General features: G+C 39.4%; 5 protein-coding genes, 1 long non-coding RNA gene, 3 other non-coding genes and 1 pseudogene across 26 annotated transcripts in view; 4 read left to right on the forward strand and 6 right to left on the reverse strand.

Moving 5' to 3' along the window:
- Positions 1 to 2,368: 2,368 nt before the first annotated feature.
- Positions 2,369 to 2,455, reverse strand: trnay-gua (transfer RNA tyrosine (anticodon GUA)). Its single transcript is given in 2 exon segments — positions 2,369 to 2,404; positions 2,419 to 2,455. It is a non-coding gene; the product is annotated as a tRNA-Tyr (tRNA).
- An 8,600-nt stretch (positions 2,456 to 11,055) lies between these two features.
- LOC147307917 (uncharacterized) lies at positions 11,056 to 19,691 on the reverse strand. Of its 4 annotated transcripts, none has more exons than XM_086272701.1 (6): positions 19,513 to 19,691; positions 18,778 to 18,850; positions 14,895 to 15,071; positions 14,657 to 14,812; positions 13,543 to 13,635; positions 11,056 to 12,535 (listed from the first exon to the last, which is right to left on the reverse strand). In XM_086272701.1, exons 1-6 carry the CDS (start codon positions 19,596 to 19,598, stop codon positions 12,218 to 12,220), a joined length of 903 nt encoding a protein of 300 aa, XP_086128827.1. In that variant the 5' UTR covers positions 19,599 to 19,691; the 3' UTR covers positions 11,056 to 12,217. The 4 variants fall into 4 exon arrangements, with proteins under 4 accessions (XP_086128827.1, XP_086128826.1, XP_086128824.1 ...); XM_086272698.1 differs by having other exon boundaries at positions 11,139 to 12,535; positions 14,895 to 15,955; positions 19,513 to 19,572; XM_086272700.1 differs by lacking the exon at positions 13,543 to 13,635 and having other exon boundaries at positions 11,057 to 12,535; positions 14,895 to 15,955; positions 19,513 to 19,572.
- Positions 19,692 to 22,827: 3,136 nt separating this feature from the next.
- Positions 22,828 to 22,915, reverse strand: trnay-gua (transfer RNA tyrosine (anticodon GUA)). The gene is given in 2 exon segments: positions 22,828 to 22,863; positions 22,879 to 22,915. It is a non-coding gene; the product is annotated as a tRNA-Tyr (tRNA).
- A 5,786-nt stretch (positions 22,916 to 28,701) lies between these two features.
- Positions 28,702 to 28,794, forward strand: trnar-ucu (transfer RNA arginine (anticodon UCU)). The gene is made up of 2 exons: positions 28,702 to 28,738; positions 28,759 to 28,794. It is a non-coding gene; the product is annotated as a tRNA-Arg (tRNA).
- A 12,449-nt stretch (positions 28,795 to 41,243) lies between these two features.
- On the forward strand, positions 41,244 to 45,211 carry LOC147307920 (uncharacterized). 2 transcript variants are annotated; one of them, XR_015126231.1, is made up of 4 exons: positions 41,244 to 41,369; positions 41,739 to 41,901; positions 42,034 to 42,140; positions 44,846 to 45,211. It is a non-coding gene; the product is annotated as an uncharacterized LOC147307920 (long non-coding RNA). The 2 variants fall into 2 exon arrangements; XR_015126230.1 differs by lacking the exon at positions 41,244 to 41,369 and having other exon boundaries at positions 41,517 to 41,901.
- A 3,212-nt stretch (positions 45,212 to 48,423) lies between these two features.
- Positions 48,424 to 51,236, forward strand: LOC147307921 (frizzled-8 pseudogene; annotated as a pseudogene).
- A 6,556-nt stretch (positions 51,237 to 57,792) lies between these two features.
- Positions 57,793 to 59,244, reverse strand: LOC147307922 (gap junction delta-4 protein-like). The gene is made up of 2 exons (XM_086271064.1): positions 59,181 to 59,244; positions 57,793 to 58,895 (listed from the first exon to the last, which is right to left on the reverse strand). The coding sequence occupies exons 1-2, from the start codon at positions 59,242 to 59,244 to the stop codon at positions 57,793 to 57,795; spliced, it is 1,167 nt and encodes a 388-aa protein (XP_086127190.1).
- A 430-nt stretch (positions 59,245 to 59,674) lies between these two features.
- On the reverse strand, positions 59,675 to 83,388 carry LOC147307923 (cyclin-Y-like). The gene is made up of 11 exons (XM_086271183.1): positions 82,856 to 83,388; positions 69,246 to 69,320; positions 66,011 to 66,028; positions 65,693 to 65,727; positions 65,456 to 65,550; positions 65,331 to 65,366; positions 64,405 to 64,462; positions 63,937 to 64,056; positions 63,344 to 63,510; positions 62,794 to 62,956; positions 59,675 to 62,043 (listed from the first exon to the last, which is right to left on the reverse strand). The coding sequence occupies exons 1-11, from the start codon at positions 83,007 to 83,009 to the stop codon at positions 61,927 to 61,929; spliced, it is 1,038 nt and encodes a 345-aa protein (XP_086127309.1). The 5' UTR covers positions 83,010 to 83,388; the 3' UTR covers positions 59,675 to 61,926.
- Positions 83,389 to 91,743: 8,355 nt separating this feature from the next.
- Positions 91,744 to 107,409, reverse strand: crema (cAMP responsive element modulator a). 3 transcript variants are annotated; one of them, XM_086271500.1, is made up of 8 exons: positions 107,265 to 107,409; positions 105,614 to 105,731; positions 105,337 to 105,465; positions 102,111 to 102,199; positions 101,875 to 102,011; positions 100,093 to 100,281; positions 94,078 to 94,237; positions 91,744 to 93,643 (listed from the first exon to the last, which is right to left on the reverse strand). In XM_086271500.1, the coding sequence occupies exons 2-8, from the start codon at positions 105,719 to 105,721 to the stop codon at positions 93,499 to 93,501; spliced, it is 957 nt and encodes a 318-aa protein (XP_086127626.1). In that variant the 5' UTR covers positions 105,722 to 105,731; positions 107,265 to 107,409; the 3' UTR covers positions 91,744 to 93,498. The 3 variants fall into 3 exon arrangements, with proteins under 3 accessions (XP_086127626.1, XP_086127627.1, XP_086127628.1); XM_086271501.1 differs by lacking the exon at positions 105,337 to 105,465 and having other exon boundaries at positions 107,265 to 107,408; XM_086271502.1 differs by lacking the exons at positions 100,093 to 100,281; positions 101,875 to 102,011; positions 102,111 to 102,199; ... (1 more) ...; positions 105,614 to 105,731; positions 107,265 to 107,409 and adding an exon at positions 96,172 to 96,449.
- Positions 107,410 to 112,125: 4,716 nt separating this feature from the next.
- Positions 112,126 to 144,179, forward strand: part of pard3ab (par-3 family cell polarity regulator alpha, b) — a 245,257-nt gene continuing 213,203 nt past the window's right edge. For all 12 annotated transcript variants that reach the window (XR_015125953.1, XM_086270848.1, XM_086270850.1 and 9 more), the window contains exon 1: positions 112,126 to 112,492. Coding sequence is in view for 11 of the 12 variants with exons in the window: in XM_086270848.1 (XP_086126974.1) it covers positions 112,373 to 112,492 (120 nt within the window). In the remaining variant the exon portion in view is untranslated. The remainder of the gene's footprint in view (positions 112,493 to 144,179) is intronic.

Genomic DNA, 144,179 nt, shown 5'->3' on the forward strand with positions numbered 1-144,179 from the left:
TAGCAAGATTAATATTATCTGTGAATTTGGTTGATGACTGGGGATACTGTTGAATATTTGTTATTGGCTACTTTAATTTTAAATGATCGCCAGGTTTTTTAACTGAGGCTATAAATGTATAAAAAGATGCATTTTGAATAAACGTTCTGCAGATTTTTAAACCAGATGCCCTTTCAGACACAACCCAAAGAGATTTGTGCCTCCTCCTGCTCTCAAACCAGGGATTTTGTGAGGTGAATGTGCAAACCAGCACATTTTGTTAGGCCAAAATGAGTCTTTAAAATTGTAAAATGGTTAAAAAGAATGCTACATTTGTTGCTCTAATAACCAGGGGGCGTATCCAGTGAGGGCATTGATTGACAGCTTGCATATCAGTCCACGTGGGCTGCACTAATTAGACTGGAGACCAAACATCTACTGAGGATTTAGATTAGTTTGCTGTGGAAGAGAACTCTTTTTCAAAAACTATTTGACATTACGCACACATGGCAACTTCTGCCCTTTAATGGACATGTGCAAAAACAAAACAGCATGTTGGATGAAGGCATGGGAGGAAGGTAATTGGTTTAAACCCACTTACCACAAAAGGTGGCTCTGTCAGCAGACTGAAACAGTCGAGGCAGTGTAGTCATCATAAGCTTTGGTGACAGTGTATCACTGCACACAAAAATCCGGATATGTAATGATGACAATTTATGTTTGGGATCAGTAACAAATGTCTGTATTTCCTTTTGCACAGACTAATTCTTGAATCAGACAGTTCATCACCAAGCTGACACTGTAATGGAAAAGTGAGTCATTTGGTGTTTATTCTGCATTTTCAGAACAGCGTTCACATAGCATGTTAGCATGTGGACTCTGTGTGGAGTGTTTTGAGACAGATTTTTTCTTGCCAGGTTGCTAGATGCCAGGGCTAGAGAGTCATATTTTTGGCAGCATCATAGCAGCAGACAGCTGGCTGACACTGGCGCTCAGAGATGTTAACCTGCCCAGACACTCCTTTTTACCTCAGGCTTAATGCAACCACTGAGCCTCCCCATGGGCGAAGGCCCACTCATACACATGCAGTATAATGAACATGTAATGAACAGCTAAACGCTGTAACAAAAAGCAGATTAGAAATTGTGCCGTTTCTTTTCTCTCAGATGTAGAGCACATGTGTTGAACTGAATGCCTGTTTAAACATTTGATGACTGGCTCTTTGTGACATTGCTGTAAATACATGCATTTTAGACCTATTTAATCATCTTTCTATCGTCACAGAAATGAAAATGCCTCGATGTGTTTTACTATTTGTATTTATTCTACAAACAGGGGTGGATTTTACTCACTGTATCATATATTATCACACACTCGTATCCAGCAAACATCACTCAGCATAAGTGTCAGCTAACTAGCTTTAAATGTAATGTAAAACATTTCCAACACTGACAGGTATCTATTGTGAAAGTTTAAGCCTTCAATTCCAGACTTGAAAACATTTATTTCTCATTAATTATGACAACATAACTGACAGACAGGCATGCTGACAGATACAAGTAGGCAGGCAGTCATCCAGGTAGGCAAGCAGAAACTCAGACAGACATGTACCTTCTCTTCTGCACTGTGAAACACCTCACAAGAATTTAGTGGATACAACTAATATTTAGCATAAAATTCATAATAATAAAGGCAGGGCTAACAGGAAAGTTTAGTAAAACGTTTAGCTGAAGGAATCCTGAATGCAACACTTACTCAACATTTACAAAATCAAAGGAACAACAGAAAGTAAGAAACAACTCAACTACTCTGTTATAACACATGTATTACCCCTCAAGGCCTCAGTGGCAAAAATGAATATGAATATTATCACCCAAACAAAATAACATATGCCTATCAGATGAAATTGAACCAGCAACCTAACAAATTCTGCTACAGTCTTCTGCTCAAAGGGTTGTGTTGTGTAGCCAATGCGGACAGATTATACACTTGCTCATTGTTTACCTCTTTTTGCTCTACGATGCAAATAACTTACTGGATTGTATTCACATGCTGTAGCTTTGTCTCACTTAAAATAATAATAAATTTGGAAAATGTTTGTATTTAATAAATTAAAGGAGTTTTTTCAAAAGGTCTATTTTCAGTGATCTAAAACAAAACCTATGTGTGTTCAAAAGGCCAAAACACACAAATTAAAGTAAAAATAATTAAATGACACAAAAAGCCTACTATTTAGCAAAGTATCTGTTTAAGTGTGGAAAGGCACAGAGTGTCACAGCAATCCTGTGTTAAGGAAGTATACATCACCTGGACCCAAGAAAGTTCACACATGTATCTATTACTACTAATGCTGCACATTTAGTACATTCACCCAAACAACATAATACACTCCTTCGAGCCGGAATTGAACCAGCGACCTAAGGATTTCTGTTCATGTCACTACAGTCCTCCGCTCTACCAACTGAGCTATCGAAGGGTCGTGTCTGCATGGCTCACTGTGCTTTATAGTCAATGTGCTGACAGAACATGCCCTCACTTATCGGTTGTGGGTGTACCTGCTAAAACATTGTGTTGATCCAGAGGCATTATTTCAACTGACCACTCACATTGTGATCACATGGAATAGCTGCGTCTCATTTAAAAAAAACAAATTAAAAAAATAAGAAATACTGACATAAAGGGAGCAGAAACATTGTTAGCATTACTGTGTACCACGCACCAACTACACACTCAGTACTGTGTAAAGTTGGAGAACTTCAGCACTAGACATTTACCGCCAAAGTGATTGAATGGACAAAAGCACCAGACACTAATAGAAAGACATCAAAGGTTTTGAAAAGTTTGGTTAGTGTCAATGAGTACCCTACAGCTACTACAAGAAGTACCCTGTGCTGGTACATTTTGATTCTCGTAAGTTCTTAACTATGACTTAAAGAATGTACGATTTCTCACTTATTGCCAAAGTTAAATTGTTTCTAAGCCAAAATGTTAGACACAGTGCTTCCCTAATAAACATGACAATGCTTTAAGGCTTTCAAAGGACAAAACATCTCATCTTCATGTCACTTTTCTTAATCTTACTGTGTACCATACGCCACCTGCACGCTACCCTGTACAGGCTAAAGTTGGACGGTTTCAGCACTGGACATTTTGAACTCTGGTAACTTCTAAACTTTGGATGAAAGAAAACTTTGAGTTCTTACTCACACAGTGTTTTTACTAAGATTCTGGAAATGCTAACATCTACACAAGGGTATTCTGAGGATTTTTCCACAATGATTTTGAAAAATATCTACATCCACATGAAAATGCAAAAAACAACAACAAGCACTTGCACACACAGCCAGCCTTACATCAAAAAAGAAGACAAAGGCAAACACCTCTGAAGGCGTGAGACAAAATCTGTTTTCTTTGTCTCCATAAATGCAGAAATTGAGTTTTTGAAAATCTTGACCTTGAGGTTTTTCAAAAGCTCTACTTTCATTGATCTAAAACAACATTTATGTGTGCTCAAAAGGCCAAAACACACAACAAAACAAGCTTATTTTGCAAAGTATCTGTATGCAGACAGGGGCTGAGTCTCAGAGTGATCCTGTGATAATTTGTGAGCACCGTTCTGCCAATGTTGACCATGAAGTTCACATTCTTGTGACCAACTTTACATGACTTAGACCCAAGCACAATCACAGATGTTGAAACTATAACGTGCATATAAGACCCAAGAATAAGCATCACGTTAAGCTTTTCATTCAAGCATAAGAAAATCCTCCTTTGAACCAGCAACCTAAGGATTTCAGCATCACCCACTAGAGTCCTCAACTCTACCAAGTGAGCTGTCAAATGGGCTTTTCTCTCTGTCTTTCTGTATTATATGTAAGGGACCAGTTACACTGTGATTAGAAGTCATCGTTTTGTCTCATTAACAAAGCCCCAAACACTGATAAGAAGATTACAAATCAAATGGACCTTCTGGTAAAGCAATGTCTATATTTTGCATTTCAAACATCATCTGTGTGCAAAACTAAAGGAAAAATGTCAGAATTTGGATATTTTATCTATCTTACGTAAAGCAGACTGTGACCAGTCCTGCTACCATAACAAAACAATGATCAGTTCCCTGTGCCCCTTAGACAATGTTTCCATTAGCAACAGTCTGTCATGTATCCTTCAGCAAAAATAACAAATCTGTACCTGCTGTTCTCATTAAGTTACATCTGACAGTATCAGCTAAACGTGTAAAATTTTCTCTCTAATGTTCATGACCCTGAGGTTATGGTACGTCACCTTCTTTGTAGTGCAATGCTGGCTCATACTACAGATTATATTGGCTTCCTTAGGTTACGTACTCAAAACATAAATACTCTGTAGAATAAAAAAGTTCTTGAACACAAGCATTTTCACTCTAAAATTAAGAAAAAATGGACTGTTAGCAGTGATGGGTGTAATCTCATTACAGAACCCAGAATGAGGTTAAAGCTAAGTGCATGCCGACCCTGGACAAGCAGCCACAACATGTGCTTCAACAGGTAACTGTGCCGGTCTGCCTGTTGAACAATCAATCACTTCGAAGTCTCTTTGTCATGGTTTGCATCTGGTTTGTTTTACTGGTTTACTGGTTTGCTTTGTCTTTACACCTTTACGTTAGTGTGTAGAATTGCAGCCAACAGGATTATATTGTTAACTGGTAGTTATGTGACAATGCATTTCAGGTCATTTTACATAGTATCAAGAAAGTAATGTACTGAGCTGTGCAACAAATGACTTTCTCCAGTGAGCAATTAAGTAACATATTGCATTACTTTTAAGAAAATGATAAGTTACGTGTAATACATTACTTTTTTGAGTAGAAATCCCAACACCGACTGTGTCATTTCTGCATAGTCAGTTTTGATGCACTGCAACTGGAGGTTGTTCTCGACTATTTATAGGATAGAAAATGTGAGACAACTGCTACTTTAAGATTATGTAGTTAAAAGGTACATGTGTAGTGGTGAAACTACTTATTACTCATAAAAACAGTAAAATTGCACACATTTATTATTGCATCCACCTGTAAAATGCAAATTAAACCAGAGCGTCTGAAGAAAAACAACAAAACACTGATGCCTAGCTTATCCATGCACTAAAGCTGTGATTTGAGTGAAGGAGTCAAATGTCTACTTTAGGCTTCAAGTCCAGAACCTTAAACTCTTGGTGATCACAGCTACAGATACAGAGTTCATGTCTCCATCCTGTCTCCAAACAATAAGCAGGGAGGATTTGTTTGTGCGGGAGTCAAGAACACTTTGTGAGGTCAGATGGCTGATAATGATTCATCTCAGAGCCTTCAGTTCCAGAAATGCTAGATTAATGTAGCATTTCCCAAATTCTTGAGAATGTTTCAAAGATATAGTTTTGTAGAATAACTGAAAGCATTTACATCAATGATGATGTTTTGTGGGTGATTTTTTTTCTATTATATACACATACTTTTTTTAAAAAGTATCTAAGTTTGTGTTTGCATGTGTAGACAACAAATGTCCATATAAAGTAAGTGGTCATTCGTGAATGCTGTAAACAGGTTCATCCCTTCTTGCACAGAGGATGTTTTTACATGCTTCATGTGCACACTAACATATGATTTTTTTTTCTCATAGGTTTGACAGATGGTGTGGGCTTCCATTGGTTTGCTGTAGAGTGAATGGCAGCAGTTCAGTTATATGTTTATGTTCTCAAACACTTGCATTCCAGATCACACAGTTTTACATCTCCCTCGAAAGCTGATACATGATTGGAAACTTGCTTAATGCCGCAAAAAAAAAAATTTAACATCTGTTTTACAGCTGATCTCACCATTTGACAGCCTCTGAGCTCCGTCTTTAATAGTTAGTCACTGGAAAATTCATAAATTTATATTTTTGCAGCAGAGATCAAGTTTGTTCTGTTTTGCAGCAGACGGAAGTGTAACGTCTCTTGAAATATGGTCCACGTCAAACCTGAGCCTTGGAATTCTGGGAAATACATTTAGCACTCCTCTCAGTGTAACAGAATGAGTTTCACTGTATTAGAAACCATCCCTGCAGTCAGTCACCAGCTCCGGTCTGTGCATGGGAGACTGTCATTTCCCCTGTAATTACATTAAGCATAGAATCTCCCAGAATATTAGTTTGAATCAGGAGGAATGCACAGCATTCTCACCCGGCCACCCTAGCATTGTCTATACTTCTGAATGCCATGTTTGTTTTTGATTGTTTTTCGTAAACACTAAAGTTTCTCAGGGAAAGAGAAGATCGGCCGCATCGGGCTGTGGGATCTCTGCTGCTGCAGATACAGATGTTTATCCGATCAAGCAAACACAGATATAAGATTTCATGAAAGGAAGGAAGACACGTCACCAGCAGTGAAGTGAACTGCAAGGTTGTTGTTGTTTTTTCTAAGCTCCCTCTAGAAATGGATTTCTTAAAATGCAAAAGAACACATGAGCATAAAACCACCTGCACCTACAATGATTTAGCAGTCAATAAAGAAGTGGCCTCTGCACTGGGGAAATGTAGCCTTCACCAAAAATGCTTAAAAATATTGAAGTATATAGAAATGTCAAATTAACATGACAAAGTTGAACATGTTTAAATTTCAAATCTAAAGATTAACATTATTTAATGAAAGTCTCTTACACTATCTATCTCACTGAAACACAGGTCCACAATGAGAAAAATCATATTTTGCTTGATTTATGATTGATTGATGACTCAAGCACGCAAACAGATATAGATGTCCAAGTGCTCTTTATACTCTGTTTATTTATTAGACTCTCTTTTTTCTTTTTTTGTAGTTAGATCGCTTTCTTTGCACCGAATGGGACAGCATATAATTTCATTCCGCTTTTTGCCAAATGACAGTAAAAAGATTTGGATTCTGAATACAAACATTTTCCGAATTACCATATAATTGCACACCTTCTGTTAGCATGAAAATTAGAAAAGCATTTTACAGAATGACTCTCATGTTTATATGTCAGTGAATACAGAAGTAGTATCTTTTAAAGTTTTATTTCTGAGGTGTGAATCTAACAAAACCTGAAAATTAAATGTGATTTGTTGGAGAGAAATGCACGTGATTAAGTAGAAGAGGATGCGAGACTGAGAAAGGTATTCACTGGAATACCATAAACTACTAAGCTTTTATAATGATAGTGATTTAATGCTACTTTAATATTGTTGTCCATTCTTTTGCAAAGTGGCATTCCTAAAGAAGAACCAGCAACTTAGTTCCAAGTAGACTGCAACACTTTATCCTCTATATTTTATGTAACTTCAGGTGATGATTAAAGGAAAGTAAGACGTGGTGTTTTGGAAGTGCTTGCTGTCTGGGATTTAATCCATATTTGCACAGAGAGTGTTTTTCACATCACTCCCATTTAATTGCACTGCTAAGTGTTTCAGAAGGAGACATGGGAGGAGATCTGGGTGGTCTCCCAACTTCCTCTCTCCCTCATGCACATCAAGCGGAGACGTGTGATTCACCATCATTAGCATTCCACTACACTAAACTACCAATGAAAAGCAGCCACAGTGTCTCCATGGCTGACCCCCAAAATTTACTTTGGGATTATAGCAATGTCATAATTTTTCCTTTTTTGTTGTTATTTTCTTGAGATTGGATTAATTACATGTTACCCATCTATGTTATTTAGGAAAAAATTTGGATTAAAGATGGATACATTAAGGCACAATTCACAATTTTATTCTCTAATCCTTTCATAGTTGTCACCAGTAATCATACTGTTAATATATCCAATTTCTACTCATGTGTTGCAGTAAATTAGTGATCTAAATTGGTAACAATGTAAATAGATGTGTTCTGGGTTGAAATTCACAACATGTTTTAGTCCTTGCGTAATACATTCAATTTGCTATTTTAAAAGCCTAACACCTTTCAAATTTTTCATAAATGTTTCCATGTTTATCTAACAAGGTTGGTCACAGTCATGGTGGAAATACAGTATCAGGCTCTCCTTGATCTGATCAGAGAACTGACACACTGTTTCTGACCTCCTCATGGCGTTCATCAGCAGACGTTCACTGTTAAATAATAATATGCCAGAATATTGTTAGCTTTCTCAAAAAGAATATATGTAAAATTAATATTCGTTGCACAGTCGCTGTGCATGCCAGGCCACTGACAGAACAATCATTCCCTTGGTGATTTTGTGAAGTATGTGAGGCCAGGTGCAGTCATACAAAATTAATGCTGGCTTCATGCAAATCTCTCCACCTCAGCCCTTGTTTCCCGTTGTACCATTTGTCTGTCATGTATGCTCACTTATGGCTTGGTGTTTGGATTGTGTTCTTGGGATGTTTTTGCTGAAAATCCGGTGAACGATCTGGGGGTTTAAACTCGGTGCCACTCATTACCAAGTTGCTGGAAAAGAGCATCCTCCTCATTCTTAACATGTAATGCAGAATGTAGACTTGGCTACCTAGAAAGCTGTCTGCCCAGATGCTTTAGCCTGAAGCCACATTGACTCCTGCCTGACTACCGGTCAGCATTGCCAGAGGCACTATCCACACTGGCTCATGCCTGGGCCTGCACAGAGACATCAGTTAACAAAGTCAGTCTCACTTCTGATTCTATGAGTCCAGGGCCAAAAACTCAGATATGACCCCCAGGGACCCACAACACTGTGTTGTGCTAGCTTGCTGATGATCTCAATAACCCTATCTGCTGCCTCTTTTGAGCACTGATTGATTATTTCGCATCCACAGCTGCAGCCCAAGATGACAGACAGTTTGGTTTAGTTCTGTTTTAAAACCAAGTAGACATGTTTTAAGGAAATATATGATGACATATTTGGTGTCTTTGCATTTAAAATGTTAAATGAAAAAAGGCTTTCATTAAAACAGCTTAGGAGAATGACGCCTTGTGTCTCTCTCAGTTATCAAAGTGTTAACATAATAACATTATATCAAACATATCACAATATTGACAGTGTACCTGGAGTCCTCTAACCTACTGGCTAGTTTTGACAGATTACTTAGGCACTGCGGCTGTGTGTACAAGCAAGCCCATTGCTGAGAGAAAAAAACTGCAAAGACAGTAAAGATTTTCTTTAGCAAACTGTTTGCTGTTCCGGCACGTTATAGTCCATGTCTGTGTGGTGTGAGCTTTTGTCCACATGCCTGCAAGTGTTTTTGTGACACCATGGAGTCATCTGCAGAGCTTTACATTATCATGTGCCAACTATGCTTGCAACCTACGCAAGGACACTTCAAAGAAGTATGACAGGAATGACTATTCAGCCATGGTGTCTTCAGCTGTACATGCCCCCAACAGAGTACATTCATAGGGGTTATTATGCACTTTTTCATCACTACTTGTTAAAGTGATGCATACCAGTGCAAGACCAATGCTTACAAGAATACACGTTTATTGTCACCCACGTACAGACACCTACTCCTTAACTGAACTGAACCACAGACTCAAGGATTTCAACAAAGCTCTCATGCAGCTCTTTATGCCACCAACTGAGCTATCTAACGAGGTCACACTTAGCTTGTGTTAGTTTTAGTCTCTATACACAGTGCACTGTAAAGTGAGGCAGCTGTTGCCCTGAGGATTGTAAATATTCAAAACTTTATCCACCCAACGATCCATTTTCTTACTTATGCAACTCAGGGTCACAGCTCTCATAGGGCAAGAGATGGGTTTCATCCTGGACAGGTCACCATGAGTCATAGGACTAACAGAGAGACCACAACCACACACTTTTATATCCACATCTACCCATTGAATCTCCACACTGAAAGACCTCTCTGTGCTGCGAAGCATAATTTTTGCCTTGTCCAGTTAACTTCAGGGTTAACCCAGGGATTCTCCTGCTAAGGTAGTTCACTTCTCCCATGGTTATATCACCATGGTAACTTGTGTTCCTGATTAGAGATCAACAAATATCAAATCACTACCTACTGACTAGTCAGTTGTCCAAAAAACCGCATCACCTCGAAGATACCTCACACATGCATGTGGTAAGGATTTTTTAATAACATCCCATGTTTTTTGCATTTTACTGGTGAGCAGTAAGAAATATAAATTCTTAGAGGGTTGTCACACCTGCAGTGTTTAGTTCATTTAAACTGAACTCTGGTTCCCTCTTGGTGCCGTTCATTTGTGCAGAACAGTAATCACACTTAGTTGCAGACCAAAAAAACTGAGGCAAGACATTTGGAGGATGTGGTATCACTGCAGCTCTGAATAACTACAGAGTGGTTAGTTTATGCTGTGAATATGATTTGACCTCAATCCAAGCCAACCGTTAGGTGTATGTTGCAAGTTTGAGCTAAAGAAATCTCCCATAGTGATGCTTAGTATTCAGGGATGAAGGAATGGGGTATAGATGTGCAAATGTCTGTACGGCCATAAATTTTCCATGTTCTTCAGTAGTACAGAACACAGCACCTTCATCCTGTATTTACCATTGTTGCTCCCTCCCAAGGCCATTAAGTGTTCTAAAGATTCTTGAGAGGTTGCAAATGACACATTTTGGTTTTCTTGAAGTTCACTTGGATTTTTCCCTTTTTATGAAAAGAAAGTGCCCATGTATTCATGCAATGCTTTTAATAGTAAACTAATGTACAGAATGTTTTCTCTCATACCACTGCTCTGTCTGTAGTAGCTGTGTCATAATAAGTGTTTAACCACTTCATTTGTCCCATAGTACAGTTAAGCCCCTTTTCCATTAGTACTTACTCAGATTGACTTGGTACAGTTCGCCACAGTTTTCAGGGTTTTTCATTAGGTCATAGTACCTGGTACCAGGTACTTTTTAAGTACACTCAAAAAAATAAAACATTAGATTTACTTAAAAAAGTTATGTCAAGTGGTTCCACACAACTGCTTTAAGTAACTTTTAAGAAATGTTGTTACTTAGTTTGAACTCAATACTGTTAAGTTAGATTTACGTAAGTGTATTGGCTAAATGTAACTTAATTGCAATGCTTAGCTGATACTTATCTTTGTTGCTTTAAGCCTACATAACTTGTTTAGGCAATATCTTTGTAATACTGTTACTTAGCTGGTACATAACTTTTCTGCTTTAGAAGGATATAACCTGGTTAGGTAGTATCTTTGTAAAACTGTTATGTAGCTGCTACATAACTTTGTTACTTTTGAATTATATAAAATTGTTAAGTAATTTCTATTCAATACAATTACAAATAAATCATTTACACTGGTTACTTCCATACAAAATAGCAAAGTTTCTTAAAAGTTACTTAAAGCAGTTATGTGGAACCACTTGACATAACATTTTTAAGTAAATCTTAGGGAGATCTTTTAGGAAGAAATGAAGACAGCACCCAAATTATCAAACACAATCCTGCCTTTAATAAGCACATTCAGTGCATATAAAATACTTTTTTCCAAGCACAACAGCTTAACACAAAGTGCAATCAATGCAACTTGTTACAAATTCCAAGTGAATATTTAGTGCAGAAAATGTAGATCAGTATAAAGTGCTAACCAACTTGTCGTCAAACTAAAATGATTTAAAAAAATGATCCAACAAAGTCCTGTCTTTACTAAGCACATTCAGTGCATATTAAATACTTGTTGACAGACCGAAAAGACTGTAGAGCCGTAGCTTAACACAAAGTGCAATCAATGCAGACAACTTGTTACAACTTTAACTAAATACTTTGTGCATAAAACAATATTTTACTTCAAAGATCAGTGAAGTGCTAACCAACTTGTCTTTCAACTGGTCCAGAAAGCATCCAAATTATCAAAAAAAATCCTACATTTTACAGGACGTTTCAGGAATTATTTTCAAACACTGATAAGCATGAAAGAGCAAACTAAACTCATTTAAAACAGTGAAAATTGGCTGTTTTGTTCAAAAACTGTACTGTAAAACAGTGCTACTCAGTTTTTCAAGTTATGGTTACATCCCAAGTTGCAGACAGCTGCCAAATGTCACATTCTTTGAAATATCAAATCACAGCGGCCTAACCGCTAGAACTTTTTAAAATGTCTGTCATTTTCTGTATGTTGTCAAGTAGCAGTAGAAGAAGTGCAACACCAATTTTTTAAGTAACAGTATTTTGCTAAAATGCAAATGAACATTATTGTTCTCTAAAACTGGTGAATGTTCCCAAGAAACAGTACTGACAATGAAAAAAAGTGTTTATGAACAACTTAACTATACCTGAACGTAAAGCATTCAAACTAAGTTAAGCAATAAGGGCCTCCCGCTTCCTCCTCTTTATTCAAGGAGTTTGTTTCTGAGCACTTGAACTTTGTTTGATAGCTTCTTAGCATCAAGTCCCATCAGTACTTTCTGAAAAAACTCAAAAGTGTACCTGAGGTTGGATGGGTAGCTCATGTTTAAAGTGTAGATCAGGCCGAACAACAACACAACAGCAGTGGCAACATCAGGAAGATCTCTGAGCACAGCGACACCCTCAATTATGATACCAATGTCTTCTGCCGGGTCAAGGTCACGCTCTCCTTCTGGTTTGATGACGTAGATGCCAATGAGCGTCTTCTCCATTTCACTTTCGGCCTCATGGAAGTCCACATCCTAAAAAAATTAATAAGTAAATAAACATAATAATACAAGTTGCAGGGTTTCATATCAATTAAAGGGATATTCCACCCAAAGTGGAAATTTGTCTATTACCATAAATTGCCAAGAGTTAGATAAGTGAGAAAAAAGCATTTTGTAACCAGCACAGTACATTTCTGATCTTATACCCATTGTTCCTGGTGAGCTCAATAATCATGTCGACTGCAAATGAAAAGTAAAAAGTAACACGACGGATTTGCAGGAGGAGGCGATTTAGACTTGGGCCTACATTACGGTTACGCCAAAGCACCCTGTAACCCGCCATGGCATAGCACTTGGATACAACAACAGTGGTTGAAAAAGCCTCTGGTTTCCATAAATAAACACATATTCGAATATCCATGCACCATGCAGCGGCGGCTTACAGTGTTGTATGTGGTAACCATAATGTATTCCCAAGTCTAAATCTACTCCTCCAAATCCTTCAAGTTACTTATTACTTTTCATTTAAAGTCGACATGATTATTGAGCTCACCAGGAATAATTCGTACCATTAAAGAGTCATTTGCAACCAAAATGCTTATAGTTCCCATTCACTCCATTTTTTAAATGCTAGGCAAAAGCAAATAGACTGCTGCCGGATCAGGAGAATTATTGCACTGGTTACAAAATTATTTTTTCTCACTTATCTTACTCTGGGTAATATGGTAATAGACCAATTTTCACTTTGGGGTGGAATATCCCTTTAAGCTGCAAAACAGTAGACAGCTCAGAGCGAGATGAGAGGTGTTGGTCCATCATCTAGATTACACGGCAGAACAACAAAGCAGAAAGACAGTACACTCAGCCCACATTACACCCCAACTGTAATGGCAAGGGTCACTCCCGCATAAGCTTGTGCTTTTATATCTCCAATAATGTTCTAATTTTAACTTTTTGTTATAATCTATGAATGTGTGTGAGGAAAAATTACCGTCAGTTAAATTTTTATTACTGGAAATTGTTTCTATTTGATTACTTGCCTGATATTCTTTGATCAAGCTGTTCGGATCTTCATTGAGGTAGACTGCAAGTCCTTTCAGCGTACACACTCTTCTCATTGCAACTGTGTCGTTCTGTAAAACATAAAAGCAAATTTTACTTAGCTAAACTTTAAAGACATTTTCAGTTAACTTCAGCAAAATAAATGTATATAATGCTTTGAGAAAAAAAGTCCATGACACACTACAGAAGAACAACAAAATTTAAAATAAAAAAAATTAAGGAAAGAAGGAACATTATCATTTGAAAAAATGTGACGAGCAAAAAAAGGTAACCACAGGATCCCAAAAAAAACAGAAACCCGACCAAAAACAGCAGCATGAAGAATCCAGTGAGGAAGAGGATGAACAAGAGGTCACACCAAAGCCAGCCTGAACAGAGGATTTTTTTTTTAAAGTAAACCACTGAGTCCACTGATCTAAGGCTTAGGAGGAGAGTTCCAGAGTTTGGGGGCCACAGCAGCAATGATCTGTCACTTTTGGTCTTTAGACTGTTGTGCAATACCAGGCTTTGATCACTGGACCTCAGGGACCTGCTGGGGGTGTTGGGACTGAGAAGATCTCCATTGTATGATGGTGCTTGTCCATGTAAGGCCCTAAGGACCAGAACCAGGATCTTGAAATGAACCTTGAAGTTGACCAGCAGCCAGTGACGCTGGAAGAGAAGCGGGGTGACGTGGGTGTGTTTGGAGGACTTGAACAGGAGGTTTTGCAAGGACAAATGAAAAAACAGTTGTAGTACTAAGCTCAGAGACCTCCCTTTATCCCGTCTTGGTTTGAAAGGTGCCTGATGGCAGTTTATTCTAGCTTCAGCTTTTCTACTGTAAATGCCAAAATTCTCCCCAGGGAGCCGCGGCAAATCCCGTTTTGGAAACGCTACTGTCCTGTAAAAACAGCTTTTAATTCTGGCAATTTTTTTTATAAAGTATCCAAATCAACTTAAAACTTTATTACTGTGACAACACTATCATGAAAAGGACAAAGAATAAACAATCCCATAATACCAACATTAAACTTTACCTTACAATAGAAGGAGACAACAAAATCATATGTATTAAAAGAGGGAATGAAGCATTGAAAAAAATTAATTCCAAACCTCATCAATTGCAGCCATGATTTCTGTGATCTTGCGTCCAGATGTTCCTCCCTTGTTTCTGAAGACTTTGGTCAGTTTGGTTGTGTTGTTGTCCAGCTGTGCCATAAATGTGGATGTTAGCGGGATCGTAGTGATGCGCTGGAATTCAGCATTTATCTGTAAAATAAACAAATGTTTAGCGTGATGGGTTTAAAATATTGCATGTGGAGTGCATTTGCAGATCAACTGATTCAGTTACCTCACGTGGAGAAAAAAGAGCTGGCCATCGGCTTTTAAAGTCAGCTACGAAGGGCATGTCCTGAAGAATTTCTTGCCTCCGGTGAGGAAAGGTTTGGGCCATTTTTGCTTTGATGGTTTCATTGTTGTTCTTCTTCTTGAACTCTGAAAGCAGCACCAACCTTTCTTCTTCCTGACTCTCTCGGGTTTCTCCAGCTGGATAATCAGGGCAGAAATTCACCTCTGCTCTCCTGGGTTTCTTGACTTGGTTGGGATGCACATTACTGTTCCCTCTTCTTTTGAGAGAATTGATGACCAACTCACTACACCCTAAGTTCTTCAGTTTTCCACGATAGTTTGACATTTTATACTTCAAACTGATCTTCCATGCAGAAAATCCAGTTTCTGAACCCTTCTCTTTCAAGCATGGATGCTTTACAACCAAAGCTTGGCAAACATCACTAAGATTGCTGTCTGAAGGGTAAGCTTTGTACTTCATAATTTCTGAAGACAAGCTCTCTAAAATGTCAGACTTGAGCTTTGGTTTTAGGGTTAAAAGTGTTCCATTGGCTTGGAATTCCTGGTTGCCTTTTGTCAATTGCAGCTCTACATCGAAGCTAAACTCAGGTATGCGAAAGTCCAGTGGCCAGGCTTCTGATCGCAGCGTGGAGTTTGCTGAGCTCGAGGAGCTTGATGACCTGGATTCTGGCGATGACAGTATATCTGTGTCATAATCAGGGTTGTGGCCAGAGCAGGGGCTACCCAAGTTAAATGAGGACACACTGCTTTCATTACTACCAGTGGATGTTTCTGGAACACCTGTTTTAATCACTTTTATTTTGTCCATGTCTTTTAGATCAAATGTGGATGTCATGTTAAGGAACTGATTAAAATCTGTGTCCATGTACTGCAATCTGAACTGTTCAGAAACTCCGCACTGATTTTCAATCTCCGCTTTGAGCTCGTTAACATTCTTTGGTATCCCCAAAGGAAGGGTTAACTTGAGTGCGTTGTTCTCCCCCAGGATTATCAGAAGCTTTGTTGGGGCTGTCATTTCTGATGTCCCAATCTCCAACTGTTACTCTAAAAAATAAGTGCAAGAACATGAGCAGGTGGTTCCCAAACTTCAGTACATGTTACATTTTTTTAGTGGTATTCAGAATTTTGCAGCACAATTTTTTTTCTAGTATTTTTACAAGGCTTGAAACATATCCGAGTAGATTTAAGTTCTGGTCCAACTATTTTTAAGAACCAAACTTTGAGAAGAACTGCTATACAGCACAAAAATTAAATCGGCAACATGGACATTAAAATTACCTGAACAGTGTATGTATCTCTTTAATGTAACCATGCGAGAAGCTCCGACTTGGTAGTCACAAAGTGGATAACAATCCACCAGATCCTCATGTGCAACAAGAGAAATTTCCTTTGGAGATGGGTCAATTTTGAAGGATCCATAGTGTTCAGTGTACCACGAGCTCAGTTTTTTTACTATAAACACCAACGAATCTGCCAAAATACACATCTGCAGGATTTCAGCAAACTCTGGCAGACCCCCCAGTGATCCATGTACTATTAACATGCCCTTCCTGTAGTAGATGCCTGCAACAGACACACTCTGGGCAAGGCTAACTACAGCTGTGTCAGGGTACTTTTCAGCAAGACAATGTGCAATTTCACGTTTGAGAAGTTCTACTGGGACTGCCGAGACTCGTGAAACCTCAAAAGTGGCTTTGCTACAGCCTGATGAATGCATGTAATGGCCAATCATGAGCTGGTGTTTGGTTGACAAAGACAGGGTTATGTTTTTGAAGCAGTTTGTGTGTCTAGCAACTTTTTTAAAAAATGTGTGCTTTGCCTCGAATCTGATTGTCCATAATAAGGCAAGTGGACCAAAATGGCGAATTATTGAGGGATAATGAGCCAGAAAGTGATGTTTTGGCAATGGTCTTCTATCTGGGCATACTTCTTTGTACCTTTGATGGTGGTCTAAAATCTTACTCTCCAGGTATGCAACTGAGTCACTGTTATGAACAGGACACACAACAAGCTCAACAATATCCTTCAAATCTAGTAGAAGTTCCCAAGCTGGTTCGTTTTCAGGTATGTGTTGTCCAATAATAAGTGGCAGAAGTCTTAGTAAACACCAATTTTCATGTGCATTGCCACCAACAGTTTTTTTACTAAGAAAATTGTGAGGCAATTTCTGAGGGCGATTAGTCTGATCCCCTCCTTTGTAGGGAAATGACTGAACAAGTCTATTTAGATTTTCAAAAGTGATGTACTTCTTGCCTATTAGTATTCGAAGGCACTCAGCTATCTCAAAAGGCACAATACCTTCAAAAAGGTCATGTGCAAGATCAGGGGGGAATCCTGTAGTGACCTTGAAGAAAGACAGACTGTCTGCTAAGACACACGAGCTTTTCACACCACAACAAGCTACCCCTGTCTCACGTGCAGTTGCTATGTGTACACGATGGAGCTCCTCAGTTCTCAGAGAAAAGTCACTATTTGTAGCTTTTGATTCAATTTCTGAGCGTGTAGCAGTACAAAACCTGCAAAAGTAATCTCCAGAAAAACTTTCCACAAAACCGGCCAATCCATGAGCTCCGAGGCTGTCTGCCACTACATATTGGACAGTGCCTTTAAAGTTGACCCCTAAATTGTCAATGAACACTCCCTGCTGCTCTAAAATGACAAGGTCTTGCAAAAGTGGCTCAAATATTTTTGAATAGCCAAAGGTCCTAAGGTCCTCACTTTTGCACAAGAGAGCCAAATAAATAGAAGAGAGGGATGAATGACTACCTGGTGGCAAGTTACCTAAAATCCAGTAAACTGAGCAAAGTTTATGCTTTTTCCGTGATGTCCCCAATGGATTGCAAATTTCGAAATCATCAACATAAAGACAAATAGAGATTCTTAGTTCACCGCCTGAGAAAAACTCATTATTTTGAAAATGTAGACCATCTTTATATGATGTATACTTTTCCTTATTTACAAAAGGATTCTGATTGTGGCTAGTGACAAATTTGTTCAGTATGTTTTCTTGTTTAAATATCTGCTGTAATGATTTTAGAATAGGAATATACTGAAAGGTCCTCTTGCTTTGGGAGTCGAGAATGTATTCAATTGGATCAATTACTTCAAAATGTTTTCTGTAATACTGTCTGCGTTTGAAGGCAGTGGCAAGTGTGCCGTCCTTTTCTATGGCTTTTAACAAAGGGTTAAAAGAAACTGCCTTTGTCAGTTCTTCAATAACAGGCTGGTCTAGACAAAGGTTATGATTCTTGAGTATGTCTACAATTACTTGATTTGTCAAAGGCACTGATGCACAGCTTATCAGGTAGTGCAATTCTGAAAGCAACTCGTCAATTGCTATGCTGGGAACATGAAAATAGTTTTCCAACTTAAGTAAAAGAGATGCAAAATTAAGTTCTATTACATTTGCCAAATCTTCAGTCTCACTTGTAGTTGTATCGTGATCAATATTTGCACTTATGTCCTCTTCTACAATAGTGTCTGTACTGTCATCAGCTGATGTTTGGCCTACAATAGTGTTAGCAATACCGATTTTAAAGTCTTTTAAGGTATAAGGATTGTGTTTCCTATTTCGATGAGACTTGAATGTACCATAGATATTTGTTTTGAAAGAACAACCCTCAAACATGCAATGCACAGTCTCGTTACATTTTAGATGGTTGTTAATGTGAGAAAAATACTCCTGCTCCGAAGCTATGTTGCAGCAGGAACACAAATGGCAGTTAAATGTTGCCAAACTCACAGACTTGTCTAGAGTTCTTTGGGTATGTGATCTGCTTAAGTGGCTATGTAGAGCATTCCATGTTTTGAAAACACAGACACAATCAGAATAGGCACATGGATACTGCTGTCTACTATGAACTAACCTGTAGTGTTTTAATAACAGAGCTCGTGATGACACCACTTTTTTGCACAATTTGCACTGCCACATCAACGTATCTGGGGGAGAAGCACAAAAGACATTTTCATTACACTGTCCCTGAAAAAACTAAATAATTTGCACATTGTTAATGTTTCATATTAATCAGTTTTATTTTTAATATTGTATGCTACAACAATGAATTTATTGATCTACATCATCACCACTGCATATTGTGTAAATGTGTGTGTAATCTGACATTAAAAGTCGAGTGAGAAATCCCATGGACATTGTACAACATTAATGCAGTTCATCTTACACCAGCTTACTAAATGCTTTCTGCAAGCTACATCAAAACGTAAGCTGAAATATTAGACAGAAAATACACCCTAACCTGTCTGCTAGCGAGGAGCGCTTCTCCACTGTTGTTGGCTAAAGTGCAACGCAGTCAGGCGTCCGAGTATAAACTTGGCGCGAAAGTGCGTGCCGGACCGAATGCGCTGCCTGTACCGACGCGTACCGACGCTAGCGCTACACTACATTTGGGCTGAAAACAGAGCTTTGCTATTGCAATGGAGTCCCCTCCAAAATCATTTGGAAACTCACGTGCAGCAAGTCCACGTTAGCAAACCTTTACCGGGCAAAACCCTGCCTGTACTCTTTTCTTAGTAGCACTTGCGACATTAACTGACGTGTGAACATATATATGTAGACGGGCTTTACAAGAAAAATGACTTCTTACCTGATTTTTGGACAAAAATGCGGCTGAACCAGTCCACATGGCGAAGAAATAGCAAGCTTGAGAAAGAGGGTGGTGCGCATGCGCATTGGCCCTTATTTAGGCGGGCTCTGCACGCAGCAGTATGTGCAGAGGGACAAACCTGTGAATTTACTCAACAATGTTACGTTGACACAGTTCAATGACTTTGTGTAACAACAAAAAGTAACAACATTTCATTAAATTTGCACAAACACTTTAAGGATTTTTGCAAAATCGAGTTTATTAAGAACAAACAACAAAATCTACTTTAGTAAAAGCAGAGATAGGCTGAGTTCATTTTTTTGAGTGTACCTGCTCGCTCGGGGTTCCAAGCAATCCGAGCAGGTACAAAATGTGATGTCATCAGACTGAGGACTCCACCAACTGGCTCGTCAGTAGTGTCAGTGAAAATTAAAACCGCCATTTTTGAAACCTGGCAACAAGGAAAATGGCTACAAGAAACAACGCTGTGGTCCCAGAGTCTAACAGAAAGCCACAGACCGAGCAGCAGGTATATTCTTGCTTTGAAGTCCACTTTTTCTATGCGTGTTTCTATGACGACAACCACGCATGTTAAGTAGTACTGGATTGCAGTGGAAAACCAGTCAATCCACGTCGGGTTATGGCATCTGTGGCGAGTCAATCCAAGTAGGTACCAATGGAAAAGGGGTTTTATATCTTTCTTTGTAAAATTAGCCGCTCTGCTGCCAGTACATTTATCCATAATTGTGCATGGTCAGTTGCTGGCAACGCCCTTTCATGTAAACCTGGGGAAATCCTTGGTGTGATAACAAAAAGACACAGGTGTGTTGAACTTTCCATATAAAACTGTGCGTATGGACCAAAAAGGTTTTATTTTAGAAACAGTCATATCACATTAGGACTCCCATATATAGAATATTTATTATACAAAAAAGTTTCAACCACAAAAATGTGGATTCTTGTGATTTTGTTGTTTTCACATTTTTTGAGATGCACAGCCCTGTAACTGTAGATATGACAAGATTTTTCAAACAATTTAACAGGTAAGAGATAAAACTTGATTTTAAAGGCTAAAATTACCTGTAAAAACTTTGCATTATACGACACATAAAAAATGCTGCTGCTGCTTGTTCACATTAGAAGTGCTGCACTCACTTCTCTGGCTAAAAAAAAAAGTTTACATTTTTAGGATAAAATATCTCAGCATGGCTTTTGTGTTCATAAACGGCCATGCTGTTGCAGTTTACTCGAACAAAGCTATCTGGTCTTGACTTGACTTTCTAGGCCAAATGAATTGCGCCCAGCTGTTGACTAATGGTGCACATTCACCACTAAAGAAACATCATGTCACCACTACTTGTGTCCAGAGTGTGGGTGGTGGGGGAAGGGAGGGGGTGGTTGAGTAAATAGGATGGGGGTTGGGGGCAAAGTGGGAGTAGCACCACTGCATTGTTTGACTGACAGTGGGACAGCAAGGGGGAACGGGTGGTCCAGGCCCAGAGACAATGCCTGAGAACATGCTGCCTCTCTGCTAAGCCCCTTTTGTGTGGAAGGGAGGGAAACCCCTTACAAATAGCCATCACCAGCGCAATTCATGCCTTTATCATGTTTTGGAAATGTGCTCAGTGGAAACATGGCATGGTCTGAGATCTCATATTGTTGTACACTTTCAGGGCTACTAATAGGGTATTATGAGATTAGCTCAGGGGGATGTTGAAGCATCTGGCAGTGTTGCAGAGAAAACTGGGGTTTGTGTTACAGATGTAAAACAATATACTGAAAAAAAATCCCCCTTCGAGAAGTCTAAATACCAAAAATTTACCCAAACGGATGTTTAAAAAATCTTTCATTTCTTTTTCTTTTTTTTTTAGATTAGCATTTTTTCCCATTTCCACATTTTGAAATGTGTATTCATGTCTTGCAACTGACAGTTTTTTATGTATAGAATGCTATGTAAAAAATGAGATTAAAAACTTTAACTCTAAAGAATATCACTGCAATTCTCTGAGATTTCCACATGCAGTGAAGCTCAGCGTTTCAGCCAACATTTAAATGTTCTTGGTTGTTTCACAATTTACTTATCCATTAACAATTAAGCTGTACAAAAACTCAACATTGGATTGTTGGCTTTGCCGCAAAGGCTCCAATAAACGAACTTTTCAGCTATAATGTGTTCACTTAACTGCGCTAATAATGTGAAACTCTATATTGAGGCTTTAAGAAGAACACCTCCTAAAGTTGAGGCTGTTTATTCTAGAGCTTAAGACTGTATGCAGCAAGGACCTGTTTGGGGGGTGGAAAACATGTCAGAGTCTCCACTTACATTCAACCCAATTAACAATACAATGGTGCAGGGATTTGCAAAGAATCAAGTCAGCCAGTTTGTCAGTATACATTTGTTAATTATTTGTTTAAATTTGGCCACAAACAATAATTATCACCTGCAATTAGGTCAGGGAAAAGGAGAAGGAATTTTCATTAATTGTGTTTAAAATCCTGACAACCCCAATTAGCCAACAGGTCCATCCCGGCTGACACCCAAAGACTGCTTTGCCTGTTGTTGAGATAAAACTCATTATGCTTTCTCCGGTACACTGAATGCCCCACAATACTGGTTAAGCCGGTCAACCCTTCAACTTTAAGATGTAATTTGGATGTAAAGTAATCTGGTGTGAGGTCATGAAATTTGTGGGCAGATCGCACTCATTGTGGAAAATGATCCAGTGAGACTGGTGCTGATAGTGAGCGTGTGAGAAAGGACATGACCAGTGAGAGTGCAAATAAAATAGCTTTTGGAATGTCAGTATGTTTTGATGTAGCCAAATATCCTACTGAAGTGTCCTTGACAGCAAACATTTTGCTGCTTAGTCAGACTTTTTAGTCTGTTTTTAGTCAGACCAAAACAAAACACATACAGCACATACAAAACTTAAATAAGAACCGTAACTATAATGCCAACAACTATAACACATTTTATGATAGGTTGTCTTCAAGAGATCTGATTAGATTAGATTAGATTAGATTAGATAAAACTTTATTAATCCCTCGGGTGGGTTCCTCTGGGAAATTCAGTAATGAGAGTTTAATAGTTCACTAAGAGTAAATAGTATACATTATACAGAAATAAATTAACTCTTGCTTAGTTTATTACTATGAGACGTTCTACCACATTGATTTGATTCAGGAGTTTGTAGTGGTTGAGAAGTTGGCACACTTATCAGGGAGTTTACAGTTTACAAGTAACATATGTGACATTCCCAACTGCCAACACTGACGATGTCTGTTCGCCACTCTTACCAAAACACAAAAGCCTGCTCCTTCGAGCCGGAATCGAACCAGCGACCTAAGGATTTCAGCACAACTCTCCTACAGTGCTCTGCTCTACCAGCTGAGCTATCGAAGGGGTGAACTCTGGGTTTGTTAGGTTGTATATTCTACACACAGCTGTGTTGTGTGTATATATGCACAGTACTGTAGGTGTACTGATTACTGCTGTTTACTGCTGTAGACTTTTATCAGTTGCAGGTTGCTGGAAGCACTTGACTGCTTACAAAAACAAAGTTGGTAAACCAAAAGAGTAAGACTGTTGGTCAAAACATCAAATAAAAGATAAAAGAGCTGAAACCAAACACGGGTCTCATATTAGCTGGTGTGTTCAGTGTCATGGATTAAAATTCTTGTTGAGGAGAATTTTTGTTAATTGACCAAAATTGACTTTTTTTTTGTTTGTTTGTGAACTCACTGTAAAAATCATACATTTCTGTAGTAGAGAGTTAAAAAAAAAAAAACAGGAACATACTGTGATTTAATTATTTATCTACTACTTATTTACATTAGTGTTGTATGATTGCGAATGGAAGACGTCTTTTTCAATAGAAACTCTGTAAAATGTATGAAAATACAGATAAAAGTCTAAAATTTATGTCCTCCTTCACATTTTCCAAGTGGGCTGATTCTAGCCCCCGGGCCTCATGTTTGACATTATTACCTTTTCTTACAAACATAGCAGCTTTTGGCTCAAAAATGGACGGTGTCAGTAACACTAAAAGGGATGTTTCCAAAGGCAGTTCACATGCCATTGGTTCTTGATAGTCCATCTTTTATATGCATTCATAATATAAAAACAATATAACAGCATTTTATATACAGTATGGCTGAAACTACACAGAGACAGGAGAAACTCCAGATTCTTTCTCTCATTATAGCAACAGAGTAACACTAAATATCCATACTGTCATTTGATCTATTTTTAAAACAGGAATATCGTTTCAATATCTTTAAAATTGCTTCCTGCTTCTATGCAAAGTTAGTCAGCTTCAGCGTTTTGCTTGGTTCACAACCGAACGGCTCAGCGAAGGTCATTGTAGCACGTGAAGGCTGAAAGTTTCCTGCTGACTTTCCGCACCCAGATGTTCCCATCCCGTGAGCAGGTTTGAACTTGTGCCTTTATCCAGTCACATTTATCTCCAGGGATGTCAGATCTGTTATGAACTGATTTGCTACCCAAACATAGATAACCTAATGTGAAATGTAACTACTGAGTATCCTGTAAAGTCTACAGAGGTATACTGAAACTGTTTTACCTCTGCCCCTTAGATCCAGAAACATTTTTCTTAAACTTCACCTATTGGTGACTTTAAGGACACGACCAGATGAATCATAAATTCAACAACTGCTCATGAATCTGTTATTGCATCATTTCAGATGAGTCAGTTGGCTAAGCAGGATGTTAATATTTCCCAGTCGTCCATAAGCGTTGTATTTCCTTCTCAATAGAAAACAGAATGCTTCCTTTATGACCTTGACTTTTTTTAAGCTGACAAGGAGCTTCCTCCACTGCTTATTAGTCTTCAGACCGTCCATGTTTTGCATTTAGAACAAACAAAACACCAATGAAAACTCTTCAAAACCAAGAGAGTCATCCATTTGTAACATGATCCCAGCAGTTTTTGTGACTCCAGAAAAAATAAACTGCAAATTACTCAACATTTGGATCAAAGTCCAACAATGACCGTCTATTCTACAGAGGATCAATAGAGCTGATAATTGCAACAATGGGCTAAATTGAATTGAATATTGCTTTATTTTAAAGTTGCTACTAATTCCACAAATTGAAAACGAGGCAAAGCACATTACAATAATTATAACAGTCATTTGAGTTCATTTCCATTAAATTATAGCACATTCCAGCCATTTTTAAAATATGTGTGTATTCATAAATTCCGGGCACAGGCACATGAACCTCAACCTTTGTTAATATGAATATATTGTGAGACATTTGCATAATCCACTTCATAATCCACTGCAGCACTCGGCAGTAACAAAGATAAGGAGGGGTAGCCACTGTTTCTCCTGGGAACGCTACACAGATAAACGGAGGAAAAGAGACCCACTTTCTGCTCCTATTATGAGATAAAAACAAGGGAAGGCTTTGCAAAGTTTTCACTTTCCAATGCATTTCCCTTTTAGAGACAGATGGTGGTGGAATATCATTATTTGTATGTTTTTTTTTTCTTTTTTTCTTTCACAGACACTGAAATTTACTGAATTTCCACAGAGATGAGGTGCATGGGTTATTTATGTATCCACCGCAGACGCAGCATGCTGATTGTATTACCCCGCTTCTGCTTCATGGAGACACTAAAATATGTTTCTTGCAGGAAGTGTTTTTCACACAAAAATTGAAAACCCTCCTGTGTGCAGTGAGAGGAATCACAGGGTGACAAATGAGCAAACAGAAAGCAAACTCCCAGCTCGTCCTCAACATCACTAATGAGACCCGTTTTTAGCTTCAGTATGGATGGAAAAGTGTATGTGTGCCTGCACCTGTGTGTGTGTGTGTGTGTACTCGACTTTCTGAGTGCATGAATGTGTATTTCGTGACTGAGGCAGTGAAAAGCTCTCTTAAGTCTCCCAATCGTTCCAAATTGGCCTGTGGGACGATGCCACCACACAACTACATCCATCCCCACTGTTCTGCATGCATTCCTGGTGTGTGTGTGTGCGTCTGCATGTGTGTGTGTTTGGACAATGGCAACACTTCCTTTTTGCCCTAATAGGCAGGGAGCCTCGGCCATTGTGGTCTGATTAGGGTTCCCATTCAAGCTCTCTGGGATTTCTAATTGCGAGGCCTTGTGCAGCAAACTCCCCCTCACTTCCCACCCCACTACACTCCCCTCACGACTACTGTAAGACTTAATGAGACACAATTACTGCCCCCTAGGAGTCCTAGAGCAAGCCAATCACAAAGAGACATAGACCCCCAGTGAATGGCCACTCAGCAGAGAAAGAGACAGAAAGAGGGAGCAGGAGGGAAGGGAGAATCATAAGCCCTCATTGTCCAGAGAAAGCACAGAGAGAAGCCTTTTTTTGGAGAAATATAAATGTTTTTATTTAATGCCGGCTCATAATTAGGCCCCTGAGAGGAAAAAGGAGAGCCAGAGGAGTGGAGAGGGCGGGGAGTTCAATAGGAAAAAAGGCCTGTAGGTACAAAAGAAGGAGAATGACATGTTAGACTTGCAGAGGAGGGTGGGGGGAGGAGGTGGAGGTGGAGGGGGGAGGGAAAAGGAGAAAAGAAAAGGGGACAAATAGATACTGAGGTGAAAAAACACAGAGGCAGAAAAAGAGAACAAAACCAAGTGGAAAAACTTGACAGGACTTTCTTCTTTTCTTCTCGTCTTTTTAGCATTTTAAGCCTATTTGGCGTGGGAAATGGCCTGACATTGAATGATTTGTGCCAGGCAAAGTGAAAAGCCGAGGCAGTCGCTATGTTTTGCAGGTTTGGCACTTCACGTTTGGCTTAAGAGGTGAAATATTCCCTGTTTTGAGGAGCCTTTCTGCCAAAACTGTGGGAAGCAATATAACGGGGACTTACACAAGTTTGGATTTTGAAAGAGCTGCAATAAAAGACACAATTTGCAGACACCTCTTGATTGTATGGGAACATTTACTGTATTATTCTTCCAGATTAGTACAGATATTGTTTCAGGATGTCACGTCTGGGAATTTTGAAGTGTTTTTTCTTGGAAAGGAGAGTGTAGTGCAAAAGCTGAGCCCTTTTATGATGGTAACACACAGGAATCAGACACAACGGATATCACTGACCAAATAAAAGACTTGTTCTCTTGTGAAATGCTGCATTCTTGGTTTAATTCACAGTGCAGTATAATACCCAGCCACCTGGAGGAATGGCAGGTGTGACCTTCCACAAAAAATATGAACAAACAGTACAAATAAAAAGCTTTTAAAGATGTCTGAGTTGGGTTTTTTCCCTTCAAGATACACTTGTACCCAGAACGCACTGTTGAACATTCTCAGAGTGCTTAGAAAACCTCACGGGGCAGTCATAGTCTTTTGGCAAGAACCTAATCTGAAAATCTCACTCACTTTTCTTGCTCTTGACTAAACAAGCAGACGTCGTTAGTGCATCTTTGCCCTGTAAACCCATACACACACACAAGGGACATAAACAGCAACACATATAAACACATACACACTGGTTTTCAGTGTTGTAACAGTTTAGAGGTTTCCTGCAAGGTTTCTGAGCTCACATAGCTCCATGTAACTGTATTTTTTTTAAGTCACATCCTGTTTTGTTTGTCACTTGCAGACTTTGTTCACTGATTCACAGATACCCCAAAGCCAGGGCAATGTAACAGTAAAACACTGATGAAGCAAGAAAGTATGCAGAGTTGTAAAAGGTTATTGTAAAATTTTTACAAACAATTTATGAGGATCAAAGAGTTTAACAGGTTTGTTCACCCGTAAAGACAAGAAAACTACACAGGACACCTTCACACTGCTGGCATATATGAGCTTAAAAATGCCTTCAAATATTTAGTAAGTGGTGATCTGGCTGCAATGCAGATGCATCACCATAACACTTTTGTCAACTTCTAGTGTGTATTAAGAAAGAGAAACAATTCTCAGGGTCCTGTTTGAGGATATGAAAGCAGTAAGCCTACAACAAACTGCTCACTTTGTCATTATTTTGGGAGTATTTAATTAATCATCCGTGCCGTGCAGCCAGCAAAAGACAGAGCAGCTAAACTGATCCAGCGGCGCAGCCATTATTAACTCATGTCGCCTCTGATGCCACTCTAGAGGCAAAGACGGCTCATTTCACTAAGTGCGTATTTCCTGGATTCCTCTGTTCTCACTTCTCCTCTTAATTTCTTCAGATGAGACATGTAAGATGTGAGGGAAAGATTTAAATGAAGAAAGCAAGGCGTCTGAGATAAGATACACTAATTTCTCTCTTTAAAATTATTTTAAGCTCAAACGTGCTCACGCTCGCTTTCCCTCTGTGTCACACACACACAAACGGGCACACGCACACACCGCCTTGGCCCCATGTTCCTTTCAGTGTGTGCAGCCTCTCAGCAAGTGACTGAACCCCCTTTGTTCAGCAGTGACCCTCTTAAGCGCAGGTTGAAGCCTGCAGCCATTCCACTTTGGATTTGGACCCTATCGCGTGTCACACAGCTAAGTCGACCAGGACCGGGCCTCTTCACTCAGACACATGGCAACAAGTACCCATTCACATCAGCAGGGTTTAAGCTAAAATAACACATTTATGAGCAACTGTAGAGCCCTTAGTCTGTTTGCTTCCTTTGAATACAACAAAGGAAAAACATCTATTGTTCTCTATTATGCCAAAATACTTTATTCTTAATTATATTAGTCTGGCTTTTCAATAAGCTGTTTAAAACAAATGGGTTTAAGTGAACAAATCTAAGTTGCTAATTACTTATTTATCTTTATAGTGACCATGCCCCTTTTGCATGTAACCCCAAGCTGAAAACTCGGTCTGTATTCAAACATTCAAGTCAAGTTTCATCGAGGTCAGCTATCTTTAGATTTCATAATCTACATGTGTTTCAAACAAAAAAGAAAAATAGATTCAGATGGATTCAATATTCAAGCATCAAAAACTCCACAAATGCACTAATTTTTATTTATATTTTCCCTTATTACTGACATTGTAGAGAGGACATTACAGTGTATGCTGTTCTCTTTTGCTATTGGTCTTGAGTAAAATCACTAAAAGCAAAAGAGACACTCAATTTTATCTGTTACCTGTCCCAATCCAGAGGAATTAATGCACAGTATGAATTAGTGGTAATTCCCAAGAAGATTCGGTCATATTTTCAGACGAAACGAGAAAGGGACAGCAGGATGCATGCATGTGGCCCTGTGGCGCAATGGATAGCGCATTGGACTTCTAGTTAAAGACATTGAGATGCAATTCAAAGGTTGTGGGTTCGAGTCCCACCAGGGTCGCTGTTTTCTATCTGAACAAAAGATTATGGGCTGTTTCACTTAGATGATAAAACACAAAGAAGGTTTTAGATGGGGGTGTAAATTGCCGATGAAAATATTTAAATTAATTAATTTAAATGAATTATATTCATATCATGCATTAGAAAGAATAAAATAAAATGTTAGAAAAAAGTAGTTTTCCCAACTGTATCCATTGCCATAAATGTGCAGATTGTGCGCAGGTATCAAGATGACGCCACATGATGCAACTGATTAAAGCTCATTTGCACTGAAAACAAGCGAGCTTAACTCACCTATTTGGCAGATTTTATAAAGCCTTAGTATCAAAGAAGTGTTACGATGGTTTATTTTTGGAGCTGCTTTTAACATTTTTTCATATAAGTCTGTTGCTCCTGGAACAACAGCATCTTATGCATACAAAGTGGAATGTGTCTTTGTCAGTTTCACGTGGCTCTCTGTTGGTTTCATCAGCTTAATCAGGTCCAACTGTGACTTAGATTGACAGGTCATATGTCAAAAGTGGATGTTTCACAAAGCTCTGCATAATTCGAAGAGCTGCTTTTCAACCCTTTTGTATTTATCCAGGAAAAGTTAGCAAATCCCCAAAGCTTTTTTCATTGCTCTGATTTCAATTATTCAGCACCAGACCTTTAGATCTGGTAGCAGCTCAGTGTCAAATACAAATCTGAAACTAAAAAACTGTATTAACATACATTATAACAAGGGAATTATTTTACCTTGAGTTAACCTTAGAACTGAACTTTGCATCTATACATGCACCGTGGCCTTCTGCATAGACGTTGCTTAATCTATAAACTGTGTTATTTAAGAATTTGTTGTCCTAAAGTCTTCATCAGGTGCTTTTTCAGCAAATGTAAGTTCCCAAGGCCTAGCATGTACAAACCTCACATGGATAAAAGTTAAACCAGAGCATTTTCAACATCTCCGTTGGTCAAATTAATGAATAAACAAAGCCCAAATAAAATCTGCAGGTCAGCAGCATCATTGTCAGTACTCAAGACAATCCGCCTTTATTTTTAGATGGAATTTTTATGATTGTGGTTGTACCTTTGCCACTCTTCACTATCTGATATGCAATTCTGAGTTATTTTCTCCTGTTTTCATGCAGTACATGCTGTTAAATTGCTCACATTAACCTTGAGCACCTTAGAATAAAAACAAAAGTTAAAAACACAGATATAGAGCACTTCTTTTGACCCCCTTTTTACCTTCATGTCCTGTATCTGCAAGGCCCCATTACTGAAAAAGCTTGCTCTAACTGGTCGTGTGAACCAGCAGCCCTGTGAGCGAGGCACATCTACGTAAGAACTATCTGCTAAAACCTGCAGCTGTAGATGTTTGAAGATACACAGTGCACAATACTTTGGTGCCATGCTCTTTTTACCATTTGCAAAGTGTGAAGTGAAACCTAAGCAGAGCCAAAGCTGCGCTCAAGCTTTTGCACTTATTAGCCAAGCTGTTAGCTATCCAACATGCTAACACTAAGAATTTCTGGCAGAGCATTGCTACAATCAGTACAATGAGGACTGCTCACTTTTTGAAATTTTGGGTTTCATGCAGGTTTAATGCAGAGTTCTCCCAGAGTGCAGGGTGTTGGATTGATCCAGCAGGAGTTGTACATTTTGAGTTGTCTTAGGAAGGGTATCAGTTATAAAACTCTGCCAGATCAAAGTATTTACCGTGTTTACAAGGAGAAGCCTTAACACCTGTTTTCCGAGGGCATTCTCTCACAGGGAACATTTCTATACTTTAAATTGTGTCATTCAACTTTCTGAACTTCACATGGCTGTAGATGCAACTCAACATAATAGAAAGATGCCACCAACAGGTCACCTGTGTAATCCAATCATCATTTTATAAAGCAGAATGATGCCTTTTAAAAGTAAGACGAGCAAACAAGGAAAAAAACTGGCAACTTCTCGCTCTTAGGTTGAGGGTGTGTCAAACCAGCTGTTTGTGGGACTTTATTTGGTTGGTTGGTTGTTGCTCCAACCCTGAAAACCATATATGGATCACTGTTTTTCAGTCAAGTGTCAAAGGAAGTGATGCATCTGAACGATTGTACGCTTATCTGTGCTCACACACCTGAATGTCTGAAAATCCTCTCTTCAGACAAAACATTCGCTTTTGTTGTATGTTACTTTCTCAGGTGATTAAATAAAAGTTAAACAAAAAGTACTTCAAGAATGTCAGACGATCACGATCATTGCTTTCTTTGTTTAATACTGGCAGAACAATGAAAAATGCTCTCCCGTTTTTATTGTTGCCATGTTACTACAGCGACTACTGTGTTAACAAAACATTAACCGTCTGCACAGTAAACAGGTCGGTAATTATTGTCCAGAAGAACACTACTGTTGAGTAAATTCATTTGGCAGGAAGGATATCAAGTCATGTGTTACAGGTTATTGAATGAATCACATGGCATGTTTAATTTCAAATTGTTATATTGTTAAATTGTTAAGTATTTTTATGTGTCTACTTACTTGACTGGTGTTGTTCAGATAAACCATAAACCCCATGCAGTCTCTGTGATATGTATATAGAAAGAAGACTGTCAATTTGAAAATAAAAACTTTCATGAGATCTCCTTTTTCAGCATCAAGGAGACTTAAAGGTTTTGATGTGACAGAAGCAAGAAAGGTCTGAAGTCAGTCTGAGGATCAATCTTTCCTTTCACATGAGAGTGACGTCCTTTGACTTCAAAACAGATGCAGTAGGCCTGCACATGACAAAATGTTACAGTCACATGTCACTCTCAGTGACTTTGGCTTTAAAAGTGGGGCTGCCTTCTCTTAGACAGAAAATTCAAAGGAAAATAAATACTTTAAATGTAATAGTGCATTTTATACACAAGTTGTAATACCTCATATTAGATTATGTTAATGTTGGAAATCTTTAAGGCTCAAAAAGCTTCTTGAAGTGCTAATTTAAAGCAACAGTCATGTTATTGCTTGAAGTCATTCAGGGCACATTACTCTTTGTTTTATTATTGCACAACTTTTTAAATCTCTGGATTCCAGGCTGCAGGCCAGCTATGGGCTTCACTGAGAGTGCTGCCTATATAAAACATGTAAAACATTTACTAGTCTAACTAGTGTTTTCTGCAATCCCAACAGTGCTTCCAATTTATCACTTTATGTTGTCACTTTTGTCCTCTTGCAGCTCAATCAGAGAGATAAGAAGGATAACTTTTAGAGCTTGTGGAATTTTTATTAGGCTGTTTTCCCAGTCCTTTTGATGAGGTGCTATTTTATTGACTTTATAATGAGACTTTTTAAGAATTGAGCTCATATAAGAAAATTATGTTATCAATTTTGCATAAATGTCTTGAAATGTCTAATTTTTAAAAGGAAAAGTGGGAACATTTTCTTAACTATAGCAATGTTGATTGTAATATATTTGAAATGTCACATTTTCTGTTTCTGTTGCTTAATTTAAAAAACAAAAACAAACATAGGCTCATAAATGTGGTTTTGTTGTAGTTTTCACCCTGCAGGTTTACTTTGACATGTCAGTGTGATTCAAACATGTAAACAGTTAGTGCGTGTTAACATTTAGCATTTTCAAACCTATATATTTTGTTAAAATTACAAACCTAGTTCCTCATTCAACTTGATTCTCCAACTGATTTCTAAACTGTTTTTACTGTTTTGATTCAAACTGTACTTTCAGTCAAGTGGTTCAATGATTAAATCTTATCATGCAAAGGTCATAAAAATGCTTTACTAGTCTTGCTCTAGTCCCTGATTCAAAGGTCCTCTCATTACTCTCTTTGCTACGCTGCTTTGATGATACAGTGAAAACTGCACCATATACTACTGTGCGATGCAGTGAAGATGTTGTTGTGTAATGGCAACGCAGAGGAAGAGTGTGGATCTAAAAGTTGACCATTTAATTTTGGTAACATTTGATATAATTGAGGCCTTTATCTAGATTACTAAATCGATTTCTGCTGCAAAACATATTGAAACCATATTCAGGTTTCTCTTCCTCGGTGCTCAATTTGTGCACAAATGAAAGTATTTCTGATCATTTATGTGTCCCTAAAGAACTTTCATCTTGTCATTTCAGTTCTGTAACTTAAAAAACCTTGTATTAAATTTAAAAATGTATGTGTCCTGTATTGAGGTTGTTTGGGCCTCTGCTTAGGATGCTTCTGGGTACTTCAAGTTTGGAGGTGTTCTGGGTTTGCCCAACTAGAAGGAGACCCTGGGGTAAACCCAGAACCCACTGGAGAGATTATATTTCTCGTATGATCTCAGGAGACCCAGGAGGAAATGGAAAGTGTGGGGGTAAGGATCCTGGATAAAAGGATCCAGCTTATAGCCTACTGCCACCAGAACTGAACTTCAGATAAGTGGGAGATGATGGATGGATGGATGGATGGATGGATGGATGGATGGATGGATGGATGGATGTGTCCTGTCTGTAAATTATATATCGTCACTTTTCTGATGCGGTGAATTCTACTCCACTCGTGGCCCCCTCTGGTTAACATAGAATATGTTCAGAAGCAAAGTGAGCCTGGTCTGATGCTTGCACCCCCACAGTGGAATACAGGATGAATGACATGCAGGCTTTATACACAGTTGGAGACACAGAAGAAGGTACCACAAGATTTTCATGTGAATATAAAATGTGCATAAAACTAATGTGTAAAGAAAAGTACCTACACTCCCATTTCTGCAGTCTCTCTTTCTTGTTCCCCATCTACCCTTCATAATGTATTTCCTCATTGCCTTTTACTTCATTTTCCTTTGTTCTACAGGACATTTTACTTCCCTTGTCTTCATCATTATCTGACCACCTCTTCATCCTCTCCCTTATGTCCTCAGCTGTCATTCCCCTTCCTTCTATCGCCCTCTTTTTTGACCCTCCTCTTCCTTACCACTTTCTCTCCCCCTTCTTCATTTGGCTGAAGCTAAATGTCTTGTGTGAGATAACATCACAGTAGGAAATTCCGCCTGTGTTGCCAGACTGCTCAGTTTTCTCCCCAGGGCTGGCAACAATGTGCGCCCTTCATAAGTGCCTCTACAGCACTCAGGATCTCCACTCATCCTCTGTGAGTCCGGTCAAAAGACCCGCCGGCGAAACCCAACGCTTACAGCTCCACGCCAAAACCACAGCAGGTAGCTAGTAGGATTACTGCAAATACTCTAAAATGTCCCTGTACAATCTTACATTTACTTACATTTACTTACATTTACTACATTTGTATAGAATCTCAGAAATGATAAACTGCATTTTCAATGCAGCGTATTAAAATGCTGAAAGAACTTATAACAATTGTAACAAAATCCAGAAAATGTTTTTGTCATTTTAGCGGTAAAAATGTCATCATATTTCTTCATATTATTTTATGTTTAATAAAAATGGATGACAGGGTTTCTTTTTGTCAGCTTAACCTCTCTGGTTCAGTTTAACAACTGTGTTTCCTCAAAAACTAGACGCTTAAAGTCATTCACTTAATCGTCATCACTGAGGGATCTTATCTTCTGGGGTGTCACTCATTCAGAAGACAAAGAAATAAAGAGTAAAAAGTAGAAAAATGTTTTTAAACGCTTCACTGCAGAAGTAAAATCCCTAGAGACAAATGTTTGTTTTGGAAGAAACTCCTGAGAATCGAGCACACAGCAGTTCTGGCAAATGCACAGAAGCTGCAGATATTCAACGATTTGGAAGAGCTAATTGTAAAACTTTAATATTGTTTTTAAAAGCAGAGGTTATAGATGCACAGTATGCACACTTAGTTAAATGTTGGACCAAAACAACATACATAGTAATGGCCTCCAAGGATTCTGTCATCAGTGAAGGGCCAACATAGCTCTGAGCCTGTATTATTTTAACAGGCCGTATCTCATAGTATTGATCTCGTTCTTGTACTGTAAATACTCATTTAAGTCAGTGACCCTTTATATAGCTCTTACTGCGAAGTACCACAACACAGCGTTACCACAGAAACTAAATAGTTAGCTTCAGCTTGCTGAGATTAGTAGGTTGTTGTCTGGACAGGTCGAGATGTTCGCGGGCCATGTGGTATAAAAGGTTGTATGTATTTAGGACTATGTCTCTAAGTTTGGTATGTCCATGCTATAAGCACTCGAGGTTCTTTGACAGAGAGGAAAGGAGTGTCTCACTCTGTCAACGTCTGTGACCTTTGGAGCTGAGTTCAGGGAGCCAAGTCTGGGGGAAACAAAACAACAAATTTCTTTAGTTTGACATGTGTAAAATACACCAAAACATTTTTATAAAATCTAATTTCCCCCCCGTCTGTATCATATAATCAAGTTAATCTCAGAATATCAAGTTGTGTTACTGAAAATGAGGACCAATTAAAAAGCTGTGGCATAAAACATGGCAGATTTGGGCTACTATCAGATGAAAATAATTTGCAAGCAAAATACCATTAGACCAGCGTACAGACTGGCGTTTTTATAGGCGTCTGAACAGTCAGAGCCATTTCTCCTTGAGTGGGTTACCCTTTGACTGCGCTATCTCACAAATGAAGGCTCATGCAGCTGCAATCCTTGACAACTGCAGCTCTGAATGCACCTGTTGTCAGACACGTTTGAGGTGAGATAAGCTTAATTACACTCTGGTGCATGCTTTATCATTGCTGAGTGACACTGCTAGAGTTTGTACTGGGTCTGCACTTCCAAGGCTTTAGGAATGCCATTCAGTAGATGTAGTATTTTGTGAATGATAAATGAATTGCAAGAAAAATACTTCATAATCACCTGCAAGGATAATAAAGTCGACCCATGGCTTGCTTCCTTAACTTATACAATGCATGATTAAAAACAGCTCATTCGTTATATACTGAGAATCCATATAAAAATACTATCGCTGGAAATCACAGCTACCTGTCACTCGTTTCACCTCTCTGTACTATTTTGTCCTCACGGCTCTATTTTCCTCCCTCCTCATTCCCACAGTGGCCCCCATTTACTTCAGTACCTCATTCCTGCCTGTTTTGTGGTGGAGGGGGGAGGGGAACCATTGCTTCACAGCAAGAAGATCATTGGTTCTTGCTGTGTCTATGTAGGTTTTCTCCAGAATAAAGACATGGGGTTAATTGGTAGTCCTCAGATGACCACAAGTGTTAAATGTTGGTCTCTATGGAGTCACTTTCTGGGTTATCAAAGTGGTAAGACTTGTGACCCATGGCAAGGCATTTGTTGTTTTTCCATTAGTTATCCAATTTTATTTATATCACACAGGTTCACAACAACAGTCATCTCGAGGTATGTTTTAACGTAAAAACCCTTCAAAGTATTCACCAATGGCAAAGGGTGAATAATATGCTAAATAATTTTCTACAAATCATAAAAATGTGCATCTAGATTGGATTAATAAATGCCAGTAGAAACTGTGATATGACTTAGACACATTGCATAGAGCTTTCTTGCGTTTATGTCACTCAGCAAAGAGAAATAACATCAGTTTATATTTTCAGTAATCCTAAAAACAAACTAAATAAACCCAGAAAAGATGGAGACACATATTGTTTTCGGTTATTTTGACAATAGCAAGAAGGGAGGCCAAACTGCATCACATGACGGTTGTTAAGATGAGCCCAAATAAAATTTAAATACAATTACTTTCAGTTTAAAAGCATATAATGAGTATTAATACAATTAATTATGAAATGTGTTTCTGTTTATCACTGTGAAGCAGCTCTGTGAAAGGTTCCCCTCAAGGCACCTGTTCCCAAAATGTTTGAGAACCCCTGACATTAGTTATTAAATGTGTAGCCAGGTTAGGGTAACATTAGGTTTAGTTAGGCAAGTTTGGGATTTATCTTTAATGATCACTGTGTGTCTGGACTGAACAATCTGAACATTGTCATGGGTGGGTTGGTCAAGTCATGCATGGCGGTTTCTGCCAAGTTTCATCTGGGACAAAGTTGACTCATCACCTTCCTGCGGAATGTGTTGCTCCTCCTGATACAAATAAATGTATGTGCACTGTCTTCAGAGAGCGGCCAACACCCTGTGTTTTATCTAGATTTTAAAGCTGGGTGAATAGGAGACATTTCTGAAATTCATATTTCCTGCACTGTTGCAGACACTTCAAGTAATTTAATCAACATCCTAAATGGAAATGAGGTAAGTTATCATACATTTGGATATGCAATCTGAACACACGCTTGTTGAAGGGTATGAGCTCTTAGTCCTCAGTTTAGATGATTACATACTGCTTCGATAACATTAAGATTCAGGATCTATGGAGTCCAATCCATAACTGACTGCATTGGCAGTGTTTTTGGATTGTCATACTGAGAAATGGAGCTGTTGACAATCACGCACTTTCTAGCTGGTGGATCAACATTTGATCTTTGCCCAACACCACTGGCTGAAATACAAATCCCCAAACAAGGCAGAGCCTCCAAAGTGTTTTATAAATGGCTGTAGACACTCACTGTTGTACTTCACATCTGACCTCCTCCATTCATACTGTTGATGACTTGAGTCATCATTTTCCAAATTTGGGTTCATCACTCCATAAAATCTGTTGCCACTGATTGTCAGTCCAGTTCTTGGGTAATTTGGCATTCCTCAGTCTTTCTCCCTGTTCCCCTCATTAAGAATGGCTTCATGACAAGCATCCTTTTCAATGAGAACATTTCTGATGAGGCTTCAGTGAGCAGTAGATGGATAAACTGAAGGTCAAAATGCATCTCTCAGGTGATATGTCAGTTCTGGATTTTTCCCTTTTTCTTGAGGACATGACTTTCAGATAATATTCAACTGGTCTAGATTCTTTTCTTTCTTTCTTTTTTGTCCATCGGTTGTCCAGTTTCCTCAAATTCCTCAAATTGTAACACCATGCCAATATATATCAAGTTTTTTGGCGAATAGCTCTTTGGGAATAAGCTTGTTGGTGAAAAAAACACAATTTTTACCCCTGTCAAACTGTGTTATTGTTTTTTATAGGTTCAGCTAAAGAAATCTGTAGCAAATTATGTGTTTTTGTAACAGGCTGTGTAATAATAACAAGTGTAATAATAAAGTTTCTATAAATACAATTTAAAATTGGTTAATTACTAAACTGTCTGTTATCTGTAGATGGAACATTGGTTCATCCTTTGAGTTACGTGCCTTTTTTAGTCCCTGAATTAGTCGCAGGTCAGTGTTAAGTGGCTTAACAAACAAGAAAAAGCATTCCTGTGAAATGGGCCGGACTGAAAAAGAGTGAAAAAGAAAAACTTTGAAAGACCTTCAGAAAGTCTGGAAGCAAAATATAAAGAAATGAGGCGTGGCTCAAGACTTTTGCACAGCTGTTACAGCAGGGGCAAACAGGGGTAAATATTATTCGGGATCACTTGTACATGGTGCGTGTGTGTGTGAGAAAGAGAAAGAGTGAGCTTGGCTGACTGTTTAGACTCTGTGCAGATGTGTGTATGTGTGTGGGTCGTCTTCCTGAGTGTGTTTGTGTGTGTGCCTGAGTGTTTATTAACCTGTCTGTACAATGTGTATGTTAGTCAGATTTTTACCAAATGAGTAAAATGAGGCCACTTAAACGCTCCAGGAAATAAGCTGAGCCGTCAGACTTACTCTTTGCCTACATGTTATTTTAAGCCCAAATTACACATCATCTGATATCCATCCTAAATGGCTTTTCCAGCTTCACTGCTCCAGGTATTTTGAGCTAGAAGGACAGCAGTAAAAAAGGGGGCAGCAGGTTTAGCAGCAGTATAAAGAAAAGAGAAAGAAAAACAGGCCCAGCTCCACTAAGATGATGGAAATCTGCCAAATCCAATTCCCTGAGAAGGAGAGGGCAAGGCCCAAGAACTATGGAGATCCCACTTATCTCTTTTTCAAACATTTACACTCACAGCTTCAGTATTTCAGGAAGTTGATCTTCCCAGATGTTAAAGACTCATGTTGATAAAGGGCATCTAGTATTAATTTAAGCAAGAACGGGTTGAATAAATGTCCCTTGAGCGTCTCTTTAGTTTTATATAAAATGAGGAATACGTTATCTGTACTTTTTGTAGCTAGCAGCAACTATTTCTTTTAAGTAAGCTGATCTATATGAAAGGAAATCTGCAATCAGCCTGTGATCAACAATCATAATTTAATGTTACCAAGAGCGCAAGTTACACTGCAATAATCAAACAGGTCTGAGCAGACTTTGGTTGCATGCAAGTGAACGGTTTTTGCAACATGCAAATGCAATCTTGAAATCATCAACTTGTGTCTAGCAACAATTTAATTATCAGAATCAGGATATCTTTATTGTCATTTTTAACAAGTGCAACAAAATAAGTGCAGTCCCTGCGGTGTCAAGAGAAAAAATATAAATATAAGAGAGGTAGAACACAGTCATTCAGTATAATAAATAGAACCTTACTGCACACAGACACTATTGCACAGGATGTCATCCACTGCACAGTATTTGGCAGGTTGAATTGTAGGTGATTACTTGTAATTCAATGCCCTAACAGCTACAGGGTAGAAACTGCTATTTAGTCTATTTGTCTTTGTTCTGATGTTCCTGTATCTTTTGCCTGATGGCAGCAGTTGGAACAGATTATGAGCGGGCTGTGAGGAGTCTTTTATGATATTTCCTGCTTTCCTTAGACAGCGAGAGCGGCGCAGTTCGTCCAGAGAGGGTAAAGAACAGCCGACAATCCCCTGGGCAATCAGGAGCAATCATTAGCTTTATTAATTTATCTGCACTCTAAATAATAAAAGCAAACATAACAGTAAGTCATTAGGACATCTGGTTGCTACACCAGAAACCTTTGCCCCCAGAGGCTGTCGACAGGCTAACTCCCAGATTATACATAAGCCAGCTATTGTCTTTCTACTAGATGAAAAGGTTTGAATATTTCTGGTCTTTAGTTTACAAGAACTGAAAATGTATCTGCCTTTTTTGACTAGAATGAAAAAGATAAGATACTGGCTTACCAGACTCATTACTACAGGAGATAATGAACTACCTATTATAATTGTATTAATTATTAAATATTATTGCTGCTGAACAATTTTACTGCAAAGAATACAGTGAGTTGCAGTTTATTTAAGTGTAAACATAACATCAATATGAAAATGACATGTGCGTTTTGTTAATTCAGTGAGTATTTAATTAGTCCTAAAACAGCTTCTTTTTGTTTATTAACACACTGCTTAATCAAGAAAGGATAATTTGTCTTAAATGGCCCTTGACACACATGCCACAGGTTTTAGATATGAAAGGCGTACTGTGTCACCTCTCGTTGCTTGAGCCTACTCCTGAAGGCCAGACTCTAATGGAACACTAATGGCTTTCAACATGGTTACATTTCTCACCTCGTCACTGCTTCTGCCCTCAGAACAGCCTCACTGAAAAGGTCCCTCTGAGGTTGAAAGCCTCTCATAAAACACAGCCAACGTCTCGAAGTTAAGTGAGCTCTGAGGCTGTCGTCAAGGCTCTTAATGAATCCTCGTGCCTGTTCGGGACCAGAGCCGGCCGAGTGTTGGTGTTTACCGCAGGGAAGACGTCATCGCTGCTGAAGAAAGATCGTAATTATAAACATGCCACTGCTGTTTCCAGTCGTAGCAATTTAAGAACAGACCCCTGTCGCCCTAGGGTCTTAATGACGCCAGGAGAACAAGTGGCAATTTAGAAGGGTTCATGGTAACACCCTCAATGCAGGGCTGGCAGCCTCCAAATTTAAACTACAGTATGGAGGGATTATGAAGGGAGACACGGGCAAGTGGTCAGACTCTGGCAGCTGATTTTACCTCCTGTGAAAGGGAAACACATGACTGTCTTCTGTTGCATTCACTTCTGTATGTGTTTAAAGTGCTGAAATAATTGTTCATGGGTTTTTAATCGCTAAGTGATGTTGCAGTTAAGGTACAATAGCGTCAGTTTAAACAGCAACACTCGTCGATTACAACCCAGGAAGTTATTTTAATAGCTCTGTTCAAGCTGATTCATGAGGTGTATGAACACAGCAATATGTCTACAACCGTAGTGCCAAGATATGCAATCAGTCAGAGTGTCAGACAAGCAATTATTCTGAATTAAATGCAAGACATGACACAAACATGTTGCCCATAATCTCTAAGAGTGTGGGAAACTGTACTTGTAAAGCCTCTGATTTATTTGTTTACTTGTACCTGTTACATTGACCTGGGTATTTGTTCAAAGCAGTCTCATTAGCAGTCTGACTGCTCGGGTTTACTGTCATGTTTGGTGTCTTTTTGCTGCCAAATGTGAGCAATTAACTGGGTGAGGATGTTGCCAATTTTTGGAAACGATAATTCAAATTATTATTGGATGACCCACAGCAAAACTCCACTCCCTTTTAAGTTGGATTTCACTTGTATTCCCTGAGGTTGTGACCTGTTCAATCAATGCAAATTATCAGCTCATTCTGTTGTAGTGAAACCAGGTGTGCATTATTGGCTTCAGGCAGTAACTGAATGGGCACAGTTTAGCTGTGTGAGTGAAAGTAAAATTGCTTTGCAGCAGATCGCACATTATTGAAGTTTGTGTGTGTGTGTGTGTGTGTGTCTGTATCCCCTAAGCTAAATTCAGGTGTCAGCAGTTAAAAGGTATTGAGTTAAAGCAATATTACTGCTTTCTTTGTTGTTGTGTGTCTTTGAATTCATACACCTGTACAACCCTGTGCGTATCTGGTCATGTGGTAGCTTGTAGTTTAAAGAGACAATGCCAGCCACTGCTCCATAGTCATTGTATGTACATGTTTTTGTTTATGGGCCTATATTTTTTTTATTATTATTATTTGAAGCACCTGGTGATATCAAGCCTTGCAGTTAGCTTTGGTTTGGGATTTTTTGAGGAATTTGTTTTTTCAGCACTCAAGGCATTTGGAAAAATGGAATTTGGAATTTGGAAGACTTATCTGTAACTTCACCTTCCATCTTTATGATATATTAATTGCTCTATTTTCAAATTCCAAGCTTCTGAGGAGTTTTTTGGTTGTAAAATCCTAAAACTCAGCTACCAAAATAGTGACAAAGAAAGCTAGGCTGGAGCCAAGACTTTTGGGAATCACCCTATCCATGGAGAAACACTGGAGCCACACAGGAAAGTCAGCAGATAATTTTCCAGCAACCCCTCAGGGTGAGTTTTTAGGCTGCATTAGGAAAAGTTTAAATAAGTTAAAAAGTCATCTTATAATAAAAAACAATATTTCAGCATATTTTACACCTTTTGGCTCCCATATCAGTGTGTGTGTGGTGTGTGTGGTTTCAGGAGGTTGGTTAACACAGACATGGCTGTCATGGTCCTGCCCAGCAGTAGACTGATTGGATGGGAGGTATTCGTGTCAATGTTTGCTCTGGTTAATGAGCGGAAGGAAGGTGAGTCCATACAATACACACTCATACACACTCTATCAGTAGTGCAACACTGTCAGGATTTGTGTGTGCGCGAGTGCGTGTTTGTGTTAAGGGTGACTGCCCTAAGCCTCCCAACCCACCCCGGGCTGATTAGTAGTTTGTCTTTAAGTAAACATGGAAGAGAACCGCAGAGGAATCTAACCTGTGGAAGGAAGGAAGGGAGGAATCCTCTATCCATCACTGACCAGGAGATGCAGAATGGGCGCACACTGCAAGATATTCCGATTTCCCCTGGGAAGTGACCGCCTTCCACTCAATAATGATCGCTCAGCCGTTAAAGGAAAAACACATTGTCAAAAAGAAACCTGCTTAAACAAAGTAAGGCTGATTTTTCTGACAGAAAATCGCGTTTATCTGAAATATCAGCAGATTCAAATTTGTCAAAAGTATTTGGCAAGGATGAGCATTTAAGTGAGTATTTATTGCTGAGTGGTGAATTTCCAGGCTGTTGAGTAATTAGCTCAGAGCAATTGACACTTCCAAAATCAGATATCATAGTTATTTATACTCTGATTATTTATCCAGCCAGTGAGAACTTGGTGACAGCAGCATTCCCTCTGAGATCAAGGGTGGCGTCTGAAAGACTGCATCCAAACTTAAAGAAAGTAAACATCTTCAGAAGTCAGGAGGGCCTTCACGTCTTATCTTGAAGACATACATCACATCTAATTAAACTCAGGCCTCTTCTCCCATGCGCACATGAAGTTTTAAATCAACCAAATTACCCTGGGGACCAAGGCGACACTCATTTAAATATTCATTTAATTGCCAGCTTCAGAAAGAAATTATACGCGGAGTTGCAGGTTTCAATGAAATTGGGTCAGGTCGGTTATTGGTGCCTACAGAATGAAGTGGATGATGGTGGCAAAGACAAACATTGCTAACAAAGCATACACGTACATACTTGTAACCTGGAATTTAAGGGCATTAACGCATGCACAGTGGCTCAGACATGTTGCTCTCAGGGGGAATCTAATGTAAATGTTGTAGACATTGGGAAATATGACAGCAATTTCACATGCGCCAACTCTGCCCAAGTGCCATGAGTGGGTGGAGTGTGCTGCCCTTAAAATCTCTTGGCTAACTATTATCTACTGAATATCCAGAGAGGTGGTTAAGAATTGCACAAGGGCTTGTATTTATTAATTTGTTCATAATGCGGAGAACCCGGTAATAAAGCTATAGCAAAAGGAAATTTCCCCTCATTTGTTTTTCTATTGAGTATTCCTGCTATTTATTCTGTTTGGCAGTAAAATTCCCTTTTATTCCATCACCGTAATCTGAGTCTGAATCAACTTTATTGACCAAGTAAAAGGATTTAGGCTTTTTCTTCTCTTTCAGTGTAAGTAACAGGATAGACAACACACAATACTAACAATCAAAACATGTGTAACATGTGTGAGATGTTTATATTCATGGCACATGGTAGAGAGTTCGAAGATGTTGGAATAAATAAGATATCGATAACTAATTAATATATATATATATATATATATATATATATATTACTGTTTATAATATGTATAGAACATTATCCAGATAGCGATGCTTGTTTGGCACAAATTTAGCCCAAAGCAGAGGTTCTCTTGCGTGCCAGATTTGACCATGACTCATTGCACTGACTCTGAGGTAAGACTGGTTGCTTGACCAGGTTCAGTTTATATAGGCCAGATGTGAGGTGTGTACTGACATCTGGGTCACATCTCTCCCACAAAAAGCTTCCCCTAGTCTATGTCAAGTGCAGCTAATGACATTTGGGCCAAATCTGACACAAATGTCAGGTGCTCTGAGCTGTATGTGTGCAAAGACTCCCAGATTATGCACAAATGTGTCTTCTGAGTAATTATTCTTGTTCCTCACCCCAATCAGACTTCATAAACTTCCCTTTAATATAATTGCAGTTGTGACATTCTGTCTTTCAAGGCTAAAACAAAATGCCACTTTATCATCATTGCAGTGATGATCATCTACGCTCTGTGAGAGCTTATGAACATGAGTTGATTTGTGAGGAAGCATCACATTAACTGAGACTTTATTATCTTGTCTGTTGTTAACCCTAATTCCCTTTTTGCTTATCGATCTAACCACATTTTTCAGAGAAACTACTCAAGACTGACAGGGTTGTGGCTCCACAGTGCGAATCAACTTAATTTTACCACATTAAATTATAGAAAGGAGAGTAGTGTTTGAGAGTATCACAAGCCCAAACTTCCCATGAGGAGGTTACAAAGACACAGACATTTCAGAGTTTCACAGCACGCCTCAGTAACTCTGTGAGAAGCCGCCCTCCTTTGCTACCCACCCACCTTTTTCTTTGGCGTCGTGAACTTTGAGAGCCCTGGGAGAATCGGGGGGGAAACCTACCGAGAGTCAAGAAGGGAGGTTAGATAGAGGAGTGGCAGAGTGGGCAGCCCAGAGAATGCAGAAGTTGACTTCTAAACAGATGCAGTAATTCCATTTCCACCCTTTTAAATTTGGTATGCAGGGGGCCAGGGCGTAACCCTAAACCCACTATCGCTGTTGCACACAGAAGGGGGAGGCGCAGTCGACAGTTGGTGGCTGGGGCCACCGAGTCTATCGGCCTTGTTAATCAATACAGGTTCCACTCTGATAGACAGCGATTGGTGTAACCGATGCCCACCCTGCTATTTTGTTCCCTCTGGCAGGAGGAGCAGGCACCTGTTTCTTAAGACTTTCACCTGCAGTTCACAGCTCAGCTGGAGACGGCTGGCCCAGCGTGAGGCATCTGGATCAGCCCCAAAAAGTTCCTGCACATACATAAGAATGTCTGAGGAGTCTCATTTCTTCATGAGAAAATTGTCCCCCCCCCCCCCCCCCCCCGTTCAGACAAAGTGAATGTTGTTTTTGAAAGTAAAACCAGCTGCAAAAAGTATCATTTTTATATGGAAGTGAACCAAAATGAGACACTATTATGTGAAATTAATAGTAAAATTCATTCAGGTTGTTTTTCTTGCTGTGTAAACAAATGTACTGTTTATGACCCTAACATTGGTGGCTTTAAAGTAATAATCAATAAAATAATCAAAAGAATGAACAAAAACTGCATTACTTTTGCATTATACACACACACACACACAATATCCTTCTATTGGACAGTTATGTATCGGAGTTTCAGGAGCGGGACCACGCCTCCAAACACGCTCCTTCCGGTTCTCATCTATATAGGTTCCCCCAGTTCTGCAAGCTGATCGTTCTCGTTTATGTGCCTCACCCTCCTTCCCCCTTTCAATTCTTTAACTTCTTGACTTCTATTTAGTACACGGGGATCTGCCAGGCCCGGGAGCCATCGCCAGTCCCCCTCGAGGCCTTCCCCAAACCGCAGCTCAATTCATGTCCAAGCATTCACCTTTACCTACTAAAACGCTGTCAAACCTAAAATGAGGACGTGGGCCCAGCTAGTGAATTAGCTTTTATTTGTTAACATACAGCATTCATCTAAGTTAGTGAAAAAAGAAAAATGAAAATGCTTCAAAGAAAAGCAATCAGGCCATTTCTGCCCACACCTGTTGGAGCAAGGACAGGTAAACATCCCACAAACTGGCGGTTGTGACTGTAGGCCTGAACGCTCCTCATTCTCTAACCTCTGAAAAAATCACAGCTCAGCATACACTTTGGTTTAAGATTATTCTCTTTGTCATTAGCTCTGATATGTTATTTATGCAGACGTGTGGAAAGAGTTGATGTGTTGCTATCAGCAGTTGATAGTTGCTTCTGGCCACATCGCAGTATGCACTTTGTCATTGTTTTCATATTTATGCATGCAATTGAACTGGAAGTAATATTCTTCTTGCTACTCCTCGGCAGTCTCAGACCATTCTGCTATTTTTCAACTCCTTCCACACAAAGTGAAGTCAGCTGATTACAGTGAGCAGGAAAAGGACTATTTGTTTTTGTTTCCTTTTTTCTGTCTGTCCATATTGCAGGTAAATGAAGTGCATGTAACTCAAGTCATGACTTGGGTTTTGAAAAGTTTTCTTAATGTGCAAATGTGCTGACACATTTGTAACTGGAAACACTTTAGTATGCTGAAATATACTTTAAATTATTGTCTGAAGAGAGTTGAAGGTTAACTGGGAATTCAGGATGGATCCAGGGGAATTTGGCAAGAATATATTTTTATTTTGAAAAACCGCAATTATACCACTGACAGAATCCGATTAGTTCTGTGCATTCTTCCTTTAGAATAGAAGAACCTCTGTTTTTACGTGTTAGATAATCTGAGGGCTAGTTTTAAGTTCTTCTGTATGTTGCGAGGTTAACCTATACGTTTGGGATTAGATTGACTTAAAAGAAAAAAAATATGTATCTTATAAATAAAGCTGTGATAGAACAACAGCTATCCATATTTAGAAAGACATGTTTGTCTGATAATGGTAAATAAAAGCAGTTTTGCTCTTTTATTGATTTGATTAGAGGTTTTCTTATTGAGAGTTTAGCCAGAAACCACACAACCCCACACATTGGAGAATCCAAACCCAGCTGAAACAAGCAGCCTTTTGCAAATACTGGAGTTTGGGGCTAATTAGTTCTGATAAAACCTGTGGATTGGAAACACACTGCCTGTCTGCCAAACTGTCTCAGCTCCATTTGAAGCTGCTGAATCCAATAAGAAGTGTGAATGACTTTAATTAGTGCTATCACAATGCTGTATTTGCCCATGTTAGCTTATTCTCTTAGAGCTGAGCTCTGAAACTGTTTGCAAACACACACACACACACACACACACACACACTATCCTGTCTATTAGGCCTGTGGTGTGTTGCAGTAATCGCTGGCCCAGCATGATCTTACTGAAACATTGGCACCAGCATTAAGACAAACAGCCCCCTCCCTTTCAAACAAGACGACCCCCTGCTGTGCGCTAACAAGACTATAGCAACCACCCTTACCACACACACATTTTCCCCGTAGTAGTTATCCTACATGCAAGAAGACACATGCAAATGTGCATGTACAAACATTTTCATGTAGGCCACAGAAACATATTTACATTGTAAGATATAAGGGCAGGAGTTTTTTCATTGCACTGGATTGTGTCTAAATGACAGACGGCATCAAAAAGGAGTGTTTCCTTGTGGCCTTCACAACCATTTGTTTACAGAAGATTAGTGAAATTAATTTTATCAAGCTCATCTTCAATGTGAACCAGGAGTTTTGCATGCAAAACTGAGTTTATACTGGTTTCCAATTAAAAACCAGAGAAACTAGTTTGTCCATGTGGCTTTAAACAGCGAATGAGCAAAACTGTTTTCTCTTTAGATTTAGACAAGTTAAAATTTGAATGGATCAGGCACTGATGATTGGGAATATGCTGTATCATCAGCAGCAATGACAGCTCTTTTTTCCTACTTGTATAGGTTGGGACTGGAAGATGTTTGATCCACTGATTAACTTGAAAGATTATCAATGAAAACCAGCTAAAGTACAGAGCAGGCTTCACTGGGGGAAGACAGCCATATTTTTTTTGTTTAATTCATTAATTTGACAACATTAATGAACCGAGAAATCCTGTGAAATTAGTCAAAAAGCTAATTTTCAGAAACTGCCCAGATATTAAAGTAGCATTCTTAAATTCTAACTTAAGAGCTGTGACAGAATAAAGTGATCTGGTGTTGTGTAGGTACAAGATGTAATATTTCCATCCTCTGCAGATGAATCCTGTGAGTCTGCTGAGAATCTGATTTGCTTACTATTTTGGTAATGGCAATCACTACAGCACTTGATGCTCCTTATCATTTGAAGGTAGACGTTATAAATTCAGTAGAAAAAACAGCTAACATTTTAGTTTTCTCCTTCATTTCATGTTGCATTTTTGAGAAAATGAATGATTGAGTCAAGTGTTTTGACCTACAACCCACCACCAAGAGAACAGGCACTAATGTATTAAGTCCACACCCTAATTAGTTCATTTGTATCCTATTAGTTGGCTGTCTGCATTCCTATTTACATTCCTGCATAATGTATTTATTTTTTGATAACTTTTCCTTGTTTGTAAAGGGCGCTGTGACTCTGCGTCTGTGTGTGTCTCTTGGGGGAGTGCAAACAAGGGCAAAGTGATTATAACCCTTCCACCAGGGTGAACATTTTAAACAAACACCTATAGAAGGAAGTCTTGATTGACTTGACTTACTCTTCCTCTCCGCCCAGGCTGAGGGAGTGTCCTCTTCCAGCTCGTATAAAGCCAAATGCTCCCGTGTGTTACAGAGCATGCAGGCAGAGACGCGGTGCTGCACCGACACAAAGGAGTGAGAGAGAGAGGGAGGGTAGACTGGAAGTATCCACAGATTTTCAGAAAGTAAAACGCCTGTGTTGGATATCACACGTACTAAACATACTCGCAAACTGCGTGCGCATTAGCATGAGTTTGGCACTTCTCCTGGATTAACTGGACTTGCAGCCTGCTTGCAAAAAGCAAGTTCGCTCTGACTTTGGAGGACAAAACGCGCACAGAAAACAACGATGGATAGGAGCAGCCCGGGATGGTGCGTGCTGTTAACCCTGGTTCTGCACGGAACGCGCTGCTTGGCTGCCAAAGAGCTCCAGTGCCAGGAGATCTCCGTACCTCTGTGCAAAGGCATCGGCTACAACTACACCTACATGCCCAACCAGTTCAAACACGACACGCAGGACGAAGCCGGCCTGGAAGTGCACCAGTTCTGGCCGCTGGTGGAAATAAAGTGTTCCCCCGACTTGCGCTTCTTCCTCTGCAGTATGTACACACCGATCTGCCTTGAAGACTACAAGAAACCGCTGCCACCGTGCAGGAGTGTGTGTGAGCGGGCCAAAGCTGGATGTGCGCCGCTCATGAGACAGTACGGCTTCCCGTGGCCAGACCGGATGAGATGCGACCTGCTGCCCGAACAAGGCAACCAGGACACGCTGTGCATGGACTACAACCGCAGCCAGACCACCACTGTCTCTCCTGTGGTGGCGAAGCCAACCAACCGACCCTTAAAGCCGTACAACACCAAGAAGAAGAGCGGCTATGGTCGTGGGATCCCCGGTAAGCACAAACCAGCAGCGTCTACGTGTGAAACGGGATGCTTCTGCCGTGCGCCCATGGTGCCCGTTACCAGCGACAGCCACCCTCTGCACAACCGCGTTAAAACTGGACAGATCTTGAACTGTGCCATTCCGTGCCACAACCCTTACTTTACACCAGAAGAGAGGACTTTTACTGCCTTTTGGATCGGCCTGTGGTCGGTTCTGTGTTTCATCTCCACTTTTGCAACTGTGGCGACCTTTTTAATTGATATGGAGAGGTTTAAGTACCCGGAGCGCCCCATCATATTCCTCTCCGCCTGCTACATGTTCGTGTCAGTTGGATATATTGTCAGACTGATCGCTGGACACGAAGAAGTTGCCTGCAATAGAGAAAACGGCGGAGAATACATTCACTATGAAACCACTGGTCCTGCTCTTTGTACCATCGTTTTTCTGCTGATCTACTTCTTTGGCATGGCCAGCTCGATCTGGTGGGTGATTCTGTCCCTCACTTGGTTTCTCGCTGCAGGTATGAAGTGGGGTAACGAGGCAATAGCCAGTTACTCACAGTACTTTCATTTAGCCGCCTGGCTCATTCCCAGCATGAAGTCCATCGCGGTTCTGGCTCTGAGCTCAGTGGACGGGGACTCCGTAGCCGGGATTTGCTATGTAGGCAACCAGAATTTGGACAACTTGCGGGGCTTTGTGTTGGCACCGCTGGTTATCTACCTGTTCATCGGTACCATGTTTCTGCTGGCCGGCTTCGTCTCGCTGTTCAGGATCAGGAGTGTTATCAAACAAGGAGGCACAAAAACTGATAAACTGGAGAGGCTGATGATCAGGATAGGAGTTTTCACTGTTTTATATACAGTCCCGGCCACTGTCATAGTGGCGTGTTACTTTTACGAGCAGCATAACAGGCAGACGTGGGAAATTACGCACAACTGTACGTGCATGACGGACCCGAACAGGCAGAGGCCAGACTATGCTGTGTTTATGCTGAAATACTTCATGTGCCTCCTGGTGGGTATCACGTCGGGAGCTTGGATCTGGTCCGGGAAGACCTTGGACTCCTGGAGGACTTTTTGCACGCGGTGCTGCTGGGGTAGTAAAGCCTCAGCGGGCTCCATGTACAGTGACGTGAGCACTGGACTGACCTGGAGGTCTGGGACGGCCAGTTCCGTCTCCTGCCCCAAACAGATGCCACTTTCCCGGGTTTGATCAGGTGGATTGGACGCCCAGTTGCCCAATCTCATGTCATTTGACACTAAAGACTTAAAACCAGCTTTCTGGGGGCAATGTGTCATAGAGAATGATTTTTGTTTTGTTTTTAATGGGTAAATTATTAAACGTCAGTCCCCAAACTGCTAGTTAAAGTCAAGCTTTGTTCCTGAGCACTCCCCTAATGTGAAAGTTTAATGGATTTATGCTCCGGTTTGCTTATAAAACTTAGATCAGTTAGACTTATGGAAAGTGCTCTTCCCTTGCCTTCTTCCAGTGACGTCCAGGGGTTTTGAATAGAGGGTTTGAGAGGGGGAGGGGTGACTAATTGTGTTGGGATTGTCCATCAGCGTGTTGTAATTAGCACATTAATGAGCGCCTAATGGCTTCTCTTTAAATAATGAGACTGCCAGCAGCAGAACAATGTACCTGGCACGAAGAATGCAGAGTCTTATCTGGGCTTAATTGAATGCACACAGCTGACAAGATCCCCCTTGTCGATAGGTTATATGGTATATCTGAGTATCTCCTTATTCTCACTGCAAAGAGCCGCTGTGTCTTAAACACAATATTCACAATGAGACTGTTCTGCTAGAAATGAGGCCATTGCTGGGCTGTTTTGTCTACAAGATGGATTTATGCGTACATTAATCAATGCCTTAATACTGCCTCGTACGGGTTGCATTTGCGCATAAAGTGTATTTATATAATTATTGGTGTACATACATTGTACATTTGTACATTGAATTTTACGAGACTGTAAATATATATATAATTTCCATTTTGATAGAAGATTTTATTTTGAGAATAAAACAACTTTTATTGAACGTTTACTCATGTTTCCTGGTTATTCTCAATACTCGTTTCTCCTGGAATCTGACACTGTCAAACTGTGTATTTCTAAGTTTTTGTTTTTAAGTTGTTGATGCAATTCATGCCTTGAAGCAGCATCTCAGTATTCAGACTAATGAGCAGAGTGCGCAAGGTGCTAAAGTCTCAGCATCTCTGTGCGCAATGGCTGAACTATGACAGCTGTAGTTTCATTTATATTTAACTAAAACATGTAAATTGCTTTTGTAGTCACGTGGGATAAGCTCTATTAAGCGTCCCTGGTGCTGCAGATTTACATGCTGTGAGACGAGGAGAACAATATCGGCACGGCAATGGTGAAACTACAGGTGGTCTTCTTAGTTTAAAGCCCCCTGCGCTTAAGATTTGTTATTAACTGTTGACTTCTGTTCTCTGTCGAGCTTAATGTCTCACATTTTACTTTATCCCACATAGATCGCCCAGTCTTCAGTTATTCGTTTTTGGAACAGCGGTAGTGGAAGAGGGACATTTGTTATTCCCGGTGTTATTTTTGGTTTGGCCATCAGAAGTTAAAGAAGAAACCGTCTGTTAAGCCAGGACAAAAAATGCTTATTATAAGAGGTTTAAGCTGAAGGCTCCCATAACTCTTAATAAGATGGATCATTTACAAATGTGATGACCGAGGCTTCTAATTAAGACGTCAGAGAGGAGAGACAGATTTGAAACTCTCTCCATCGTGATCACGTCTCTGCAGTGTGTGGTCCGCTTATCCTGTTGAACATCATCACCCCATTGTGGTTCTATTTGTGTCCATAATTTGGAAAAGGAAAAAAATGATTCCTGTTCTCCAGCATGATAAATCCACACGCTATTCATAAACTCAAATGTTACAGCAAAACCTTATGTGTTCAAAATTGGGGGGGAAATTGTACTTCGCTAAGAACGAGGGAAACGATAATAAAATGCCGCCATCTTCTGGTCAAATTATTAAAAGCTGTCAGCCATCAGTGACTCACAAAGCACAAAACTAACAGTAGCAGCTACAAATTAGTTTAATTTAACATAAAGCCTGAAAAACCTTCGTTTAATCTGAGAGTATGAAGATAAGGCTCAACTCTTATGTAAGATAATGCCTCTAAAAACAATCTGTCATCTTAATGAAGATCCTTTCAAAAATTTCCATTTCCTTTTTCCCCAAACACTCCCAGTTAAAGCTGTAAAGTTTCCATACATCACAAATCATATGGAAAATTAAATTAAATACATATTTTACGAATTTTCAAATCAAAAATAAGGAGAACAGTTGTCTTCACCTATTAAGTGGTCAGTGATTTATTTATTATTTTTTTGTGAATAGGTGTTTATTCTGTTTATGGGGTTTGTTTTATTACTATTTTTAGGTAAACATATGGACATTTCTGACTCCAACATTAAATGGCTTTTAAGTGACCTGATTCTGTCTGCACACAGGGCATCAGTTCGAATCACTTATTTCCTACAGAGGCCATTTTGACATGTTTCAATTTGTCTCAGAACAAATTGCTCTGCCACTACTTGTTAGGCATGAGACAAGTTTGCTTCCTCTTCCCGTGGTGTGTGTATATTTGTGTTGTGGCAGGGGGGTTGGGCATGCTCCCTTAAGCCCACAAGCAAAAAATCAACAGAGGAAATGGGTCGAGAGGTCGTGCCCGATCCATCTCCTTCTAACATAAACAAGACACTGACTTGCCAGTTCAGCTCATCACAGCCAGATCCTATTGGTAAAACCCAGAGAGCCCAACTCGTCTTAGTTTCCTCCAATTAGGATCTTTGTGAATGCAGTCTTTGTATAATGACCTAATTCGATGTCAAACTGACTGGTTGGGAATAAATCATGTTAAGATGTCTGAATGGCTTATATGGGCTGTTAAAGGTCACATAGCAATAGGAACCTTTAATTTCATAGAGTATACAGAGCTGGGGGGAGAGCATTTAGCTTTCATTATCAACCATTGTCATGTCAGGGCTGATTTACAATGCAATCTTAAGCAAACAGTGCTAACTGACAGGTCTGTGATGGACGGAGGACCTCACTGCTTTCTGTCTCGGAGCATGCTAGAACAAATGCCACATTACTCTGAAAAGAAGTGTTTAAGGAAAATGAATGACTTAAAAATAATAATAAATAGCTGCATGAGAAGTTTGACAAGCCAATGTGGCCAAATGAAAACCTGCTTTCTAAGCTCTACAGTGTCATAAAATTAGCCCACTGATATTCTAATAAGCTTATAAGAAATAATTTTTAATACCACTAGGTAAAAGTGAATGTTTTTTTATTTATCTGTGTAGTTTTTGACAGGATTACATAAATGCTATTAAGACCCATCAAGTTTACTCTACCTGCATTTTTAAAATCGCAAATGCCTACATGTCAAGTTATGCGAGGTGAAGGGTGCAGAGGTCACAGGTCAGAGGTCATATTTGTCTGGCATGCAGGGGCAAAAAGATCAGCCCACTAAATAATTATTAGCTGTAACTTGATCGCTTTGGACATATCTGATTGTGCAGAATGGATTCCTCCAGTAAATGTCTTAATGATTAAAACATCCACTTTGTTTTAGATGTTTTTAATTTTTAATTTTATTTTCATTTTTCTTACAAGCAGGGACAGAGTGAGCAAAGATTATCTTTCACTTGAAAATCAGAGTTATGACCAGGGTTAATAGAATATGATTGATGTGGGCATTTGCCGTAAAGTTTATGGTTCATTTAAAAAGTGTAGGTGCTAGCACTTTTGGATCTCTAATACAAACATGAATCCAAAACAGAGTCCAAGATGCAGAGTAACAAACAATGCAAATGGCAAGATAACACAGAGGGAAAGAGGCAGGCAGGAAATCAGTACGATGCAACAAGGGAACACAGGTAAGAGAAGGTTACTTGTACACATAAGGGGATGAGAGAGGTGGAGAAAACCAGAACATGGGAACACCAGACACCAGGAATCTGAAAATGCAGGATTACAAGTGTAAAAAATAAAATAAAATTAAAAAAAACTCAACCTACAACAGAGATAAAACAAAAGGGTTGAAATAATAAATAAAACGCAAACTTGGGAAACAAACTGAAGATTTTTAATAATAAACAGGATTCAAAATGACATGACAAATAACGCTTTAGTAAGACACTAGAAAAGGGGCTTCTAAGTGTTTATGCTTTAGAAGAAATGATAATTGCATCAAGGTCCTTTTTAATGATGTACATAAAGCATAAGCTTTGCTCACAGCACAAGCCAGGGAAATGCTGGCTGAAACATTTTCTCCTTTTCAAAAAGATTTTCATGTGTTTGCTGAAATTAATTCGTGAGCTTTTTTGTCTTCTGCTTCGGCTCTTTAATAAGCTAATCTGCAGACAAGAAGCCACAGCTACTGTAAGAAAACACCTGAAAGCTATTCAACATTTCTTCACATAGGCTCGTTGTCTCTCTCTCTCTCTCTCTCTTATTTATTTATTTATTTATTTACGCTCCAATCCCTGTATCAAGAACATCAAAGGGGGCATGATAGATTTTCTCTTTCTCTGTATAGTCATCAGGGACAACCTTATCCTCCCATTCATCTCAGCTACATCCTCATAGGTGAGAAGGGTGCTGAGGGATCAATATTTTTGATGCCTCTGACATCTTCTCTGATGTGCTGCTGTGGTCAATGTTGAGTTTTCCCTCTTACTTCTCAATCTCCTCCGTCTGTCACCCATGAGATCCGACCGCGTTATAACACCGGAGGCGCTCGCAGGTTGATGCGTCAACTCCAGCTGAGGATCGATGAGAAGTCTAAGTGTCAACTCTTAATTCTCTGCTTTGTACTGATATACAACACAGACTCCACAAAAGAAGAACTTGGTTTCAGAATTAAACATTTAACAATGAATGAAATATGCATTTATTTTTTTATTAAAAAATGGAAACTGACCAGAGCTTTAATCAAAGAAATAATGGATCACACTTACATGGAAATGTAAGCATTAGTTATGTTTTATCAATCATTACAGTCTTGTATATGATTTACTTTTATAGGTGTTGAACTAAATTGAACTGAGTTGAGCTAAAAAAATTGAATTGACGCTCACTCCTTTCTGTCCTGTTGGCTGTGTTTCTCCTTTCTTGACCAGAAGGTGGCAGTAAAAGCAGTAATCAGCAAACTATTAAAGAAAATCATTGAGCTGTAATTATTAAATAATCACCCATGACATTGAACCCAAAACCAGAAGTATATAAAGACATTAATGGGTTTCCATTGATAAAGTTCTGTGCATGGCTTCCCTGATTTGGTTGAGAAGAAATTCATTGACTGCAAAGTTCATAATGACAGTGTCCATGCTGTTGGGCCTGAGTGAGAATAATTGTGTGCAGCGAGGTTCCTAAATCTGGAGAAATGCCTACAGTAAGGAAATAAGAGATGTCCAGCTATCACATATCAGCATAATGCATAGATGTCCACATACTTTTGCTTTAATCACATTTTTATGGAGTTTTAGACACTTCTGTAAAAGGTTCTGTGTGTAAACATCTTTTAATTAGCTGGTCTGACCTGTGAAGCAACACCAGTGACAGTGCAGTCCTTTGTCAGAGCACCCAGCTGATGACGTGCCAGCCTCCTAATACTGCTTTGTGTTTTAGCTGCCCCAAATAGCACAGCAGGACAATGAGAAGAGCACGAGGCATGTGTTAAGGAGTCATGCAACACTGTAGGTGCTCTATTGTTTTGTTCACAGTCACTGATTTAAACAGACTGAGCTCAGTAATTACATAGAACTACTGCATGACAATGGACAGTAAATGTTTCTTTGAATTTAAAATAGTGGTTCGCACTGTTGCTTCACAGCAAGAAGGTCCTGGGTTCAAATCCACAGAAAGGATGAGGCCTTTGCGTGTGGGTACTCCAGCTTCTAGGAGTTTAGGATAACTGGTGACTCTAAATTGCCCATAGGCGTGAATGTGAGTGCCCCTCTGTGTTGGCGCTGTGGCAGACTGGCAACGTGTCCAGGGTGTACCCTGCTTCTTGTCCTATGGGGCTGGGATAGGCTGCCAATCTGAATTAGATGAGCAAATAAAGATGGATGGAAAGTCATCAAAGTATTGTTTTTCTGCACAAGTTTAGATATTTATATGGCGGAAATGTCACATAACTGTGTTTAAAAATGACTTCACACAGAAATTGTCTAAGTGCACAAAGAAACCAACAGTTCTTACTGTGAGACAAATAATAAAAGACGCACAACAAATAATCAGTTACTCACGGGAGAGAGTAGATTACTCAAATGATGAAACAACAGCAATGTAAAGCCTGACATTCACAGAAAATATTCATCAACTGCCCATCAACTACTCCTGTACTCTGTTGATGTTCTCCTTCATTAGAAACAAACTGTGCGCCTTTACTGTCAGAAAAAAGCAAAGAATAGATCTAATGTGTCATGACGGCATTATTTCATCTTTTTAGCAGCAGCACTCCCTGACCTGCACGTTAAAATGTAAAAGTTTGCTTTGCATGTTGAGCTGATCTTGTTTGATGGAGGTGACTAGGCTGAAGTCTGATGTAACCTGAGCAGGGTTAGCTTAAGTCAGGTCATGGCGAGGTCATCAGCTGGTCATATGAGAGGTCAGAAGTCAGGTTGGTGTGCATTGGTTGTGGCTGCTAGACGCACTGCGAGACACAGTAATCCAGACAACAGCTGAGCACTGTTACCGCTACTTTATTAAGGTCAGCCTCGATGAAGCAGTCGGGGATTTTTTCCTTACTTATTTTGAACGCCTCCTTTTCTCATAATGAAACAAAAATAGCTCAGGGTGTAAAATTAAACATGCTCAGACCTGCCATGACTGTTTCATAGTGTTAACAGTGAATTTTGTCGTATCAAGATGGCTTTGATTCTTAGAATTTAGCTTTTTTTTTCGTCATGAAAAAAATGTATTTATTTCTAATATGTAGCTGCTCAACATGTAACATTTGACATGCTGAAATACAAAATCTGCACTGTGTGTTTTAAAGCAGCATTAAATGATTTTGAGCCACTTGGAGGAAATTGAAGAAAATGTAAAGCAAAACTCTGACACATTATGTTCTTTTAATGTTGGCATGATGTACATGTTAGTTAGCATTTGTGTTTACATGTATAGAGAAGCACTACAGCATGGTTAGGACCGTTTTCCTTCTCCTTTTAGCTCTGGTGTTAATCTCCAACAATATCTGTATTCATTAGTAGAAAAACAACTTTAGGTTTCTAGCTGGTAACTTTATTTTTCTGCAAAATTAAAAGGATAAACACATTTTATGAGAGTGGAGTGGTCATCAAATCAAAACAACATGCTAAAAGATAATAAAGTTCTGTAGAGCTGGAGGAAGCTGCAGGGCTCTCGCTATGAGGTCCCTATTTCAGAATTTACAGTATTTTATCAACTGTAAATTTTATTAGTCCATAATTCCCAGAACTTCCTGGTAAAGAAGAATTTATTTATTCACATCTAACAAAATATTTGGTTTTGTTAATGAGGTAAATGTGTGTGCAGGGCCAATAATGAACAGCCACGGTCAGCCAATTAGACCCATGCTCTCTTGTCTTGAGAGCCGTCGTTACGGCACTGCCGGATTGGTGTTGTTGCTCTGGGGTTCGTTGGTGATTCCTTGTCTGTTTGAGAGAACAGTGGAGGTTTTAAGTGGTGCTGAGGGGCAAAGTGAGATGACACTGATGTGCTTGTGGGTGACCGAGGCTTCACTTCTTTGCCATCTGTATTTTCTGGCCTCTTGTCATTAGCTGCACTAGTTCTAACCGTGGTCCCAACACTCGCCTTCATTTGAAAAAGTCCACTATTTGCCACAACTCCATCAGCAGGTTTTTCATCTCTGAGGCCATTCACCTTTGAGCTTCCACTTGGGCTGGATCGTCTGGTTAAAAGAATATCAGTGTCTTCTGTCACAGTTGCCACTCTAAACATGCTGTTTTGCTCTCTATTACTTATCTCCTCCATCAGCATCTCCCTCTTCCTCCTCCACCTCAGCATTGCTTTCACAGAGTTCACCAAATCAACCAAACTTAACAGGACTGATAAAAACGCAACGCAGAGCATGAAGTTGAGCATTAAGTTCTTTTCTGTTGGTCTGGATATGTAGCATTCAACTCCAGATGTGCAGGGAGCCTCATAACAGAGGAAACTCTTAGGAATCGACAAACCAAAGAGAAAGAACTGGGCTGCGCTAAAAATAGCTTCTAGAAGAATTCGTAGAATTATAACTATGAAGTAAGCGCCGTAGAAGCGTGGCGCTCCCACGCATGACCTCCCAAGTGGGAGGTCATGAAGCAGGGCTTTATGCGAGGACGACTCTCTCGAGGATTCTGAATTCTCGCTGCAAGGCGAGCCTCCTCGACTCCTGCCCCAGTAGAAACCTCCAAAATAGGGACATGACAAAACTTTGTGCATGATGTAGGTGGCAAACATCAAATGGGGAAGACCGAGAAGAGTAAGGTGGAAGAGCCAGAGACGGAGGACAGAGACGGGAGCAAATAGATCAAAGCACACGTTAGAGCAGCCTGGCTGCATGGTGTTACAGTTAAATCTGTCCTGTTCGTCACTAAAGAGCGTGAAGCCGGCCAGGAGGAGGACAAGCAGACGGAAAACCAACATCAGTACCCACCAGGTTTTGCCTGTAATGAAGATGGTGAATATGTCTGAATATGTGCTACCAAATCTTTTCAATGCCTAATAAGTAGCTGTATTTTTTAAGTAAAGTTAAATACAGCTAAATAAGCATATAATGTATTAATGTTAGTAATTTAAAAATAATAGCAACAGTAAATTGTCACAGGAAATCCTTTTGTCGTGTTAAGAGTGATAAATCATTATAAAGCACCCGCTTATACACAAATAATTCATGAAAACGTTTTAATGATTTCACTCGTTAATTTGAATATTCTGCCACACCGACTTACCAATAAAGGACACATTTTGATTTATAGTGATGAAGAATATCTCTTTTGCCCCCATCATCCTCATTCAACGCCTCTTTTAAACTGGCAAGTCCGACTTCTGATGATGTTTCGAGGTGATGTCCCCCGAGTTGCTCTCTCCTTTAACTTGCTTCTAAAATCACAATGCTGATCGTCAGCGCTTCCCACTAAACACACTGACCTCTAACGCGCTGATAGTGCCTCTTACCCTGTCTGCAGAGCACAGGACCTGCGGAGAGAGCTATTCTTACCGTGCTGCCATCAAAGCATTGTTGGGATGTCTAGGTACAAGTCAACTTTACTGGAAACTGGCCGTCACACTCACACATGGCCAGGTTTGTTATCTGTTAATCATCCGCTAAAGTGAAACAGGCAGTCACACCACAAAATAATTAATTTGATACTAATTAGATAACACCAGAAGCATAATTATAACATGACCATAAAAACATAAAAAATAATTAAAGGACAACGACTTATCAAACGAGAATATTTTGTTTTAATTAAAAACACAAATCAGTCACATCCATAAATAACTTAAATTTAACCTGTTTCAGTTTTTGAACTCTTTACACACTGTACAAAGTTAATTTCCAAAATAACTACACTATATTTCTATATTTTACTGCTTTAGCGTTGAGACACTGAGGTGAAAAGAAACATGGAAAAATTCATATCTTGCCCAAATGAGAAAAACCAAATTACAAAACAAAGTTTTTAAAGGTGAGTGGAAATTTAAAGATTAAGCAGTAGTACTAGCTTGTCATGATTAAACACAGGGATTCAAGACACCCTTTATCAAGGACACATTGTTGATGATCAAAGACTACCAATCATACATAACTAGTAGATAAGACCTGTGTTTACTTTGCTTCTAATAAAAAAAAATATTTTGGGGTATGAGAGAAGAACTTTGTGGGATTTGAGGCATTAGATATTTGTGAAGTTGCAGTCATACAATTAATACACTTTTCTTTGGTTCATATTGTTATTTAGTTGCGTGCTATCTTACTAACATGTCCTGTGAAAACTTGTATAACTACAAAAATGACCTCATCAAACACAAGGAAAACGGCTCTCTTTTTTTGGCTTACCCCTATATTTGAGGAACTTTGGGTTTCACAGGGTTTGAGAAGTTGCAAAACAGAAACCCTTTAACCCAGACATGTCAGCAAGTCCTTCAAGCATCCATCCAAGAACATGTTAATACTGTAATAAAGACAGTAGCCAGGGTAGGATACACTGAGCATGAAGCTCATGAGACCGGGGCTTTTTACCAGATTTTCCAGATGAACAGTAAATGTGATATATACAGTCAGTAATGCTATAATACTGAACATATATAAACAAAGGAATGTTGGGTAGCCTCCTCACATCTGCAATAGATCAGCATCCAGTGGTCAGTGCACTTATCAGACCAGTTATGTCATTCTCTTTGTTTGAAGTTAGACATTAAATTTTACTTGACTATAAAACATTTTGTTAAGTAGCAACAGCACATTTGAGTTTGACAGTAAATGGATATTGTTTTGTTAAATAAATGTTCAGTACAAAACAACTTTCCATCTTTTCACCTATCTTTTCTCTTTTTTTTCCCATTCAGCCAGTAACAAAAATTACTGTGTATAATTTGACTACAACGTCTATAAAGACGGTTCACTGCAAGAAATGTGGATTATTTGGGATAATAGGAAACATTTTCTCTGAAACATGTGTTGCAGATACTTTTTCGAAGTAATGTTAACACGTAAGGTAACACGTAACTTCGTCCAGTCCTACCCTGGACTGGCAGCCTTTTTCTGCAACACCTCAAATAACCACTAGATGTCAGCAGAGGGTCGTGCTGTCTCCTGCTTTTGAATTGGTGGAGTCATGTTACTGAAGGAAAACCTGGTGATTTTTGCTATACTGATACATCTATAGGGATACTTTAAATGTATTCTAGCCCTTTCTTTCTATGGTGTTTATTTCATTATCTAATCTCATTTATCCTCCCAATAACTGAAATGAGGAGCATTACAGTCAATCGACATATCAACCAGACTACCTGAGCATAAAGAGGTACACTAGAACTGTAAACCTTGAATATTTCCAGAGAAGAAATCTTTATTATTCTTACTCCCATCAAAGAAATAAATAACCAGTAGAAAGTCCTGTGCTACACTACTAATTGCCAAACACAGTTGAAAATGTTGAAAAGTACTTGGAAAATAAATAAATAATACGCAGGGTTATCTGAAAGACAGGTTATTTAGAATCTCTGAAGCTAGTTAAAACCGAGAGATTTGTCTGGACAAAACCAGAAAGCCGAACTGAGACTTTTTACATTGAGACAGGTTGACAATGCCATGTCCTCAAAAGTTTCAGACCTTTGTCTTGTCCTGGATTTCCTTTATACTCCAAAACTAGAGTTGTCTCCGAATGTCTTTGAATGGTTGACGTGGCAACCAGTAACTCCCTTCCCTCTTACAGTACAAAAATATCGAGGCACTATGAAGGCATTAAGTTAAAGTAGAAACACGTCTTGTTCGCTTAAACTGTAGTTTGCGATTCTTGACTCCAGGTCCATTGGATGGTGCCAGGTTACACTCGCTGTTCCAGAATGTAGCTTTGCATCCTGGGTCCATTCACACTGACACACTTCCACTGAGCACAAACACACGTTTTCTCCTTCAGGCAGCGTCTGTAGCACGATGTCACTCTTCACTATATGACAGCATATTAGTGGTTAAGAGAGGATTGCAGGAACCCATCGGATCCCGCATAGATTGTCCATGCTCGCCGAGCGCTTCCTGGCAGCTTTCCGCACGTCTTTGTACTTGTCATCACATAGCCTGGAGATGGCCTGCAAAAAGGGCATAAAGGAATTTTAAGATATCGTTGTCATTTGGCTGCGTGCAGGGCTTTAATGTGATTGAAGCATTAACGTTTTAGTTTCTAGAAAACTTTTCAAATCTTGTTTAAAAGTAAATAGTGCAATTTGACGCCCCTTTACACATTTTCAATACACCGGAAGATCTGTAAAGGTAATTGTCCTATCCTGCTAAACTTGTTTTTTTTCTTCCTTTCGGCCTCTTAAAAGGGTGTTTTTCCTTCCTGCTGTTGCCCAGTACTTTGCTCGTAGACGGTCGTCTGATTATTGGGATTTTCTCTGTATTATTGTGGAGTCTTTACCTTACAAAATAAAGCACCTTGGCGCTATACAAACAAAATTGAAAGCCCAATCAGCAATTAGTTGCCCTGATCAGTCAGTGACACCTCCGACATGCACAGTCTCTTACAGCCAGCAGGCTCTACAGGAGCAAAGTCTCTCCACGCTACATAATTGGTTCTTTTTAGTTAACTAGTTTTAATAAATGCAGTACTTGACTTATCCCTTTAGTTCCCTTCTCTATGTTGCTAACCCTGAGAAATAATGGTGGCAATCGGGCAAAGCTGAATTGTTACAATCTGGAACAATTTATAACTCCTATATTTATTGGCTTTGAGTTTCTTTATTTTCATCGATTACTAATCAAGGGGAAAATGTAGTAATTTGATGGATAGAAAAGAAAGAAAAAAAATTCGGATGGAAACCTTAACGGTGACGTCTCACCTCCAGTTTTTGAGCTTTCTCCCTGCTGAGCGGCTCCAGGGGGAAGCTGAGGTTGTTCGACTCTGAGAGAGATCGCAGGTCAAAGTAGTACTTGGCGTAGACGCTGGACGGCACGTTGATGTTGAACTGCAGCAGCTCCAGAAACTGTCGCTCCAATTCGTTCCTGGTCGCATGATCATACAATTTCTGTGTCAGTGCACTCCCCCAGTGACTTTTTAAAGATGTTTTCTTTGTGATATCAAGAAGAAAAAACGGCTCCTTGAAATCACAAATCATCTTTCAAAGTTCAAAGTTAGGTGTTGTTGAGTCTTTCATTCTCTTTATGTATTTGTTTGAAACCTTGAGGATTTAAATCCATGACTTGATGAAGAAGCTTATCACACCAAATCTCATGAGCATCGTTTCGGTTTTTCTTGCTGCTTGTCGTTTTTCTTTTCTGTCTTTTTTAAAATTTTGACCCAGTCCCCAACCGACTCCCAAATCAAACCTTAAACCTCGAATAAAATCCTAAATTTCAAGACCATTCCCATCCTTAATGCTAATCACTCACATGTCCTCTACTGTGATGTCCTTGAGAATCTGACAGTAGTCGACATTCCAGACAGCTTGATCATCCCAGACTTTGGAAGCCAGCAGGATAGCACCCAGAACGATCCTCTTCCAGTTTCCTGGACAGATGTCAATCTCTGCATAGGTCAGGAGCCTCTCCAGATAAACCTGCACAATCACATGGATAAAGACTGAAAACTAGATAGAAAATTAAAGCAGCAGATAATCATTAACATGGAAAAAACAGTTTACTAACAGAACCTGATTTGATCTAACTAATAGTGTTGGGAGGTAAACAATTGGGGTTTTTTTCCCCCTGTATGACAAACTACATTCATCACTGATCTCTCAGAGCCCACAATAGTCACATGCATCACAGTAGTTATGATGCATAGTCTCATCAACAATTTGCACACATGCCTGGGTTGTCGGAACATATCAGGCTGCAATTTCCCGGGGGCCTAAACACAAACTGTGTGCGCACAACTGAAAGGTCCATCTTATCTCACCTTAGGGGGGCAAAGTGTCATGAAGATACCTTTTTTTTTTTTTTATGCATTATTTAATGGCAATACACAAATAAATAAGCCTCACCAGTGTGACAATTGCACACTCAGCAGTGAGCTGAGCAGCACTGAACAGTGTCCTGACAAAACGGTAAATCTGCTTCTGCTCCGGATCATGTTGATTGTAGTCCGGTGGAACCTCTGATTTCTGGATAAATGAAGGGAGGCAGAGATTGGATAAAAGAAGAACAACCATCAGGCAAAGTGAGAAAAGTGGATGATGGTGGATGACAATTTTGCGAGGAGGAAGAAAAGCCAAAACAGAGAGTAGGGTGAGAAAGACAACAAGACATAAAGAAAAGTGCGCAAGTGAAAATGAAGCAACAGACGGTGAGAGCAAAAATAAAGGGTTTAAAATGGGAGACAAAAAAATCTTAACACACAGAACCAGAGTCTACCAAGGTGCATTAAAAATACAACAGAACATCTGACACAGGTTTGTCAAAACGAGCAGCAGGATAGTCAACAGATTTAAAAATGAAATCGCTTATCTTACCGAGAGAGGGTGAAGCCTCTCATCAAAGATATCTAATAGCGTCCCACCGTCTGCATCTCTGAAAAGGAATAAAACATTTATTTTTCCCGTCTTCTATCCATCCACTTTCTCAAACACTCATCCAATCCAGGGTCAAAGAGCCTGGAGCCTATTCTAGTTATCACAGAGCGAAAGGCAGGGTACGCTTCAGTGTGCTAGCCACAGTGAGCTACTACCGTAGCAAAAACAGAGATGTTCACAAACTGTAAATGCCATGGAGTTTTGGGTAAAGAGATACATATTAACTATTTTAAAGTAGACTATTATGGCTACGTTATGGATAAAGATCACTGCAACTGAAACAGTTTCAAGAAGAGTCTGAACAGTTTGAAGCTTCCTTAAATCCAAAAACACAGATCACTGTCACAGAAGTATACACTCGTCAAGGTCCTGCCGTTTGTCATTACGTGGGGTTTGGAATTCTTTACGTGTTATTCTGGGACTTGAAGTTTAGATTTCTGTTTTGGTTTCCAGATTTTGTTTAGCAACGTCCTTATTTTTTCCCTCCTGAATTAGTTTGTTCTTAGTTATTCTTTAGTGTCGTGTTTCGTGCATTCTTGTTTCAGTTCTAGAAGTTCTTCATCCTGTTTTATTCTGATAACTCTTATGTCTTGCATCCCTCACATTGAATCCTTCAACAGTCCAGACACCCTTGACACTTTGAGAAGATTAAACATAAGTACAGACTTCAAACTGTGCTGAATTTTAGATGTAATTTTGTGCATTCATCATAAAAAGCTTAAAAAAGACAAAGAGAAGCACAAATAAACCATTCAGAATAGGCAGCAGTTCTGCCTTTAGATTTTGGGATAAACTGAATATATTGTCCTTGATATCAGATGCCCAGATATTAACTGGCAGTCTTTAGGTAACATGAGAATCCTTACCTGTTTTTTATATGGTAGTATATTGCCAATGCTACACTGTAGACAGAAAGAAATGTTTATAATAATATCAGAAAAGCATGTAGGTTAAAAAAAAAATACAAATGTTTCCTTCCTGGTGTTACAACCATTTGATGGTGTATTTGAGGTTGGGCTGGCTGACTGTGTTGTCATCCAGGAAGATGGTGGAGCAGGAGCTGTATTTGCGCCTCAAAGTTCCGTGCTACAAATACACAAACACACACACAAACAAAAGACTGTTATTAGAATTCACATGTTTTGGTGTCATCTATAGCATGCAAGGGTAATGTGCACAAAAAGAATAAAGAAGAAGAAAAAAATAGCAGAAAAATCTGTGCACTCACATTATTGATGAAGAGACTCTTTCTTTTCTCCCGCACTGTAAAAATAAATAGAAGACATTCAACATCTGTAATTTTTCCTAAAATGCCAGAAGGAAAAAAAAAAGCCAAACACAAAGCCCACCAAATGTAAAACACTGTAAAACACACTAAACACTATTAGCAAAGTGTTAATAGCAGCTAGCAAAAAAGGTTGCAATAAATTGCTGAGAAAAGACAGTTAAAGGACGTGTTAAAGGGTAAAAGTAAAGAGTGAGCTGCGACACAGAGGCGGAAATGTGCAGTTTTGCCACTAGATGGAGACAAAGTTACACTACTCACCAGTCCTGTATGCTACCTCTGAAAAAAAGAGGAAGCAACAGCCTTATTTCTTTGCATGAGAGTCACTGATTCATTTAAAGAAACAAATGGCATACATTGTAGGGCAAAGCAAAACGTCCTCATAAATGATCATCAAACAAACATTTCTAATGTCACCATGTTAATGCCTAAATATTCTAATATGGTTTGGGTTCTGATAACAGTGAGGGCATCCCTGAGGGTCGTGAGATACATCTAAGGGGTCAAAATAAATCCTTACAAAAGAGGAAATCTCTGATAAAGTCATTTATTGTTGCTTTTTGTCTCACTTGTGTCACACATTTTGGCTTTTCTCTGGGAACAGTGTCAGCACTTTTAGTACTAAAATAAGTACCTGAGACAAAAAGATCACTCTTTAAGTAAGCTTCTACTGCAAAAGCAATCTGTCATAAGCAGCTGAAGAACTTGTCCAACATTTTTATGCTCATAAGCCAAGTACTATGAATTTTAAACAAAATACAGAGCTGTGCAGTCATGAGCCATCACTCATTTCTTAATATTTTGCTTTCAAGGAGACAGATGTGTAATTCTTTTAAAGTGGCCTCAGGCAATAGTTTTCCAGTCCTTCTAAAGGTCTTTTTTCTTGTCTTTAGACACTGGCTGCTGTGTTGTCGCTCATTTTTAGTTCAGCCTTTGTATAATGATGATTTTCCTGTATAAACCAGTTTTAAATTGTATCTGTAGGCACATTGTTAGTAGCAGTCTGTTACAAAAACACATAATTTGTTCTCATTTTAGGTGAAACTGAGAAACACGCAGTAATAAAACTGTAGTGTTGCACCAACAAGCAGGGGCGTAATTTTCAGCGGGGTTAGGGGGGTTATGACCCCCCCAATAATCAGACCCAACCAATGTAACCCCCTCAATAAAATTATGAACTATCTTGCATAAATAGGCTGTTGATTTTCTTTACTCATTTCAGGTATTACCAGCAAAATAGTTGCATGTTTAATCATCTGGGAATTTACCCAGATTTATTTATTTATTTAGACAGAGATCTTGACCCCCCCCCTAATGTTCAGCACAAAGTTATGCCCATGCCAACAAGGTCATTCCCAAAAAGAGGAAAAGGGGCAATGACAAATGGACAACAAACATAACAAAAGGCAGCCAATATCCAAAGATGCCTTTTGTAATATCCTTCAGGGAACTTGGGTTCCACTTAACACCACTTAAAGCGAGTTTAGGCTGTGCTGAAGAATAAAGGTGGTCAAATATTCAAACATTGGCTTTCAAGCACACTGAATAGCACAAACTCTGTTTTTGTCTTACATCCTGTATTTCAATGTGAATTTGCACCTTTCAGTAAAATGCTGCATGTTGTTTGCATTTTTCTAACTAAATATTAAGAAATGAGGTGTTGGTTGAGACTTGGTTGAGGCTCATTCCTGTATTAAAGGATAGAGCTAGTGTTGCATCGTATTTTTAGTACAAGAGATAATATGAAAAGACCAAAAGCAGACAGAGTTAAAAACAAATTGCAAACACTGCTTTTATATTTGGAGCATTTCTGGATAATAAAACAGCTCAGAGGCACAAAGGCTTACATCACTCTGTGACTACATGAGCAATATCAGCAAGTATAATTTATTTAACACTGATGTCTTTAGGGGATTCTTTGACTTCAGAAAAGAAAGCTATAAAAGCACCATTTTTTTTTTTGTTTAAAGCCACAAAAAAGATGGAGTTTGTTTCTAAATGTTGCAGATATTAAGCAATAATTATATTTTAAAAGAAACTCACATCTCACATCATTTTATTCCTTCTTTGTTTGGAGGAGGAACATTAATCAAATGTCACTTGGATGTTCTCTACATGAACAAGTTCATACGCTTCGTACAAAAAGAAATTCAATTCAATATAAAATATTAAAAAGCAATAAAAAGCAAGCACCCTTAGTTGTTTCTGAAATTCCAGCAACAACAACAATCTCATGCTGGGACGTTAATGGATCTTAGTAACACTTTCTCTCTATATGTGCAAGCTTTCCCCAACAGGAAGCTAAAAGTCTTAATGCAACAGCACAAATTCAGCTGGCTGCAAACATTTACGTGTCCAGACTTTTCCCCACACCCTCTTTATTGTGACTGCATTTGAGCAACTTGCAGTGCTGATAACAGGAAGTGCAGCGTGTCAGGCTAACGTCAATAAAGCCAAAACTGTGTTCTGAAATATACAACACTATCTGTATGTTTTTTGCAAACTGTGCTTTCTAAATGTTGGGTTTTTGTCTTTTTGTATATAATTACATCAAAAATAAACACTGGAAACCTGTTACGTGTCTTTCAGCTCCTCCCTTTATGGATCATCACAGCAGATCTTCTGTCTCTGTCTCACATTGTCCTAACATTGCTCCTTGTCACACAAACCCTCTACATGTCCTTCTTCAGTACATCTATGAATGTTCTCTGTGGCCTTCCTCGTCTCTTTTTTGTCTGGCATCTCCACATTCATCGTCCTTGGAAATCATAATATGTTCAGCTCCACCTCCTGTCTTCTTGCCGTCGTCTCCAAACCATACATCGTAGGTCTCACTTCCATCTTGTATTTCTTTCCTTTCACTTTTGTTGCTGTCTTTCTGTCATAAATCACCTCTGAAACTCATCTCCACCGGCTCCACCCTCCCTGCAGACTCTTCTTTACCTCTCTTGTGCACTTTCTGTTGCTTTGGATGTTTGACCCCAGGTATTTGAACACATCTACCTTCAATAACAACTGACTTTCAAACCTCTTCTCTCCACTGCATACCTCCACCTCTCCAGGCTCTCTTCCACTTGATCCTGACTCTCACTAAAGATCACAATGTTGTCTGTGAACATCATAGTCCACGGAGACTCCCGACTAACCCTCATCTGTCAACCTGTCCATAACAATTGAGACAAAAAGGGACTCGCAGCCAATTCCTAATTGAATCCCACGCCCACCTTGAACCCATCTGTCATTGCTATCATACACCTCACCACTGTCTTGCTGCCTGACTTCTTCATGCAGTACCACAGATTGTCTCTTGGCATCCTATCATATGCTTCCTCTAGATCTATAAAAAGACACAATGCAACTCTTTCTGACCTTCTCTATATTTCTTTCTCAAGTGAGTATCAAATGTGATTAAATTATTTAATTACCAGAACCGAAAAACCCTAATAAACAGACAAATTTCCTGTTATGTGAAATTCTATAAAACCAAGCCACTCACCGTCATTCTGTGATTTGCTGAGGAATATTGTGCTCGCCCGTGGATGGTCTGATGGATTGTACTCCATATTCAACTCTGTCAAAAACAAAGAGCAAAGAATATGTACGCCTTCCTGAAATATCAAAGATGAGCAAAAAAACCCAAAAAACACGACAGTAGAAAAAACACAATGTTTTTCAGTGCAGCATTCACACATGCTCCAGACATATGTTGTGTTTAATTTGCACAAATGCTAAACCAAGGCTACTACTTTTAGCGGATTCACAATGGGGTCCCACAGCAGGTAGCCCTGCATGTTTCACGTTGTAGATTTCTATGCAGGACGCCCTTCATGAGGCAAACCCCAAAAGGATGTGCGTCTCCTCCCAGGAGGGATCTTTTGCTTGTTAGTCAAATGTGTGATCTACTACATTACCAAGTTTAACCAACTTTGGTGTATAAACTGATATTATTATCAATATATTAGCATGCAAATACTTACATGTTATAGGACTATAGATTCCTACAGATGCCTAATACTGCAAATGAAATTAAACTAAAAGGCTGCTCAGAGAGCACTCGCTCCTCCAAGCTCATATTTTGCATTTTTAAATGAATTGTAATATTTTCTCCCTCTATCCACGTTTCACCTCCTTGCCAAAATTCTGGCAATCAGCCGTGCACCATTGGCCGACAAGCAGTCATCAATATAACACACCTCTGGTCGGGCTCCTTTTTTATAGTGGCAGAGAAACCAGCAAATAAGAAGACTCGCTCATAAAGGATGACTAGTTTAGTCTGATTTAAATCACAGGCGTTACTCTTGTAAGTCTGTGTGCGGTTTTTGTTTTGTTTTTTGTTCCTCTACTCTAATAAATCCGGGCATGAATCATTCCCATCCAGAGCTAATCTGGATTGCATCATGGCCTAAAGGCATGGGCCAGCGAGGCATTTGTGCACGCATATTATACAGCAGGACTCAGAACAGATGCCAAAAAATCCTTTCATGCGTTGTTCGTTGCCGATAACATCAGCTACTCTGACAACAGAGAGCACAGTTGTTATGAGTGAGAAGCTTTCTCTCTTCAGCGAGCGATCATTTCCACACCCAGCACATCTAAAAACAAATCCCGGCATTCGAAATCACGTGCGTATCAATCATGTGCATAAATATTTGAGAGTAATTGAAGTCAGATGACAAAATTGAATAAGCAACACCAAAAATGATACAAGTACAGCATCTGCTATTATTCACTTAACTCGTCACTACAAATCCTGTAGTGTCCTGCAACAAATTGGAAACATTTTATGAGCCTGTTTTTGGTGATGTCAGCTTTTAAACATTCCCGGCATGCAGTCTCCTACAATACGACAGGAAAAGCCCCAGATTGAAATCCAGACTATTTGATTATAATGCAGACAGCAAGAGGGACACATGGTTGATCATCTGTCCCAGCCCCAGCAACTGCTGGACTACGAATGACTGCTGGTAAATTAAAATGAGAACAAAACAGCTGTGACACTGCATAACAATTACAGTAACAAATTAAATTGCTTGAATAGTTTTGTACAGGGAGAAACAACGTTCACTTATTACAGCAGTTCTGCAAAACAGCAGACTTTGACAAACACCTCCTGTTGTGTGCAATAAAATAAAAAGTAAAAATAGCTAAGATGCAGGTAGGATTTACTAGAAGCCTGTTATATAAGTCTGCTTAGTTTAAGCTTTTTCTGTCCATAAAGTAACAACTGAAGTTCAAATGAACTCTAGTCTTAGGCCAAAAAAAACAGCATTAACAGATGAACTGGTTGATGCCGAAAGGTTAGGCTAATCAACGATTCATTTTATTCATGTATTCCAGAATAATATTAATCAAATTAGGCATCTCCTAATTAGTTCGGGCTGTGCTGCTGTTTCCCCTGCTGCTTTCTTACAATATACAGCTGCACATGTGATTTGGTCTCGCCAAAAGCCTCTGAAATCCACCAGGGTGAATGGACCCAGCTTGGATTAGATTTGTGTCAAGTTAGCACCTTATGTAACAGTAGTCAGGAGCAGTTTAAATGGTAGCTTAACTGGTTTTCAATTTGTCTGAAACTTAAAAGAAAGCATGCCAAGAAAGCACAAGGGTGCAAATATATATATATATATAAACTTTATCCCAGTGACAACCGACACGGGACAAAAAAAACACATTAAAACATAAAAAAAGAAAGAAAAGCATGTTTGTGTATTTGAGAGTGGGTGGATGAGGCTTGTAGTAAGAAAGAGTAGGAAAGCATTAAGTAGCAGTCCTTTCACAATATATTTTAGTCAGGCCATGATGCATGAGAGCTGTAGTTTGACTTTTCGCTCACTTTGCTGCATTTGTGATCACAGACTTTGACCTGTTCCCAGGATGTCAACGTCATACTGCCATTTCTATAAAGATCAGACTTAGCAATTTATTTATTGCAATTTATTACTATTAGGAACCCCCCCCCCCCACACACACACACACATACCTTTGTATCACGGTGGAGTGATTTCTCAAATGTACCACTGCTGTGTCAAATATATGATGCATGCGTCAGTTTGAGTCTTCTAGTCACACACAGCTAACTCTGCTTTTTACTGCATAGAGAACAATGGTGGAGCCACAGTCAAGAATCTTTCCAGGAAACCAGTAGGCCTGGGGCAAGGCCACATTAGTCAGCAGGACTATAAAATATAGCAAAGAAAATCTATCCATCCATCTTCTTCTGCTTTTCCAATTCAGGGTCGATGGGAGGCTGGAGCCTATCCCAGCTGCAGTAGGGTGAGAGGCAGACTGGTGTCCAGCCTTACACAGGGCTGACACAGAGAGACAACCGCTTTCACTTTTCTAGTTGTTTCTGTGGTTCAAAGATGATGTAACATTAAACATTGTTGGTCTCACAAGGTCCTTGAAGTGTTTTTTGACTAGCAGAAGCACTTCTGAATCAATCTCACAGGACCTCTAGGTCCCTCTAGGCCAACCTGCTGGATTTCCCGGGGTGTACAGTAGCTGGTGTCATGTGTTGACACATGATATTCACCACCTCAAGTAAACTTAACGGAGAGTTGTGGTCTGCTTTGGCACACCGAAACAGGAGGAGCTCAGCTAACCTATCAGCTGGCAAACTTACCTGTCTGTCTCACTACTCTTACATAATGGATTAAAAACAGGCACCATGCTTTTAACAGGCCAGTCCACTACTGCACTACACTGTTTCCAACACTGTGTCTGATTTGCTACTTTTTAAACCTTATGGAGGAAAATTTATTGCAAAAAGTATTAATGCATCAATTTTTGTAGAAGTACATGTTATATTTGGAGTATTGAATGTTGCAGCCTCAGCAACAATGTACTGCTGTTTTGTTTTAAGGACACATTAATGCTAATAATTTCTCCAATTCTGCTCTTTAAGTCCAACAACTTTCTATCTAATAGCCAAAAGCTCAGGCAAAACAAAAATCTTCTGATCCTTTTCATCCATTCAAGGTAAATATTTATTTTTTATGCCTTTAATAATGTTAGTTTTACCACTGAATCTAGATGCTAAGGGTTACTGTTTAGGGTTACTGCTCATAAACTTATAGGTCCTTCCATATAAAAACGAATTTATTAAATGTTCAGACAAGTTAAGATTGGCTGTTTGTTTTTTTTAATTAATTGAAATCTTATTGGATGACTTTCAGTTTTAAATAATAAATTGAGTTCTTCTTGTGAAGCACATTCTGATGTTTATCTTGAAAGTTACTTCACACATTCATTTTGACTTATTTTACTTTACTTCTTATCTGTATTGCGGCATTTAAGCTTCACCCATGACTTATTATCTTATGACCATGTCTACACTAAGAGCAGCTTTGCCTCTGTTAACTTTAGAGCCTGCCTGAGCAGGCTCTAAAGTTCACTGTTATGAATGTGATGCCACTGTTATTGTTGGAGTCTGTGGTAGCATGAAAACTCACTCGCTCCCATGCAGAGAGTAATTCTGGTCACTGTTCAGTCATGTGTATTGTTTTTTCCTCTTAGCAGCGTTGTCTAAATTCATGTACTGTACATGAATGTGTTTAATAATAAATAAATGCTGAGGTGAAATCGCTTTCTGAAGGACCTTACCCACATTTCAAACAGCAGAGCAAGGGATTTCTGAGTACCAGCATCTCAGGAAACATTTCGCACACTGCCAAACTCTGCATCAAGTAGAGTATGAAGTTTCCTACACACCTGCTCTTCATCAGATAATGAAACACAGAGCGGCGCCATGTTGAATAAACTGTGATAGGTCATATGACCGCGATCAGTGATAATAATATTCAAACAGAACCACGTATTACATTGGAAAAACAGTTAATAAATGAATCATCTGCGAGTAATACATATTGTCTTTGCATGAGTTATGAGACTAACTAGAAAAACAAAAAGGAAACTTATAAGAACAAGTACGTGAAGAATTACATCTCGACAAATCCAGAAAAGACATATATAATGCCTGAGACAATATCTAACAGTATAATCTTTGATACACCTGAATAGACATGTTTTAAACCTACTCAGCCAATTAATGTGATCTATGATGTGCTGACCATCTTTATCAGGCCTTTTCATTGCGTGGTGAAGAGAGGGCACTCTTAAAATGTCCAACACCAGCACATGCATTAAATTCAAAAGATTCGAGTTCTGCAGTGTGTGAGCAGTTTATTCTTTTCTAAGTTAGTTTTCTTTTTTTGGTCCTTTTTTTCATTTTTTTGGTTTTGTTTTAGAGGTTTTTTTTTTCCAAAATTCCATCCACTATTTGAACGCACACACACTGACCACTGGCTTTGAGTGGTATCAGACCAAGTTAAACAAACAGGACTTGCACACACACATGGCTTCATATTCCCAGGAGAGAAGGGGGGGGCTCCCTGGGAAAGCACTGATAAGCTTAAGCATAAGCACACGCACAAACGTATACACACACAATCACATCAGTTATGCTATAGGGACTACTATGGACAAAAGTTATAAAGTAAGATTTATTGGAGATAAATTATCTGACTTTCAGGATTGGGACCACACCTCCAAACACGCCCCTTCTGGGTCTTATCTAATCTATATATGACCCCCAGTTCTACAAGCTTGTTCTTGTTTTCATGTCACACCCTTGCTCCCCTTTTTTCAATTCTTTCACTTCTTCACTTCTCGTTAGCACACGGGGATCTGCCAGGCCCGGGAGCCGCCGTCAGTCCACATCGAGGCTTTCCCCAAACCGCAGCTCAATTCTTGATTAAGCCATTCGCCTTTAAAACGCTGGCAATCCTAAAATAAGGATGTGGGTCCAGCTAGTAAATTAAATTTTGAATTTTTTTTTACCATTTTAGGATTCTCATTCGCAGACAACTGTGCATCATTACACTCCCAGTGGTGAGTGTTTAAATTCACTGCAATCTCCTTACCAAAAGTAAAATGAATAAATAAAACCAGTGCTAATCACACCTTCATTGTACAGTACACCTCGATCTGTATTTCATGACATGCTGGGTTAACGAGAGATTCGTCAAGAAGCTATGCACGAAGCAGTGAGCTTAACCTTATTTTCAGCTTCGTGTAGCATCAATTGCACATTTAGGCCAAGATATCACAGACTGAACCTAAACGTATTGGCATATTGCTTCATCGTAACACTTTTATTTATTCCCTCCTTTAATAATGACCAAATTCTATAAGTACTAGTTTGGGAAATGAGTTACAGCAAGAAAGATAAAACCATTATAAGTAAACGTGTCATGGAAGACTTGGCAGAATTTGAAGGGGATCGGTCACAAGGTAAAATCAGGTGACATGTCAGTTTGAAAGTGCTTTTGATTCTGATTAGCTTTATAGTCAAGAGTTGACAGCTTCCTCTAAGTCCTCATTAATTTAAATGAGACTGTCTTTTAGGAGTTTTCTGCCTCAGCAGCTCAAAGCAAGCAGACCTTTTTGAAGTGATAATTAGTGGGATGAGGTGGTCTTGATGTGTAGTGGCAGACAAATTGCTCTCTCATTACTAGTCAGCAAGCCAAACAAGTACTTTCTCCTTCAAAGCAACCTGAATGGACTTTTTTTCTCCAAAGGAAGAATAAGGGTGCCTAGTAATCTTTTTCTTTGTTTTAGAATATTTTAACTCCTTTATCTGAGTCGTTTCAGCTCTGCAAACATGTTGAGCTGAGCCAGTCATATGTCCCTGGGGAAACACATGACTGCTAGTGCCGTAAAAATAGTAATGCTTCTTGATGTGGAAAGAAGTGGATATATTGAATGTTGTGCCACTTCAGCAATATTCTGTAATGTTACTTTTCTTACTGTTTTTTTTTTTTTTTAAATTTTGTTACACAATTTCAAGAGAAAATAGAAATAAAACATCTGAAAACTCTCATTTGTTTTCATCTCTTTATCTACTTTTTTTGCATTGCAGTGTTTTACAGCACTGTTTGTCAGAGTCGTCACCACGTTGTTTCCAGATCCTGGGTTCTCTCTGACGTCCACCGAGTCCTCTTATTGTCAAGAATTAATCCTGATTTCTACACACAGAAGTCAGATGACATTTCCCAAAGCAAAAGAAGAAAAAAAATGACATTCAGATAAAAATTATAACTCAACTTTTCAAACGTAATTTCCATTTGGTAAATTTATATCTATTTATACACCTTTTTGCATTGCATGTGCTTTATAGCAGAACTGGCTGCTAAAAGCACTAAAAATCTGTTTCCTGGCTAAGTTTCATTTACTGATGGCACACCCATGTCTACATCAATAAAACAAATAAGTCCTCTTCCTCTTATGAGAAAGCTTCACAGGGCAAAATGTGCTGTTTGTTTAGGCTGCTGTGAGCACATGAGGAGCAGCTGATTTGGTTTTTTTAAGGATGTGTGGTAATAATGAGACACTTAATTAAAGATGTGGGTGTATTCATTTTCCTGAGTCCAGTTTATTTATCTTGTTGTTGTTGCCCTGTACCCTTCCCACACTAACTAACCATTTGATCAGTCATCTTTCTCCACAGTTGCTCCATTCTAGACATCAGTGCAAGTATACACTCACCAAACACTTTATTAGGTACACGTTGATAGTACTAGGCTGGAGTTTGCCTTCAGAGCTATTTCTTTGTGTCATAGATTCAAAAAGTTGCTGGAAGCATTTTAAACTGATTTTTGGTCCATGACATGACGCAGCTGTCATACTGTTGCTGCAGATTGGCTGCATATCCATGATCCTGGATCCTGTTCCACCGCATCCTAAAGGCTCTATATTGGATTAAACTCCGGTAACAGTGGAGGACATCTGAGCACAGTGAACGCATTGTCGTGTTCAAGAAACCAGTTTGAGTATATCATCTCATCTGTCCTCTTCTTTATGAGAATAAGCTTCGTGTGTCTCATTTGACTGCTCTGGTTTATTATCAGCTGACTTGACTTTACCTTTTTTAATGTTACACCTCACTACTGGCTTAAAATGAAGTTAAAATTGAAATCATGTCTTGCCTGTCTGTGTAGCTTTGTTCTCAGTCTGTGTAAATCAGAAAAGAGAAACAATAGAAAGAGCCCCAATGATTAAAATGTATGGCAGAATAAAAGAAGAGAAAAAGGTTGGAAGACAAAGACAAACTGTGTGTCTGTTGATTACGAGTAATAAATAGAGGTTTAGAGAAAACTAAGGAGGTAAATTGGTAAAAGGATAAGCTTTTGGTTTTAGATTTTCAGTGTTTCCTACTCACCTCTCTAGTGCCAAAATCAAAAGATTAAGCATATTATTACTTCACAAGTGCACACAACCCAAACAAAAGGAGGCTTTATTTCAGTTAGGGCTGTATGGCCCTGCACAAAGTCAAGTCGCAGAGCCACGTCTGTCTGCACTTAACCTTTGCCCCTTCTTGTCATCTTTTCATCCTTTTATTCAATTAACCATTTGTGTGAACCTTGGTTGACAGTGTTAAGACCTAAATGACAGCGACCATGATCTTTACCTGCCATGCCGTGGACAAGGAAACAAATGTTCTGCTATTTTATAGATGTAGATTATGTAGATATAAATGTAAAACGCCTTTGAGTAACAAACATGCATATTTGCTTTTACATTAGGAGATATATATTTAATGATAACATAATAAACTACCACAACACCAGGTTCATCAGACTACCTTAATTTGCTCTAAATCTTAAAAAGAAAAAAAAAAAAAAAAAAAAAATATATATATATATATATATATATATATATATATATATATATATATATATATATATATATATATATATACACACACACACACACACACACACACACACACACAGCTTTCGGTTCGGTACGCATATGTATCGAACAATACAAACTTTTAATTTATTTTATCAACTTTCCTTCTGACGATGCTGTCTGTGTGGAGCGCTCAGTGGATCTGCGCTCGATAGTGCAGCCTAGGCGGAGTAGTCGAACGCAGATTCATTGAGCGCAGGGCAAGCTAGCGAGACAGAAGTTAAGCTCTCCTTGCAACATGGCAAATTGAACCTCCCCCACCCTCATTCACATCTGGCGTTTGGAACTATTTTGGTTTTCATGTGACGTATGACCCTGAAGGTAAGCGAGTCATGGACTAAAGTAAAACAGTATGTTGGATGTGCCACACAATGCTCAATTACATGGGTGGGAACTAGTGTGTTAGCGCAGTTAGCTCGTTAACGTGTTGGCCGTCCAGCCCCACGCACGGGGCGATCAGGGGTAGCTCGTTAACGGAGATTTGCCGTGTTGTGGCGTTAACGTCATTTCAGATTTACGCTGACAGCACTAGTGGGAACACAACGAATATGACTGCACATTTACACCGACATCATCCTAGTGCAAAGACAAGTGGAAGCAGACAAAAACAACAAGCACGCATGCTACAAACTTTACCCGAGTCATTTAGACAGCCGTTAGCACATGATTCTCCTTATGGGGACCTGATATGTTTAATATGCTGCTGAGAATATAGCCCAGAAGAAGCGTATAGTATAGCTTTTATTTTGGAAAGAGACATTTCTCTGTAATAAACTCTCTTTTCCAAAGATGAGAGATTTCTCGGTCAGATAGATTTTTTTTTTTTATTACTTTGTTGTTTCAGCAACATTAAATTTAAAAACTGTACTTTTGTGCTAAAATATATATTTATAATTTTAATAAATGACAAATTAAAAAGGCATGAACATTTTTTTTTGTATCGAAAAAATATCGAACCCTGACACCAAAGTATCGAACCGAACCGTGAATTTTGTGTATCGTTGCACCCTAAAAAAAAAAAAAAAAAAAAAAAAAAAAATTATATATATATATACACATAAATAATAATAATAATAATATATATATATATATATATATATATATATATATATATATATATATATATATATATATATATACATACATATAAATAATAATAATAATATATAATATATATATATATATATATATATATATATATATATATATATATATATATATATATTTTATTTTAGTTTCCTTCCACCCCCCATACAAATATAAGCATGTGAGTTGATGTGTGATGCCTTACAGGAACAGAAAGACTTGTTTTAATAGAGAAACACAGACAGCTTTGTCAAAGAAAGGCAGATCACGCGACAGCTTTGTCTCTCATTCGCACTTTCTTTATCTTTTCCCTCCAGGACTGGTGTCTCGCTATATATGCAGAATGTTTTCACAGCACAAACCACATGTCAGTTTCTCAACATTTTAGCTTCTATTTCAGGCTTTAAGCCAGCTTTATCCCTCGTGAGATCACAACAGCTAAAAAAGTACAAATGTGAAGGAGCATTGGGCCAGTTCAGCGTGAATAAGATAAAAAGCAGCAATAATCAGTGTCATTTGACATGCTCATCTTTAAAACTGGTGTTATGAAAGTAGGTTCCTAACCAGTGTAAGGAGAACTGCACCAAAATAAATGCATCCTTGCATGTCAAAATAGCAACAAGTGAAATTCTCCTTTGCTGTCTTTTGTGAAACTAGCTACCGGCTTAGTTTAAGACAGCATTCAAGGTCCCAGGTTAGTGAAATGATGGTGTTATGTAGTGAAGCGTTTATCTGTCATTATAAACAGAGCATACTGGGAGGTCACTTCAGGACTCTAACACTAAAATCCCCCAAGTGACATAATAGCCCACACTGACTCAGACACAACTGTTTAAGGTTGAGGCACTGGAAAAACATCAGTCAAGCTATCAAGATATTTTAATCAAACTGAATTTCCAAGAAAGGCATCTGGTCGTTTCACGCCAACTCACCTAGTTCATGTCATGGGGAAAGAATTACGTGAGGACTTTATTCAGTTAATAGACCAAGCACAATCATACATCTCTACTTCAAATACTTTTTTGAACATTTTTTAATACTTTGGAGATAATTTATAAGACCTTCCAGTTCTATGATTATGTATGTCTTCCTGCACTATAGGCTGTTTGTTCTCATTTGGTGACCACTGAGCCCCTCATCCAGCTTCAACAATCCCAGCACGCTTCCCCTTCAGACCCTCTGTTCATCACTGAGTCGCCACCACGTCGTTTCCAGACTCTGGGTCCTCTCTCACATCCATCTAGTTCTCTTATTGTCTAGGATTTCTCCTGATCGCTACACACAGAAGTCAGACGCAATTTCCTCCGAGCAAAAAAGAAAAATCTGAATTCAGATAAAATTATTACTCAACAAACATGATTTTCGTATTAGTTGTTCTTCTCCAGATTCCTCGAAACCAAAGTGATTTGAAACAACTCAGGCTGAACTATGCCTGCCAAAGCCTGTCGGAGAAAGAGCTCAAACACTGTATAATAATGGTTTTCTCTTGATTATCTTGTTTTCATAATCGGAGGAAACCATAATTGCAACTGGGCTTAAATTTAATTACAGTTATGGTTTCCTACCATAATAACAAACTCAAGATAGAAACATTACATGTAATCTCCTCTGTGAGATTATTTCAATAAATTAATTTTATTTACTGTTACTAAAAATCTTCTCTGATAAGATTACTATGCAGGGGAACATGGTGATCTTTTCTTATCTATCTCTAACAGTTTGCATAAACAAAACTTCTAATTCCCTTCTAAGCAGCTTGAAAGCCTCTGATGAAAACCACTGCACATCCTCAGATAACCTCTGTGCACCAAAACAACATTTTCTCATTTCTGTGAACTTTGAATTCAAGCACAACTAACTTTTTGCTCAGTAGGAAGAATAATCGGTCAAGGGCTTTAAAAATTGAGACATTCTATCAGCCTGCTAAAGTCATAGGAAAACAGCCACAAGCATGGATGACAGCATTGCTGGTTGTTTGTAAGTCAGCTGAGAGAAACAACAACTGAAAAAAAAGCACATTTCTCCAACAACATCACAGCATTTCGAGCTTCATTCAGATGTATCAAGAATCAAGGGATAGTAGTTAGTTCATGGCCAAATGATCCGTCAGATCCAACATTAAATTAAACACCAAAGAAAATCTGCTGCTTCGACAAAGACAACGCGATCTTACGATGTTACGATGAGCTCTGGGAAAATGGTGATAACAATTTTTCTGTTTTAATTAAAAATTAAAACGATAACTGACCCTGACCTCCCTACATGTACTCCCATTTAATACTGCAAAGTCAGCCCATTCACTACGAGGCACGCGATGATTTGAAAGCAGCATGTCGTGCTCTAAATTGAGGCGTTAATTCTTGGCAATCAACTGTCCCTTGAGGCTTCTTGTATCTGCTCTGACACAGGCTCACAGCTGCCTCTTTTTTGGGAAGGGACGAAGACTTCTTTCTTTTTTTCTGATGTTGCAGATTCTAATGAAGCCCACTAATCTGTCTGTGAATTCATAACAGTCCGAACACATTAGACACGCTCCGGTTTCAATCACCGCACCGCTGAGACAGACGGCCTCTCAGCGCGAGTAATCTTTATCCTCACCAGAAATGACAGTCGACTCTGAATCTTCATCATGGCTCTTTTCTTTCTCCGTTAGAAAGAGCATCTGCCTCCACGCTCAGACAATTATGCATCCGATTAAAGCAATGGTCCAAAACATATTGGGGGGAGATTTCGACTTCTCCATGCAATGTTTTCAGTGATCTTAAAGCTGCCTTGTCACAGATACTGAAGATATATTATCAACATTACCCTGCTGTAATGCAAAGCACTCAAGTCAGTAGTCTCCACAAATACCATGCAGAACATAAGTTGAATCTTTACAAGAGGAAGTGACATCGCTGATCAATAAAAGGCAGGTCTCTCACCATGCTGACTCAGTGTGAATAATGAAGGTCAATAGGCTTCCTATAGCAAAATATGTAAGGGAATATGGCTCCAAATGTTTTTAATTCATGTGCACTCAGATTTAAGACAACAGACACGGTTCTTCTAATGTGCTGCTGAGATGTTTCTTCTTTCGGGTTGTTTTCTGCTCTTCTTGAGCTTTGCAGTTATGCAAAGATTTGGCAAAAGAAATCAACACATCTAAAACAAGATTAGATCGGCAGGTGAGAATAATTTCCTCTTTTCCCGCCTCACATGATAACCCGTACAAAGTGTTCCTGGGCGAAGATCCTTTATCAGCACAGAACTGTAAACATGGCAAAGAGGAAAGATGATGCTATCAGATGTGTCAGGGCTGTCCAGCAAGTAGTGGCAAAATGTATGACTAAGAATGAGCACCTACTATGAATGTGGGACTTCTTTAAAAAGCACAGATAATGAGGCTGTATCCTGTATAACATGAATGCAGTTAATGTGGAAGAGGATTCAGAACTCTTTGATGAGCAGGTCAAATAAATTAAAAGTGACTAAAGGGGGAAAAAATTGGTCAAATGCATCTGTAAACATGGAAATTCGACCTCTTTACGTGATTTTGTACAGTTTTTGAGAAAAACCATTTATATGAAATGGTTTGCTGTTGGATGGAAATAGGCAGCCCATTTAGTAGCCACTTTCCAGCGTGAATGGGTCAATTGTAATGCATATTAGCATGTGTCAGTGGAGGGGGCTGCGTACCATGCTTGCAAAACAAAGACCGGCACAAAGACGCCTGCCCTCACGGACAGGATGTTCTCTGCAGCTCCATATCTCTCTGCAGTGCCACATGAGAAGAAAATGCACACAGATCCATGCATGTGCCCGGCTGTACTGAAGGTTGACATGTCTCTGCAGTCAATTCAGTATTTTTTGACACATAAGTAGTGCGAGCAGAGGTGGATATGTGAAAGCTACAGATTCATTTTTCAAGATTTGAAAATGGGTGTGACGTGTTTTTTATTATGTTGTTTTGAGGGTCCTTTTTGCCTTTAGACTAAGCAGAGTCACCAGAATAGAAAAGGCTCAAAACTTTCCCACAGGAATAATAAAACATTTTCATTATAACTTATTTTCATTAGTTTACTGCACCTAACTGGTACATTTGAATGTTTCACTCCATGTTATTATTAGCTGCATTTCATTTATACATATGTGTAATTAGCTTCAATTAGGCTGTTTGTTTAATTCCAAAAATTTATACCAGCCATAAACTTTTATCTTTTATCGTCATTGCGCAAAATGCAATGTTGGCACCTTAAAGGGTTTTTTGTTTGTTTGTTTTGTTTTTACCGTCAACGTTCTCCCTGTCGCTGATGTGCTGCAGGTTGCATCCCGTCTCCTCCCTACTCATATCCGACTCCTGGTGGTACGACTCCAGCCTCGAGTGGGCATTTCTGCGGAGCTTGGGGCTCCCAGACACGCAGCAAGAGGTCGTGCTCCCCATCTTTACCCGTTCACTGCGCGTACAGGCAGGAGCTGTGCATATAATCTATCCTTTCCGTTTGAAACGGAAGCTGAAACGACCCCACCGAGCCGGTGAGCGTAGATCACGAGAGCGCACTTGAAGCATCCATCGTAGCGCCCACAGATGCTGTCAGTCTTTGGTGTCCACGGTGAGGCTGTCACGGGAGATAAAGATGACACTTCTCTAGAAGCCAGAGTAAATAACGGGCCGACCTACACCGCTACCACAGGAATAGTACAACCCGGAGTATCCCGTGCAGCACCGCTGATGATGTGAGCGACGACGGGCGCACGGTGATGTGTGGATCGGTGTTGAGGCTGGCTGTCAGCGCGATACAGCGACGGGGAGGGTGTAAATCCCGAGAAAAGGTTCCGGTTCAAGTGGGTGGATACAAATGAGACAGCAAAGAGGGAGGCTAAGGGGCGAGAGAGCTGATTTAATGATTTATTATTGTTAATTAATGATGGTATTTAATCCCTAATGTCGAAAGGTCCATTTATCTGCGTCTGTCTTTAATTTATTAATCCACCATTAAATAGATGGATCCATCTTTAAGAAGCAAATAGACATTTGCAGGTTTTTACAGAAATGCTGTGTAAATGAGGTGTTACACGATGGTTTGTGCCTATGTGTTAATTTTAAAGAGAAATTGTCTTATTGTGACAGAATAATGCTAAATCTTTGTTATTGTAGACCAGGTTAAAAGAGGCCAACTTCAATGATCAGATGAAAACAAGCATTTTATAATCATTACACTCATAAACTGTTTTGTCGTTAAAACCTTTGAAGTTCGTGTTTTCCCAGCTCTGTGAAGCATCGGGCTATTTTGAATAAGCACAAGCGAACAATTAAAACAATTACATTTTTTTTTTAAAAAAATCGTGTGTGGGTGGCTGGCAATGCAGGACTATATGATACAAAAAAAATCTTAAGATTGTCAGCAGTCAAAGCACAATAAGACACACTCATGACCAGAGATGGGCAGTAACGCGTTATTGTAATCCGATTACTTTTTTCAAGTAACGAGTAAAGTAAGGGATTACTATTGCAAAAACGGTAATTAGATTACGTTACTTTCCCGTAGGAACACTGCGTTACTAAAACCGTGATTTTTTTGCAAGAATGTCTCATGACAGTGACATAAGCAAGTGCCACGTTTGTGACAACAGCTGTGAGCAGATCAACAATGGATCATATATTGAGTCCGGAGAGAGTATGAGCATGCAGCGTTTAAAGTGTGGAAGTACTGACCTTACTTTGAGTTTGATTCCATAAAAAGTGACAAAAACATTAGCGTCCGTTGTGCGTGGGAAGAAAACTTCTTTTTACAGCGAAAAAAACCCCTAAAAAATGGGAAACTCACAGAGAAACTCGCGGATTCTTCCACTGACCGCCGCGGCACACCTGCACCAGGGTAAGCCTCCGCCTATGCCACTCCTGCTTTACAGGACCGCTAGTCTTTGATTTTATTTATTTTCTGCTGTGTTTTACTTGCATCTATTTGAAAGAGTACGGAGCCCCCCAGGGGACATGGGAGAAAAAAAAAATTACGGAGGAAAAAAATAATAATTAGGGAGGAAAAAAAAAAATTAGGGAGGAAAAAAAAAATTAAGACGGACTCGCAAAAGTATTGCGAGCGCTCGCAAAAGTATTGCGAGATCTCGCAATAAGTATTGCGAGCGCTCGCAAAAGTATTGCGAGATCTCGCAAAAGTTTTAGCCGCATTCTTCGGAGGCCGCCAGCTCGAAGCCGACCGGGAGGTCGAGGCACGATGTGCCGGGAAAGCGGTGTTCCTCCCGGCTGTAGTAGGTCTCGACCTCCCGTTAGCTTCGAGCTAGTGGGTATAAGCTCTCCAAAAACGTCGGAGCTCTTTTGCAAATATGTGATGTCTTGTAAACCGAGCAGGTATCTGACGTTTACACAACTGCATTCACGCCTCAAAATATCTTAAAAGTGTATTTTGTGACCCAGAAAGAGTAATATTACAACTAAGTAGCTGCCGCCATTGTTGGAGTTTTGCGAGATCTCGCAATACTTTTACGAGCGCTCGCAATACTTATTGCGAGATCTCGCAATACTTTTGCGAGCGCTCGCAATACTTATTGCGAGATCTCGCAATACTTTTGCGAGCGCTCGCAATACTTTTGCGAGATCTCGCAAAAGTCCGTCTTAATTTTTTTTTTTCTCCCTAATTTTTTTTTTTTCCTCCCTAATTTTTTTTTCTCCCATGTCCCCTGGGGGCTCCGTAAAAGAGTGAGTGTAAACACACACAAAAAAAAATTATGTGCGGGAATGTGCAGAAAATAGGTTTAAATATTAAACAAATTTCTTCCAGTCAGAGAATGTTGCATATAATTACATTTTTGCTTGATGCATAAAGTTAAAAGATTAAAACTAATAAAACAAGTTTTAAAAAGAGACTTTTCCATTTGATTACATTTTGTTTTGTTTACATATTGATGGATTATGTAGAAAAAGTAGAATTGGGCTGAAAGAGCTATTGCTTTATCACCTATTCAGGTTGTAAATCGTGTTTTTAAAAAGTAACTAAGTAATTAATTACTTTTGAAAATAAGTAATCAGTAAAGTAACGGGATTACTTTTTGGGGGAAGTAATCAGTAATTAGTTACTGATTACTTTTTTCAAGTAACTTGACCAACACTGCTCATGACTGAAATGATTTTATTCACAGGTTAAATCTTTTATTATTAAAAACAGATGATTTGAAATAGTAACCCACGCTGTCAATCATTGTGCATGTGTGATGTGAACCACATTTATGCATGTTTATGATGCATGTATACAAGAATCTAGGACAACTTTTGAGTGTGTACAAAATTAACCAGTGTTTCCACCAGAGTGCAGATCAGGACCAAATTATCAACTTAAGTAGGTTATTGATAGGTTTGTAGCTTGAACCCATCCGCTGGAACGTTGAAGACAATATAATTACACTGCTAAGCAAGACACAAATAGGCAAAGTTCTTCATGTTACTCGTGCACGGGAGAGACCGGACAGAGCGCCGTCCCTTCGCTTGACCCCAGTCGCTCTCGTCCGTCCTCCCGTAACACTGTCCTTTTATTGAGGTTACATGAATATGCATAGGTTCATTAACATACGACGTCTACATACAAACAAAGAGTACCTTGCCTGTGTGTGTGTGTGTGTGTGTGTGTGTGTGTGTGTGTGTGTGTGTGTGTGTGTGTGTTGCTGATCAAAGGGTCAAACATCCTTGGTCAGGAAGAGGGTAGACTAGACCCCCCCCGGTGAGGAAGTCCAGCAGTTCATCTAAACAGAAAAGCACTTAGACTAGAACAGACGTAGCTACGTTAATCCTACCATAAAACAATTAAAACAAGATGTGACCTCTTCCCGTGCTCCCAGGATGTAGGTGTGCATTCTAGTGTGGAATGCACACCAAGCCTCTGTAGCCTGTTAAAGATCACACAACTTATCACTACACAATTGATTATACACCTCTAAGCATCTATGGTTAAATATTTCTAAGCATAAATAACAATCAACAATACAAACTCTAACAGTTATTATTTAGTCAGAGAAATCACGCTTGAAATACTTTATTACAGCAGCAGAATACAGTAGAGTTTGGCTCCCAGACTCAAAGTCCAAATATGTTACATTATGAAGCAATTACGTCGGTCACGGCAGATGGCTGCTCCTCCCCGAGCCTGGTTCTGCTGGTGGTTTCTTCCTGTTAAAGGGGAGTTTTCCTTCCCAATGTCACAGAGTGCTTGCTCATAGGGGGTCATGTGACTGTTGAGATTTCTTTGACTGTACATTTCTAAAAACCTTCCTTGACAGTTAGTCCTTGGAGAACCAAATGGAGAAAGTACTCGTCATTCTCAAATAACACAACAATTCTTTACTGGGTTACATCTTGTCAGTGATTTTTCCGTGTTATACATTTCTGCAGGTGAAAATGTAGCATCATAGTGCTGACAAAATAAGCACCTACAGCCAATCAAGATATAAGAAATAACACGTCATCTGAACATAAAGGTTTAATTTAAAAAAAAAGTTTGACAGAGATAAAAAGTGAGAGATAATTTAAATGGTAAATGGCCTGCATTTGTATAGCGCTTTTCTAGTCCATAGGACCCCAAAGCGCTTTACACTACATTCAGTCATCCACCCATTCACACACACATTCACACAATTTATATACTTTAAATAGCAACACTTGAGATAACAAGCACTATTCCTAGCTATCAGTTGGTTGCATATCACAGAATTTCGCATCTTTCTCCAGGAATACTTTGATTTTGAAATCTCTGTGTTCTCCAGACGCAGTGAACATTACAAATAGCTCCTGCTCTGACTCAGTTACACATGAAAAATGAGGTAATTATTTACAACACATTAAAAAAGGGAGATAGAGTTGAATCTGTGTATTACTTAGATCCATGTACACCAGGCCAAACTAAGAGACTCGTAATTTAGCACCAAATCGATGATCAGAAACATTATTTCTTTAACGTATACAAGGTATAATGTTTTTGGTGCTAACATTAAAACTGGGATAAGGAAGGGAACACTATTAGAAAATCTGTAGACAAGAATTTTTTTTTCAGGTGTTACTTGGACAATTACTCTGTATGAAACTGTAAAAGAGTATCACATAGATTATCTGATCGCTGTCAGTAAAATCATTTTGTTATAAAAACTGAATCGAATGTGTTTTATAAGTTCTGGTAATTTTTTTAACACATGAGGGCCATCGACATTTTTCAGAGTAAAAAAATAAATAAATTAGTAGTAGTAGTATAATTATGAGAGGGTAGTTGCAGTATCGTGTACTGAACAGCAGAGGTCCGCCTTGACTTCTTCAGTGGAGGCGCTGTTCATGTTGTCAAGGTAGTGGGCCCCAGTTTACTGGTAGGCAGCCAGTCTCTAGGTGGAAATTTCCACTCAAACCACACTTGACCAAAGGCCATGAAGATGTTTGAAAAGAGTGATAATGAAACATTAAATAGACTCCCACGCTTAAAAATTTCCATTTTGGTTTGTTCTTCTGTAAACAGCATAAAAGTAGGGGTCATAAACAGCTTGGCTTTAGAGTTTGGGTAAATTGTTCCACAAGTTTGACTTGGAATTTATATATTTGCTTTTTAATTAGGATGTTAATATGTGTGTTAGCTTTAAGAATATTTTTGGTGCTGCATCGTTGGGGAGTTGCAAAGTCTTTTCATGCACAGCAGCGTTCAAGGTTTCCCTCTGAGGCATTTTTCTCCAATCCGCTGTGTGTGAGTGTGTGTGAGTGTGTGTGTGTGTGAGAGAGAGAGAGAGAGAGAGAGAGAGAGAGAGAGAGAGACGTTTTTGGCAGTAGGTGTGTGTAACAGAGAGTGAAGCTGTATTTCGGTAGTTGAATCCACAGTGCAGAGCACAGAATACGTGTGCATGCATAATTCATTTTGGTGAGTGTATGAGACTGCAACATATGGTATAAGGTGAAGAGATCAATCCAATTTAAATTAAAAATCACACAGAATTATCTGTGCTTTTATCACCATCAACCCCTTTGAGGTCACTGTTATATTGCTATGAGGTTGCTATGGAAACTGTCCTCATTTGCTTCCACTGTTAAGAGTAATTTCGTTCTAAAAATTTTAGTTGGCTCATGAAGCAGCTTTTCAGCTTCATTATTTCTCGGTAGTTTGTTTTTATCTTAAACAGCACACTATAAATACGTGTCTTTAGAAGAAAGGTATTATTTAAAACATTTGTTTTCTGCCCTCTTAGAAGATGTTTTTTTTTCTTTACATTCCATCTAATGTGCTTTGACGCAAACAAGGTTTATTACTTTCCAAAGAGGAACTAACCTTTGGTTTGCTTGGGGAAGCAAAATAAAAGCTGAGGTTTGTTACTCTTCAGCCTGCACATTACATAATCTGTGACCTTTAGGCGCTGGAGGAAATTTTAAACAGGTACAAACACACTGTCCCTGCCATTAGAGTTACAATAGGATATACACAAAGACAAAACTGCTACTCTTTTGCAAGGAAAAGTACTACAAACCTTTAGGAATGTCTTGGTGATACAGTAGCAACATGCTTTATAACTTAGATGCTGAACTTAAGTGCAGCATCAGGATGGAGAAGGCACTGGTTGCTTGATTTGGTACATTTTAGATACAAAGAAATCACTTTAACCAACAAAAAGATGAAACGACTAACATAAAATCTGCCCTGCAACATCACTGAAAATAGACTACAACACTGAGACTAATGAGCCAAGCTGATCTTTATCACTGTAACCTTAAACTGAGCTTAGTTCAGGGAGGTCAAGCTTCGCCCACGGTCCCAGTGTATCAGCTCAGCCTAGCTAATGCCTCAGCCGATCCAGTTTTGTGCATCCTGCTCCCAAATCTCATACTTCACTCGTGTTAGCCTTCTTACAGTTGTTGCTACCTCTGCAAGCCATTGTGCAGCCCTCCTCCACCCCCGCTTCCTCTTTTCACTGAGTTTTCGATTTAATCAGTGTAAAGTCCGCAGCCAGTGTTGCTGATGTTTTCATGCTCCACATGAAAGTGTAGGGAGGTCCCAGAAGAGAGCCATACCTTCAACTGTAAATTACTGCAGAAGGAAATATCAGTCTTCTTATGAGAAAAGTATGCCTGACTAGCACGAATGAATATGGCAAATATTTGCCATCAAGGCTTTTAAGTTTTATCCTTTTATTTGCTCAACTAAACACAGTGCAGATGTTAGCATTCAAGGCACAAGTGCTGTACTATTTGCTAACACAGCATGCCTGCGCTGCAGAGGTACATGTATGCAGTTACCTAACTGCATTGAATACTTTAGCCTTGAGGCTGAAGTATGTGTATGCCGCATTCATATTGTGAAACTGATCTTTGTTCTATGAGGGCTTTCACAATTTTGACATACAAAAGCAGTGAGTGAAAGCAAGTGAAGAAATGAATAGAGAAAGTACAATATAACAGCTACAGCACAGGTGTCAAACTCCAGGCCTCGAGGGCCGGTATCCTGCAGGTTAGATGTGTCCTTGATCCAACACAGCTGATTTAAATGGCTAAATGACCTCCTCAACATGTCTTGAAGTTCTCCAGAGGCCTGGTAATGAACTAATCATTTCATTCAGGTGTGTTGACCCACGGTGATATCTAAAACCTGCAGGACACCGGCCCTCGAGGCCCAGAGTTCGGCACCCCTGAGCTACAGTGTGTACAATATTGCATATATTACAGCTCTGTGTTGGCTCCTAATTTCTGAAGTAGTCATAAACAACCATAAGATTTCTACTTCGGCTAATACTATGGCTTTAGTCTAATTACTATTTGAGGTTTTAGCTATGCAACTATTGGAGATCAGTATATACAAATATTCTCTGTTGTTGGCTGCAATAAGTCACATTTGGTGCTTTTAGGTCTTGCTCTTCAGTCTGATGAACTGAAGACCAACTTTTTTTAAAACCCATCAGATTGCTTGAAAATGTCCTAATACAGAAAACACTGGTGTTATTGTCTCTGACATTTTTTGGAAATAGGAAGAATCCCTATTGGTTAAAATTACCCAACAATTCTTAAAATGATTCAAGCTACCACCCATTTTCTCCTCTCCTAAGCTAGTAAAGTAATATGCTGCTTATATATGATTATACAATTAATAATCATGCAATAATATAATATAGTTCCCTTATTTAATTTAATTTATATAGTTAAGCCCATATGTTGTTGTGCAAAGACACAGTTTTGTAGCTTCACCTCTAAACACCATAATCAATCATTTTAAAATATTAGGACTGTTTTGCAGCATTTGGCTGCATCTACGTGGAGAGTGTAACCCAGTATACTTCATAATTCATCTTTTTACTTCTATAAGCAGTCACCTCATCAATAAACACCATCAATAAAGTATGGTGGTCCATTTCCACTGGCAGCCATACATGTTCGTGCCACAGTAGTGGCTCCATCACGTCTGAGAGACGATGTGATTCGGTTCTTAATATGAGCTGTTTCTCTCCTTCTCCATACTTTTCTCTATCTTTATGCTACAAGTTCATCTTAGTTTCTTCTGAGCATAACCAAAGGTTTGCACCTTGTGTTTCCATTTAAGAAGGCGCCTCTTGATAGTACACACTGACAATAATACGCCTACCTCCTCGAGAAAGTTCTTCACTTGGTTAATGTTGTGATGTTGTTTTTCTTAATCGTGGAAATGATTCTGTCATCGTGCACCTTATTTGACTTCAGGCGTTTTGGCTACTCCTAAAGTTCCTGCTTTCTCTCAGATGTTTATTTATTCGTTTTTACTCTATTTTCCAGCTTAATGACGGCCTCCCTCACTTGCATTAACATCTCTGTGGCCCTTATATTTAAAGTTACAGTGACCAGCTATAAGTTACAAATTCAACAGTGTGAATAAACTTCAGATTGTCTGCTTCACTTGTCATAAAACATGAGGGAACAGGCTTCACCTGGTCATGAAGCCATGTGTCAGTCAACTGTCCAATGAATTTTGAGCCTCTGATTGTCTGTACTTCAATTACATTTAAGTTGTTTTGGTGTACAGTGGCAAAACCACAAAAATTGTGGCTTTGTCCAACAATTTATGGACCTGTAAAGTGCAGATTTATCTTGCACAGCTTTAACTGCACTAACATAAGATGGCTTCAGTGTTGAGGGAGTTTCATCAGCAGTATGTGAGCTAAACATTATCACACAATCCATGTCACATTTGTATATTTTATTAGATAAACAAAAATATTTTTTTTACAAATCAAATGAGGAAGTACATCAACAACAGAACACCTGGTAGAAGACTGAGCCATTTAAAACAGCAAAAACGAAGTGCAGAAAATATTCAGCTCATCTGATATTAAAGAAATAGAGATATAGAAGGCCTGGATGTTTTCCTTTCATAGAAATTAAAAGAATGGGCGCACGTCTGAGATCACAAACAGTAGCAGACTGTTTGGGTGGCAACTATCAAGACTGATACTGTTATGACTGAGTTAGTCAGTGGGTAGATCCCTTACTGTTACTTAAAGAGCTTTGGCAGCCGCATTGTAACAGATGTCAGGGTCTGCTACTCAGAGGAATGCTCTTTTGTGCATTTGTCTACATTCTTCATAGAAAATCAAATATTTTAATGAAGTATAATCAGAGAAACAATGCGAGCTACAACAGAAACAGAGAAAGCTTTTACATATATTACCAGAAACATGAACACAAAATGATACATTATTTGAGAAAGAATATTTTTACAAAAAAAAGACAAAAGAATTGGCATTACCCTTTAAACAGAGCATTTTAATATTACAATAAGCCATAAATACAGTTTTATTCCAAAATGGATATTCATCATTTCAAAAAGTTATTTAACAGCAGACCAAAACAGTTATTCTTGGGGCCATATTCAATGTAAAATGATTGTTTACAAATTTGATATTTCAATTTTTAAAACATACAACAACTATCTTTGTAGAATATATACGTTTTTATGTGAAATCAGAATCAGAAGACTTTATTTATCCCTAAGGGGGATAAATTCAGGTAACTGCAATAGAATATAAACTCTAATATCTACACGTGTCCTTGGTTACTTTCTGTGCTTTCTCCAAAGTCCAACTGTGCTCTTTCGTTTCACTTCAAGTACTGTAACGTCACTTCAGTAATGCAAAAATAAAGATTCTTTTGAACATTATTTGATTCTTTGAAACTATACTGTGATTCAGATAATGCCTCTCTCTATATTGGTATGAAATAGATTTCAACGCAAATGGATTTTTATGTTGATTTCATTGACTTTACCAGTGTTTTCTTAAAAAAAAAAATCTTTTGTAACAAACTAACAATGACAAAAATCCACTTTACAGACAAAATGCTTGATAAATCTTCTTTCTTTTTTTTTTAACCGCATGAAGGAATGCAATGACCAAAAACAGAAGCATAAATAACATATAATCAGGTAAACACACTTTGAGTTGCCTTGTCGCAGTGCTGATGGATCTGCGTAGCAGCTCGTCTGACCTCAGAGAAACATGCTGGTTGCGGGACCTGGCTGACCCCTCGAAGGATTTTTCGTAATTGCCATAAATGAGCGGAACATTTTCAGGAAACACCTGTATTTCCTCTTCCTGTTCCTCTTCATCAGCTGGCTCTCATTGGTTAGCCTCGCTCGTGCACAACAGCAACAGCAAACACAATGTGTACGACACTTGAGTCTTCACATGCAAAGAGCACAAGATAAGAACAAGAGCGAAACTGGCAAGCTCAAGCTATTTGACTTCCCTACGACACTTCTGAAATTTGGCGTAAATCAGGCCTGAGTGAGCAGAGAATAAAAGACGATGAAAGTAGTTTTTGTTCCAGAGTCTTTTCTTCTTTCTTTTTTTTTTCTTTTTTGGTTTTTTGTTTTGTTTTGTCTTATTTTGCTGTAGAAGTTTGTAAACTGTCTTCAGCCCATGACCACAAACAGCCACTGCTACTCAGCTTTGTGGCAGTAAATGTCCTTTAGTGCTTTTAGCTCTTCAATCAAGGTCTTGTTTTGGTTTTCCAACACAGCCACACGGTTTTCCAGACATTTGACATACTCTTTCTTTTTCCTGCGGCACTCACGAGCTGCTTCCCTGAGGAGGAAATGGAGGAAAAATTTGGATGAGTCTCCAGATGAAAATATAATATAAGAGTCAAGACAAGTCTGCACAATCCATAAAGAAAACAATGTCTGAGGCTTTTGAGTTTGAGTTTCGTGAGTTCGCGAATCTGTTTACGTAGAGATTCGCTGCAGTGTTTCGTTTTCAAATTTTTTAAAAAATCTGCCGATCACCTACAAAAGCAGAAATCTTTAGCTTTGACCTTTTGTGAATAGTCGCTTTGACACAAAGTGTGAACAGCAACCTCCAGACATGCACAATAACACTTCAGTCAAAGTTTCCAATATGCATGAATTAGGGGGTCCCCAACATTTATTCCCTTGCTTGCTTGCAATCATATTTCCATTACTGACATGGAATGATCTTACACCTCAAATACAATCTCTTACTTCTACTTCAGCTCCTACCTGTTTTTCATCAGCCGGACCTCCCTCTTGCGGGTGATCTCCTCGGCGTGCTGTGATGAGGGGTTCTGCATGCTGCCTGGAGACGCAGCCATTACAATGCTCTGAGCCAGGCCCGAGTTTGGTGAACGAAGCTGGTAGGCGGGGATGTCTCCAGTAGCGGCTGTAGATGAATACAGACAAAAGAATAGGAGATCAAGATTCTGCAACCTTTTACTTTTTGTAGATCTTTGTTGTCTTTATATTTTCCTCATAAAAACTCTAAATCTGTACAAGAATCTTTACCTGCTTCATTTATCCTTATACCATCAGACTAACACAGAATACAAAATGTTGCATTTTTTTTAAGAAAAATTCTTGAGGTGTGTCCTAACATTATGCTGTACTTATTATTTTATTACATTAAAAGCAGGAATTAGGAGCTCTAATAAAAAGATGTTGGCTCAAACAAACAAACTTCAAAACTTTGCTGCTGAAATACAAAGTCAAGCAGTTCCCACTTCTGAGGGATACTAAGCAACACAGCAAGTACCATAAAGTCTATTTCTGTTCTTTTTATGCAGACATTAGTAAGATCTGCTTTTGTTTTTACTTAATTTGCCCTCATAAATTGTGAATTTATGCTCTAGGACCAGAGTTAAGTGCTTTTAACCATAGGAACTAAAGGTCAGAGGCCTGCTGTGTCCAAATACTCTAAAACACCTTCAGTCCTGCTATTGCTAATGTAATGCAATGTAACTTTATAGCCTGAAGCGGTGCAGAATAAAAAACTTGTTATCAGACTGTCCAATCTAAATAAGCTGCTCACCGTTTGATTTTTGAATAGAGAGTCATTATTGCCTTTATATTATACTAACATTTACTGAAACATATGATAAACTGCAAACAATATGACTGCGTTTATTCTCAGTAGAATAAACCCATAAGTTTCGTTTGTTTCCTCACAAGATCTGGTATCGCTCTAACGAGATAACAGCACTTGCATTTGGGAGGTGACGTTTTTGTAAACCACTGTATGCTACTGATAACTGGTAGCCTCTCGAATTCTTAAAAGAAAGTGATGCTAATTCTGGAGAAGGCTGAAAAAAACAAAGCGATTCTGTGGATGTGGTTTATGAGCTGCTTGATTTGAGTCATCACTTTCATGACTCAACTGTGTGCTGCTCTGCCTGCTGCCTCGTAACATTTCACCCTCTCGTTTTCACTTTGTTCCTGAGAAGTTTCATTGCTCTGCCCTGACCTGCTGTTCACACACACACACACACAGACACACACACATACACTCATTCAGAAAGAGACACAGCAGGTGCAAACACACATACACGCACAGACACACAGAGCGTCTGTCTCTTTTTCTCTCATTGTGATAACAGAGTGACTCGGGCTGTGCTGACGTCAGTGCGTGCGTCTCACTTGCCCGTTTGCATTCTCTCTTCCCTGCCTGGCTTCTGTTCCAGGAAACTGGAGTGACGTCAAACCCCCAACTATCTTACCACCCCCTCCCCACCTCTCCCTTACTTATTACCCCCTCCCTGCCTGTCTGCCCAACAACCACTGTAGCGATTAAAAGACTGTGTGTGTGTGTGTGTGTGTGTGTGTGTGTGTGTGTGTGTGTGTGTGTGTGTGTGTGTGTGTGTGTGTGTGAACATACTCGCAACAGCGAGAAAGAGTCTGAATGGAGCAACGCTGAGCATACTAACTAAATGCTTGTTTACTTGCTAGATCTGAATTCAACCCTGAACTGTCATGAGTGTTTTTCCTGTTTTGCAACTGCAAGGACACCAGTATGATCTGTGTAAAGACTCATCTTTACTTTCACAAGGCATGAAATTGAAAGTCGAGTAAAAGTAATTTCAATTTCATAAATATGCCCCTGAATGCAAAAGCTTCTGCTCTCACAGTTTACTAAATAAAAGAGATCCTCTTGCAATTAGAAGCTCCAAATACCAAAAGCATATTTTTAAGAGGACTTACATTCAGGTATAATTAGAGCTATACATCAAATCAAAACATGCACAAATATCTCTCGAAAAAGCACAGAGAAAAGAGTCAGAGTGTTGCAGAGAACACATTATTAAACATGTGAAGAAGCTCTACCTGACTCAGTCTCATCCCCAGTTACAGCCATCTCTGGTTTCCAATAATCCAGCACCACGGCAGAGAGACACCTCACTACAAAAACTCTCCTCTACCACTATCCTTTTCTGCTTTACTTGTATCTCCTTTGCTCCCGCTTCTCCTTTCCTCTCAGCTCTCTGTATCAGAGTGCTCACTTGCCAACTTTACAGCCTGATTACAATTACAGGCATTGACATCACAATGACATCACTACTGCCCGCTGAAGTCAGTAAAACACCCTGGATTAGAGTTCCTCCCACCCTCCCCTCCTGCAGATGAGTAACTGAAGTACAGAAACACAATGTGAGCCAGGCAGGAACGGAGGGAGGGAGGCAGGGAAGGCGGGGGAGCTAATGGGGGGAGGGCGGTAGCTGAGGGGGTGTATTTTTAGCTCCAGTGACGCAACTAGAGCGACGTTCAACAAACAAGAGGATATTGTGTCCCAAGCGGCTGCCATGCAAACTGTTGAGCTCCCTGATTCAAGTTATATGTGTGTGTGTGTGTGTGTGTGTGTGTGTGTGTGTGTGTGTGTGTGTGTGTGTGTGTGTGTGTTTTGGAAAGTGTTAAGGAAGTAAGAAAATAGTAAACATGGATAATGAAGGTTTTACATTTTTTTCAAGTTTAAGCAAACGTCCATTACTTATCCTGCTGAATTCTACAAAACAGTTATTTAACCAAACCTGTCAAAACAATATTAACCACTTAGTTGCCTGACGGGTCTTTGGTGGGAAAATCAGCAGCCAGGATGGAAAGGACGTGAGTGAAATTTATGGTATTACTAATTAGGAGGATCATGCATTATTTTTATTTTACTTTTTTTATTTGACAATTCTTGGCACTGTCACAGGTTTACATTTATCACAGCTCAGCCTAACATTTGCAGGGCTTTCACTTTAGACAAAAACCTGCACTCTAACTCCTGGTAATATCGAGAAAAGAATACCAGAGGAACGAAAATAAAGACAGCAAGCAACATTGATTATTGTTGGTTAACCATTGATTCTGAAATCAATTCAAAAAGGGAAACTCTGAACCTCTTAGTAATAGCAACATGCGTAAAAAATGTTTCTATGACTTTTCACCATGGTTAAAACAATCCTGATTAACTATTAGTACATCCACAGCCCTGCTGCTGAGCAGCTCTATTAGCTTTGTTGTTAATACAGAGCTCTTCAGCTGGAAGGAACGAATTAGCCCAAGCACATAGGTGGTTCTGTTTGTGCCAGCTGGATATGGACTTATGGACTGATAAGGTAAATAACACAGTGTCAGGCAGAGTTACTGAGTTACTGAAAAGGCACCTACATGAACTGAAACCTGACCACTAATATGAGACATTCATCAGCTATTACACTGCAAAACTATCGGTTATGATCATAGGGTATGAAACACGATGTCAGTGCATGTGACTCTGTGAAAGTATACAACGAACAGTCCCTGAAAAGCAGAGTATGAAGTAACGAATTACAAATACTGTTTCAGGTATCTGTACTTTAATTGTAGTTTTTTTCCCGACAACTTTTTACTTTTACTCTTTCTACTTCTTACATTTTCAAAACCGGCTCATTACTCTTGCTTTAATGCATCAGAGGGGAGTTACTATTTCACGTCACTCCAGGCCTTCAAACATCAAACCCATTTGAACCTGCAATTTGAACTGCAAATTTAAAGCTTACATGTAAGTCCTCATGCTTTTACATCAGATAAAGGTTGGTCACATGTAACATTATATGAGGTAGAACTATCTGTGTTATTTAAAGGTTGCATGGAAATATGTTATTGCGGGATAAACAGTTTAAACCCCACATCTACTGTTCTTCTGTTTAGAGTCAAAGTCACCCTCTACAGTGCAGGCAACAGAAAGCAGAGGCATTTTCTTTTATTTCCTTAATTTTTTCTGCTCACTTTCTGCTAATCTGATTCAAGATAAGAATATTTATAAGAATGAAATTTTAGACTAAAATAAACCACTAATATTATTTTCTTATTACATCAATATGGCAAGTTTCAGTTAGCTTTGCATAAAAGTAGCTGGTAGAAATGTCCTTTAAAGAGACACTTTTTACTTTCTTACTTTGAGTCAATTTCAGAGCCTGTACCTTTTCACTTTTACTTGAGTAAACAAGTGGAATCACTACTTCATCTTTTACTGGAGTATTTTTTAACAATAGTATCTGCACTTCTACTTAAGTACAGACTTTCTGTACTTTTGGAACCTCTGCTGATAAGTCAAGCGCATGGGCGAGTGCTACTTTGATCTTATCATTGACTGTAAATCAAACTAGAACTTCACCTTCTAATTAACATGTTTCGGATGTTCTGAATGCAATTATTTTCTTAAAGCGTCAGTTCTTAAACCACAGATTTACTATTATGAACAAGTCAATGAGAGTAAATGAATGGGTTAGTTCGCCTTTTGTGTGTTCATCTTAATATCAGCAAAAAATGATCAGATATTGAAAACTTCCCTCGTCCTAACTAGCTTAAAATGAAAAGTCAGCAGTTTTATCCAGTTAACTTCAGGTTAACAAGCGTTGAGCACAACCAGCTCCTTCACAGAAAACAACTTAATTCTGTTCTTTTTCCTATTCATTACTTTGATCTTCAGGTTAAAGGGTTTAGTTTGCATGGTGTTGAGGCTGAAGTGCAACATCAGAAAGACCGTTGTAGCTGAATTTCAAAAAGGACATGAAAGAAAGACAGAATTTTTTTTTAAACCCAATGAAAACAGGAGCCCACTCAAGGTGGTTCAGGGTATTTACTGATGATTACAGAAGTAGCAGGGGGGGATTCTTCAGTATGCAGAGCTATACTCTCTTCTTAGATTCACTCAAACACTGCAAAACGGATTAGCCAGCACTTCGTGGTGCAAAAGGATACTAATCCAAACCATACTGCAAGACCAACCCAAGAGTTTATCAATCAAAGAAATGGGACATTGTTCAATGGACGAGTCAGTCACCTGATCTCAACCCAACAGAGCATCCTGTTCAGTTAAATACAAAACTCAATGCAGAAAGATCCACAAACAAGCAGAAACTCAAGGGAAGAAAATCATCACCTGTAATGTCCATAGTTTTAGACTTCAGGCAGTCATTAACCCTTTGTCCAAAAAACCAAAACTGACCTATTCATGTCCTTTAACAGGTACCAGAGGCTCCAAGTTCTGCCAGATGACAGCGATAAGCTCTTTGCTGAGCTATGTGTTACTTTCGATATGAAGCAAGAGATTAGACCTGACAACACAACATGGTCAACAGCAGCTGGACAGAGAGATATCTTAACTAAAGAAGAAAGAGAGTGGCTTGGAGTAGAGCAGATGAGTAAGCCTTCACCACATCTTGATGAATTCAAGCACTTACTCAGAACAAATAATCATCTTTTTGGTGCTTTGAAGATGGAACTGCAGCTGTGTTCAAAGTAAGAAATTAACTTGAGGCAATTTTTTACAAACTTGCTTAAGAAATCACTGAAAGTAAAAGATGAATATATTGCACAATGAATCCAAGTGGTGTGGACACATTTGTGGAACGTAATGGAAATCCTAATGAAACTTTAATATTGCAGAGTTATGAATCTCAAATGTTTTTTGAGATACAATTTACTGTCTGTAGGACGAATTACTGTCACAAAGGGTCTTGCATGTTTTCACTGAGAAACATCCCATAATTTATTGAGTCCTTAATCCCACGATGTCAGATGGGGATTACCATATTATTATTTTTTTACACAGATTTTGATCTCTGCTATCATTTATGGCTTATATCTGTGGAGAAAATAAATAAATAAAAATCTGAGGTGCCGTTAGAAAAAGCCAAAACATTCAATATTTACACCCCAACATGTATGCTGCTGTTTCGTAAAGGATGTTTCTGATATAAATTCAAAGTTGCACCCTACCTTGGATGAGTACCTGTCCTCCCTGGATAAAGAGCTGCTGTGGAGAATCTCCAGGCTGAGCTGCACACTGTAAGACAGTGGCTCCAGGCTGTGGGGTGGGACTACTTGTTACTGGCAGGTTCTGGACCCCCTGTAGACCTGGAACCCCAGGGCTGGACAACTGGATGGCTCTCCCTTGGGTGATTGCAACTGTGTAGGGGATTTCATGAAGTTAGAATGAAGAAATAGTAACATCTAATGCTTGAAATTTGATTTTCTGTGCTCCAATAGCTCACAGAGCTTTATGGTCCTAACAGGAGCCATAAAGCTCTATATGTCACGATCCTGGGTCTTATGACCCAGTGTTTTGAGTTTTAGTTCATTTTGATGTTTTAGTTTATGTAAGCCCTTCAGGTTCCTAAGTTCATTTGTTATCATGCTTAAGTGTTTCTAGTTCTTATTATTTCCCCCTCGTGTTTCCAACTATGGTAAATCTCCCCTGCTTTTCATGTGTTTCATGTCTGTGTCTTACATTGTGAAGTTTGGGTTGTCATGTCTACGTCTCATTATGTTTCCTGTTTTATTGTGAAGAGGTCTGGTGTTTCTGTGTTCATCGTGTTCAGTTTTACTCTTCCCCTGTGGCGTTGTTATGTTCATGTTGATCTACTGTGCCTTTCTGTTCCATGTTTCAGATCCCTATGTTCTGTCTCCCCCAGTCTGTTAAGTCCACATGTCTTGAGTTCCGTCAGTGTGTTTCCTGTTTTACTTTCACAGTCTGTTCTATGTTAATGTTTCTAGTTTTGCTTCCCTTGCCTCGTCCTGCTTAATTACTCTCAGCTGTGCTCTCCTCCTGTGGCTCATTCCCCCTCGTTATCCCTCAGTGTATTTAAGCCCCATGTTTCTCTTTGTCAGTGTTGCGTCCTCCATCATAGCTGTGTGATTTTTTTTCCCTGTGGCTCCTTGTGCTTTAGTTTTTCCCAGTTTAGTTTATTTTGTATTGTTTTTCGTGTCCCACTCCACGCCAGCAATAAAGCTGTGTTTTTTGAGTTTACCTTTTGACTCTGTGAGTTTGCGTTTGGGTCCTACTCTTGCCTGCACACAGCCGTACTGTGACACTATAAGCTATTGGAGAACATTTTCTCTAAACGACTTAGATAATTATTAAGTTAACCCACTGTGAACACTTAAAGCTTCCAAATGTGTGCACGGGAAGGAAAGGAATACCTTTGCCTTTCATTCCTCTTCAAGCAATGAAATATTTCCTGTAATTGCATGTACCCAATGAACTGATTATATGCAACAATCTTGAGCCACTCTCACTTCTTTATATTTTCTGGGAAACATTTAAAACATGAATGGGAATTTGGTACACAAGGCAAAAACAGAGTTTTTACAAATTTAACAAATTTGAAAATCAATATTTGGTATGACCGCCTTTGTTCTTCAGCACAGCCTGAACTCTGTTAGGCAAGCTTTCTTTTAATTTCTTTTAACAGACTTCATGAAGCGTTCCCCATAGCTCATAGGTCAGTGTTAATTGGATTCATGAAGAAAGAAAGAAACAGAAATGGTCAGGAACAAGAACTGGATCGAAAAGAAGTGAAAAAGCTGCCAATATCTAAAGAAAATGCCTGGACAACTATTACTCAAGACCACTTTAAAAATTACAGGCTCCTTGGAAGCACGGTATAAATAGTGAAGTGTGGCTAAAACTCTTTTGCACAGTTCTGTAAATGTATGTTCCAGAGCAGAAAATGCTGAAGATGACTCTCTAGTGAGTGGACCATTCTCGTGTGTACTGACTGTATTGTCCGGAGCTGGTCTGGTAGATGGAGGTTGGCACTGTGGGGGAGTTGGAAACTGGCACTTCATCCTCCGTCTTTTCCTCTTCAATTTTAGGAACTGCCAGTGAGTTGGAGGAAAGCTCATTCAAAATTTTCCTGCCAAACAAAATAAAGTATTTTCATAAAGACCTTTTAACACTAGCAGACTTTTTATGACATATATCACAATTTATCTTACTCTTCATATCCTCTCACCAATATGAAGGACGCCTGGAGAGAAGCTCCCGCCTTTTCTGTGTGTCTGTTACTGACTCGTCATCCTCCAGTTCTGCTACAGTAGCAATCTGAGTAAAAAGCAGGCAGTAATTAATAGTGATGAGTAATCCACATTGTTTTCTTTTTTAAATTATTTTGGCAACATCATTTGTGCTAAATGTTGTCACTGAGTGGGTGTATCTTTCCACACACTGTCTTTTGTAGAACACTGGGAGGTGTTTGTGAGAGACAAAGATGACGTCAAAGAAGGAATTTGAGCTGCATTTTTTCAAGCCCTACTCTTTTCAACGCATTGCATGTCACAAGAGACAATAACTGTAGTGCGCAAAAGTCTTGCCACTCTTGATTTCTTTATAGTTTTCCAGGGAAAATTATGTATTGAAGTGTGCAAATATATATGGAAATACAGTATAAAAGGCAAAAACTGAGTTTTTACATTTCTAACAAGCTTAAACTCTTAGCGAAAGCTTTTTTGTAACTTTTTTTAAGTCTCCAGGCTTCTTAAAGGACATTCAAAGCTCTTTTTTTTAGGTATTTGTTGCCTTTTGTTCTGTTCTTGGTCATGATGATCCAACACCACCTCTGTAATATTGAGGTCTTAGCTCTGGGGAGGCTAATCCATGACTGATATTGATTCATTGTGTCTTTTTCCATCCAGCTATGTTTTACTCCATTGGCAGTGTATAGAGAGGTACTAGTCTGCATTCTTAATTCCAACAATTTTCACAAGATCCCCAACACCACTGACTGACATGGAGTCCTAACCCATGACACACACTCACTGTTGCCCCTCTCTCTTGACCTCCTCCGCACATATTGATTATGATTTTAACCAAAAATGTCAAATTTGGATTCATCACTCTGTAAGACTCACCATGTTGATTTTCAACCAAGCTCCTGTGCAATCTTGCATAACTGAGCTATTTCTTTCTACTTCCCTTCCTTAAGATTGGCCCAATTCTTCCACTGAGACATTTCTGATGAGGCTTAAACTGACAGTAGATGGGTCAACTGGAAGGCCTGATGCATTGAGTATTTACAGAATTTTTTCCCTATTTCCTAAGGACATGAATAGATTTTTTAGGCCTGCCACTTCTTTTTTTGTCCTCCATCTGTCCACACAATCCCAAGATATGCCAACTTTGTGGCTGATATCAAGGACTCAACTCTTTAGGAATCACCTTGGTGAGATATATATCTCGATGTCCATCAAACTCTTGTTGTTGACATTTTTCACAGATTCAACTAAAGAAATTGGAATAAAATGATGTGCCTTTGCAGTAGGTTGTTTGCAACAAAGTGCCTGAAGATATGATTTACATTGGTTCACTGCTAAGTTGTCTGTAATGTGTTGACACAGCACTGCTTTATCCCTTGAGATGGGTGCCTGTTTTATGTTCGAGTGATTCATAGATCAGTGTTAAGCAAAAACAAATTAAAAAAAATCATAAATCCTGAAATTGGTCAGGTACAAGGTTTGAACTATGAATGAGTGAAAAGCAGTCAAAGTCCAAATGAAAAACTTTCAGAAACACTGGAGAACTGTGGTTCAAGCCACTTTCAAATTACAAGAAAGTCTGGCTTTTTAGAAACAACATATAAAGGGTCAAGACATTTGCACAGCACTGTATATTCTGCACAATTATTTGCAAAAAAAAAGTTACCACCTTTCTCCCCTCAAGCATTTGTTTGTTTTCCCAACTGAAACATACTGTGGGAATAATAACAAAGTCAACCTGGTAATGTGTCATAAGCCAAAGGGCTTTTATGACTCACGCTGCTGTGTAATGAATGTACATTAGGATAATATCTGTACCAGACAAAGGTGCCGGGTTAAACAGAGGTGTGTCCATTAATTTGTAATAGAGTGGAGGCTGGAACTAAGCTTGTTAGCTTTATGCTCTGGAAGCAAATTTAAAGCAAGAAATAACTGTGCTGTGCTGTTACGCACACAGTGTTAGTGCTGACTTTAAACAGGATGTTTTGCATCCTCCAGATGTTTAATGGCACTCAATCAGAGTCTTACGTTAAGACTTACTGATGCAGGATTTATTTAAATAACAGTTATTACTGGAAACGTACAGCTAATACCAGCAGTCAATCGGCAACAAGTCAAACTTGCTACTGATAGTTTCACAGATAAGAAGTACAGAGTAGTTTGAAACCAGTCAACAAAACCACATTGTGGTGTAGATCTATGCCAGCTGACTGTGCATTTCAAAGATATAATCTATTTTCATGCTAATTTCCTTGAAAAAATACTTTCCATGAGACGACAAAGTAACCTCTGCTTTGCAAACAAAGCTGCACAGTAGAGAAAAGTCTGCTTCTCCATTTTAACCACTGTTTCCTTTCTCAGGCCCTATACTTCTAGACACTGGTCCTCAATACAATAATATTAATAACTTCTTGCCAGCATTTTCACATGACAGATCACTGTTATCTGATGCATCTGCAGCTCTACAGCAGTCATCTAAACGAGACACAACATCTCCTGAGAGTGAAGGTTAGACTGATGAGCTTAAACCTCAGTTCCTGCCGCTCGCTTGAATCCTATTAACAGATGCACTACATTAAACCATAAGCCCTGCAGTGTGCCTTGTACACAGCAGTTACAAGTTCATTGACCAAGATATTGATCTCGATCTAAATTAGTGTACAGAGCAGAGTGAGGACAGTATTTACTGCTTTTCTAGGTGTTATTGTCAGGCTTTGTGGCTTAAATGTTCATCTTACTAGAGCATTTGCATCAGGAGTGCTTTGACAGAGATACTCATCTTGAAACATGTTCAAATGACTCGAGGTGTTACTGGAGGCTCGACTTGACTTAAGATTTGTCGGGACTTGTTTTCAGTGACTTGAGGCATAATCTGGACTTATCCTAATGGACTTGAAACTTGCTCTGAAACGTCTGACCTGATCATATCTTGAATTATGTAAGACCTGAGACCCACCCTGAGAGACTGGCAACTTGGCTAAGAGTTGACTTCAATCTCCTGATTGACTTGGGTTCTGACTCTGGCATGACCCATAGGAGCCTCTAACTACTTTGCTTACTGCATACAGATGTTTCATTAGTCTCCAGTTAAAATTTGGAACTGAAATTAAATTTTGCGTGTATTGACAAAGCTATTCTCTGATGTGAAACACTGAGTCATCCATTAAAAGAGTTCAAATGAGTTCTGAGGCAAGCATGGGCCCTCACCTGGACAGTCTGAACTTGTGGTGATTGTATAACAGAGGCCTGCGGGGCCTGGATGACCCCCTGGATTTGAACTGTCTGACCAGGCAGCTGAACAACAGTCACACCGGAAGACTCTTCTGCTAGTGACGCCTGCAGGCACACATGAAATGATGAATGTTTGCCTGCAACAGTTAGACTTGAGTGTCTGAACACCTCTTGTCTCTGAACACATCTTAAAGTTTGTTTGTTCTCTTCCGGTTAAAACCACCAAACACTTCCTAACCGCGCATGTGTGCACCTGAGCAGCAGCTGCAGGAGAAGGGCTGGTTTCACTCTGGTTTTCCTCTCCATCTGTCAATGAGTCATTTAAACTTCTGTCCAGCTGAGACGATACGGAGCTATCCATAGTCGCTCACCTAGACAGACAGATGGACGGGCAAATTAATAATGATACAACTGAAGCAGACAAAGGCAATCCTAATGTTTTCTTCTCTAACATCATTACACAGGTAAAAGACAAATAAATGTGTTTTTGCAGTCCAATTTCCCCCTCAGTATTCATTAAACATTGGCTACAGATAGACATTTAACCTTGGAATATCGGCAAGAATTGTCTTGTGCTTACAAGACCTGTGTTATATTTTTATATTGTGTTATAAGTGTTCTATCTGCACTTAATTACTTTGTTCAGTACGATTCCGTTCAAGCTTAACTGACACGCAAAAAATATCCAGACAGCCGGGTGCATAGAGGCAGAAATAACAACATTAACTGCACTGTAATGAAGTGCAGAATAATGAGATGGTGAACTGAATGCTCCTCAATCAGTGAGTCTGAAATACAATTTGAGAAGACAGAGCCAACAGAAATAAATGAAGTGAAAACACTCCAAATTATTTGTCCGAAGATCTGTGCTGAGAGTAAGTGTTTTTCAGCTTGTAACAAATTTGCATTATATAACTAGCAAGCTCATTTAGTGTGGCAGCCACCAGGTGAAGCTGGCTGACTGAATTTAGGCTTTTTTTTCACAATTTGGACGACAGACTGTTACAAACTCGAGTACAATTTTGTTAGAGGGCAACAATGACAATGAAAGGCTGTAAAGATTTGTGTCCAACTGGGTTTTAGAAAATTAAAAGAGGTTTGCTTCAAATTAGAGGCTGGCTGCAGTGTCAAAACTAAACAAATGGAGGGATTCTAATTCTATTTTTACAGGGTCTAGCCTCAAACTGTTTATTCTCTTCTACTGATGGCAAACTCTGAAGTTTCTTACTAGTGAAAATCTGAAACATTTCAATAAAATTTAATTAGCAATCCACAGCCGTTTGCCCTAGAAATGTCCTGAACCCGTTTTAATATATTTCGAGATGTGTGAATTTTTCTTAAAGCAGCACCCATATTTGTTAACAAGACAGCCACTTTTTAACGTTTCAAGTAAAACAAATTACACGCAGTTACAACAGAGCTTTGTCGGTTGAACTAAGAAAAAATAGGGGACAAAATGGACTTCCGTTTTAAGGGCAGACCTTACGGGGTGAAAATTTGACAAATGTTGGACTTTTATTTTGAGCAACATATTTTAATACAATTTTAAAATAAATTGTGTTACACATGACGAATTTGGAATAAAAAAAAACAAAGTCTTCACATTGGATATTTTAGAATATTTTACGTAGTTGGGCTTAGGATTTTTATTTTGAAGAGGTCGCGTCCACTCCACTTCCGACATCTATTCCGCCTGACTTGACTTAGCTCAGTAAACTTCAGAGAGGAACTGCTGACAGTTGAGAACATTTTGTTTAACTCCATGATGGTCGGCAATTTATCAGCTGTGGTTACAAAATTAGGCTTTAATGGAGCGTTTCGCACCGAAGATGTATTTGCACATTTTCCTTCGACTCTGCCCGACTGGCGCTGACCAAAAATGTGACAGCTTTGCAGCGACTTACCGAAGTTTTACGTAGCCTGAGTCGTCACTAATGACAGTATGGGTGAACGGCCCGTGCCTTCGCTCACGTAGTTTCCACGTCAGCGCTGATGATGCTGTGCCGAAAATGTCGACAGGCGAGTCAGTTTAACGCCGAAGAGTGTCGAGGTGGAGCGAGAGCATTCACTCCTTCCTGCTTCCTTGTTTACACTCGGCGGGCGAAAAAAACGAGCCGTGGCTAAATTCTTGCTTTAAGTCAACAGAATGCAGGAATTTCACGGGAAGACGCCACACATAAGATCTTAGAATCTGGAAATTAATTCAAATGTCTATCTTTTAGTTTTTCTACCGTGTATGTGTCCGCGAAATGTTTGAAATAAATTGTTTCCGAAAAACAGTCATAGCTACAGCTTAACTCGACCCCTTTATGTTAAAGTTTTCAAAAGGGTAATTGTTTTAATTTAGCATGGTAAGAGAAGTATATTCATATTCATACATTCAATTTTCGGAACAAGGAAATTTCAAATTAAACAACAAAAGTTGAAGTGTGCAATAACAGTGCTACAGTGATAGTTTTGTAACTTGGACACTCATGTTTACAGAGCAAAGTAATGCTGCTTTCTAGTGCCCGTAAGAAGCAATTACACTTTGAAAAGCCGAAGCAGATTAAGAGGAATGTATTGCATTTTGTTTGAGACATATTTTTTTTAACTTAAGAGTACACGGAATTTATATTTAAGAGTGCAAACTTCATAGACTCCAATAAGAAAGTGATGCTTGTGTTGGCAGTTATGTCTACCACAATCAACCAAATAGCCCTGGGCATTTAAATTCAGCTGGATGTTTGATAGACAGTGATTAATAATAATAATAATAGATTGTATAGAGTATAAACTGACCACACAATCTAAAGAACAAATAATGTTTTATAGTTACAAAATAGAGGTTATATTTGGACTGTTAATGGTTACCTCACCTGTTAGAACTACATTATAAACTCAGACTTGTTTCCTGGTGCTAATTTTCCGTATAATGTCAGTCTGTTTAAAAAATGTGCAGATAACTGTGGTTTACTGCAGATTCCGTGATGTACTTGCTGGGTTCCTTTATTTAGCACTGACTGGCTGACCCCTGAGCCACCATCTGTCCTCTTGTATGCCTGGAGAGGCTGCACTGTTACAAGAGCGCCACCCGATGTTATCAAAGAGTAGTCCTCTTCATCTCAAACGGTGTGGCATAAATTTATATAATTCAAGAAAAAATGATTATGTGTGTTGTTGGGTGCAATGCATTGATGTATACAATATGAGTGCAGCATGCATTACATTCACTGTAGTGTAAACCATTCTTTCAGCATTATGATGATTGATATTAGTATTAGTCTGACTACAGTATTTAAGTTTTCCCAGTTTTGCTGTCCATCATTTTGTAAAGGTTTTGTGTCATATACTTTAACTAGCACAGCTTTATATTACAAAATTACATTGTCTTAATGCTCCCCCACTGCTGCTCCCTCCTCCTCCTCCATCTCCTTGGCCTATCCTGTAGCCAGAGGATGGAGTCTCCAGATGGCCAAGTACCAGCAACAGAAGGGGGACCCTGGGGTGACACAAAGGCCTGACAGTGGGGAGTTACATATGACCTGGGCCAGACAGCTCTTTAGCACAAAATTAGCCTGGGATAACTACACAACACAATTTCACGCTGATAATACCATCAAAGAAGTATTTGAGCATCTGCCATGGCCTTTCCAGCTTGACTGCCATATTTCTGGAAGATGCATGGCCTTTTTCGGGAAAGTCAAAGTTTAAAATGTGAGGGTAAAGTAATGTCATCTCATGATAACCATACACAAAATGATGAAGATACAGAGGCTTTATAGCTGTGTTTTTTCCAAGTATTAATTTGCAGATTAAAAAGATCAATTGTAGCATCTTATACCAAGTGAAAGACTGCAGGTAATGTCTGCAAAGGGGTAGGCCCATCTCCTATGGCGTTTATTGTGCTTACTGTGCATCCTAAAACCATATACTATATTTTCATTGAAATTGCAAATGGAAGATGTTTCTGTTTGGGGAAACACTGATATTAAATAAGTGCAATACACATAGGAAATTCTATAAATGCCATAACTGAGCTTACCAAGAAGTAGTATATTTGCTCTTTTAATAAAGGTTATGCCAAATAAGATTTAAAATCATCTTAAAGAGGTACCACAGCAGTGCACCACAAGAGGTCACTACTGAAACACATATGGTCCTTGGTTATGTTGACTGGTGGATACTTAATTTTAAATCCTCTTGAAACTAGGAGCTTTTTAGCTTGCGTATCTCAAGACATTAATTATATTACAGATTGAAGTTTGTAGCAGCCCATCACACTACCACCATCATATTTAACTGCTGGTATAAAGTTCCTGTTATAAAATGCTTTGTTAGTTTTATAACAATTGTAACATGACTGAAACCTTCCAAAAAACTTTAGAGTGTATATATCGCCAGTTCACAGAATATTTTTCCAAAAGTCTTGGAGATCAGTAACATGTAGCATTATTCATGAATCATGATCTTAACTGAGGCAAGTGAGGCCTCCTTGTTCTTTTGTGCCCTCGTGGATGAGTCGTCAATGCATAATTCTAGTAGGCTGTAACTTCCAGGAAGATTCAGCACTGTTCCAAGTTTTCTCCGTTTGTCCATAAGGGCTCTCACCATGATTCACTGGAGAAACAACGTTTTAGAAATGGTTTTGTAGCCCTTCCAGACTGATAGATGTCAAGGACTTTTAGTTTTTTTTTAACTCGGGCCATGATGTGTTGCTTTTTAAGATCTTTTAGCCTGCTTGACTTTGTTATTGTTATAAAATATTAAAATGTGTTTCATGATCTGAAACGTGAAAGTGTGAGAAATATGTAAATGAATAAGAAATCAGGAAGGGATCAAATACTTCTTGATGGTACTGTGTGTGGTTACTTGTGAGGCATATCAAATACAGGCTTTCTTGTCTATTAAGAATAGAAGTTAATTTTAGACTTTGTAATCATCTGAAAAATTGACTCATGGTCAGCTTCTACATCTTCTGCATCTCATTATTGTTTTTACTCCTGCTGTTTTTAATATAGAATAAATGCCAGCCAATGACTGTTGCTTGTTTTGTTTGCCAGGATATCCCTTTATTTGGTGGATTTTCTAACCTGTTCTTGCTTTCTCTAGAAAGGTTGAAGGCCAAAGCCATTTTCCCCTTCACCCCTTTGCTTGTTGTAGAAACTGGATCCACTGTTGCTCTGCAGCTACATATATCTGTACCAGAACGTCAGTGAGATGTTTCTTCATTTGCCCCCCTCACTATAATTATAGGTTACTTTCTTTTGTTATGACAGTGTGATTGCACATTTCCTCTGTTATGTTTTGTGCAAATGATGATAAACAAGTGCTCATATATCCAAAGGTGAGGTTGTTTAATCCATTGCGACAGCTGCTGTGGCTGTGGTTGGTGGCCTGTGAGTACTCCAGCTGTGTTAAGAGTTAAAATAGCCTCCCAGCTGCATGCTGGCACTACATGATGGAGCGATCCTGTTGAAACACTGACCATATAAACCACACACACACTTTCTGCATACTTCAAATTCAGCAGTTCTCTTTTCTTGTACTAAACCTCGCACTGCATCCTTTCTTGGCACTATAACTCACTGTGTTCAGCCAGAGGAAGGCGATCCATGTGATCCATGCATGTTCTGAGGAAGCTGTTCCTGAAAGCTTTGGACTGGTTTTTGTAAAGGGGCTTGTTTTAATCCCAGGTGAGGCAGTAGACAAAAGTAGTAAAGGGCTGGGTACACACGAAACTTTTAATAAGTGGCGTCTCATCAAATTAGATGTTGGAAAAAATAAAGTATACTTCACTGAGTAAAAAAAGAAATGTGCACTGGTGGTGGAAACACACATAATTCCCAAGTCTTTAATTACTTATTAAGTCATTTCCTATTACCAAACTTAATCTCTGCCTAATCCTAATTCGTCCTTTAAAACCAAACTCAAGTCTTAACTTTAAAGCAGCTTCTTAAGTCACAGAAACAAAAGTGTTTCACTTTGGAGGATTTCACACAGCTTTCTGTCCTTGTAAGGCAGAATTACAAACACAGTAAGTTGCTGGTTTCGGCTTTATTTTCATTCAGTGTGTCGATTCTCATTATTTCTTCCCTCCGCTGCCCCGTGGGCGCCAAACATTACCCACACTGACCACAGCGCGGAGTCACGGTGCAACTCCGGCCATCACTACTAGAGGTTGCATTTAAGTCCCGCTCGTAAGGCCTGCAATCCTGAAATAGCAGTTCTACCTCTAATAGGTTGTGGTATCTGTGTGTATCATCATGTCCGTGTTTTATTTCAGTTTCTCAAGAAAAACATTTTGGCCAACAGCGTTTTTTTCCATGGTCAAAATTGTTATTTGGTAATGAGTCTGTGTTAATGTACCTAACTGAAATCTGTGCATTTTACCTATTTTTCTGGCCTTTCGGGAAATAAAATAAACTTTATACCCGAGTAAATGAAAATCTACTTAAAAAAATAGAATTTTTAATAAGGTCTTGGTTATTTTTCTTTTGAGGAAGGACAAAGCCTCTTTGGATAAGCTTAGGGTTCAATATAAACTGATCAATAGAATAAACCTTAACTTGTATGGTAAATGAAATAACCACATTCTACCGACTGATATAGCTAGATTGTAACAAACTGGTCCAAGTCGAGCACTGATTGCTAAAATAGATTTTTCTTTAATTGATTTAAGTTGGTCAACTTTAGTTAAACTTTACCAGGTGCACGTGAAGGCAACATATGACCGCGCATTAGCTCAGCAGAGAGAGAGGGAGAGAGAGGGATTGGGATCGAGAGAGGGAAGGAAGGAAGGAGAGAGAGAGACACAGCTAAACAGGTGGTCTGAAAACACGCAGAAAACAATGTCGTCCGGCTGGGAGAGGCGGAAAGACCGTTAGCTCTCGCTTCTGTGAAGGAATACCGGGACAGCCTCGGAGCAGAGCAAACGAAAAACCCATGCTCCTTTTAATTTTCTCGCGGATTTCTCCTCCTCCTCTCTTCTCGGTTTTGCTCCGAATCTGGTGAAGATCTCGGATACTAAACCATGAAAGTCACGGTGTGTTTTGGCAGGACCCGGGTGGTTGTGCCGTGCGGGGATGGGAATATTAAAGTCCACACACTCATCCAGCAGGCTGTCATGAGATATAAGAAGGCTATCGCCAAGGTGAGTGGCGGCTACTTTGTTTTCTTGCGGCTTTTGTTTTCCTGGAAACAATATTGCGCCGTGCAGGCAGGCTCTGCGGGCACGCTCAATATGGCGCAAAGTTCACACAGATGCAAAGAAGAGGGGGTGAACAAAAAGAGGGGCTTGTATTTACTCTCTTGCGCTTGCTTTGCACAATTTGCTCATCTCCAAACCGTGAGCGTGTGTGCATTCGCCCGTGTGTTGGTGCTTTCAAAGAAAGGCGCACCGCCATTGTGGTTCTTGTGTTTGTAAACCCACAAAACTTCCACAGGGATTTCTAACTGCGGCACACAACACAGCGGTCCGCGTTTGGCTGCAACCTCGAAGCATAAAACGTGAATTTCTAACGCCGATCTGGGCACGCACTTTTTGTAGACTTCGCATCCAAGTTGCAAGTCCACGGGGTCGTGCCTCTGAAAGTTGCCAGCAGAGATTAGCCTACTAGCGAGTTAGCCAGCAGGCTGCAGGAGGAGGACTTGCAGGACTGAGGTGATTTGGCACCAGGTCAGTGCAATTAGCAACTGGAGAGGCCTAATGTATATATCCCGTTTGAAGAAAGGGACTAAAGAACCACGTTTCTGCTCTTTTATTTGGTTCATCATAGTGGCTTGAAGGTTCAGTTGGTATGTGCAGGTAATGATGGAGCAAATCAGCAATGCAAGAGAAAATAGGGAGAGGAAGATCACACTCGGGGACTTTTTGAAGTTATGTAAGGCTGTAGGTAGAATCATCAGAGAAGGAGCTGTCTTCAGCTGCACGGCTGGGTGAGCAGGCACTGGGCCCTGCAGGACGGACAGGGAAACTGCAGAGCCAGTTCCAGCTGACTGTTGGGAGATGTGATGGACCTGACACATAAATCATGCAGATAAAATGGAAAGAAAAGAAAATTTGTAGCTGCAGATAACCTCTGAATTATCTTAGTGTTCGAGGTTGTCTAGTGAGATAAGATGATGCCGGGGAACAGCAGGATCATAGAATATTGTTTCCAGTAGCGCTGACCATTTACATCATCATAATCTGATAAATATTCACTTACAGTGTTGAAATATTCAATGGAGTCATGGCTTGGAGTGACTAAAGCTTTTACATATTCCTGCTTTAAGAACACTTTTGATCCTTATGTCATTCCCTTGATGGATATTATGCCATTAGTTGGTTAGATGTTACAGGTAGTAGTTTTATTATTATTCCAGCTATTTCAAAGAATTGAAGTTGCTGCAAATTATCAGTGGATGTAATTTGAATACTTGTGAATAACGGGCTAGTCTCCTTTAAGGAACAAACCTTAAGCAGCAACTCGGGTTTCATAATTTATGAATGCTTTTCCCATCCGTGTGCTAAGTTTAAGCTCATCTCTTTCTGCTGTAATGATAGTGACCCACCTAGAAGTCCTACTGTATTCTCCTCTCCCTCTCCTTTTGAATAATTCAGCTTCAGCAGCCAGGATAAGATCTCTGCATGTTGAGAGGCAGGTTTAAAGAGTTGCTCTGTGAACCTTGTGTGCTGAAACAATACTAACTCAGTAAAGCGTTGTGAAGAAGGTTGAGTGACGTGCAGGATTGGAGCATTTCTTAAATAGTTTTACAACGTGAAACCTTTTTTATTTTTTTTATTTTATCAGTGGCATTTTTCCTTGAAAGCAGGCGTGGGTAGTAGGGCATGAGCTTCAATGTCAAAGTGGAACTGTGTGATTAACATGATGTTATAGAGGCTGGTGTGTGCAGTTGTATTTGTCCCATATGTGATTTCTGTGACTGGGATGTAACAGATTTCCACTGACTTTCAAGTTTCAGATTGCTGCAGCTGTAAGACAGAAAACTAGCCAGCAAATAGGCTGACACTTCACTTAAAATCTAGACACAATCTTCTACACCTCTTCTAGACAAAAAGAAAGGACAGATTTTCCTCGTGAAAAAGTACAAAATTTGCTACCTAACCCAAAAGCAGTTTGAACAATATTATTTTCTTTGTGATTATTGGGGAGATTGAATCTTTGTAAGATTCTGAGAGCATAGATTGTGTTATGTATAATGTGCTGAACCTAAAGGCTGACTTGACTTGTAACACAATTTGTAAGGTCTGGAAAAAATCCCATTTAAATCAGGCTTCACAGTAGTAAGGTTAGATTTATTGCCTGGTGCTACACATGACTTTTTTTGTGGTTACTAGCTGAAATTGTTGTTGAACTTGGCTAGAAGCTCACTTAACTTTAATAGCTATGTTTTTAGACTATTGTCACAATTTAGCAAAGGGCGATCGTCTGGAAAACTCGACTTTGCCGCTTTTTAACGCCAGTCGATGGAACTGTGGTGGGAGCGGTGGCACCGAGGCCACTTTTGATCTAAATAAAATAAACCAGAGCTCTTCACGCACTCCTCACCCACAACTTTAAATCCACAACACTTTAGTCACTTTATCCTCTTATATCTGCGTTTATTGCTTGAACCCCACCCAGCCCTTTTCGTCGCAACCTAGCTTTGAGCAAGAGTCTCAGGAAGTTTGTTGGCCACAGATGTCGTGTTGAAGATCACAGCTTTTTTGCTCGACCCACCTTTTAATAAGATGACCAAATTTATGTTGGGTGTTTTCTCCTGGTTCACTGTTTGCATGGACCTTCTTGTAACTTCCCCTGTCATTAGAGAGGAATGCTTCCTGCAGAAAAGGGAAAAGCGCACTTCTGAGGGCCTTTTGCCATCTCATAAGCATGGAATTAGAAAGATGAGGACACAAGGATAACTGTTTACATTGTACAGTGCTCTCACTTAGACATCTGACTGCACTCGAGAGCAAAAAGCTTTAATTTCTCTCAACGCCTAGGAGAAAAAATATTGTGTCAGATGATCTTCCACTCTCATTTTTCCTTCCACAGATCATAATGCGGATAATCTCTAATGTTCACCATTTAACCAAGAGTGTGGAAACAGCTTTTAAATATTAGACCCTGTGCTTGAAAACTGATGGTGTATTGCTCCAAACCTTAAAGGGGCTGGAATGTTGGCATGTCAGGAAATTTTTTGATAATATTTTTTGTTGGATTGTTCCCAACGCCCACAATCCTCCTCTAGATATCAGGTGTCTGTTAGGTCATTTCCACACGAGCGCACAGCCCACGAGCATGTACAGTTTCACACTGCTGATGCTTCCTCTGGCAGTGTCTGGGCTATTGTGTTCATACTTGACCATTGAGGCAGAGATTTAACATGACGTTGACCTGTTCCAGACAATAGAAGCAGATGGCTTAAACAAATTAAAAAAAATATTTCCCATTTATCTCAACTGCAAAATGCTGATAAGCACACTCATGATTATTTCATTACCAGTGGCATGTATGTAACTAGAGGAAACTGGTCTTTAGGGCAGGGCAATATGGCCAAAAATATTTATTACGATATATATTTGAAAATTTGCAATAACTGTATACTGACAATATAATTGACACGAGACAAAGTACTTTACAACTCCACAACTTTATTAGTTAAAAAAAAATCAATTTATTTTCACTTAAGCAAGCAGCTGTTCTTTGGCCTCACCACCACACTAGTTGAAGCGGACGCCTCTTCACGTGCTTTAACTGCTTTGTTGTACTCCAACAACTGCTTCTGCTTCAAACACATTAGTGCTGTTAGCTCGTTAACGCCGTCCAGCCCCAAGCACGGGGCAATCCGCGGTAACTCGTTAACGGAGATTTGCCGCGTTAATGCAGTTATGGCATTAACGTCATTTTACCGAGATTAACGCCGACAGCACTAGATGAAATAGGTTTGCGGTAGGGCTGTTCGATATAACGTTATATATGGGATGACGATATAAAAACATCTATTGTTTCATTTTACGCTATTGTTTGTTTCGTGGTGTCGCAAAAAAAGCTGTTTACGGCAATATTTTTTCATCGTTTTGATGGACACTGCAGTGTCTATATTCATCTCTTAAAGTTCTCTCTTTCTCTTATATTTAATATAGCCACACTACAGACGGACAAGCGCCTGTTTTTATGCGTTGTCGTTAGCAACAACGACGGTAAAACCATCGCGTGTCTGCTTGTTTATTTTCTACATAAACCTTTCACAATAAAGCTCAAGATCCTGTTGAGACTTTTCAAAATAAACTGAATCACGTGAAAGAGCAGATTATTTACGGATGAGAAGCAAAAAAGAGCCGCCAGGTGCTAAAAAATAAACCTTAGACTCAAACGTTAGAACAGGCGTTTCCCCGCAGCACGCCGTGTAATAAATACTCACAAAGAACATGGCGGCCGTTACAACTTATGTCTAAAAATGTCTCGTTTCATACATCGATTACAACACTCGACTCCAGGTACACGACGCCCAGCTGGAAACACTTCAGCCAAGCGAGATTTGCAGAATTTACAGAAAATGTTAAATTTTTGTGATTTATATCGTTATCGGACGATAGATGTCTTATATCGGGATATGAGATTTTGGTCATATCGCACAGCCCTAGTTTGCGGTGTTTCCTCCCTTCGCCACGACGGCCCGCTTGCAGCATGTTCTACAAAAAATTGTGCTTTGGTTGCACAAGCTAACATATGGCCCAGCCCTACTGGCCTTTAAAAATTATGGATTTTTTTTTGGGTGGGGGGGGAGCTTACTTTAAAAAAAAAAAAAAAAAAAGGATAAAGGGTTTGATCAAGTGTCAGAGTTGACACTTTGGTGGAAAAACCTCCCTCAGTGTGGCTCAAGCTCAGAAAATCATCACATTTGAGCAGCTGTCAACTGCTGTTGACTGAGCCCAATCTGTCGGTTTTTTCCTTTTAATCTTATCCTGATGTCATTTCAATGTGCTTTAGTGTGCTCAAGATATTACACAATTCATTACACAAATGACTGTTTTTAATTAGTGTGCATCGGCCTTTGATGGCTGACTGAGCCTGGAGATATGCGCTAGTGCGTGTCGTGTGAGAGTTAACCGCCGCTGTTCTGGTCATACGCTAATGGATTAAAATGTTTTCCACTAGATGTATTCTTCATCTTTAAAGCGAAAGTTACAGCTATTGAGGCTGGCCCCATTTTTGTTCAAACAAGCAACACAATTGCATGCATGAAATGGTACATTACGCTTGGCATGGTATCGATGAAGGATGGTGTCATGTATCCATTGGAGTGCAAAGTGTGAGCAGAAAAAGCCTGAATGACAAGTGTGCTCTGCTAAGGCAGCATTCACTCAGGGTTTGTTAGAGTGAAGTGTCTCTGGTCTGCTTTTGATGTGGTTTATTCTGTGGGTTGTTTCCATGTGATTCTTATCATTAAAGTTCCTTCTGTTTGCCACAGTCGTCAAACACCTAGCACCTGTTTTGGCATATAGCAGTTTGCTTGATCACGTTTTGCTTGTACGTCAGTAAAACTTGTTTATTCCTCCTGTTTTCTTGCCAGCTATGCAAGAATAGTGTTATTGATGTTATCGGGGTATTTCCAAAGTACTGACTCAGTTTGACATTATCGAAACATCTAAACAGTACGTGGTTATATTTGTTTGCATATGGGGCGTGTACGTGCCAAGCATACTTTGAGCTATTTATTCCAACTCTGGCAGGAAGATGAGTAGTCCTTCCTATCTAAAGCGATATTATTCAAGTTCAGGTTTCAGAGAAACTTATGTAACCTTTTCTATCCATTTCCTGACTGAGGCCGACGTGCGCAGTCAGACTGGACACTAACAGTCTTGTCGTTGAGGTTTCTAGTGTCTGACTTGTGAGAGTAATGTGAATATACAGGGAGCATTAATGCTTATCCAGGCAGCATCGCTTACCTGAACAATTTCCATCAGAAAAGAACCATATCCTGTTTAAGTTTATGTGGAAAGATCTTTATGCACTTTAGAGACATTGAACTGATTTTTGTCCTTGGAACTAGCTAAACCTAAAGATGTGACTGTGCAGTAGCTCTCCCTCGTGTCAGGTCACAAACCTTAAAAATTTTACAGTTCAACTGTTTGATCCTCATGTCACCAGGCTGTACCAGCCAGGGTTTCCTGCTTCCAAAACGAGCACAGTGCAGGATTAAAAGCTTCGCTGATGATCCCCGGGCCGCTGACTTTGCCCTTGACCAAACTACTGTGAAAAATGTTCTAAAACATGACCTGGCACAGCGTTTCATTTCCTAAAGGAGCCTGTTAAAGACACGCTGGGATGAATGAGCGGTTGAAAGAAAATGAGCAAAGTGAGGCTTCCTGTGTGAATGTGGAATAATAATAATACAAAAATCAGGTTGAGATGATCCAAGTATATAAACAGAGTTTTTGCAAGTTAAGAATTTTAAGTGTGAAATCACTGGCTTTAAACAGCTAAAGGGATGGTTATCGAGAGCAGCTCGTCTTTTTTCCCAGAGGTTGTGAGAAAGTCTGCCCGTTCTGCGTCACATGATGACGCTCACGTTACCACTTTTCCCACTGTGCTTCTTTGCTGTGCTGTGCATTCTGAATGCTCCACCCCCGTTACAAAACGCTGCTTCACTGTAAGGCATTATACAAGCGAGCTGTTATCCTTATCATGTTGCATATCGTGACACTGATGTGATTTAGAAAATAAAGAAAATAAAGAAGAGTCACTATCGTCAGTTGCCGCTGGGCTTTTCTCAGGAGGAGACACCCCAGCAGCACTGGAGTCACTATTGGGGAAGAACAACTGTTTAGGCGGAGAGGGAGCGAAATGCTAAGTATGAGGTTGTAAAGTGCTGACTGCAGAGTTCTCACATTGTGGGAAGACTGCTGCTTCTTTTGAAGTTCATTTACATTTCAGAAGTTAAGCTCATGTTGTTATCCACAGCTGTTTACTTTAAAGTTAGCACTTGAATATTAAATTGACACTTCTTTAAATTGCCTGTAACACAAGAAATCTGTGTTAAGACGCACAATCATTAAGGCAACCCCGACAGAAGATTAAACTATTGCTGCAAGTTCAAACGGTTGTTGGGAAAACTTGGTGAAAATCTTTTATACTGACAAGTTTCATGGGGTTATTTATAATAATTAACATTATATTGACATATAAGTTTTTTAAATTGACTTTCTTCATCATCATTTTCTTAGCTCAGGCTTTATGATGGTTTGGACATGTGTAAAGGAAGGACAGTGGATATACTGGACAAAGGATTTTGAATATGGAGCTGCCTGGCAGGAGGAAAAGAGAAGACCTCAGAGGAGGTTCTTGGTTGTCGGTGTGACAGGATGCTAGGGATAGGTGTGATGGAGGCAGGTGATCTGCTGTGTTGACCCCTAAAGGGAGCAGCTCAAAAAAAAAATACTATCCTAATATTATTCATTCTCGACTTTAGGGTTATCTCCTTGTAGGGCTCTGGAGCTATCCCAGCACAGCTGCTACATTTTAGATTGCTTCCTAGAACTACTTGAATTTAAGTGATTGTGTTTTCATCTTGGACCTCAAACTTGCTCAGAGAGCAACTGAGCAGCCTATCGTGTTGAGGATCATCACGAGTGCTTAGTGTTAGCTCTCCAAAGAAATGTTTTTGTTAAAGGGTTCATGGTCGCTTGTAGTTTTCTTTTCCCCCCCAAAACTGATGGGGTTTTTATTTTGAATTTGTTCCCTGGTGTGAGGAGGCCAATTCCGACTTCGACTGACCATCCTGATGAATCTGAAAATGCATTTGGTGGAAGAAAAACCTCAGCTGCGGCTAGCATGCCATTCTGCACAGGGCGTTCAGCCACGCCAGTACAATCTTAAATATAATCAAGATGAAATTTCCATTGAACTGGTGCCATTTCAAGTCAGTGGATGAGATACAGCGTGCGTCACAGACATGCGAGTGGCCAGGCTGGCAGTTTCAGGGAATGCAATTGAAAAATGACAGCCCCTCTGGAAGCGGTGTGGTGGTGTCCAAGGACACAACCTTAAACTAGAAACCAAATGTAAATAAGATGCGGTTTTTCAGTTCTGTGAGCGGCGTTGCAGATGTTATGGTGCAGCTAATAATCTTCTTACTAGTTGTATTGGGAACATTACCAATACATTGGTATTCAGGATGTAGAAGAACTGTAGACTTTAGATCTCAGATTTCATATCTCAACTTCAGTTAGATTTTAAGGCACTAATATTAATACTTAAATATCTTCAGGTGCCATGGTGCTTTTCAGGTTGCTTGTTAGGGTCTGAAATGCCTTGGGGGTGTAGGTGTTCAGCTGCATTGCACCTTTTTTTTTAAATATTGCGGTAATTGTGTGTCAATGTGTGGATGTGAGAATTAATGCAAGACTGAATGTACGCTCAAATGTAACTATGAACGCCCTTGAGGAGAGTCTGAAAATGTGCATAATCCTTGTCCCAACTGGTCAAGGATTATCACATCATGCCTCACTCTGTGATTTTAGGTTCTTGGGGAGGAGGCCTTTTAAAAGTGGCCTTTGGAAGTACCTCTAACCACTTTGCCAGCTGGCGTGATTAGATGACACAGAAGCATATACTGCACGTGACCTTTAGACTTGACTCCCTGAAAACCTGACTTTTATTTATATTTTTTTATAATTTTCCTCTCGATCACTTGAAGAACACAAGATGAAACTTGCCAACTGAACTCTTGAGCACGATGGAGGGAGGCCTTAGTTAATAAGGGAGCAGATCATGAGACTTAATAGCACAGAGAGCTTAAAGTTGAGAGAGTGCGATGTAAACAGATTACTCGAAATCTGGCTTGGGTCCAGTCGGCCGAGCATTGGCAGCCCAACCATGTGAAGCAAGGTCTGCTCCATATGGAGCTGCATCCCTCGGCCGGCCTTGCAGACAGAGTAGGCCATGCAGACACAGGCTGACAGCAGCCTATTTTAGGTGATGGATGCTTCAAAAATTATCAGCAGCACTCGAAGATCTCTTGATGAATGCTTGCATCACAGGGTGGTGTTTAGAGGTCAAAGATTTTTCTTTTCCCCGCCCATTCTGTTCAGCTGTAGGCTTTCTTCCATAAACAAGGGAAGAGCCTGAATGTAAACTTGTGCATGGAAGAATGACCCGGAAGCTAGTAAAAAAAGTTTCTACATCTGCGCTCATGTTTTTGTCCATCTTTGTCCGTCAAACTTTCTGCTAATAGCCAAATAGTTTCGTTATGAAAGAGTGTTCACAGAAGGATGTTTATGAAAAACCTGATTGTGTGGCTGAGTGTTTTCAGGAGAATAAAGTCCTTGTAGAAGCTGAAATCAAGAAAATGTAATGGCTTGAGTGTTAGATTCTCCCCTCCCTAAGTAGAGCAACACTAAAGCTACACTGTGTACGTTTTCTAAAACAAATGGACCCATAAAACATCTGGTATGAAATGAAAACTTAGCAGTCCATGTTATTGAAGCCATTAGCAATTTGAATGATTGCTTACAGAACAGTGTCATTGCTTGTACTGAGAACACTGCGCCATATTCATCTTTGTGCCTTTTTTTTTTTTTAATTTTTAAAGAAAAATTTGGTTCAACAGTTGACCTGCAGTGAATTTACACTGGAGTTCTGTGGCTTCAGCCTCAGTAACATTTAGACGGTCTCAACTGATAGTTATACTAAGCTGGCCAAGTGTAGCTGGGTACTCATCAACTTTCTCCCGTAATAAACGCTGAGGTTTCATAGCCTAGACGACGTCTCGTAGAGCAGAAAGGAACAATATTCTCTTTGGACCCCGAGCTGTTTGGGCAGAGTGTGGAAGGACCTTTTCCTTTCTCTGGTTTAAAACTAAGCAAAGATTGTATGTCTTGCACTCTTTCAATTTTGCTTTATGTTATAAAAGCATGTGAACCTGCCTTTGGAGTTGCATCTGGCTGGGAGAACTGGTCGCTCACATCATTTTCCTAATTATAGGGCTGCAAATCACAAGATATTATTCATTTTCCATGTTGAATTTGCTGATTATTTTGCTTTTCATTTCATTGGTTTTTTTAGGAAAGTAAGTCAAAAATGTTTTCTTTTCACAAAACTGCTACATTTGAATTTTCTGTCAGTCAGGGTCTTCTGTTCTCCCATTTCAGCTCAGATTCAAGTAGAGCAGAACTCTCTATAACTGCTTATTTTATGATCTATTGGCCTGTTGTGGTGCTTGTTAGCAAGAAGTGGAGTCCCTATCTGCCCTCTACTACTTGCAGACTCTGCATGATTTGCTTTAGAACAGAGTATCAGATAAATGTAAAATGAATGTGCATTTGTTTTCAGCGTGCAGACTGGCCTTGTTCATAGGATGACTGTCCCTTGTCCATTAAGTGGACAGACACCGACTGAAATGTCAAGGACTTGCTGTGTGTGGCTTGCTGAGCACAGGGAGAGGATTGTCTCTGAGGAATGTCAGGACAGTGCAGCTCAGATGTAGCGTATCCCTCAGTGCAACGTGCTACAAATTGGATGTTTGATTAAGTCAGGAGAATATTCTTACTAAAACTGTTCTCTTGCTTTTCTGCTGTTGACCCTTTATTTTTGTTCAGATTTTCCAAACTCTTGTTTTGCTTCTGTGTGTTGTTGCTTTCCTCTGGAATTCCCAGTATAAGTGTTCTTAGAAGGTAATTTTATTTTCCCCCTCATAACAGACTTTCTCATTCTCAGTCAGATGTTAATTACTGGCAGCTAAGTGAGAAACCTGGTGGTATTGTGATGCAAAGTGCAAAGCTTAGACTGCCAGGCATGTTCTCCATGGAAACCCAAATGCATTTCAAAGGGATGGCGGGTACTGCATCGGCATAATTCATATTTTTGAAACATGGTTGTAACCAGAGATAAATGCAAGGTTACGCTTTGTGCAAAAGAAAATTTGATGTTGAGCAGAGGAAAGAGGAACCCACATTAGCATAGCACAAATGATTTATGAGTGTAGATTAATGATGTCCCTTTAAATTGAATTCAGTACTTAGGCTGATAAGGCTTTGTCTGCTAAATATAGGACAGGCCAAATGAAAGCTGTGCCTGTGACAGATGATTATTGGCCTTCAAGCAGAGCACAGACACACAAGGGCCTTGAACTCCATTCTTCATCCTCTCCGGGATGACTGTAGGAGTGTTGCAGTTGCTTCTGGTGCAGTTGACAAAGAAAATGGATGGAAAGGTATCACCTGATGCCTGATTCTAAAGACTAGCAGTGTAGGTCGTTTTTAAAATAATTTCATCGTATTAGTCCTGTGAGCTAAAGCTGAGGAGCTGATGTCCGTGCAGTAGACTGATGTCAGTCATCTGGAGAAACCGCTCTGTGAGATCGGCATGCTGCTCAACTGGAAAAACTGCTTTCTGCCTGACCAGTTAATGTACAACATTTAGATAGCGCCACCAAGTGGGTACTCAAGCTAACAGAGGGCCTGCAATTTAATTTTTTTATCCTGTCAACTTTGTCGACTTGTGTTGACGTTGCCATATCAACCTTTCTTGTGCCGTTTGTGATTCACAGACATAAAGTGCATGATCGAAGTGCATATTAAGGTTGTACTAGTTCAATTGCAGATTTTTGCCAGTACCAGTTACGAGTTTGGATTAAGAAAAACGTATAAAAAAATACCAACAGAGGCTCTCAAACTCTCACTGAGATGGTTTCTGTTGAGGTGAACAGTAGAGGGATCAACTGAAGGCCTAGATGCATCTCTCAGGTACTGTGTTTGGTCTTTGCACGATTATTTCTCAAGGACATGACTTTTAGATTTATTATTTTAAGGCCTGCAACTTTGTTTTTGACCTCTACTTGTCCAGTTCCTCAAAATTTTGAAGGGTAGTCTGCACACAGCCTTTGGAGAATCACCTTATTGGTGTGAAAATACGACACATTTCAGTTATACCTGTCAAACTTAATAGATTCAACTAAAGAATTAGGAATGTTCGTGTTACAGACCTTCAGAAAGCCGAGAGAGCTATTGCTGAAAGCTACTTTTAAAAGTAGTAAGTTTCATGTAGTCCCTGTGAAACAGTTTGTTGCTGGAGGAAGCCACCTCAGCCCAGATGGCATCGAATTACTGGTGTATCACAGTGGAAGATGGGTTTTCCTGTCTTTTCTCGTTAGTGGGCAGGAAATTAGTGTTGAGGAAATGCATGGAGGGGGGTGGCTGTGCTTTCAGAGAGACATCAGAGTCATTGAGAGTTCAGTTTATATACTGTAGCCATTTCAAACTCTAATTTGATTAATGGTGAATAACTGACCATTGTTTTGCTCTGGAGAGCAGAAGGGAGCTAAGTGTAGCTACTAACAATGAGGAGGATACAACAGACAATGTATATAAATATCACTGAAAAAATTTAGATATTTTTATGTAACATAAATGAAAGACATTTTTGGTCTGTTGTGAGTTGGTGAAACCAGAAACGGTGTTCTCCAAGACACAAGAGAGAACAGTAGTGATGCTGCGGTGAAGGAACATCTGAAGTCATAGAAAACAGTGGCAGTTGTTTAATTGTGATCCAAGATTTTTTAAAAAGACCTAAAATAAGGATTAAGAGAAAAAGAAAAACACCACAAATAAATGCATGTTATTTTACACCAGCTGGTGCTCTGTTAGGGCTATTTTAGGAAAACTACAACGAGTTCAATAAGTGAGATATTTCTTACTGCAGAGCCTGAAGCCAATCCAGAGATGAGATATTTTGGGCTTCATTGGCAGGTGTAATTTGGTGGCAGTGGATTCTGCTGAAGTTTCTTTCTGCAGGAAGGTTTGAGTTTTGCTTATTTCACAGAACGTTGCAGAAAGGAAGTGATAAAAAAACAATAAGCTGGAAAATGTAAGATTTGCTAATAAAGTAGCTTGAGAGAATCTTCTCTGCACGATGACCAAACGTTCCAGCGTTTCCCTTTGTTGCATAAATGTTGCACGAAGTTGCATGCAAAAAGCAGCTTGACACATTCCCTCTAAAATGTTGTGGCTTTTACAAAGCTTCCTTTTCAGCTTTGTTCTGTAGAAACGAGTTAAAGCTGAAGAAAATGATTTCTGTAATAAACTGTGCATTCTGAATACTTCTGACTTGAATGCAGCTTATTTTACTGCTGTCAGCAGAGGCAGAATAGGGCCTTCGCGGGATAAAAAGCTTACTGTGTGAAAGAACTGTGTCAGGTTTGGCCTGGGACTGCTGCCTCTTTTGACATGATCGAACAAGATTGTGTGTGTGTGTGCATTCAGCTCTCAAGTTTGCCCTCTCGCACACATGAATTAGGACACCAAACCCAACACGCCTGGCATTTCAAAGAGGAGGCCATTTGTTGAAGACAAGTGCCCCATTTAGACTATCCTGATCCATGTATTGAAGTGTGCCCAGAATCGCAACCCTGTAGGTTGGACTTCAATATTCAGTTGCACTCGTGTCCCAGTAAAGGAATGTATGAGTTTTATCTTGTTTTAGGAACATCCTTCTCTTCATGCAGAATGAGACTTTGTCTGCAAACGAGAATCCATACGCTGGCTAAAGGTTTCTCTGCTTAGGGAAACAAGCAGCCATTTATGTTGAAAAGTCGTAAATCCAGAAGTGGGAAATTGATCTGCTGTAAAGGCTTGTAACTACAAATCACTGCATAGTCAGCCTTGTTATGGCAGATATTATAATTGTATTTCTCAAACTGTGGTGCTGATGGAAGTGGCACGAGGCTGTACTTCTCCAAAACGGCCTCGGAGGGGAAGTCAAGTTGATGGTTGTGTTGAAAAGCATTGTCTGTCCCATTGTTCCAGCCATCAACTGCTGTTTAAACTTCGGTGAAGACGGTTTTGTGACCTTAGCTTTGCTGTAAGCTCTTTTCACCAATGAACCTTGGACATTTTCAGGAGAATCAGGTTTGGCTATTCTTCACGTTTGTTGTTTCTCACATGTAGTTCCCAGAAGAAAGGAAGCATTTGTAGCTGATGTGAGCTCAGTGTAGTCTAGGTGAAGGAGTTGTTTCAGTGGACCACTGACACTTGCTAGCATCAGAGTATTTGCTGCGCTATTTGTACATTGATACAATGTAATTACACAGGTTTTGCACAAAGGAGCCACAGCATATTCACATTGGAGATTTGGATTTTCACATGCCCCTCTTTTTGATTTCAAGTTGAGGCAAGCATTGGATATGGTTTAAAAAAACTGACTTTAGTCTCATTGTATTTAAATGCCCTAAAAAGTTACCTGTTTTGTCTTCAAGGTAATGTGTGTTTTTAGTACTTCTATCCTTCATTTTCTCAGCGTCACTCCCCTTTTGCCCGATTATTAAAGTGGATTTGGTTGTGGGAATCTTATCAGGTAGTGTGATTGGTGGTGGTGTGGTTTCATTGTTGCTGAATATTATCGCTGTGTTGACATGTGCACTCCAAGGTGAGTGCACATGTCAACAGAAACAGTTCCAGCTCCAAATGACTTGATTTACATTTAAAGTGACCCAAGCTTCAAAGTTGCACGCTCTACTTATTCCCCAATTACATGCCCACTGCAGAAGCCTTTCCTGCTGTGTCACAACAGGAAAACCCTTCAGGCATTCTCATGATGCTTGGCTCTTTCTGGTCCTCACATGTGGCCAGATTCCTTAGTGAACCAGATGACTGCTAAATGTCTTTCATCATAGTCATGGTCAATAAACTAGGGTATGCTTGGATTTATCTACCCTCAATGAAAAGTGCATTTAAGCTTATAATTGTGCATCACAAGAAGCTGATTGGTTCTGATTGGTAATCATTTGTGTTTGCTGCTCATTTTTTCTTTATTTCACAGTCAGCAGCTGCAAGTCTGTGTTGCTCTTCAAAATTCATGTGGCTAACTTCTTTTACCCTGATGCTGTTTGCTGATGTGTCCACCGTTTTAAAGCTTAGTTGAAGCTTAGTCGCAAGTGAAGCTGTGTGAAAGTCTGGCAAAGAGCAGGAGATGCTGCAAATACCTCTATCTCCACCATCCAGACTCCAGATGGATGGAAAAGCCTAACCCCTGCCAGAGTTTGGAACCATGTGTGCTGTAGTTCACTTGGTTCTCTATAAAAAGCTCCTATTCCATGTTTGTAGAGAAGATTGTGCACCCATCAGAGACTCGTAAAGAAGCTTTTTTTTTTAAAATATAAAAACCCCGCATTTCATGTCATTGTATAAGGAGCACATTCACATTGGAGATCTATTGATCTTCATATGGGTATGATGTATGCTACCAATGCCTTTAGCAACAAGAAAAATTGATTCTCTAGATACAAAACTTTTCTGCTATCATGTATCATGTCCGTGTCTGTTGTCTCATTGGATCAGACAGTGTCCTGACCCTGCAGTTTATCCTCTTACGTAACCAGCGTTAGACTTGCAGAGGGTAAATCAGTGCAGTGAGTCCTGCTTTGAGCATGCTGATGCTATATTGTTGTTACTATGGAATAAAAATCTAAATTGCAGTTGGGTTAGAAATGCTTAGACTTTAAGTCACGTGATGCTAGCGACCAAAAGCAATGTTTCATTTCTTTTTTTCCTTCTTTTTTTTGCCCCCAGCCCTTGGTACATTTTCAAAGATCATATTAAGCAACTGATGTTTAGGAAGTAAGTAGGGATTGTTTTTCCTCGATTGTGTCCTAACATATGTGCACACCTTGATTAGATCAAATCACAAATTTTATTATTTTTGTAATGCAGATGTAAATTACAGCCCTGAGTCATTTCTGACCCAAAGTCCAAATGGATATGAAATACTTCTAGGGTTATGACTGTTATTTCATCATACGTTTCAGAGAGCCAAAGAAAATGATCTCCTCGCCTCTCTTGCTGTAACTAACACCCCCCTTCAACTTCTCTCCAAAGGAGGAAACGACTGCAGTTTGCATCTCCGTCTCCCAGCGCTCCATCCTCCATGCTTTGTTACCTCCCCCACCATCTGCACAACCCACTTCTTGAAACAACCCCCCTCCCATTTCTCAGCTTTGATCCACATGGGCCTGTGCTTGAGCTTTAAACGGTGCAGCTCTGCATCTTTTTCTTGACACGTATGCACAAAGAAATGTGCATTAGTCCTTTGGAGTAGCTCTATATTCGTATATTCTTTCCTCGCATTTTCTACATATTGTTTTTTCAGTCCTTTTGTTGTTTATTTGGTTTTTTGCCAGTTTTGAAAATGCATCCTAAACTTTCTTGAGGATGCACTGATCTTGTTTGTCATCATTACAAAATGATGAGTGCAGATGTAGCTTGGAGGCTTATAGGATGTTGCCCGTGCACCTGTGGATGGTGAAGGATGTGCTCCAGCTGTTGTAAAGAGGTTTTGCCATCTTCGTTGCAGAATCACCTCTGTGTAGCCCCGATGCTCGACACTTGGGGATGCACACTTTTTTTCCCCCCCTGTGCCTTTCCATCGCCTTTTCAATGAACTGCTCTCTGTTTGAACTGCATCCATAAACATTACGCAACGATGTCTGTAAACCATCAGTGACTGTACCGTACTTTGTTTTCTGCCTGCCTGGGCCTGTCTGTTACATTTGCTGTTAGCACAAGCCTCTGTAGTCCCCATAGATGTTAACTCCTGGGTCCCTACTCCACACCTTGGCCATGCACTTCTGCTCACACCACTAGAAATGACGTAACGCATGCGATCAAATTGGAGATGTCCAGAGCAGACTGCATCAGACCCAAGCATTTTTATAATCCCTATACACATTTGACATATTGTCAATATTGCGATGAATATTGTCTCTGTCGATCAGAGACAGTATTCTTGCTGCAGTCTGCTTGTGGGCACAGTTTAAAAAAACAAAAAGGGGGAAAAAAAAAAACAGAACAGGAAATCTTGAACAGGATATCCGTTATTTGACATCTGGATATCTTATCTCCATCGGAAGGCCAAGAAAAAATGGCTGTTGGGTTCAGATGTATAAATCTTAACCTCCTAGGACCTGGTGTCCACATATGTGGACATCACATTTTGGGTTATTTAGACCAAAATACTCAATTTTGCTCTACAAGGTCCTGATATCCACTTACAAGGACATTATACTGCTACTGTTCTATCAAAATTTTAAAACGAATATCTTCATATGTGGCTCTGATTTTTCATAAAAACAAAAATAAGGTAAAAAAAAAATCAGGTAATTCTTTGTTTTTACATTCATCGGGCCCCAATCAGCCCAAATATCAAAGAGAAATTAAAAATGCATGCTGTGGAAGAGTTCGGGTCTTAGGAGGTTAAAGCCTGATTGAGTGCTTCTTTGTCATTTACTTGAAGCCTGCCAACATGGTGAGGTTTCTCACAAACACACACGAAAACACCCACACACAATCAGTTAACAGTTCATGTTGTAAGTTCATGACAGAGGTTACAGTAGAGTAGTTTTTTTTTTTAAAAACATATTTCAACAATAATTTACAAATCTAATGCATTTGTTAACCCTAATAGGCTGCCAGAATAGACCAATTAAATGTGACCTGCTTCTTGCATTATTAAGATAGATCTATTGTTAATGAATGCCTCTTGCCAGTAATCAGGATATTGACTTTGTGAACTTATAATCAGATATTTGGAGCACATGTAAGCGCACTGTTTCACTTGTTAAAGCCCCTACGACTTAGTTAATATCCACCTACTCTTGGTCTGTTGGCTTCTCACAGTGATCCGCTGTTTGTTTTGAGCAAGCATCCGTAAGCCGAGGTCAGGTGCAGTCTTGGAGCTGCCATAGATGCACCAAATGGCAGTCCTGGTTTTTGTTTTTTTGTTTTTTTGTTTTTTTGTCTTTTCAAATTTGTCTTTTTTAAGTTTAAGTATTGTAACTTGTGTTCATGTTGTTATCATCATCGTTATTATTATTTTTTGCTTTCTCTTCAGTTCAGACATTGATTTATTGTGTCGTATATTATTAAATATTTATAACTTACTTCACTGTCAGTAAGTTTCCTATAGTAACATCTTTAAAAATGTATTGGAGTTTGAAAGGTCTTGCTGTGCTTCTCCACAGCGGAACTCTTCTGGCAGCCCGTGCCTCCCTGTGGTGCAGTGAGCTTTTATTTTGGCAGGCTTCCTCTGCATCCCTCTGCTCTTCCACTTATGGATAATAGGACATATCTCAGACCACTACAAATAAGCCTCCTTAGTTTTGCCTTTTCCATTTGGTGAGCTGTAATCTGATACGGCTGAGGCCACTGGCAGTTATTCCTCTCCACTGTCAAACTGTCACATGACGCTGGCAGTGAGAGCGCTGCTCCTGATTCTGTGTGCGAGTCTGTGTTTTTCAGAATAATCCCATGCCACCGCTGTCTGCCTATTGACCAACTGTTCCTACAACTTCTGCTCTCGCAAATCCTCTTGTACAACATCTCCCAATCCCCTGGATAACATTCAGTCTTTATAACTGGATCAGGAATTGTATGTGAGTAAGTTGTTTTTATTCAGACTGTTGTCACCAGCTGCTTTTATACCCAAACTACTGATTTTGATGTGACTCATCCCCCGAAAGACTCCTTGTCATCTCCTTTTCATTTGGGTTGGGAAACAGAATGGCCAAGGTGTGTGCCGCTTTGGTCATAACATGTATGGACCTACTGGAGCACAGTATGGCTACAGCAGAATTCGTCCACATCATGGAGATGGCAAAAACTTTAAATGACAGCGTTTGTCTGTTAGATCACTGCACTTCAAAGAGGTGTAAGCGTGTGTGCGTGTTTTCTTGAGAGGTGTGAGTTAGATGTGTGTGTTGGAGCTTAATATGAAACTAGGGCTGCCACAAACGATTATTTTGATAGTCGACTAGTCACCGATTAATTTTGCGATTAGTCGACTAATCAGATCATCATCCATTGGACGTAAAACGTACAGCTTATTGCACCAGCAGCATCTGCTCTTATATAACTATCATTAGCTTACAGCTTTAAGTGTTTAAGGTCTGTGCTAACTAAAAATAAAGACAAGATGATAGTTTATAAAATTTTAATGAAATCTGCAGGTTGTTTCAGTGAAGTTTAATAAACTCCTTGCTATCTAAAATATAACGGGACACCGGAGTATATTCTCGAGCATCTCACACTTCTGATAATCAGCTGTCTGCTTGATGTTTATTCAGCTGTGTAAAAACTATAACTTTAATTTCAGCCAAACAGATTTACTCAGGAACAAATAAAATACTAAAAAAAAGCCAAACAATAACATTTTTAAAGTTATCTAAGTGACTTGTATATGTTTAACCTGAGTAGCAAAAGACGGCGGTGGGTTTGAAAACGATTTGCCGGGAGTCCGGTGTTCTCACGGGCTCTAGTGAGCCTTGACCCTGGCTAGCTATCGAGCTAGTGGGTAACAGACATCTCCGAAAACGTCGGAGCGCTTTTGAAAATATGTGGTGTCTTGATAAACTGAGCAGATATTTGAGGTTTACACAGCTACATTCTCGCCTGAAAATATGTTAAATGTTTATTTTGTGACCCAGAAAGAATAATAAGAGTAATATTAAAACTAACTAGCTGCCGCCATTGTTGGAAACTGAGCTGGGCTGCTATGAATTCTGGGACAGAGCTACTTAACGGCAGCTGGCATCCTTGTACATGCAGTGCTGCCATCTTCTGTTTCAGTCTTCTTAAATCCTACTACTTATTCCTGCGTCTTTTGTGATCTTACAAAGATTCAAATGACGCGTCGACGATTTTGATAGTTGACGTAATCGTGACTAGTCGACTAATCGTGGCAGCCCTACTTGAAACCCAGTCTGGACAACTAGAACTTGCAGATTCAGAATTAATTTTCATTTGGCGGTGGTGTTGGTATGCACATGCACATATGGACGGATGTGTTTGTGCATGCAAAGCATGCCCAATGTTTATTAAATGTTTTTGAAACTAATGCTATATATACTCTGTGGCAGTAAATAACAGCATCTCCAGTTAGTGGATGGACTTGTGCTGCACCTTCTTGGACTGCAGCTGCAGATCTTCTTCCCCCATGCAACTTCAGTGTAATTCTCCAGCAGCTACAGGTTCTGGTTAGAATGGCCTTCCAGCTCTCTGCAGAGTGAAGCCTCTCCGACCACGAAACAAGAGGCTTTCTGGAGAAGCAGCTGAATGATACAATAGCAGCCTAGTCGTCAAAGAGATGGTAAGGACCAGAGCTGGTTAGTTGCTTGTAAAATGCTCCCAGATGGCAGTATAGTCTGGTAAATAAAATGGAGATATTCACCGAGTTGTAAAATGTATTTGGAGTCATACATATACATTCATACTAAATCTGTTTTTTCCACAAAACCTGTTGCTGGCACTCTTTTTCTTTTTAGAGAAGAGATCAAATGATTTCACATGTATCTCTGTCAAACTGGATTGTTGATCTGCTTTGGTCCAGCACTGTTGAAGCTCTTAAGCTTGATCCATTTTAAAGCACCTTGGAACTATTCCACAAAATAAAAGTTCAGTAAAATGAGAAAAGGGGGGCCTTGTTGCCAAGTAGAGCAAATAATGGTTGTCAACCTTCTTCTATGCAAGCCTTTGGCAAACAGGGTAACATGAGATTTACCAGTTTTATGCCCGGTTCACATCAGTTTTTATAACAGCCAGCATGCTGGAAATAATGTTGTTGGGTGTTGTAATAAATGTAATAAAATGCTAATAAATTGTGTGAAGCCTTGTTTTAACTAGCAAGAACTAATATTTCCATTGTTATAAAGCAGTAACACTAATGTAAAAGCAAAACCTTGAGAATTTAGGAAGACCCAATCTAAAATCAGTCCTGCCTCCACAAAGGACATAATGTAGTGGAAACACTGTAAAGAACAGGCATTCAAACACAGGCAGAAATATGTTTCTAAAAATAAAACAATGGCTGTTATACTAATATCCGTCTTGCATTTCTGCGTTTCTGCAGGATTCGTTTATCTGAATTTTCCTGGACTTTGTGCTTCGGTTTTATAAAAAAGTCAGAGGATATCAGAAAATGTTTTATTGCCTCCGTTGTAAATAAATAAATGCAAGCGAAATGGAACAGATATATTTTCCAGCTGGTGATGGAAACCATGTGATCTGTGAAAATCTTTGCTTTTGACTTCATATTGCCACAGATGCCAAGTAGAGGATCTGATAAAGTCCCAAAATGTGTATTTCCACCCCACCTTACTTAACTGACCCTCCACTGCCCCATTATGACTACCCATGGAGAGAGGGTGTAGGGGCCGTATTGGAGTTGGGGCCACCCACTTTCCTAGGAAGAGTGGTGAATGACTGTTTGGGCCTTCCACTGTTTATTTCATGGTTTGATTGGCTGAAGTGAGAAACGACAGCGATGATGTCATTTCAGTCTCCATGGTTTTGGTTTGTTTGTCATCCAAACCTGGGATGTGTCGGTGTTGGAGATGACCAAAGCTCTTCTTGGCTGAGCTTCTGTCAGTGTTGGAGTGGGGAAAGCCAGGATTGAGACTGAGCTAACAAGGATTTAGAGCTTTAAATGTTCGTGCCTTTGAAGAGCAGTTTCTGAAAACATTGACGCAATGATGCAGTTACTGTTTTCATGAAATCATCATGGGGCTGCTTTGAGACTTAACATAGTTTTGCAACATAACTATTGCCACTTACTAATCTATTTATTGTTATATTGCCCACCTGATGTGAGTTTAGGGAAGTTTGTCTCCAAAGCATACATAATGCGTAATAGCAAAGCACTCTTTGCAGTTTACATCTGCTGTGAGTTGTTACTATTGTGGGCTCAACCAGCGTATTCATTTCTCAGCAGTTATGTTGCACTTTTTGGTGATTTGCCCAGTCATCGGGGTGCCAGTATATTAAATGAATTAGCCCGTTGATAATGAAATGATAATAATCACAAGGTACATATCTCAAAGTCAAAGTCAACTTTATTGTCAATTCTGCCACATGTACAGGACATACAGAGAATAGAAACTAATAGCAAATGAACATTTAAATATAAGAGTGATTAAAAAATGCAGGTAAAATAATTAAAAAGTAAAAATTTAAATAAATACAATACAATTTTACATATAACAAGAAAGCTATACAATATACAATATAATGGGTAAATGACATTGGGTGTAAACCAGGCAGAGTAGTGCAAATCTGCTGTCAAGTAATTTAAAAAAAATGTTGTAAAAGTACTTATTTCAAAGAAATACTTCCTGGTTGAAAAGGAAAGATGAGAACATTCAGTTCATTAGATGTGGTGCATGTTATGGCTGTCAGAATGGGCTTTTAATCACGCATGAGGGCGTAAAACAGGTTGTTCTGGAAGGTAGAAGGAAGTAGAGCTGGGCGATATATCGAGTTTTTAAAAAATATCGATATATTTTTATACGAGATATAAGATGTGACAATATCCTTTATATCGATATAGTCTATGTTACGTTATAATTATACTTGTGGAGCCGCAAGTTTGCCTCTCTTTCGTCCACTTTCGTCTTTACGCAACGTTACTCGGCCTCGCCTCTCCTTCACTGAACACAACTCCCCCTCCTCCCCCATCGCTTCACCTGCAGGAAGCGACAAGATGGACACGGCAAATCTCCGTTAACGAGTTACTGCGCATCGCCCCGTGTGTGGGGCTGGACGCCGTCAACGTGTTAGCTAGCTAACCACGCTAACGCCATGCAGCCCAGAGGGGCTGCACGTACTAAAATCCTTTCATTTTCTCAAAAGTTGACAGCGCGCCTTATGTATGAATTCTGGTTGTGCTTGATGGCCGCGAACCGATTTTATGTGGAACACGGCGCTCAGCAATCTGTCAAAAAATGTTTTAGTACGACTTTGATAAGCTACGGAGCTGCACCGCGTGATGGATTGTCGGAGGATTACGGCTGAGCCTCGCGGAGTGATACGTACTGTGCTTCAACGTAATATTACCCTACTGTGTATAAGGACCATAAATGGCACCTGTTAAGAGACGTGGTTGCGAAGCGGATTTCAAACTCCAGGCTGTCAGTCACGCAGTACAAGTAGGGAACAGAGCAGCTGTGAAATCTGTCTTTGTTATTATGCTCAGCGTCTTTTAGTTTACATTTTGACTGCACAATTGTGAGCTTTTTGTTATGCACAAAAACAACATTGTTTTCTTTTATTTATGGAGCATTATTATTTAATAAATGCTCATAATTTATTTTTGAGTAAATCTGCTCTATGTTAATAAAAGTGCCTGTGTGACATCTGGGACACAGCTTTGACTAAGAACTCTCTTTTTGTTCTTACTTTATGACTTTAAAAAAATATATCGAGATATATATCTTATATCGCCATCCAGCTAAAAAATATCGAGATATGAATTTTGGGTCATATCGCCCAGCCCTAGAAGGAAGTGGCTTTGGTTGAACTGGTTCTTTAAAGTTGCCACAATTTTGTCTGTGAGGCTTCTACCGCTGACAGACAGGATATCCTCCTGTCACATTCCTTCAGAAACCAGACGGGAGCAAACGCGAGAGTGTCTGCTGATAGCAGTCAGTCATGGAGTCAGAAGTGATGCCTGTGGTGACAGGATTTTGTAATACGAGGCGGTGGTGACCACAGAAGGTTGTTTGTTTTTTTGCCCTTGCCAGAATTTACAGAAACAAATTTGTTGTCTTTAATTTTTAACTCCATCTTAGAAAAGTTTATTGAAACAATTACTGAAGGCGTTTGGACCCAAATATAAAACGGTAAAACAGAAACAGGCTTGTAAGCGAAACGTGGCACAGACCTCTCTGTTGCGATCACTGAGACGGCCTTTCAGCAGCTGATGCTTTGAGCCTGATGGCTTTGCTTTGTTCGGCCTCAGTAGATTGTTCATCTGATCTGAGTCAGCTGCCTGCAGAGTCTCCTGCACCTGTCCGCCACATTCACTTCTGCTTCCACCTCAGGACGTAAGACTGTGAAATGGCTCACATGAGGTCAGTGGGTTTTTTGCTTTGTAGCTTGGGCCCAGATCCAGACATGATTTAGAAGTGATCTGTAAAATCAGTTCATGGAGCCAATGGAGAGAAGCCAGGGCTGGGTTGATGTGACATCATCTCCTAAAACGAGTGTGAAGCTGGTTTCAGAGGCATTTTGAACTCAGTGGAGTTAAGAGTGATGTTTAATTTATACGGGAGAGGGTAGAGAAAATAAAAGCATAAGTGAACTTTTCAAGGTTGGGCCTCATGACTACTGGTTTTGTTTTGATCTTATTGGGAAGAAGCAGGAGTGGAACGCTTTTCTGATGTGTGGGTCAAAGCGCAGGGTTCATTGAAATGCAGTACTACTTAAACAACAGAATATAATTAGCAAGCAAAAGTTTTGTCTTTCAAAAATGAAGTGTGTTTGCTACACTTCTGTCACAGCAAAATGAATGTCTGTTCTGGTCATTTATATGACACCGAACCATAACACAGAGATTTGTGCTTCATGAAACGATTATTCACGGCTCGACGTGGCTGTCACAACAAGGCGTATAAATGCAAACAGCGTGCAGCTTGTGAAGCTCCGTTATCAACGTAATTTTTCACGCAGTTCAATCTGTACAGCTTCTTGTTACCCTGCTAGAGTATCCATAACCAGCGATACCGGTGGCAATTTGATACACGCAGTCTCTGAAGCAAGGAAAGCAGGTTGCTGTGCAGCCGTGTGTCTCCTTTCATGTCCCTTTCATGGGATAGGTTGCATTTACACACATGCAAGAGAAGACCTGCACATGCAACATAACGCGAAATGTCAGATGCACAAATGCACACACCAGTATGTGCGATCCTAGACGAGGCTAAAGCTGCAGGTTGTTTGCAGTGGAAGAACGGTGGAGGGTGTGTAGTGGAAGCTACAGATGAAATGTGGAAGCACCACCATGGTCTCAAGAAGAGACTCAAAGTGGAGTCATGCCGAGGCAGTCAGGTATGTTCCAGCGTTTTCTTTAGATGGATGATCTTTTATTCTGTTTGTATTTCAGCGCTACAGAAAAAGAGAGAGGGGTTCGACTCAGTGCATCCATGTATTTAGTACTGTGTAGTGAATGCTGCAGTGTTATCATTTCACACTGCTGACTAGGAATGACCTTTGTTGGATAGGATTGGGATTATGTTTGGGATACTGGGATGGGCTCCAGTTGTATTCAATTTCTGATCTTTTGCCAACTATCAGCATCCAAGCTCTTCAATCTATGCTACATTGGTAAATCTTATTGTTTTGAGGGACAGACGAAGCTAAGATGACAAAGTTGCCAACTGCTCCATTTTACTGCAGGGAGTGTCATGAGCAGAGCTGGTTTAGATGAAAACAGTAATCAGGTTTTTAATTTTAGGGTACCAAATCTTTGACGTGTCTTGCTCTTTGGAAAGGTCCTCGAACAGTCTGTCAAGACTGACACTGCACTTCTACAGTTGTTAGATGTAATAGGCTATCCAAAATGCAACAGGAACCCTAAATATTACTGTTTTTAATCATTTATGGTGGTAGGTATCACCCCTACGCTGGGTATTACTTTCTGAGGACCTTTCAGGGGACACATCCCTTTCTTCCTGTCACTGTAATTTCACCTTTGTAGCTGGACGATAAAGACTGAAAACGACTCCTCCAAGGAATCAATTGAAATCCTAAAATGCACCGAATAACGTTATTGAACTCGTCTCGTGTCATTGTGCGTTCTGTGCCGAGGCCTGCCGAAGCAGGTCTGTTGTGGATGACAGCGCTGAGAAAGAATCAAGTGTCGCAACTGAACTTTTCATCACCGGTTTCTCAAACACCTGAGCTTTTTGTCCCCGACTCACCTTCTGATTATATCTCCTCCTTCCTGTCACACTAGTTGCTGCTCTTGTGGTTTTCTTTTCATTCTCTTCTGCGCATCTCGTGCTTTTCTCTGAAAAGGATAATAAAAATGAAGCATTGCCTCGCTCTAGCAGTGATGTTGAAAGGAAGAAAGACACTTGATAAAGGGCATATTAATCTTTCTTCTTTTCTTCTCTTCCCATCCCTTGTCGTGCTATGACAAGTTTGCAAGTCAGGTGGGGAAATGATAAAACACAAATTAACATGTCTGGCAACAACATTGAAATCGATTGACGGCTAAGTGAGTCTGCCAGCGAGTCCTAGCAAATTATCTCTTGAACAGCTTTGTATGCCTTTTCAAAATCTTCCATTGTGTCAGTTTGTGGTCTCCTATAGGGTATTTAACATCTCAGGCTCACATAGACAGTTGCCAGGTTTCTGCTTTGCTTTTTTGAAAAAGCATTTTAAGAGTCTAGATTTTGTATTGTTTTTTTTGTTTTTTTTTCCTCGCCACTCGGGCTGGATTTCAGTTCCCCTCGTTGTTGTAGGATGAAGAGATGCCGGGCTAAGGGCTGACGTGCTGGCAGGCTAACAGTTGGTGTAACCTTAGACACCACGCCGACGTGCGTCTTCACTTTACCTCTCGACCCTTGAAAGAAACCAAACTTAAAACTAATTTAGTATGTGTAGCTTTCTCTGGTTGACCACAAAAAGGCTTTGCATTGGAAAAAAGGAAACTCTTTAAAGTATTTTTAGAATTCAAGTAAGAACTTTAAGGCCCAGATTTCCCCCATAACTGTTGGAGATGATCGCATCAGTATTTTGTTCTGATTTTTCTTTTGTGATTTGCTTAGTGGAAGAAGTATTTATTCAGAAAGCATTTGACCTACTGCTTCAATTGATGTTGGGTTTTTAGAAAATGTAATTCAAATTACATGTAGTAAACAGTATTACAGTTGTGATACTGTAAACCATCTACGTGCTGTTCCAAAAGGAGTTAAATGTAACACTAACCCTCCGGTTTTAAATGCAGCCAAACAGAACTGTACCAAAGAGTTAGTGTTGTTGAGTAGTGAAATATTTGACCCTCTCTGAAAGAGTAAGAGGCAATGTTAATATAAGCAGCTATTGGTAGTGAGAAAATGAACCTATATTAAGGCCATTTTTGTAAAACGTTGGCAAATTTGTTGACATGACAGGAAAAAAAGAACCTGATGAAATTGAGATTTATTAGCTTGTTTTCCTGAAACCTTCTGTGCTGCTGACTTGTGTGTATTCAAACTTTAAAATAGACTTTAGTTTAGGAAAATGACTTTATTTGAGGGCTGTTGGGATTAAAGTAAACATAGCCGAAATATTTCAGCCTGGGAAATTTTTCTTTTTTTTAAGAACTCAACCATGGCCATCAGTGTAAATACCAACGACAGATTACTGTTTTTCCCCAGTGAGGCATTTCTTGAAATTTCAGGGATCTCATCTGAATCACCTCGACGCTGCTGATGAGAAATTCTTTTGTGTCTCGTGGCGATGATGCAACTTTATAGCAACACTTGAAGGTGCACACAAAGTAAACAGCGGTGAATTTTAAAAAAGAAAAAAAAAGTTTCTCACCACCCAAAGACATAGTTTGGGGTTTATGGAGGCAGCACAGGCTCACTGCCATTACTGTGCTTACGTGAGTATTTACCCTCCACCCCCACCCTACCCCCAAGGCCTACGCTGAGCCAGGAAAAACTGAAAGCGTGTCAAGTTTATTAGCAGCCACAAGTTGCTTATTGGATTTCAGTGCAGCTGTGCCAGCTTCACTTGCATCAAGTGTCATGCAGCTTCACTCTAAGGCAGACCTGACTAATTAATCAGATCAATAAATTCTATTGGAAGACAAATCCTCGCCTCAACATCGTACAAGAAAGCGACACTGCAACCGTAGATGGTTGTTCTACATCCATATCATTAAGGAGCGTGTGTGGTTTTCCTGACTTAGTTTGGTTCTCGAGAGCAGCTCAAAGTGACTGTTTTAAAAGTTCAGACAATATAACCGAACTAAACAGCTGTTGTCGTTTTATAATTGTTGGTACTTTGAGATTATCAAATTCTTTTGCATGTTATCTCCTTTCACTCGAGTTTAACGTGAAAACCTTTGCTCCCAGCATTCCCTGTGGTTCCATTGATTTTTCATTTATTTTTTGGCCTTATCTTGTTAACGTGCAACCAGTATGAAGGTCATTATAGTGATGAGCTCGAAGACAATGCATTCAATTGATCATAATGAAGGCCTGAAGTCTGCTTTGCCTACAATGCTGTGGTCAACTGAACTCAAGTATGTGTGTGTATATTTTTGTGTGACACACAAAATGGCTTAGTTTGCAGCGTTTTCCCCCCATTTTGCACCTTATATACTACAAGTAACTTGTGATTTGTCAAATACATGACAAAAACCACGTTTTCATTTCATGGATTTGACTGCACACTCTTCCACTGCTTGATTTCTGTTATTTTTGAAACAGATTAAAATAAAAAAATAATTTTTACTCCAAAGATTTGAGTGGGATTTGCAGGCACTTGGAGTGAACTTCACATTTCTCTGATTTTCTGGCTCCCATGAGCCACAATTTCCATTTACTCTTCTTTCCTCTCGGGCTTCTTTGGATTTTGCTGCATGTGAGGAATTAAAAGATGCAGTCTGCTTAATGATTGTTCATGATTCATTAAATTAATTAGGCTACAGGCGTAAATCTCCTGCGTCTTTCTCTTTGGATTGCATGTGAAATCCTCTTTTGCATTTTTGCACAGGTATCTTTTCCCCCCCTCTGTTAATCAGATAAGTAATTTATAAGACCGAGAGCTCTCTCCTTGCACGACTCGGAGCAGTGGTTCACACATGCTGTAATAAAGATACCTTTGTTTGGTTTCTTTTAAAGCTTAATGCGCTGGATAAAGTCTGCTGATTAATCCTACCTGCCTAGTTTTAATGTTTGCTCCCAGATGGTGTAATTTTTGACTATTTTTGGAGAGTAATACGTTATGCTGTCAAGTGGTTGCCTGTTTTGATCAGATATGAGTGTTTCTTTGAATGGCAACATTGTTCTGTGTATGGCTCAGCAACATTTCTGTCTTTTCTCAGTTTATTATCCCTACGTTTCAGTTCCTGAGACAAAGACTAACATTAGTGGATTTGAATGGAAAGACAAAGAGTGATGGTGTTGGTGCCCCAGGAGTGACTTTGACACAGGGTATAATGGATAAGAAACATAATTCAAGACATTGCTGTAGTTGACCTTTGGTGATCGCTCTATGCTCATGCGTGTCTAATTATAGGAAGTGATGTTCAGGTTTTATTTAAATAAATTTACTGGTAAACTATGGCATTTGTCATCAAGATCATAATGAAGTGATTCTGATTCAGGAAGTGAGCGAGTGCACAGAGAAGAACCTAACCTTTTCATTATCTGCACCTCTTTCCATTCAGAATGAATATTTATATGTGAAGACCACAGTTAGTTAGTCTGTTACTACATGCTGAGCTCTGAGTCTTGACACATAAAGCAGAAGGAATGGTTGGTGCTTGAAGAGGACAGCACCAGTCAGAGTGATGTCATCAAAGCTTTCTGAAAACCTTGAGGACATGTATTTACATATATCATGCAACTCCCTAGGACATGTATCTTGCAAAAAATTTGGGGAAGAAGTGCTGAATTATCAAATGAACAAGCCCAGTTTGTGGAAAACATCTTATTACAACACATAATGGGTTTTATTGGATGGTAAGAACAAAAGAAAGGAGAAAAATGGCTCTTATTATTTTGACATGGGTAGTGGGTTGGTCTTTGGGACCCCCAAACAATGAGAAAGAAAAGCCAATGGCAACACAACTCAGGGGTTAAAAGATTAATATCAAAGCACGAGTGAGGCTTTGAAATGATAAGCATGGTCCAAGTGCACTGGTAAAGTTAATAATGTTAGTGTTGGTGTTCACTTCAGTGGAGCCCAGCAGGGCACTCGTTCAAATCGAACCCAAAGTGTACTCGACGTCAAACTGACAGCTAATAAAATGTATTATTAGATTACACACAGTCCTTACACTCGCACACGCGTATCGGTGTGCGTTTGTGCACACGTCTGTCTGCGGTTTTACACACATCGCGTAGCACTTTAGTGGCTTTTTCCAATTCCTGTTTCTCTTCTCACTGATGTCATTGTAGTTGAATGAAAGGGTCTTTTGTACCTTACGCCAGCCTTACTTTGACCCTACAATCCAGGAAACGTACAGTGTGCTGCCCTACCGTGGCTGTGTACACATCCGAACAACAGATGTGATTGAAAGGGGATTTTGTCAGTCGTCATGAACAGAGCACTCACATTGTTTGTCTGCAAGATTGAGATGGGTGATAATATCTACAAGGTGACCTTTTCTCCTTTTTAAAAAAAGGGAGAAAGTCACCACTCAGATTGTTGTAAGCATGTTTTGTTTTTAAGGTTTTAAAATCACAGCTCTTATAAAGATGTTCTGTACAGTCTTGAGGAAACTTTTATTTATCCAGGGAGGGTTTGCCTGAAAAAATAAGCGTGTGCTTCCAGCAGTAACCTGCTTTGTATTTTTACTGTCAGCCTGAGCTGCTTATTACTACAATAGTCCTTCCTTGAGCAGTAAAAAGAAAACAGATTAGTACTTAGCTCCTTTTCACATATCACAGCAAGGTTACCTCATGATACTTAACCTATATTGGCTATTATTCTATTATTTTATATGTTACCCTTCTGCCTTTTGAATAATAGAGAAAAATAATGGAAAAGTTTGTTGCTTGTATAGAAATATTATGCAATTTGTGTTACTGGGAGAGCAAGTTCAGGCAATATACTCATTATACAGTCAGTGTACTCTCCTGCTTATTCTTTCTCAATACTGTTTTTCTCAAGTTTTTCCTTTTTTTTTTTTATAAAGTTTTTGCATTATTAAGTTTTATTTTAAAAACCTTTCCTGATATGGTTCTGGAATAGGTTACAGAGTCCGCGCTGAGACATGTTTTCACACCAGTAATCAAGACCACTTCTAGTTATTGGACCAGTGTTAACTGTTTGTTACGGATTGTGGTTCACGAAAGGTTTGAGTCCTGTAATTTTTGGTTTGGAACAATCTGGAAAAATCCGAAAGTGTGGATGAAAAATCTAGCTTTTAATTTCAGACGCTAATTCAATTACAGCGAAAGAGATCTCTGACTTTTGCAAGCTACACGCATGAATCAGAGTCCTTTTGTTATTAAAAGGAAAATACCGTATACAGAAAGTTAAACTGGGTGAACCGATAAAGTAAGTGAGGTTTATTGGCTGTTGTGAAATGCCAAGGTCAGGGAAACTACAGTGAGTTGAGCGTGCACACATTCATGCACCACTTAAGTGACAAAAACCCCACTGTGTGCTCTTAATCCACTGTTCATTAGTGGAGCCTGCTGTGAGGATAAAGCATGTGTTTGCCCTCACCATAAGATGAGTGTCACATTGTCTTGATTTTTGGGAGCTTCCACCATCTCATTTCCTTTAAGTGACTTCCTCCCCAGGTCTCCATCTGGCCTGTGTTTAGAATCTACATGCTCTTAAATATTCTTTCAGATCTTCTGTGCTTCACAGCTCTTTCCTCTGCCCCATCTTCCTAAATTAAAAGGGAGGAGGAGAGAAGACTGCAGCAAAATGCATTTTTTAGTGACGGGGAAGCTCTCTGGAGAGTACAAAACGGTGTCACACTCAACTTGCAAATTAAAGTTGACACAACAAATGCTTTTGGATCTGTACTGATCCAGCACCGTAGGCTTTGTGAGTTGGATAGATGTGTAGAGGATTCCCAGTAAGGGAACACTGCAGGCGACTTCTGAAATAATAAACACATTTTAATTTGTATAAAGCATAAGGCAGCAATCTGTTACTTTTATTAAAACAAAGATTTAAAAAAATATGTTAAAAAATGACTGAAATGTTTGACAAAAGACAGAATAAAGAGCAAGGAGGGCTGAAAAGGGAGTTTAAAAAACAAAAAAGAGACATCATTTACAGTAAGACGAAGAGCAGACTGGTGGTAAATACAGGAGTAGGTGGGAACATGACCTACAGTTTGTCATGTCTC

Source organism: Aulonocara sp. 'chitande type north' Nkhata Bay, linkage group LG18 (genome assembly GCF_057382095.1).
Source record: "Aulonocara sp. 'chitande type north' Nkhata Bay isolate Kocher_YH1m ecotype deep benthic linkage group LG18, A_spYH_male_GT1.1, whole genome shotgun sequence".
NCBI lineage: Eukaryota > Metazoa > Chordata > Actinopteri > Cichliformes > Cichlidae > Aulonocara > Aulonocara sp. 'chitande type north' Nkhata Bay.

What these genes read in the sequence shown, in the direction of transcription:
- crema (XM_086271500.1), bottom strand. Translation starts at nt 105,721, where the DNA reads ATGGATAGCTCCGTATCGTCTCAGCTGGACAGAAGTTTAAATGACTCA. An exon ending in TCCAGGCGTCCTTCATATTG is followed by an intron (nt 102,012 to 102,110) that starts GTGAGAGGATAT and finishes TTTGTTTGGCAG; the next exon opens with GAAAATTTTGAATGAGCTTT. An exon ending in AGGACAGGTACTCATCCAAG is followed by an intron (nt 94,238 to 100,092) that starts GTAGGGTGCAAC and finishes ATTCATCTACAG; the next exon opens with CCGCTACTGGAGACATCCCC.
- LOC147307922 (XM_086271064.1), bottom strand. Translation starts at nt 59,244, where the DNA reads ATGAGGATGATGGGGGCAAAAGAGATATTCTTCATCACTATAAATCAA. An exon ending in TCAAAATGTGTCCTTTATTG is followed by an intron (nt 58,896 to 59,180) that starts GTAAGTCGGTGT and finishes TCTTCATTACAG; the next exon opens with GCAAAACCTGGTGGGTACTG.
- LOC147307917 (XM_086272698.1), bottom strand. Translation starts at nt 15,926, where the DNA reads ATGACAGCCCCAACAAAGCTTCTGATAATCCTGGGGGAGAACAACGCA. An exon ending in CTCTTTTTTCTCCACGTGAG is followed by an intron (nt 14,813 to 14,894) that starts GTAACTGAATCA and finishes TTTATTTTACAG; the next exon opens with ATAAATGCTGAATTCCAGCG. An exon ending in TCATGGCTGCAATTGATGAG is followed by an intron (nt 13,636 to 14,656) that starts GTTTGGAATTAA and finishes TATGTTTTACAG; the next exon opens with AACGACACAGTTGCAATGAG.
- LOC147307923 (XM_086271183.1), bottom strand. Translation starts at nt 83,009, where the DNA reads ATGGGGAGCACGACCTCTTGCTGCGTGTCTGGGAGCCCCAAGCTCCGC. An exon ending in CTCAAATACACCATCAAATG is followed by an intron (nt 65,367 to 65,455) that starts GTTGTAACACCA and finishes TTCTGTCTACAG; the next exon opens with TGTAGCATTGGCAATATACT. An exon ending in AGTGTGCAATTGTCACACTG is followed by an intron (nt 63,511 to 63,936) that starts GTGAGGCTTATT and finishes GTGATTGTGCAG; the next exon opens with GTTTATCTGGAGAGGCTCCT.